Source organism: Vicugna pacos, chromosome 1, assembly GCF_048564905.1.
Source record: "Vicugna pacos chromosome 1, VicPac4, whole genome shotgun sequence".
NCBI classification, from domain to species: Eukaryota; Metazoa; Chordata; class Mammalia; order Artiodactyla; family Camelidae; genus Vicugna; species Vicugna pacos.
In genome coordinates this window covers 122,730,236-122,867,977 of record NC_132987.1, presented here as the reverse complement: position 1 = coordinate 122,867,977, position 137,742 = coordinate 122,730,236, and the positions used below count along the sequence as shown (strand labels likewise).

At 54.5% G+C, this 137,742-nt stretch overlaps 3 protein-coding genes across 7 annotated transcripts; all 3 read right to left on the bottom strand.

The window, feature by feature from the left end:
* Positions 1–29,946: 29,946 nt before the first annotated feature.
* On the bottom strand, positions 29,947–40,123 carry GATD3 (glutamine amidotransferase class 1 domain containing 3). Of its 2 annotated transcripts, XM_072970060.1 has the most exons (7): positions 39,920–40,123; positions 39,654–39,706; positions 38,129–38,242; positions 37,082–37,201; positions 34,451–34,543; positions 31,833–31,989; positions 29,947–30,685 (listed from the first exon to the last, which is right to left on the bottom strand). In XM_072970060.1, the coding sequence occupies exons 1-7, from the start codon at positions 40,076–40,078 to the stop codon at positions 30,557–30,559; spliced, it is 825 nt and encodes a 274-aa protein (XP_072826161.1). In that variant the 5' UTR covers positions 40,079–40,123; the 3' UTR covers positions 29,947–30,556. The 2 variants fall into 2 exon arrangements, with proteins under 2 accessions (XP_072826161.1, XP_072826159.1); XM_072970058.1 differs by having other exon boundaries at positions 29,947–31,989.
* A 7,996-nt stretch (positions 40,124–48,119) lies between these two features.
* PWP2 (PWP2 small subunit processome component) lies at positions 48,120–62,076 on the bottom strand. The gene is made up of 21 exons (XM_031681039.2): positions 61,960–62,076; positions 60,251–60,363; positions 59,431–59,525; positions 59,083–59,182; positions 58,656–58,799; positions 57,715–57,850; positions 57,285–57,505; positions 56,853–56,996; positions 56,258–56,328; positions 55,759–55,895; positions 55,255–55,403; positions 54,918–55,065; positions 54,452–54,602; positions 53,591–53,771; positions 52,469–52,616; positions 52,050–52,158; positions 51,463–51,528; positions 50,400–50,618; positions 49,966–50,116; positions 49,746–49,820; positions 48,120–48,608 (listed from the first exon to the last, which is right to left on the bottom strand). Exons 1-21 carry the CDS (start codon positions 61,975–61,977, stop codon positions 48,425–48,427), a joined length of 2,760 nt encoding a protein of 919 aa, XP_031536899.2. The 5' UTR covers positions 61,978–62,076; the 3' UTR covers positions 48,120–48,424.
* Positions 62,077–64,538: 2,462 nt separating this feature from the next.
* TRAPPC10 (trafficking protein particle complex subunit 10) lies at positions 64,539–132,135 on the bottom strand. Of its 4 annotated transcripts, XM_072970021.1 has the most exons (23): positions 131,886–132,135; positions 116,583–116,664; positions 113,178–113,313; positions 104,295–104,491; positions 100,338–100,533; positions 98,430–98,541; positions 95,829–96,076; positions 90,480–90,626; positions 89,721–89,835; positions 88,803–88,879; positions 87,921–88,012; positions 85,731–85,871; positions 85,342–85,454; positions 82,379–82,893; positions 81,491–81,632; positions 79,758–79,916; positions 78,773–79,002; positions 74,555–74,655; positions 73,153–73,279; positions 72,001–72,171; positions 67,794–67,971; positions 66,208–66,402; positions 64,539–65,983 (listed from the first exon to the last, which is right to left on the bottom strand). In XM_072970021.1, exons 1-23 carry the CDS (start codon positions 131,950–131,952, stop codon positions 65,745–65,747), a joined length of 3,780 nt encoding a protein of 1,259 aa, XP_072826122.1. In that variant the 5' UTR covers positions 131,953–132,135; the 3' UTR covers positions 64,539–65,744. The 4 variants fall into 4 exon arrangements, with proteins under 4 accessions (XP_072826122.1, XP_072826144.1, XP_072826131.1 ...); XM_072970043.1 differs by lacking the exon at positions 95,829–96,076; XM_072970030.1 differs by lacking the exons at positions 113,178–113,313; positions 116,583–116,664.
* Positions 132,136–137,742: the final 5,607 nt, after the last annotated feature.

The following is a 137,742-nucleotide window of genomic DNA, read 5'->3' as shown; positions in this document are numbered from 1 at the left end:
GTGAACATTAAAAAAAACAAACACAAAAGAGGTGTCACTTCACCCCCACTAGGCCGGCTACTATTAAAACAACAATACCATCGAACAGCAGAAAACAAAGCCAAAGTGCGGGCGAGGATGTGGAGAAATCGGAAGCTTTGCGCACTACTGGTGAGGATGTAAAATGGTGCAGCTGCAGCGGAAAACAGGATGGTGCTTCCTCAAAAGAATCAAACGTACAGTCACCATACCCTCCATCTGGGCCTATGCCCAAGGGAAGTGAGAGCAGGGACTTGAGCGGATAACTGCACACCCATGTTCACAGCATATGCACAGCAGCCGAAAGGTGGAAGAAGAACTCGCACATCATCCATAAGCAGATGGTGGGTAAACAACGTGTGGTCCATCCACACCACGAACAGTATTCAGCCTTAAAGAGGAAGCAAACTCTGGCACCCGCTACCAGGTGGATGAACCTGGAGGACGTTACGCTGAGTGAAATGAACCAGAAGCCAAGGGGACAAATACCGTGGCACTCCACTTACTTGAGTTCCCTCGAGCAGTGAAATTCCAGCAGAGAGCCGGCGGCTGCCAGGGCCAGGGCACCTGTCTAACAGGTGTGGCGTTTCAGTTCTGCAACGTGAAGCAGTCCTGGAGGTGGACAGTGGGGATGGTTCCACAGTGGTGTGGATGTATGCGATGCTGGTGAAGTGTGTGTTTAAAAATGGTTAAAATGGTAAATGGCATGGTATATATATATATATATATATACACTACCATAATTTAAAAAGTAAACGGGCTAAACATAAAAACATGACTGTTTTTATCATAAAAAGTTAAGCTTTGCAGATCATTAACTTCTTTACAGACACAGCAGAGTTAGCATTAAGCTATAATTCAGCCAAACAACAACAGACTTTAGTAGAAAGAATGCACCATTTCCACCTTTTTGTAGTACTTATCCTCAAAGGTAAGCTTAGGAATAACGTACGATTCCCATTAGAGTTGTGATTTTACACTGCGAGTTGCTACACTATTTAAGCTTGTAAGACAGTATCAGAACGTGCATGTGAACGTGATCTGTTAGAAGCTTAATTTATTAGATAAAGAGTAATTGAAGTGTTGAAGAGGATCGGTGTGTTTGTGGTGTAAATGTTTCTTGTCAGGTATTTGAAATGCTTGGAAAGAAAAATGGCGCGTTAAATTATAATAGAACTTAAAGAGAATTTAAACTTAATGAAAAGCTAAAAAGGCATGAAGCCAGCATTAGGAAGGCCAGGCTTGCTGGGCCCTGAGCTGGATCAACCAGCTGAACTCGTTTTCAAGCAAGGTAACGTCTGGTGAAGAACATCCCACAGCGGCGCGGCGGGAGTGGCATCTGCTGATCAAGACAGCACCCGGGGCAACGCCCTGTCACCTCTCCCCAGAGTGTCTCTTGTCACCACGGCCCTGCAAGACCCACCCACTGTTTGCTTCCCAAGTGAGAACGTCGCCGTGTAGGCACAGACACGTGGCACTGAGGCGCAATCCGAAGGCAGGCCTTGGGCCCAAGCTGGACCCGCGGTCCCTGCCCGGCCCCTGCCCAGAGGCACGGCAGGAGGGTGGGCAGGACCCCGGGCTGGGCAGCGCATCCTGCCCCAGGACGGTGGGGCTGTAACCGAGGGAGTCAGACCCATCGCCAGGAACACGGAGGGAACCGCTGCTTCTCTAGCAAAACAGACCAAAAAATGACCAAAATGACCAAAACGAGTCCTAGAACTGGAACATTTCAAGTCCAGCTTCCAGAGAAGAAATTAGAAAGGCGGCTAAAGATCTCTCTTTGGCAAAATTCAGCTTTGAAGTTCAGATTCGGCTAAATTTTATTCACTTTTTAAGTCGATATTTCAATCTCGTGTAAACTTTTCCAGGCGCAGGAAGAAGATGGAAAGCCTCCTTTAATGTATGAAAACACAGCTTTCATAAAGGTAGCGTGGGGAAATGACGCCATTTCACGTGTGTCCAGAGATGCAAACATTCTGGATAAAATAGTTGCCAAAATGTTCTGCCGACGTATCAGCCGCGGTGCCAAGGTATCCAGTCATCGTGCTCGGCCACCCAGTGGGTTTACGTTAGCAGTGCAAGGACGGTCCAAGGGCAGGACGTCTGTCAGTATGAAGAAGGAAACTGAGTGAAGAAGGAAGAGGCAGAGAACCCAGGCTAAGCACTCAGAGAACAGACGCTCCTTGATCGGTCTGCCCCTGGGCGGCCTGAGGGCGGGCCTCACTGGGGGGCTCACGAAGGCACGGAGAGGTGAAAACTCAGTCCTGCGTCCAGACGGACCGGGAAACTTCCGGGCGACGGAGAACTTGAGTGGGGAAAGGGCCTCCTCTTGGTTATGCTTGACCGCACCTCCCAGAACCCGGCTCAGACTAGCAGGTGCAGACGGGAGCGTAGGAGGAGGGGTGGGAGTCCCAGCCAAGGTCAGGAGCAGTGGGTGGCAAGGGTGCCCGCTGCCCGGACTCTGGTCTCAGCCCTCGTCTCTGCTCCTCGCTGGGGCTGGATGCCGCCCTCCCTCCCCTCCCCCGGCCATGCGCGATCCGCCTGGCGGGGACCTGGACCACTCGCGGTCTGAGAACATTCCGCCCTCAGTCCTGGCGTGCTGGGCAGGTTGCCGCAGCTCCACACTCCTGAGGAAGGGGTCTGACGGGCCTGCTGGGCCCGGCGCCCACCCGGCTCCCACCCGGCTCAGAGGTCAGGGCCGGGCAGGGCAGGGCCTTGGGCAGGGGACGGGCAGTTCAGAGAGTAGCCCTCTCCTCATCCCCCAAGGAGGCCGCAGACTGCAGGCCAGGGAAGCTGGGCCAAGCACGTCAGCCAAGGGTACACGGGGGCCTCCAAGGAGACAGAGTGTTCTGCGTCTGTTTGGTGGTCACAATAACAGCAAAAATGAGCAAACCAGCTCTGAGGCCGCACGTGCACAGCACCCCGAGCCCTCCCGCTCAGCTGACGGAGGGCTCCCGTGACCGCCTCTGCTACAGGTGGGGAAACTGAGGCTGGGAACAGCAGATAGCTTGCCCACAGCCAGACAGCTGGTCGTCCCGGTGGCCAGGCTCTGGTCCCGGCTCCTGACCCCTCACCTGCCTGCTTACCTGTGACAAGTAAGGACCGTGGGGTGCATCTGGGTGAAGCAGCCCTGCCCCCCGGCCCAGGCTCACCGACACACATCCTCAGCAGGTGCAGACTTGCTTTTTCAGAGGAAGAAACATGAACAAACAACAGAGACAGTAATCAAAGACACAGTAGAAGAAAGTTTCTTGAACTGAAGACCAATCTCAATCTATTTAACAAAAAGTCTTGTTGGTACCAAAAAAAATTAATGACAATCTGATGAGAATCTTCAAGTGGAAAACATGAAAGGAAGACACTCAGAGTGGGGCAAAAGAGTTCTGTGCAAACACCAGGAGACTACGGAGGACGGCCACAGTGCCACAGCTCCAGACCACGACGTCTGTACCCAGCCAGGTCACTGTGGGGTGACCTTCTGCACATGTACAGGCAGCAGGAAAAAAATTCTCAGATACAGGGGGTTCAGAAATTGTACTGAGAACATATCCTACCCGAAAAACCAACTCAAATAATTATCTGGGCAAATGAGCAGTGACTCAAAACGAAGACTCACAAACAGTGATGCGCAGACAGGGGAATCAAGGTGATTGACACTAGAATTAAGTTCAAGTAGGTTATGTGAATAAAATATGAAAGTTACAAAAGACCTGCTGCTAAAGTTAAACCTCTTCCACCTTATCAGGAACAATGGTCCTTCAGGGGTCACACTTCACAGCAGACAGGGGTGACATGGCAGGTAGGGCCTGGAAGAGGTGTGGAGGCCGTCACATCCAGAGCCAGTACCAGACTCTCAGGGTCCCCTGCCCACCCCAGAGCCCTTTGGTGCAGCTTACCTAAGAAAGAGCACTGGTCCCCATCCCATCCCCATGACCTACCACATCCCTCCACACCTTCCTGTGGATTTGCAGCTTCTTATAACATTCCCTGTGTATGAATCAGGGTTCTCCAGGACAAGCAGAACCAATAAGGGATATATCTCTAGCTATATTGGTATATAGATATAAGTGGGGGAGGAGATTTATTTTAAGGATCAGCTTGGGCGCTTGTGGAGGCTGGCAAGTACGAAGTCTGCAGGGCAGGCTGGAGACCCAGGAAGAGTTGATATTGCAGCTCAAGTCTGAAGGCCATCTGGAGGCAGAATTCCTTCCTCCTCAAGGGACCTCAATCTGTTTTCTCTTATGGCCTTCAACTGATTAGACGAGGCCCACCCACCTTTTGGAAGGCAATCTGCTTTTACTTGGAGTCCATTGATTTAATTTTTTTTAACTTGGGGATATCTCATTTTTTTTAATTGAAGTATAGTCAGTTACAGTGTGTCAATTTCTGTTGTACAACACAATGTCCCAGTCATGCAGATACATGTATATATTCATTCTCATTTGTTCTCATTAAAGGTTATTACAAGAAATTGAACATAGTTCCCTGTGTGATTTAATGTTAATCTCATCTTTAAAAAATTTTTAATGCAATATCCAAATGTGTTTGACCAAATGTCTGAGTACCGACCATGGCCCAGCCAAGCCAACACATAAAATTAACCATCATGCCTTATCAATCTTTTAAAAATTATATTTTCCAGAAATTGTAAGGAGAGGCAAATACCCTCCTTTCTAAAGAGTGGACCACCTAATCTTACCTCACACACCATGGGTTATTTCTACCACTTGAGTCTATACTTGTTATTACATTTCAAAACCATGAAGTTTCATTCTGAATTACACAGTTGGGGCAGGGGAGTGGGACCACTAATGGCATTAATCTCACCCTTACTATTGGCATGTTTTCTTGCTACTTTATTCATGCTGAATAATCGGACGGCAAACCACAGCCCTCATGCCATTCCTCCCTGAAATATTTCTGTTTGCGTCTCTTAAAAAATACACATATTTTTCCCATAAACAACTTCATCAGCTTGACAAAATCAGGGCAAATTCTTTCATAATGTCTAGTCCTCAGTTCATGTTCCAGTCTCCCAGATGGCCCAAGAACATCTTCTACAGCTGGTCTCTCCTGGAGAGGACTCAACCCAGGCTGCACGTGATCTGTCACAGCCCCGGGTGTGGGGTCCCTGGAGCACAGGCCGCCCCAGCGGCGCTGACAGGGAGCCAGGCCGGCGTCCTGCGGAACACCCACAGCCGGCGTTGGCCTGGCGGCTGGTTTTCCCATCCCTTGTCATCCCTGCAGCTGCAAGTTCACTCTGAAGGCTTCTGGACTCCAGTTTAACTCTGTTTGGCAAGAGTGCCCTGTGGCAGACGTTTGAGGAGTTGAACCATAGTATGAGACACGAAATTCTACTGTCACCCTGTGGTGGGGCCAGCGCAACCTTGGGATTAGCTCCAGGAAACGCCGCCGGCCCACTGAGCGGGGCAGCGACAGCCCCCGGCTGGCCGCCCTGGTGCCGCAAAGGCAGCTCGCAGCCACTGGCAAGGAATCCAGGGTCAGCCCTGAAATGCGGGGCAGGGCGCTCAGAAGTGCTGGGCCTGCTCCTGCCCCTCGGCATCGCGGCTTCCCCGTCTGGGGCAGCGGCCTGACTCCCGCAGGGGCGCCGCTGCTGGCTGGGCCTCGGTCCTCAGGCAGGTGAGCAGGTCGATGAGCGGATGAGGTGGGGCCCTCGGGGGGGCTGGAGAGCGCCCATCAGGAAGGGTGACCTCTAGACACTGCTCACGGTGGACAGCAGCCTGGGCACCACGGGAGCGTGACCCCAGACCTCCAAGTGGCACCTGCGTTTCGCGGGCCCCTCGTGACTGAAAAGCCCTGGCGTGGATGGGATTCTGGTGGAAGGGACAGCAGGCCAACCCCAGCACTAGGCCAGCAGGGGACTGAGGGTCTCAGCCCGAGGCTGCTCCCGTGATTGCAGGACACTCTGCCAAGGGATCTGAGCACGTGATTCCGCAACTAACCCGCTGACCTGCCGTTGGGGAGAGGATCTGGCTGCGGCCTCAGGACACAAGCCCTCTGGGAGCCGGGAGTCTTCCGTGGCTGGTGCTGTCTGTGGGACGGCGGGACACCAGGGAAGGACTGGGACGGCCTCCAGCCCAGAGAGCAGCCCCGACCGACAGCCAGCTGGAAAACAGGGCTCTCGGGCCGGTACCTGCAAGGAACTGGGCTCTGCCGACAGCTGCTGTGAGCGTGGAAGGGCCTGAACTGCACTGAAGCTGTGGCCTGGCCAGCACGGGTGTCGGCCCGAGGCCCGGACCAGGCCCAGCCACGTGGGGCCGGGCCTCCCACCTGCAGGCGGAGCTGCCAGTGCTGTGGTTCTTCCGCGGACTGACTGACCTGTTTCTGTGGTGAAGTACACACCACATGAAATTCACCGCGCTCCCTGCTTACTCAGTGGCACTAAGCAATTCGCTGGTTTGTTCTGGAACCTGCCATCTACCCAAACACGCTGGCTGGACGGGCCCCGAGTCCAGGTCTTGAGGGCGCACTTGGAGAAAGTGTGGGTCCTGGCCAGAGGCCACGGGAACCCCCGACTGGCTGCTGGGGTGATTTGCTTCCTCCAGGCAAGTCCCGGCTGTGTTTACTTTCTCCGAGCCACTTGCCAGGGAAACTCCACACCCAGAACATAGAGATTAGCTTCCAGGAGAACATTCCACCAGCGCAAGCCGCGGGCACAGGGAGGAAGTGAGTGGGCCCCCTCCAGGCCCGAAGGTCCCGAGCCAGGGCTACCTGGTGAGAAGAGCAAGACGTCTGCCCGCCCTTGACCTGGGGCACCTAGGCGAGCAGGCCACCTTCCCCAGGCATTCGAGCACCCGGGCTGCGGGTTTGTGCAGGGGAGGGGCAGGAGGGGCCGGTTAGCACTTGGCGTGTCTCGGGGGGCTGCTGACAGGGCCCCCAGGCACTGCCTCTGGGCCAAACCTGCTGGCTCCTGACAAGAAACCTGTAGGAAGGCTGCTGTCCAGACCTCCCCCAGCCCCGGTCACCTAGGTCACCTCCGGTCAGCTGGGCCGCATGACAGGGCGCCTCCCTCCCAGAGAAGGGTTTCTGCAGAATGGAGGGTCTCTCTGAGAAGACATGAGTCCACACACATGAACACAAGTGCACATGCACCCACACGTAGAGGTGCAGGGGCTCAGAAGTCCGCCCCACACCGTGCCGCCAGCACCGTCCCCTCCCGGGACCAGACGGGCACGGGCATGGGGAGGGTGGGGGGCGTCTTGGTTACCTCTTTTGACCACACCAAGACTCTCGTCCTAGAATCTTCTTTCTGCCCATCAAATTGGAATGTGAGGAACTCCCTTTCGAGTCCCCCAGCCTCAGGTTTCTTATTTAAGTTTTCCCTGTCGCAGGAAGCCCAAATGAAGGTGGGGCCAGGCCTGCGGGCCTTGCGAGCCTGCCCAGCACAGGGCCCTGTGTCTGCGTGTGGCACGGTGCGGCCTCTCTGTAAGGTTCTAGAGAGGGTCCTGCAAGCCGACAGATGCCGGGCCACTCCGTCAGGGCGCAGGGAACCGCGGCTGCCAGCCACACGGCCACAGAAGGGCCCGCGCCCCTGGCGTGGAGTCATGACGGGGGGTGGGGGAGGAGAGCAAGACAGCAGAAGCCGGTCCGTGCTCAGGGCACGTCTTCCTCCCGTGAGATTTGACACACGTTCACATCCTGAGACGTAAGGGGGCCTTCTGGCTTGTACGGGGGCGCCCTTGAACTTGATGCTGACCGAAACAGCATCTGTGGCCCGTCAAACACGCACCGTCCATCGGCTTCAGTTATCACAGAAAAGGGCCCACTGGCCAGAAGGAAAGAAGGTCCGTGTTGAAAACACAGATGAAGCGCCCCTCCGGGAGCCAGTGCCGGGCCTGCTTTGGTGATAAGACCCCGCTCAGGTGCCGAGGCCACGCCGACTCGCTGTGTCTGCCTGGCTGTTCTTTTTTTTGAAACCTTGAAGGGACACATCCCTGACTTGTTTAATGCCCTTTGTTCTGACAAGACATAAAACTGTGCTGGGAGCCCTGCTTCTCCAGAGCAGTTTCTCGGAGGAGTCTGGGAAGCGGGCTTCCAGGCTGGTCCTCAGTTTGGCTCAAATAAAACTCTTTCCTGTTCTTATTATTGATTCTTTATTGGTTATTTTTGTTGACAGACTACACTCCAAACACAGACATGTGCGACTTCAAGACACGCCTTTCCACTGCTGTCAGCACATGCGATGCTCTTTCTGATGCACTTTGTGGGGATTTGGAAAGTACAGAAGAACACGGAGAAGAACCCAAAAATCACCCTTTGTGGCCAGCAACCACCAGCTGTGAGTGTCCCTCCCAAGCTCCAGAAAGACACTTCCACTGACAAGGGCCAGTTATACTAGAGATCTAACCAAGACGTTGACCGTGTCCATGAGGACAGGAATCCGGCTAAATCCGACCCAGAATCGGCATTCGCTTTCTGCCCTGGGACCTACCCCAGCACCACAAGCTGGGGACAGAGCAGGCGGCGCTGGGGTGTCCCTGACTGAGGAGAAGGGCAGGCTGAGGGTCCCAGTGGGTGGGGACAGAGGAGGGGATGGGGTGGGGATGGGCTTGGGGTCTGCAGCTTGTGGTTCAATTGCTTGGTCTACAGGCAGGTGCCCCACCAGGATCCTGGCCCTTCTTCTCCTCGCTGCAGGCTCCTGCTAACCCAGGAGCAGCTCCCTAGACCCCTCGGGTGGGGGCCCATCATCAAGGAAGGCTCAGCGGTCTCCTACGGGCCTGTCTCCTCCCTAACTGCCCTGAAGCAAGAACGGGACAGCCCTTCCTGGCACGCACCCTCTTGCTCAGCCCTGGGCGCCAGCAAGGATGGAGACCCCTCGGAAAGGGCTCAGCTCCCCGTCAGACTCCTCCACCTCCCGGCACGGTCACGCAACACCTCCCCTTGTCAGACAGCGACCCCAGGACTGCACCTGCCCAAAGGGCAGCCCCCCTGAACCCCAGCATCCAGACCCCACTCCCTGGAATTTCTGGCTCACAAAACCTTACACCATTTTGCCATTTTTAAACAACATACAATAAAGACATGAGTTTAGGTTTTAAAAAAAGTGAATTTCCCATCTGCATCTCATCACAGATGAACTTGATAACATTCAAATATAAAAAAACCAGTGTCAGCCTCCACTTGTCCTGCGATATACGTTGCTCATGTCACTTACGCAAGACAACATATTTCGAAAGTGATGATGTTTTTAACGTACTGCGATGGATTTGATTTGGGGACGAACCTTCTTGGAAACATGGGTGATGCTTAACTCCGTGTCTCAGTCACAGGCACCAGGCCCACCGTCCTCAGCCGTGAGCGCCACACTGAGAAGTCCCCCGGCTGGTTCCATCAGGTCCAAGTGCCGCCTCCAGGTGCAGACGTGACCTCCAGCAGGCTCGGGCGCTCTTCTCAGCAGAAAGTGGGGCCGGAGGTCTTCAGGAGAAAGGCGCCCGTGGACCGTGCCAGGCCCAGACCCCTCGCCCCGGTGCCGGCTCCCGGGGACAGCCAGGTTCTCAGGGAGAACTCCAACCTTTCCCAGAGATGCCAATCTGCAGAACCACCGAGTTCCTGTCGATGGCAAGTGAATTTACATCTCTGTCCTCGGTGGATGGTCTCTATGGAGGAAAAAAGTGCAAATATCTGATGTTTCTCAACAAGGCTGCATGTGTGTAACACATCTAAACCAGTAAAGCTGTGTGGACACGCATCCCAGGACGGAAGGACAGGAGAGATGTGGGCCCAGCAGAGGGGACAGGCTGGGCAGGTGGACACGGGTGAGAACGTGACCTCCCGCAGGCTTTTCTGAGCCAGCTTTGGGGCCCACCGAGGCCCCCCAGATCGCCCCAGGTTTAAAGGAATGTCATCTGTCCAAATCCTTCTCCATGTCAGTCATTTTGCATAAATCAAGATGATGTTGCCTCAGAAACCAGGTTCCTTTCTTGGCCCAGTGGGAACCTGCCTGGGGGAGGGCTGGGCGCCCGGAAAGGCCACATCCATGTCCCCTGGACTCTGGACCCAGCGGGAGCCTGCCTGGGGGAAGGCTGGTTTCCCAGAGAAGTCACATCCATGCCCCCTGGACTCTGGACTGACACCCTCCTCACCTGAGACTTGAGGCCGGTGAGGCACTGTGGGCCAGTTGCCCTCGGCCCAGGACACAAGACCGGCTCTCCCTCGGGCCCGTGCACCCAGCCTGTCGGCTCGCCTGCCCTCCACCCTCCCGGGTGCCAGGATGACAGGCACGTGTGGGCGCCCTGCTGCTGGGGGTTGGGGGCAGTGACAGGCCCACCCACAGCAGGAAAGTGCTGGGGGCCCTGGGGCAGGGGCCCGGGTGGACGGAGCACCGTGGACCTGCTGTCCACCTGAACTGGGGACCAGCGGCTGCAGGTTCTACTGGAGGAGACTGACCGCAGCCGTGCGGAGGGGCCAGCCTGCCCGCACGGCCAGGAGCAGGCAAGCTCAGGCTGCTGTTGGGGTTCTGAGCACTTCACTCAGGTGACAGCCACCTTCCAGGCCTGCAGGGACACCAGCTTGGCTCCTGCGGGGTGCCAGGGCACACACTTGGCAGGAAAGGCCGCCCCCGCCCTGGCAGCGCCAGCAGCGTCTCCGCGAGAACAGCTCACTTCCTGCAGCCCGGCCTGCCTCTGGGCCGGCTCCCGCCTGGAGGAACAGAGGACTGTGAGCAGGGCAAGTCCCCCGGCTGCTTCCCAGGAAAGTCCCAGCAAAGTCCCGCTCCCTCCCGACATTTGCAAGAGGCTTATTTTAGCTCAAGGAGGAAAGGGGATTTCTTTCTCCCGAGTCCAAGTCTGACAGGCAGCGTCGTGCCGGACACGTGTCCCTGGCCCTGCTGACCGTCACCAGCCCGCCCTGCAGCCACAGAGCCCTGCTTCTGCGGGTGGGGCAGGGTGGGATGAGGCCGCCCCCGCAGGGGCGGTGAGGGGCCCCCAGCCAGGCCGGCTCCCGCCTCACCCCAGGACTGGGGGACTGCCCACTCCGCCCCAGGACTTGGGGCGCCAGGCGCCTTCCCCGAGCACCTTGCGTCACACCTTTCTAGGCCTTCATCTGTGCCCGAGCAGAGCGGCAGTGCGGCCGCCCCCGGCCAGTCGGAGCCTCTTTCCCGGGACCACAGGCACAGAAGCCTTGTGTGTCGGGTGAGAAGGAGGTGGAATTCCCGAGCAGAGGGGTGTCCTGCAGCCCAGACAGTGGGGCCCCGTGGGACCCTAGCTGGGGGCAGCGGCCTGGAGGGGGTGGGCACGTCCCTGGGAGGCGTGCTGAGGTCTTCCTCCCTCTTATCAGCTGGTGACCTTGACCTCATGGTGTCTCCTCCCCTCAGCTTCCCCACTCCGGCCGCCTGGTCCCAGACCCTAATTCTAGCCTATTAAGACCTGGGACCACCCACATGTGCCACGGTCCTGACACCCCTTCCCTTGGAGGTCTGCTCTCCCTCCTCAGCCCCAAGGAGGTCTGTGCTACTGTTCGCTGATCTATATCCAAGCCCAGATTGGCATCCACTCTGCTCCAGGCCCCTCTCTGGGCCTGAGGTGAGCATAGCTTGGAAGGAGCCCTCCAGGCAGAGGAACAGCCAGTGCAAAGGCCCTGGGGCAGAGGTGCCTGGAAGGAACAGAGCAGCTGAGCTCAGAGGCCAGGGGTCATGCACGGTGGGTCCGGATGCAGCCTGGTGAGATGGGCCCTCTGCGGGCGTGAGCCGGGAGAGCGGGCTCTGCCTGCCATTCCTCTGACACGGCGGGGCTCCCCCAGGGCGCTGGCTTGGCCTGCGCTCTCCTCCGCCGCCGGTTGACCTGGTGACTCCACTTTCACCGGGGTTTCCCCTGGAGTGTCTCCGTGGCAAGGAGCCTGACCAGGAAAGTCCCAGACCACAATTAACAAGAAGTCAGCCCCAGGCCAGGCCGGTGGAGCCCAGCAGGGACTCCTGAGGTCCTGAGCGTGGCTCAGCTCCTCCGAGAGCCTGGGGCTGCAGGGACGTGGGGCTGCCGGCCCCTGTGATACCAGAGGGCCCATGGATGCAGCCTCCACTGGCCTCGCCCTCCCGCCTGGTGCCGGCCTCCGACCTCTGACCTCAGTCTCGCAGCCACAGTCAGACGTGGGCATGGTCCACAGACCTGAGGGCCCGAGAGCTGGTCGCCCTCTGAGGAGGGACCGTGATGCCGGGGGTGGGGGGTGGGTGTGGTGGGCATGCTGTCTGGAGCATGAGGACTCCCACCCCCGCAACCCGTGGGTGTAGGAGGTTCAAGTGCGTAGGGGCTGGGTGGCGAGGAAGGAGGGCTCTGGCGGTGAGAGCTGGGGAAGCTCAGCAGGGGATGTGATGGAGGAGGTCTGGAGCAGGGGGGCCCCGCGGGGGGATGGTGGGGACAGGCCCACAGGGGCCACACCCAGAGACAGTGACAGTAGAAGCTGCTCTTGTCCTAGACGTCCTGCCCTGCGAGGTCAGAGGTTGAGCACAGGGACAGCGGCTGTCCTGTGATGACAAGTCCAGCGGCAGACGGAGCGGGGCTCCAGGGATGCAGTGGGGGGTCACACCCCGACAGCGTGCCAACAATGGGGGGATCACGCCCCGAATGCAAACGAGGGGTGTCCCTGGGCCTGGGCCGCCTGTGGACTCCGGAGAGCAAGCAGCTCCCGCGTGGCTGGGGCTCAGGGCTTCCATTCACTTCCCCTGCAGGCTTCTGTCACTGGGTGGAGGCCTTGGGCCTGAAGAGAGGGCGGGGGACCCTGACCTCCCTCTTAAGAACCATCCACCAGGAGAGAAGCCCAGGATCGCACCGTCACCCAGGGAAGGCCGTCGTCAGCGTGTCCTCATGAGCGGCCCACCACCAGGTCCTCTGCTGTACCCCGCCCTTCCTGGCTCTGTCCCTGCCCTGGGGACCAGGATCCCCTCAGACAGGGTCACCGCAGGGCCCACATGGACCCCACTAACCAGAGTCCATGCAATACGGACACTCGCCGGGCCACTCCAGCCTCAGCATCCTCTCCTCCTGGGCCCCCAGACGGTTGGGGTCCTGTCTGACCCCAGCCCTGGCGCCTTGAGGGTCTGCGCCCCCCCCACACACACACAGCAGCCTGCTGCCCCTTCTCCAGGGAAAACTCCAAAATCCGTGTCTACAAACGCCCTGATGTCATCTCAGGGGTCCCTTGGCGAGGACCCAGCCCCCATCTCCCCCGGAGCCCAGACTTCCGCAGGTCGGCCTCCTCGGCTCCGCTGACCTCAGCTGGGCCACCCTACCCGGGCCCCTCCGTGGGCAGCGAGGTGACTCTCTAGACGCCACTTCACTGCGTCCTTCCCTGCTCTGAGCCCGTGTGGTGCCCCAGGGGCACCGGATAGACCCGTGGCCCTCCTGTGCTTGCACCTGGACACCGACTCCCTCCCGGCCCCATCAGCCGCCTGCCCGGCTCCCTCTCGCCTGTGCCTCAGCTCCGTCCCCCTCCCGGTGGGCACACCCTTGGCCTGGGGCTGGTGTCCTCTCACAGGCGGCGGTGGTGGATCCCTGCACATTTGGACGTGAGCAAACCCTGTCTGGTCCCATGGAGTCCACTTCCTCACGTCCCAGTCACGTCCTCCCATGCCAGGGTCCCAGCTGGCTGCTCCACGTCCCCTGCCTGCAGCGCCCACCTGACTCCCCTGAAATGCCTCAAAAAGCTGCTTCCTTATTCTCCCTGCTTCACAGGTGGGGAGGTTGAGGCCCAGAGAGGTGGACAGCTTGCCCCAGGCCACACAGCGAGTAGGATGGAGCTTGTTCAGAGAGAAGCCAGCCCCACGCCAGCCCCACCTCTGTCCTGTGGGCCTGACTGCCTAATCAGCAGGGGGGCGCCCCAAGGGGAAGTGTGCAGCGAGCGGGTAGAGAGCCCCAGCACCCGCCTGCTCCTGCTGACCAGAAAGCAGCAGGTTGCGCTGCCCAGACGCTGGCACTGGGCATGCAGCCGGGGCACCGGGACGCGGGTCAGCCCGGGCTGGGGGCCGGGCTGCAGCACCTGGGACAGCCCACCCATTCATTGGAGGAGCTGTCGAGACAGGGATGCGCTCTGGTGACAGTGGGGTCAGGGTCATGGCCACGGGTGAAGGTGCACCAGAATCACGTGGGAGCCTGAGGCGGCCCAGGGAGGGGCGCTGTGGGGCCAGTGGGCCTGGCCGAGCCCACCCTAGTCTGGGGTGGGGGCTGGGCAAGGTACCGCATCCTAAAATACTACAGGAACTTCAAAATACTTCCAAGATTTGAAAGCTGTCTGTGTGCAAAGCATTACTTTCAGTATTTTGGGGAAACAGGGCTGAATTTCAAATATTCTTCAGATGATGACAGACCCCCTCGGAGAAGAGGAACAGCGAGAATCTTCCGGGAGGGGCCGCCGCTGAGCGCGCGGAACCACAGGGAAACCCGAGTCCTCCCGGGCGCCTGACGTCGAGGCTGAGATTTGCGAAGCCCAGGCTTTGTGAGGTGAGGCAACTGAGTAATAGCGAGAAGTTCTTAGAAACCAAGAGTTTCTGTGCAAGGAAAAGGTGACACAGGCAGACAAGAGACGCGGTTAAAAGGCCTCCCGACGGCACACTGCGCGGGCGACGCCGACGTGCACCTGCCCAGCCGCGGGCCTCCTCACTCCGTGTTCTGTGCTCTAGGCTAGTTCGGTCTTGCTTGGGCCCCGGTTTCAAAATCCCACTCCCTCCCGAAGGGAACAGGAAGGTGGTGGTCCTGAGCCCAAGAGGGGAGCACAGGTGAGGCTGGAAGGAAGGTGCGAGCCCCCCGGGACGGCCGGGAGGACAGCCCAGCGGCTGCTTGTAGACAGTCTGCGCGTTAAGCAGAATAACAGCTTAATCACAGTCACACTTTCAATAAATGAAAACCCACAGACCCAGAGAGATTCAGAACCTACGACAGAATCTAAACAAAGGAGAAGCAAAGGAGACTGGGAGGAAGGGGACCCGGGAGGCTTTTCTTTACGGAGGAACGTCAGCCACTAAACGCAGAGTCGTCGGCGAGGTCAGCGCGCCACCACGGGCAGCCCGGGTGCGACCGCTGGCCGCTCCTGGGACCGGAGGCCGCGGAAGCCACCAGGTGAGGGGGTCCTGGGACCAGGAATCCAGCGGGGCCAGAGCAGGGCGCCCCACGTGACTTAGGATTTGCCGGGGAAATGCGCCTGCACCAGGACCGATCACAGGTGCCCCTTGCCCAGGAGGTCGCAGTGGGGGGCGGTGTCCCGCCCTCCTGCCGATGCGTGAGCACTTGGGGCTCTTGGTTGGAATGACCTGCCCAGAGGCGTTGGCCCCGGAGCTCGGCAACCTCCAGACCCCGGCCTCCTCCGCAGCACAGCTGGTACTTGGGGCGGGACACCTGTGCGCAGTGCGGGCCGCCCTGCACAGTGCAGGCCGTGGAACGGCACCCCCTCCGGCGTGGCAGCCACAAGTGTGCCTCCTAGGGGTGAAGTTAAGGTTAAGGGGTCGTCCTTAACCTTAACAGCCCCTCTAGACCCAACCTCCAGGTCACAGGACACCAGGAAGGGGACAGCTGGAGAGCTGGAGACCATGGGGAGTCAGCGAGACAGGTGCAGAGCGTGGGACACGGTCCACAGCCAAGGAAGTGCTGTCAAGAAGAGAGTGCGGCCTAGGGGCTGGCTGTGGCCCCAGCACGCACTCTGGCGGGTGTCTGAGGGGACGGATGCGCTGAGGCGGCAAGGTCGCCGTGGTGGCAATCTCCTCATCCCAGAAGTGTGTGACGGATCGATCCAGCGTCCCCCTGTCTGCAGCCTGCTTGTAATACACCTGTCAGTATGGAGCGAGCTAAGCGAGCTTGCTCACTGTTCTCCTGGGCGAGAGGATGTAGGCATGTGCCCTGCGAGTCTTCAGACTTCCTCGATACCTCGCAAAACACCCCCATGACGATGGCAGCGACGTAAGAACTAAGCAGAAACGGAAACACAGCGGCGGTGAGGATGTGGGAAAACTGGAACTGCTGGTGAAGACGTGAAATGGTGTAGCTACAGTGGAAAACAGTATGGAGCTTCCTCAGAACATTAAAAATAGGACTGCCATATGACCCAGCAGTTCCACTTCCCAGGTACAGACCCCAAAGGAGTGAAAGCAGGGCCTCGCACGGCGGTCTGCACGCCCATGCGCACGGCGGGGCTACGCGCGGCGGCCCGGGGTGGGAGCGGTCCGAGCAGCCGTGGGTGGACAAAGCGGTCCATCCACACAGCGGGACATCGCTCAGCCTTTGAAAGGAAGGGGACTCTGTCACACACTGCAGCATGGATGAATCTTGAGGAAAGCATGCTCAGTGAAATAAGCCAGACACAAAAGGACAAATACTGTGCCATCCATTTGCGTGAGGTCCCTGGAGGAGTCAGACTCCCGGAGACAGAAAGCAGGGGGTGGGGCCGGGGGCGGGGGAGTGGGGGGGAGTCAGTATTTAAGGGGACAGGGCTTCAGTTTGGAAGATGGGAACTCTGGAGGGGGATGGTGGCGATGGTTGCACAGCAGTGTGAATGCACTTAATGGCACTGAGCAGTGCACCTAAAAATGAGCAAGACGGTAACTTCTACATTATGCATACTTAACCACGACTTTTAAAAAAGGAAATACTGGTTCAAAAAAAAGCGTTCACAAAGCACTGAAGAAAACTTCAAACTGATGTCTGTCTCGGACACCAGGGTCCTTTCTGGAGAGAGGTCTCAGCCACACCATTCCTGTCCCCACGGCCACGTGTCCCGCCTGTGAAGGGGGGAAGCTCGGGTGAAAGGGGAACAGGGTCCGGCCGGGCCACCACGGGGGTGGCGTGGGCGCTTCCGCTCTGTCCTCTGAGTCTGAAAGCTGCCTGCTCCGTCATCCTGAAAGTTGGGCCCCACCACCCACCGGCCCCCGGCACTTCCTCAATATTGCCTGGGACCGCGGCCTCTGCGGCCGGCTCTGAGCGAGGCTGACTTGTGGCCTGGGACGCGCAGGGCCAGCCACCTGCGGTCCAGAAGTTCCGGGGCTTTCTCTCCACTTCTGTCCAGGGGCAGCAGCCTCCTCGTCCACCCCGTGACCTGCCGCCCTGGCTGTCCATCCTTAGCTCTGTTACTTAGCTCGTCCCAAACCTGGAGGGGCCTGTGGGGCTGGGCAGATGGCAGTCGTAGGACCAGGACATGGTCGCAACTGCAGCCACCCCTGGGCACCTGGCAAGGGGGTGTGGTCAAGGGGGCAGACACTCTGATTGGCACCCCTGCCCAGCGGTGGCCTGCAGCCGGGCCTCCCACCCGGCTGTTCCCCTGGCGCAGGTGGGCCTGGGCCCATCTGGCTCCTCCCAGAAGTGGGCCCTACCTGGGCGCCCCTGCTGAGGTTGGGGAGAAGGGGGTCCGTGGGACAGCTCACTGAGGAGCCTCTGCCTGCTTGCCCCATGGCTCTGTCACCCCACTTTCTGGAGGGATGACTTCTCTCTGGAGGTGACTGGCAGCCCGTCACTCCTGCAGGTGGAGGTGGGACGGAGTAGAGCCAAGCTGGTGCTGGCTGGTGACAAAGGGCCGGGAGCCTGAGGGGCACACAGTGCTGTGCAGGGTGACCAGATGCACAGGGCCCAGGGCAGCAGCTGTTGGAAGTGGCCAACACGGTGCTGGACCTAGGACCTGGGGTCTGAAACATCCCCTCGCCCTCCCCAGGCTTGTGGGGGCCCCACTCTGAGCCGGGTGGCCCCAGCCCAAGACCCCACTGCAGGGAGGGCGGGCGTCCCGGGAAGGGTGGCCGCCAGCCTGCGTGGCACAATGGTCTGGCTGTCAGCTTCCTCGTGAGTCACTGCATGGCTCTGAGGACAGGCTGTCCTAGGTCACTCCACACAGATGGCATTGATGTGACCCCTGGGGTCTGAAATCCTTCAGGACGGAGGCATTTCCTCTGCATCTGCCTCTGGGTTTTCCTCCCCATCGCTGTGAGGACATGGAGAGACCGAGGCTGCTGCCACCCCGTGCTGGAGTCGGGACGGTGCGGCCACCGGCTCTGAGCACCGGGGAGAGGGGTGTGCGGGGGTTGGGGGTTGGCGCGGCCTCTCGGCACAGCGGGCGCCCCTCCATGATGGGTGCGTCAGAGGCTCGGGGATCAGGTCAGGGAGGCTGCCCCGCTCCCTGCGTGGGTTTGGGCGGAGATGAAAGTCTTTGTTTCGCAACAGAGGACATTACCGCTGTCCAAGTGCAGCAGCTGGGGCAGACGGGAGATCTTGCTCTGACGTCACCCAGAGGAGCCGCCCAGGAGGGGATCCCACCCCGGGTGGCCGCGGGCAAGGCAAGAGTCTGCCCGTCCCCGCACTCAGCAGTGATCACACTGCAAACCGCGCTGACAGGGTCCGGTCCCCGTGCGGGGACCCCAGCCCTCCTCAGGCCTCACCTGGCTCAGGACCCCGCAGACCCATGAACTCCGTACACAGCCTGTGGGCCCCGTGGGCCCGGGGAGGGGAAACCCGACCAGGGGGCCGCCCATGGTGCCCACCTCCTCCGTCTGACCTGCATCCCTCGGCTTCGGGGTCAGGCCCTTGCCCTCCTGTGGCCTCGGCTGTGCTCCAGCTGGGGGTCAGGCTCCTTTGGCTGGTTCTAGAAGACCCTGGGAGAGGCCCCTCCCTCTGATGACTGCTCACTGCTCCCCTGGGGACACTGCCCTGCAGGTGCAGCTGGGCACCCGCCATCCTCAGTGTCAGGACTGAGCCCAGCCTGGCTGTGCGGAGGTGACTCCAGGGAGCTGTTGACATCCACTGCCCAGGCCACACCCCGGACAATCCAACCAGGGCAGTGTGGGTGTGTCCCCAAAGGGTCACTTTGGAAAGCTTCCAGATGAGTTGGAGGTGGGGACAGCTGGGTTCGTTCCCGGCCACTCCTAGTCCAGAGCCCATCCGCACAGAGACCCCCGGAACCAGTGGGAAATGCAGTCTCAGCCACCCAGACACTGAATCAGCCTGCTTTTCAGGAAGATTCCAGGGATTCTGTGATGAGCAGCCCCTGGGACGCGCTGCTTTGTGAGAACTGGGGAATTAACACGCGCGAGTGGACACTTGCAATCTGAAGAGAGGCCAGCTCACGCCCTGGGAGTTTGGGTCTGTACCTGCTGTGGCATCCGTTCCCTGGAGCTGCCAGGACGGCTTAAGACGGCAATCACTCACCCTCCCACATTCAGGAGACCAGAAGCCAGCAGAGCCAGCTGCTTCTGGAGACCCAGGGGCAGCCCGCCCCTCCCCCAGCTCCTGGTGGCCCAGCCTCCTTGGCTTGTGGCCACGTCACCCCACTCTCCGCCTGCGACAGCGTGTGCCCTCCTCCTCTCCCCGTGCGTTTCTTACAGGGACACCTGCCACTGGGCTTAGGGCTGACCCCAGTAATCCAGGATGATCACATCCCAAGATCTTTAATTTAATCACCTTTGCCAAGACCCTACTTCCAAAAAAAGCTACATTCTGTGGGTCCAGGTGGGTGTATCTTTGGGAGAGGGTGAAAATTCCACCCTCTGCAGGGTCTGGGACGAATGTCTCCTCCCACAGAGAAGCAGCCGTGTCTGGCTGTGCCCTGCACGGCGGTGTCAGCCGCTCCCTCGTGGCCCGTGCTCTGCAGACCTTTGGGGGGTGCGGGGTAACAGGCAGCGCCCGGCAGCGTCACCAGTGAGGGGGAGGGCAGTCGGCTGCTGAAGACACCGACACCTTTAGTTCAGCTTCCAGCACGGAGCTCCCCAAGGCGGGTGGGCGGGCCCTGACAGGCACTGTCCACCCCAGCTCCTTCCTGGAGGCACCACTTCCACTTACCAGCCCGCGGCCCGAGCGTGTTCCAACCTGACTCCTTTCGGACTATTTCAGTGAAAGGGGGGCCTCCGCCTAAGAGGCAGCCGACCCCAGTGTGTGACCCACCCCGGCCGGGGGAGTGGACGGGAAGCGTGCCTCGGGGGCTCCGGCCACGGCCACGGCAGAGCGGCCTGGTGTGGGGCTGCCCGGGAGGTGGGCATCTCTGCAGAAGCCCCAGGCAAGGCCCTGGGACCCTCTTGCCCAGTCTGAGGACGCCCAGCCCCGCAGGGCACCAGCAGGCCAGGTCCTGGCCCATCACGCTGGAGTCGTCCACAGAAGAGTGGCTTCCACCGCGGGAAGCCTTCCACCCTGCCATCCTGCAACCCCCTTTCTGAGAAAAAGCCCTGAGGGAAAGGTCTTCAGGGCCAACATGTTCTTCCTAACGTGATTTCAATCAGGAACACTGCAGACAACCCCGCTGCCAGTAACGGGGTTGGGTGGGAACTTTACGCAAATGCCCCTTGAGAAAGCACCAAGGGGCACCCAAGGGTCACGGGCCCGAAGTCCCGGCAGGAACGTGGGAAAGGCTGGGAGCGCCAGGGCCACACAGCCCGCATGCCCTGAGACGCGTCCGCATGGCGTGTGGCCACTTCAGGTGGCCGTGCCGCGCTCGTCCTCAGCCTCCGGGAGCTTGGCCGTGCCCCTCCCACAGTGGCGGGCTTGGGCCCAGGAAGTGTGGGCAGCTCGGCTGTCGAAGGAGCCCCGGGCCTGCTGCCCTCAACTCCCTGTGCAGCCGTCACCCCTGGGCTCTTCCCTGTTGGGACCTTTTCCTGGGGAAGGACCATCTCCATGTCCATCAGGGCAGCACGGCCAGCACCGCTGTTCTGGGCGGGTGCCCTCCTCGGCGAGGGTAGTGCTCCCCACCGCCCACCTCACAGCCTGAAGTCCTTCCTCACCCAGCTCAGCCTCTGGGGAGGCCCGCGGGGGCCGGGCAGCCCCACCCAGCGGGGCGTGGGGCCGAGCCCCGATGTCCTGGGACCTGGCCAGCAAGGGGGTCGCTCCAAGTCTGGGCCGAGGGCTCCACGTGGTCCTTCCATCTGTTTGCTGGGGTTGCTGAGGAAGAGGGCAGAAACCCCACTGACTCAGATGCTGTGAGGACACAGCCTCAGACATCCCCAGAAACCCTGTTTAATCTGGGTGCCCCAGGGCACAGGTGACACACAAAATGACCCGTCACAGACGGGCGCCTGCCTGCAGTATGTGGGGCCGGTCTGGGGGGGTCTTGCCCTCTGCCCTCCCTCGGGGAGCCTGGTGTGGCTGGGTCCCCACAAGGCACAGCCAGGGACCCGAGATACTGGGGCAGTGTCTCCCTCTCTGAGCTCCGAGGCGACTCACTTGACAGAGGACCAACCTTCCAGAACCATCTAGCACCTTCATGAGCGCTGGTGCCTGGCTGGAAATCCCCCACAACACCCCCGACAGGGCTCCAGAGACCAGCTTCCTCCGCCAGAGAGAGCCACGACTGTGACACTGGCTGTTACCTGCCTGGGCCCCAGACCCGAGTGCTGGCCCGGCCCTGCAGGAGCAGCGGGGCAGGTGAGGGGACCAGGAGGTCCCAGCTGGGGACACGTGGGCCAAGGGCTCCTGGGGGGTGACGCTCTCACAGATGCCCTCCCAGCTCCTTCGTCTTTCTGTGCCACACCCCAACCCACCCATCCCCCCGAGGATGCTCCAGGAGCCATCACTGTGGCTCCCGTCTGGGCAAAGAGGCACCTGGAAACCTGTGTCCCAGACTGGTGGACAGGGTAGGGGTGAGGAATCCTGAGGCTAAGTCAGCCTCCAGAGCCCAGGATCCAGCGAGCACCTCAAACCTGCCATGCTTGGAGCCCCTCCTCCTTACGTCACTGGACCCCGTCTCAGGTGGCTTCTGCAGGGCCAGTCTTTACAGCCAGCAGGAGCTCCAGCTCCGACATGGGGACCCCCTGCAGGCACCGTGGGTCATGCCCAGCCCTGGCCGGCTCTAGGGAGCGCGTGGCCGTCAGGCAGTGCCCCCGCCGCCAGGCGTCACCACCCTCCTCCGCACCAGGCGCCGCTGCCGGGCTCACGGATGGGTGGGGAGAGGCCGGACGTGCTCCGGGAGCTGGCCGAGGCCCCACTGCGGTCAGCGCAGAGCTGGGGCCCGACGGCCGGCCACGCGGCCTCTCTCTGGGTTTTTGCTCTGTGCACCAGCTTCGGAGGGGTTTCCAGGATCCAAAACCCATGTCTGCCCAGAGTCAAAAAGTCCTCTGGGCAGGCAGGCAGCTTGCTGGGCGGTGTGGCAGTGTCTGGGGCAACGAGGAGTCCTGGAACTGACCCTGCTGGGGGCTGCAGGGCAATGGACTGTCCTCGTCACCACCGAACCGTGTTTAAAAATGGCTAAAAGGGTAACTCAATGAAACGCAATCACCATCCGTGTGTCCCCTGGAAACCCGTGGGGCTTGGGGAAAGCCGAAGCTTTCGCGGCCACACCTCCTGGGCTGTGCCAGGGCCAGCTGTGAGCGGGGGCGGGGCCCGCGAGCTATCAAGAAGGGTCCCAGACAGCGGCCTCACGGGCCCACCCAGAACGAGCCGTCCTGCGTCAGAGGGGCACTGCCTGACCCGTGGGGGTCCGCAGTGTCACCATCAGCCTCTACGCTGCTCTTCAAAAATAAAAAAGGTGGCTTCATGGGCTGAACTGTGTTCCCAAAACCCACAGGTCAAAGCCCTGGCCCCCAAGACCTCGGCACGTGACTATATTCGGAAGTGGGGCCTTTAAAGAGGTGACTAAGTTACAATGGGGCCACCAGTGTGGGTGCTAATTCTGACTGGTGTCCCCGTGGAAGGGGGAGATCAGGACACAGAGGCGCACGGAGGGACACATGCGAGGCCCCAGGAGGAGACGGCCATCTGCACGCCCAGGAGAGAGGCCGCGGGGGACCCTGCTGACCCAGGGTCTCAGATTCCAGCCTCCAGACTGTGAGAAAATGAACTTCTGTCCTTCACACCCCCGTCTGCAGTGCTTTGTTACGACAGCCGAGATGACTAACGCGGCGGCTTCCCACTTTCCTCCAGACTGCTGTGAACCCCACGCACGGCTGGCGCCCTCCCCAGGCTGAGTCCAGTGTCCCCACAGGACCACAGGCCACACGCGGCACCCACTGTCGACGCAGAGACTTCCGGCGACAAGTCTCAAGGAGCTTCCTGTTCGGGGCCAGCTCGGGCACCATGAGATTCTTGATGAGAAGTACTTCAGTGCTCCTGCCATCTGCCCTCAGCCCGAAGCAGGAGGCGCAGGGCAGCGTGACGGCGAGGCAGGAAATACCGAGGAGGACCTTTGAGAAGGAGCCGCGGGCAATGGTACTTGCATTCCATAAATTTCCTCCAAGTCCCGCTGTGTCCCTGCACCTCCCCCCCACCCCGGGGACACCCTTCTGGAGCCAAAAAGGCACGCTACCCACGACGGGGGTGGGCGCGGGGGGTGCACAAGACCCGAGGGGCCCTGGACCAGACAAGCCAGGGCTGACCGCTACCTCCAGCGGGCAAATGGTCGACGGGTTACACAGCTGGGGTTCCAAACCGGTACCAAGGGCCCCACTGCGCCACCTGCTCACAGGCAGAGGCGTGATGCTGGGCCGGGGGGCTTCTGAGGGGTCCGGGCAACTCTAAACAGGACGTGACCCAACAGAAAACGAGAGTTCTCTGAGGCCTGTGAGGATGAGGGGTGGGCGTCCTCCAGGGCAGCCCTGACCACCAGTCCTTCAGCCCAAGTCCCAGGGGACCCGAGGGCCTCAAGGGGACGCCCAGAGCCAGGACCAGCCATGGCCCCCGACCGCACAGACCCAGGAGGGCCAGGAGACATGTGTGTGCGCCAGGTGGGGCTGCAGAGGGAGCAGCTGGGTCCCCACCTCTCCTTGTGAGCACGGGGCCTCAGAGGGGACCCTGATCTACACCTCAGTGCCCCTCCTGTGAAGGGGATCCTAGTGCCCACTGTAAAGGACTTAAGTGTCCCCCAAAATTCATGTTAGCATCCTACCACCCAGTACCTGTGGATCTGACCTTATCTGGAAACAGGGTCTTTGCAAACATTATCCAGTGAAAATGAGGTTGTTGGGGTGGACGCTAACCCAACACGACTGTCCTTACAACACGGGGACACCTGGAAGCAGACAGGCACGCAGGGAGACGCCCTGTGACGATGGAGGCAGAGACTGGGGTGATGCTTCTACAAGCCAAGGAAGCCCAAAGACGGTCAGCAAAGCCCCAGAAGGTGGGGGAGAGGCTGGGACAGTGCCTCAGCCTCAGGAGGAACCAGCCCCGTCCACACCCTGGCCCCAGACGCCCACCCTCTGGTAACGTGTTCCAGCGGCCCGAGGGAGCACACGCGCCTGCTCCAGGAGTCTGAGTGACATTCAGAGAGGAGATACGGACAGTGCCTGGCACGTGGGGGCACACTAGGGGGAACAGGATGAGAGGAGTGGGGGCCCCGGGGCCCTGAAGGATGAGGAGGAAGATGCACAGAGAACCCCGAGACTGACCAGTGAGTCACAGAGGGGTCAGGCCCTTTGCAGTCCTGCCTGCAACTGAAGGGTTTCAGTGGCCGCTCCGAGGTCCCTGCTGGGAAATTAAGGACCACGAGGCCAGCGTGTTTGCACGGCACCTAGAGGATTTTATAGCTGTCACTGTGCACGCGCACCTGCCCTCAGAACAGTGGAGGGATGCCCTGCGCAGGGGCCCGTGGACGGGGCCCATGGGCCACCTCCCACCCGCCACAGGTTCATCGCCGGGGTGCCGACGCCCGGACCGCTCCCGCCCTCGGCCACACCACACAGACCACACGGCAAGCGGACTGTTCTTTGTCTCCACCTTGTCCGCCAGCCTCTCCTTGGCAGACACTGCTCAGAAAACCCCCTGAAACGGAAGCATCCCTCGCTAGGCACCCCGCACCTAGGGAACCTCGGCTGCCACAGGGGACATGGAGCAGTTGTGCCCACAAGTCAGGGGCCGGGGGGCCCCCGGGCTGGGCCAGGCTCCACCACGGCAGGAGTAAGCCACTGATTCTTGCCTTTAAAAGCAGCCCCAACCCCAGGTGGGGTCAGCACACCTCTGGGGCCCTGTTTCACACATCCAGCCCCCACGTTCCCCTCCCCTCCAGCAGGGAGGTGGGGATCCAGGACCCGCACAGCGAGGGCACCCAGGAGCCAAGGAAGCACTTGCAAGCAGGGGAGGGGGCAGGGGTCCTGGGCTGCTGTTGCCATAGCAACAAGGAAGCTTCCTTCTAAGGTGGGAAGCAACACCCCACCCCATTCCCACCTCCTCACGCAAGGTTCTGCTGCACCTGGCAGCCAAGCTCAGCTGCTCAGAGGGCTGGGCGGCCGCCGCTTCTCCCATAGCTGCCGCGCTCTTCCGAGCAGGTGACTCATGCTGCAAAATGATAAGCAAAGACCACTACCGTTTACGCAGGGCCTACAGGCCGGCGCCTCCCCGACGTGCGGCACACACACGTACACACCCATAACGTGTGTGATACACACGCGTGCACACACACGCACCAACACACACACAGACCTGCACGGACACATCTATATACACATGCACATATACTCACACACACACATACACCCAACCACACACACACACACACACACGCATGCACGTACATAGCCCAAGTCCTGGCGAGCAGGTGTTGTCACCTGTTTCTTCATGGCCTTGGTGGTCACATGATTCACCTGATTTCACGCAGCAGAAGGGATCAGGAACTGGGCCGGACACTGCCGTTGGACCAGTGGGGGGGCAGTGCTGACCGTGGCCACGGGGCAGACGCTCTCACGGTACAGAAACGCCAGCCGCCGTGTCCTCTTCCCCCCAGCCCACCGTGTCAGCACAGACTGGGGACACCAGTCAGTCACAGTGCGTCTGGATCCTTCCAGCACTCAAGCTCTTGCCACAAGTCTTCCCCGTCACCAGATGGGAATCTGTCCCCCTCCTGGGACCCAAAACACTCTACCTCAGCTCCACAGGGACTCACATGGGGCTGCTGGGAGCACAGGTCCAGACCTGGCTGGAGAGTCCGTGGCTGCCTGCACGGGCATCAGGGAGCTGGGCCTGCCTCACTGGGAAGCCTGTGGCGCCCAGCCCTGGCAGCTCCTGCCTACACCCGGGGGACTCCGAGCACACAGAGCACCGTGGCATTTCTTCCCCACGAAACAGCTCCTTTCCTCTCTTGGACTGGCCATGGCTTCGGATTTTCACCACGTACGTGGTCGCCTGAAGCCAATCACCACTCCTTTCACACTGGCCGCACAGCTCTGGCTTCGGCAGTGGGGGCTCCCAGCCCAGGTGCACACCTGGGGGAGCCTGGGGGACAGGCGACCCCACAGCAACGCAGCCCGAGGTCCGCCCAGGATCACAGCCGGGGCTCCCAGTCACTTGGTGTCCAGCATGGTGCACAGGTAGGGACAGCAAAACCACTGAGAAATGACCCCTGAGGCCAACAGCAGCTCCTGGGGGAGCCCCACGGCCACCTCGCACGCTCGTGCACAACAGGACGGTGGCCACCTAAAACTGCGTCAGGTGAGCGCATGCGGAAACTGGAACTCGTGTGTGTGGCGGGTGGGAACGCAAAACACAGGCGCTGTGGATAACAGCATGGTGGCTCCTCAGAAACTGAAACAGAATGACTGCGTGACCTAGCAACTCCAGGTCTGGGGAGAAACCCCAAAGCGCTGAACGCAGACACTTGCACACCGGTGTTCAAGGCAGCATGAGGCACAAAGCCAAAAGGCATGCGCGACCTGGAGACCATTCCCGTTCGCGAGGGGACGTGAGCCTCAGGAGGGCATTCTGACGCCTGCTACAACACGATGAGCTCTGGGGACGTCGTGCTGGTGAGGTAAGCCAGTTCTAAGAGGACATACACCGCCAGAGTCCTCTCACCTGAGGTCCCCGGGTGAGTCAGACGCAGAGACTGAAGGCAGGACGGCGGGGGAGAGGGGCTGGCCGGGGCTGGGGAGCCAGTGTTTAATGGGACAGAGTTTCAGTTTAGGAAGATTTGAAAAAGTTCTGGAGATGGGACAGCGGTGATGGTTGCTCAACAGTGTGAATGCACTTAAAAATGGTTAAAATGACAAATCTATGTTATGCATATTCTACCACAATGAAACTTTTAAAAAAAGTTAAAAAAAAGGCCTGACAAAGACGAGAAGGCAGCCTGGTCTGACGCCGCAGCGGGTGACCCCCAGCACAGTGAGCCCCCGCACGGTGAGCCCCCGTGGCCACCTCACTGTGGAGTCACCAGCAACCCGGCTCAGGGCCCTCTGCCCTGTGGGCCCTCCTCCTGACCCTCAGAGCCCAAGCCTGCCAGGGAGGGGGCATGCATGTGGCGCAGCCGGGGTGCCAGCCACCCGGGGCAGGACAGGGCAAGTCCCACCTGGGCAGGTGTGGTGTTAACCAATGTCACAGGCCACCAAAGTGGCTTCTCCTGCACCCCCAAAACAGACAGGCCGTGACCCAGCCACCCACCTGGTTTCTTTCCCTTCGACCACCTACCTGGAGGTACAGGTGTCTGGGAGACCGTTCCAGACCCTAACCTCTGTGGCCTGGTCAGACTGGTGGGCAAGTCCCAGGGTGTTGAAGTCACTCACCCCAACACTGGTTCAGAGCATCGCTGACACAGGCCTGTGCTGGGGGCTCGGGCTCCATGTGAGCAAGAGCCCTGCCTGGGGGGAGGGCACAGACCTCATGTCAGGGAGTTAAGTGTGGGCAGCCTGCTGGATGGACCTCTAGCCCAGCCGGCAGGGTCTGTGTATCAGTTACCTCCTGCTGTGTAACAAACACCCCAAAACTTAGTGGCTTAAAACAACTATCCTTTTACTGCTCATGGTCCTGCAGTTTGGGTGGGTCTCCCCCAGGGTTGCCCACGCTTACCCCACTCAGTTGCTGGTGCAGCTGACAGACTCTGCAGTCAGAAAGATGTGCAGTGTGCCCACCCCCGCCCCCCCTCAGAACAGGACTGTGGGGCTTTGTGCTCAACTCCAGAGCACACCAGCCCTGGGCCTGGGCAGGGCTGCAGCACACAGCACAGAGAGCACCTGCCTCCCCTTGCCCCAACCAAGGCAGCAGTGGCAGCTCTCCAAAGACAGCACGGCCCCCCCTGCCAGAGCCCACCCACTCCCTTCTCACCGGAGCACTTCCAGGGCCAACAAGAAGGGACAGGGCTTCCGACACTGCGCCTGCCGCCTACGGAGGTGCAGCAGGAAGAACCTGGCAGGTAGCATGCAGGGCCAAGGCCAGCCCAGTTCTGGAACTGCCCACCCAACGTGGGCACAGGGCCTGGGGGCTCAATCCCCAGTCATGGATCCACGCCCAGGGCTGGCACCAGGATGAAGTGGGCAGATACAGCGTCGACAGGACAGCGTGTTCGCTTTCCCTGTTTCGCCACCGCAGTGAGCCATCCTGGACGGGACAATCGGGTACTTCACACGGAAAAGTCCAGGACAGACGACTGTGAACTCGCGACGTCAAGTGACCACATACGCGTTTCTCTGGGGACTTTCTGGTGCGTTCTCCCTTCACCATCTGGTCACCTGCCCTTTGGCCCTTTCCGCAGGAGAGGTGGTGAAATCCAGCTGGCCTGCCGTTTTCGAGTGCGGCTCTGCTCCTCAGGCACACTGTCCTACGGCACCTACGACGCCCTGGCCGAGGCCGAGGGGACGACCCCAGGCACGTGGGGCCCGGGCGGCCTCGCAGTGATGGCTCACGGGCTGCTGTACCCGGCTCTGCTCCACCCCACATCCCCAGGCATTTCTAGAAGAGAAGAACCAAACACAGAGCAGAGAGACTCACAGATGTCAGTCCTGGACAAACTGCTCACGAAGGCAAAACAATGGTGAACACAGGTGACTGAGGGTAACTGAGGAGAGTGCCCTCGCACCTGGGGAGGAAGGGTTCTCCTCCCCAGACGACAACCACCACCACGAGGGTGGTAACAGGCCCACGTGAGATGAGGGCTGTTTGCTCATCAAGACGCCGCTGAGCGAAAAGACAAGGTGGGTGAATACGTGCGGTCCGTGTGACAGACAAAGGACTTGTAACCCGGACACACAGAGCTCCAGTCACGGAAGACAGGCAACTGACAGGGAAATGGCCTGAGACTCCAACCGGCATTTCACCGGAGGGTCCCCAAAGGGCCAGGGAACATACAGAGAGGGGGTGGCCCTCAGCGGACACCAGGGAGAGGCAGAGGAAACCACGGAACTGCCATTCACACCCACCAGGGTGACGAGAGTGAAAAACAAAAGCCCGGCAGACCCCAGGGCCGGACCCGGCACCCTGCTGGCCAGGGACACCGGCCGAGCAGACGTGCCTGCAGCCGCCGCGCTGAGGCCGTGCCCGTGGGCCAAGACGTCATGCGGCCAGGCCCCCTGCGCTCAGAGCTGGGACGTGCGCCACAGCCTGGCTTCCTCCCAGAGCCGGGGGGGGGGGGGGCGCTGAGGCTGGTGACGCTGTTTACCCTGGATCCGAGCAGCGGTTCACACCACGAAATCTCACCAAGGTGCGTGATTTTGCATTCTATGTGCACACACGTGTGCTTATTTGTAAAGTGTTTCAGTGAACACGTTTCTCGGGAAGGAGTCGCTGACCTCCAACGGGCCATGCAAAGGAGAGGTCAATGATGGCCAGCGTGGCCAGTGCCTGCAGTGGGGCCGCGGGGCTCCTGTCCCAGAGGACCCAGCTCCGTGGGAGACAGGCTACGAGAACGGAGCCCCCATGGAGGAAGGACCAGAAATGTCGGAGGCCAGCTGACGCACGACACCGGGGGAGCTGGGGGAACCGGCGATTGTGGACCCGGGCTCTACCGTCCCTCCCACAGGCCCTGCTCTGCCCTCAGACTCCGGGAACCCACCGCAGGCATGTCCAGCACGTCACCTGATAACGGCAGAGGGAAGGGGTGCAGCATGGGGGACCTGTGTCTCTGCGCCCCAGCCACATGGCTCAGCGTGAACTGGGCCATACTAAACAGACTGCAGCGCTGACCTGAGCAGCTTTATCAAAACCAGACAAAAACACAGTAGTACCATGCGTCCAGGGCACCATCCCGGGTCACGGAGGACAGACTAGGGGGCTGCACTGTGATGGACGAAGCACCCCACCGTGCTCTCTCCCGGAACAGAAGCCACACACTGAGGAAAGCACCAGCCAACGAGCTGCCACACTTTATTGCTCCTCCTGCACCATCTTCCATCCACCCAGCTCGGGGCCCGGGGCCAACTGCACTGCCCCACCCGCAGGCCGACACACGGCTGAGTGCCCACCCCTAACATGAGAAGCTTCGTGCATATTCCTAGTCAGCCAGTCCCAGGAGGCCTGAAAGGGGGCTGCCCGAGTCCATCTGGGGGAGGGGCTCATTCTCACCAGCCAAAGGGCATGCCTGCTCCACAAAGCCCGACTGTCCTGATCAGCTCTTATCTGCTCCGGATCAGAGCGTCTTTAACTAGCGATAATCATGGTACTTTGGTTTCCTGATTATTAGGGCTGCAGGGTCACCTCTCTCTACCTGAGGTTCCTGCTGAAAAGAAGACTTGATTTCAATTCTGAGGCTGCCTCTGATCCAGTGGCCACTGCCCGCCGCCCTCCCCACCAGGAGGAAAGGCCTCACGCTGTCTGCCCCTGACCCATGTGGCACCAGCTCCCTCTTTAGAAAGAAAACACAGATTTAAGCAGAGAAATAAAGTCCCGCCCCTCTCAAGCTGAGAGGGGAGCCATCGGCCAGGGCGCGAGCTGGCCCGGTGGTGGCCTCACTTTCGGGCGAGCTCCAGCACCTCCTTCACCATGGCCCCGGTCCCGTCGTGGACGTGGTGCAGCGCGGTGTCGCACATGAAGGCCGGCGTGGTGACCACCTTGTTCTTCCGGTCCACGTGAGCTTCGTGCACACGAGTTAGGGAAACCCATCCCGCAGCGAGGGGGTCTGGCAGAAAGCAGCCCCAGCCACCGCCACAGACGTGTGTCCCGCCCCGCCATCACCAGGAAGGGTCATTCTGCACCACCTGTGCTACCTCTGGGAGAGCCGGTAACAGGCGTCCCGGCAGCAGGCTCAGGGACCAGCACCCCACAGAGCCAGGCCAGGTGCCAGCACTGCCAGGAGCCCACGACCCTGAAGGCGGAGGCAGCCCCGCATCTTTCAGATCAAGAAGCCACACTTAGCCTGTGTGAGCGCCTGCCACGACCACCATGGGCAGCCCGACCCGGGACCCACCCTTGACCCCATCAGGCTCCTGCCCCACATCACCCACACCCAGCCTCGCCTCCACCCTCAGACCCGCTCCCTGGACTCAAGCCAAGGCCCCAGGGCTGGCCACCCTACGCTGATGGGAGGTGGACACTTACACCTGAAACCGCCCGCAAGGAGACACAAACCCTAGGAGAGCAAGCCCCCTTCGGACAGATGCCCTTTGGGACAGACATCCAGAGGGTAACGGGCTGGCCTCCAGCACCTCCTCAGGCAGTGTGCTGCTCTGTCCCAACTCCGGCCCACATGGAGACCCTCTGCGTCCAGATGCGGACCAGGACGGTGGTCAGCCTGTGGCCTGAGGCTCTCCAAGCCCACAGATCTCTGCCCCAGTACCCTGGCACCCTCAGTCCACCACCTCCCAACACAGAAGACCCACTCACGGGACAGAGGTGATGAGGCTGCCTGGCGCAGCAATCCATCCACATCACCCAGGGAACTTCTCCCAAATAAAGACAGGAAGCCCTCAATCCCCCAAACTCCTTCCACCCTGCCAAGGGGCACTCCTTCTCCCTCCACCTCCAGGCAGCACCCCAGCCTCTGCACCACGGGTCATCCCCCTCAGGCCCAAGGCTGTCTCCTTGCCCAACTGAACGTACTGTGCGCCTGGGGTGTGCTGAGCTCAGCCAGCGTCACTGCAGGGACTTGGGAACTCAGCATGAGACGATGGAGGCGTCACCACCTCGGGTACTACGTCCCATCACACACACGCCCTGGGCACCCCCTGCAGGGCAGCACGGAGGCGCCAGGGGTCCCCCATGCCGCTCTGGATGCTGGAAGGATATGGTCACTTCCTTCACACAGTGCTTGGCGCCCAGGGCTTTGATGGCCTCCGCAGTCCCAGCGTATGGCCACCTGCCGCCTTCCTCCTGCTCGTGGCCCACAGTGACCTCGATGCCGCTCAGCACTTTGGCCGCGAGGACAGGGGCGATGCAGCACAAGCTGAAAGGTGAAGAGAAGAGGGTCGGCTCAGGCTTGTGCGTGTGGACATTGGGCTGGGGCACGGCAAGGCCACTCGGACAACACGGCTGATCTGGAAAAGGGGCACTACCCTAGTGCCATGGGGGCGAAGGACAGTTCTGAGGGCTGGAGGCTGACCCCTGACCCTGGGTTGCCCGCAGCGGTGGCGATGGTGGAGCTGGGGGAGCCTCTGGGCACCCGGTGCTGGCGGGGCAGCCATGGAGGGAGGCTAGCTGAGCCCAGCTGCTGGATGCGCACCAGGAACCTGATGTGGTGTCCAGAGCGGGGAGGCTGACTTAAGAGAGGAGGCCACAGATGGCCGAGTTGTCTTCGGCCCCAGATTGAAGGTCACTGGTCACGTGGAAGCAGAGAAGCACAGCTGTAGGGACTGGACGGGGGCGCAAGAGCCCGGGGAGCTCGACCCTGCAGAGCACTGAGCCCTCCCCTCCCCACAGACAGGCCGTCCCGGGGCCCTGAGCCCTGCAAGTTCACACTGGACGCCTGTCCCCAGGGTTCCTCCGAGGACCTGCTCTTCACCAGGGGGTCTCCAGACCAGAAGATCATGAGCCCATCGGTTTAGCCAAAACCAAGGCTTCCGGGAGCCAAGGGCCCACCAGTGTCCTGTCCCCAAGAGGACACACGGGACATGAGCCACAGCAGCACCAGGCCAGGCTGGCCCATCATGCACCTGTCAGGGACGGCCCGTTCCCCAGGGGGGCTGCACCCCTGCCTCCTGGTTCTGGCTCTCTGTATTGCCTTCAAAGGCCCCATGTCCAAGCTGCTGTAACGAGCTGGAATAAAACATCATACAAATGTGTTCACACACTTGCTGCACGTCGTGACACCTGAACAACCTCTACTTAGGGACCTGAGATAAACCTCTTCAGACCCAAATGGGTGAGACATCACTGGAACTGACACCTTGGGAGCCTGCTGGGTCGCGAGGTTCCACAGGCGCCCAACGTGGGGTGGGCGATCTCCAAAGATGAAGGCCACGCCATGAGCCTCCAGTCTGGCCATTCAGGCTGCCCGGCTGTCTCTGGCTGTGAACACCAACGCTCCCGCGCTGGGGGAGGGACGCACCAGGCAGGCGGCAGAGCCGTGGAACCCCACACTCTGTCTGTGCAGTGGAGTGGTGGGACGGCTCGGTGCACCTGGCCTGGGAAGGGGGCCTGCCAGAGGCGGGATAATGCTACTGCTGCTGGAAAGAGAAGGCCGAGCAAAGCGCTGCAGGAGGAGCTGAACAGAGCCCTAACGACACAGGGCGGTGGGTACGTGCAGTGTCCCCATCCTGCGCCCCACCCAGGGGAGCGGGCTGCTCTCCATCTGTGCAATCGAGTGGGCGGGATGCCCGCAGTGAGGGGGCCAATCTGCTCAGCATCTGTCCTGTCTGTCGTGCTGCTGAATCCACCACAGAGGGCGGGCACTGGGGCCCTCCCTGGTGCCCGCCTGCATGAACAAGTGCTGCCCCCATGAGGCGTCCCAGGAGGCGACCGACCTCCCTCCCTCCCTGGGCACCAGCTCCTCCGTACCCAGGGGCACGGAGGGGGAAGCGGGAGGTGCGTCTGCGGGCGGACCAGGCAGGGCCCCCAGTGGTGACAGTGGGTCCATGAAGGACGCTGACCCCTGGTGGGACCCGTCCCCTCCAGTCTCCATGCCCCAGTCAGACTGGTAACCTCGTTCCTTTCCAGTCGGCTGATAAAAGGCAGCGAGCCACCTGGCAGAGGGCCTGCTCACCACGGCGCTGCTGAGAGGCCTCCCCAGCCAGGGACGACCCCAAGCCTGCAGCCACTTGCTCCAGCACCGCCCTGGGACACTCAAGTCAGAGCAGGACGAGGAGCCCCTGCTGGGACGCTGGTGGGAAGGGCCACAGGACCAGCAGGTCTGACAGCGGAGTCGCCATCACTTGTTTCTGGGGCCTCCGGGTGTGGTTACGGCCGACCTCACCAGGCTGAGGACAGGGGTCCAGGCATGGGCTGTGGCTGGGCTCGTGATGTGGCCCAGCATGCAGCTGCAACAGAACCCAGTCCTGGGGCAGCAGAGAAGGATTGGCCCGTGGCCCCCGGGGAAAGCAACCAAGAGCCACGGGTGTAGGAGACGATGCCCGTGGCAGCGGTGGCAGAGCACCAACGGGGCAGCAGCTGAGGGGCCGCTCCGAGCCGCGTCAGGAAGGCGGCAGCCAGGCGCAGGCCAGGCAGGGATGGATACTCTGCTGGACGCTGACAGAACTGCCCCTGCCCCCAACTAGGTCATCAGGAGAAATTACTATAACCACATAACCACAGAATTTTCAGAGCTGGAAGGCACCTGTGACATCGCATGAAACCCCCTGGGTTATAAAGAGGAAAGGGGCCGAGTTTCCAAAAGCACACAGCTCAGAGCAGCAGCTCCCGCAGCGCGCCCGGCCGCCGCGCCCACCCTGCAGGCCGCGCGGCGCACGCACCCGATGGGCTTCCCGGCCTGGTGGAACTCCTTCAGGACGCGCTCCACGTCTCGGTCCACCCGGCAGTCTTTCCCGTCCACGGCGAACGTGCTCCTGCCACGAGAGAAGAGGCCTCCTGAGATCTCGGGGCCCCACGCCTGTGTGGGGAGCCCCCAGTCCACCCCAGGGGGCCTGTGTTCCCTTAACTTCTCAGCAACAGGAGTAATTAACAAGTGTGTGTGCAAGTACGTGTATGTGGCCTTTTATATAATCATACATCTTTCTTTTGTTTTTTAAAATATAAAGTAGCATAGAAAGAAAAAGGAGGGGGGACGGCAAAGGTGAACGGGGAAGCTGCCCCAAGTTGGTGGGGGCTCAGGCCCTGAGCTACGCCCACACGGTCCTTGGGGGTCGATCCATCAATCGTGGAGCAACAAGATGTGCCACCAGCGATGGAAACTGCACCTCAGCAAGGGGAAGAGATGCAGAGTGCACAGGACCCCTCCTCTCTCTCCCGACAGCAAGATGCTGAGGTGTCTGCAGTGGTCTTCCTCTGGCTGGCAGGCTCGCACCGGTACCACCTCTTGGGAAGATAAATTGCTGAGACTCAGCAAATGTCAAACACCACACCTGTTTGCCAAGAGCTCTGCTTCCTGTTCTTGGGGTCGATGCCTCTGCCCCGGGTGCCTGGTGGTTGAGCGCCCAGGACAGGACAACTCATGGGCATGCTGGGTGCTCGCTACCGTGCCGTGGGGCTGGCTTCCCAGGGTGTGTATGCGTCTCAAAGTGGGTCAGATTCTACACTTTAAACACACATGCGTCACTCTCACCTCCAAAAAGCCACGAGGATGAAAGAGGACTGGAGGCCACGAGCCCCCATCAGCGCTGGGGGGCTCACGCAGCGGGGTCCACATGTGCAGCTGTCAGACAATTAATGGACGAGCTGCAGAGCTATGTGAAAACACGCAGCGCAGAACAGAAGCTACCGTTTGGCTGGATCTTTAACACAGCCGTATGGCTCAACCTCTTGGAAATAAAAAGCCAGCAACGGTACCAGGGAAGGGTCCACAGGAGGACCTGGGTTTCCACAGTGGACATCTGTCACACCGACCTTGCCTGCTGCCCACTGCCTGCCACTCAGGAGACCACCAATGCGGAGCTGGCATTTCTTTGGAAAGGTCAGAATGGGAGCAGCGGCCACAGGCTGCAGCTTCCCCAGGGGTGTGAGCTCACACATGTGCAAACGTATCCGAAGCCCTGCTTCCTCGCGCGCCAACGCAGCCCACCGCAACCCAGGGCTCCTGGAGCCGGCACTCCTCCGTCACCCGAGGTGGGTCAGCCACGCCAGGGACACATCCCAGCCGACCCTCTAACTACCCTCACACCAGACTACCCTCCCATGGGCTCCTGGTCACAGAGGAGCTCTGCCATCTCCCAGCCAACCCCCAACAGACCCTCAAACTACCCTCACCCCAGACAAGATCTAAGGGCCGAGGGGAGGTGATAGGTTTGTGAATCCAGCTCATCCTTCAGAGAAAGAAACCCTGGTTGCGCTGGAAGCACAAGTTCAGCTGCAGGAAATGACCCACTGTTTCCTGCCAGGAGGCTGACGAGGACGGTGACACGGAGAGAGCACTCCAGAGGCTGGATATGGGGAGAGGGGTGCACGTGAGGAGGGCCAGTGGTCCCAGAGGGAGGAAGGACTGTGGGAAAATGAGTGGAAACCTGGAGAAAGGAGGTGTTCTGGTGACGCCCGCAAGCGAGGGGGCCCGTGAGGTGCCAGGAGGCGGAAGGGCCAAGAGCAGAGCTGGACTTCAGGGAACAGAACCACCTCTGCCCTCACTCCGGGGTGCACTGTCTGCCTGAGGTCACAGCCAGGCACTGTGTCACCAGAGGCCCCGGGCCTGGGACGGAGCAACGTTCTCATCCGTGACACAGGAGAACACCTGATTTACGGGTCTGTTGTTTCCGTCTGTACGTGCGTAGTCCAGGTGGTACGCACACTACACTATGTTTAAAACCCCAAAACCGCAGGACACAGCTGCTTCACATCTTCTCGCCCCGTGACAGCTGCAGGTGAACCCTTCTGTCTCCAGAGCAGCAGCCCTGCACCACTTTGGGAGGGATGTGCCGGGACCGCGAGGCCAGAGCGGGAGGAGGGCGAGGAACGAGAGAACAGAAAAATGACCTGGAGCCCAAAGCACCTCACAGCCTCCAGGAGAAGGTCCACTTATCATGGCAGAAACCCAAAGAGCAGCCTGAGAAAGGACACCCTTCCCCGTCAGGACCATCATCCAAACAGCCCCACCAGAAAAGCAGTTTTCCGCACCACAAGGTCCACAGGAGAGCTGGTGACCATGGGGAGCACACACACATGTGGGGAGAGTGGTTTTGCTGTGATCAGACTCCACATGGCACCTCGCTCAGAGGGCGCCCGTGTCCCCAGCAGCGGCCAGGCCCCACCGGCCAGGCTCCACCTGCGCGCTCAGGAAGAAGCCGAGGAAATGCGGCCAAGCCTCCTCCCATAGGTTCCTGGTCACAGAGCAGCTCCACCACCGCCTGGCTGACCCCCCAGCAGCGGCTCCCGTCACCACCGCGTCCCCCTCTAACGCTCCAGGGGAAAAGCAGAGGGACCCGAGCTGGAACACGCACAAGTTTTTGGCAGCTCCGAAGCCCCCGGGGAAGATGGCAGCGTCGTGGTCAGCGGCACGGAGCTTGGCCAGGTCGGTGATCTTGCCACGGGCGATCCTTGCCGACTCCGTCAGAACGTTCCTGGAAAAGAAAAGAGAAAGGCCCCCAGAAAGGTTCAGTGCGCCGACAGACAACAGATGGAGGGGCAGACGGGAGACGGGTGGGAGAAGCCCACCACGGGACAGGAGGATGCACTCTCCCAGCCTGGGGAAGCGCACTCACAGGCTGGGGTCGCTTTCCAGGAAAGGTGCCACAGTCACAGGGACCTGGCTCTGTGCTCAGATCAGACTGGCACTTAAGAACCTCCCCAGATTATGCAGCCTCCTGGTCGGTCAGGGCCACCAGGAAGACGGGAACCCTTCCGCGCACCTGAGCAGACGGCACACGATGCAAGGAACTGGCAGATGATGGAACAGCGCGAGGACAGCTAAGAAGCATCCTCGAGGGACAAGCGAAACAGCCCCAGGACCGGCCACGAAAGGAGCCCCTGTGAGCCCAGGCTGTGCAGCCCCGGGCCAGTGTCTGGCCAGGGGGACCGCAGCCCCCAGGAGTCAGAGCCGCTTCTCCCCACCGCCCCATCTGGAAGGCACTTGGGAGCCACAGCCTGCAGTCCAGGCAGGGCAGGAGGGGAGAGGTGGGTCTTAGAGGACACAAGGCCAGGACTGCACACCCTCAGGGACAGAAACGCTTCTAGGAGCTGCTCAAAGACACTTGGGGCCCAAACAGGTGAATGAGGTTCGTGACCAGATGCACACACACGCCTCTGGTCAAAATGAAGGTACGAGGGGCTCACTCAGTGGGAATTTTCCTTCACTGTTTTGGCAGCACTGGAAGGTGAAGAACATTCCAAGGCTCAGAGCTTTATCACAGAACAGCCTGAGGACTGCTGCTCTGAAGTCCACCAGAATATGGACTTGGCTCCCAGCTAAGATGAAGTAACTGTGTGCAGGATCTCAGGGAGTTTCAACTCACCGCCGTGCACATCCCAGGGTGAGTGGGGGCACATACCTGCTCTCACCCTCAGAAGGCTGCCCCTTTGTGTGGTCAATCACGTGCATCTGAGAGATGTCAGGAGCAAAGATCTGGACCTCGGCCCCACCACGGCTCAGGTGAACCAGGATCCTGCCCGGGAAGAAATCAGACAAGTCTCTGACGTGTGCCCAATCCAGCTTTACCTTACAATGGGTTTTTATAAAAAGAGTTTTAGCTGAGTGACAACTAGAAACCCCTTTCCTAAGTTAACCTCTGTTTACTTTGCAAAAAATTATGGTTGGCTTACTAACAACCGTTTGAGTGTAATGTCACTGAACTGTCTATGAAGACCACTGAGCCCTGAAGCTCCCTTTGCAAACCAGGGCGCAGAGACAGGTGACCCGGCTGGTGTCACAGCCTGGGTATTTGGGTTCCTAGGCTACTCTGGGGCACTCTTCCCCCAACAGGCCCATCGACGATGGCCTTGAGGGTTTGAGAGCTTTTGCTCTCCAAGGTGAGATCAGTTCCTGGTCTCCACTCCCGTCAAAGGAGTGGGGACACGCAGGCATTCCTGAGGGCTGTGGACTACCTGCCTCTGTCCCTGCCCCCAGAGGCAGCATTTACCAAGGGTTGCTCTGTGCCAGGCCTAAGTCCAAATGCCAGCAGGCAACCCATCCCCCCCTTACAGACAGGGAGTGCTGTCACTACCCCTTTACAGGCAAGGAGGAAGCACAAGAGTGTGACCCCAAGGTCACAGCCCTTCACTGGCAGGGCTAGGACCACCTGGACTTGGACGCTGCTCCTCGGAACCTCTCAGACACACACACAACTCCTTGCTCTGCTGGGAAGGTTTTAAGCTGCTGGCGGCTACTCCAGCCTCCTCCTCTCGTGCCCCCTCTCCCAGCCTCCATCAGGAAACTCGTCTGGCCCTCTGCCCCCACCAGCCCAGCACACTCCAAAGTTCGCGACATGTCTGGCCAACACCAGCACGTGCTGGCCATTCCCAATGAGAAGGCTGGGCAGCAGTGCATAGTTACCAGCCTCTGGCTCCTCTGGGTACCAGAGAGGCCCTGGGCTTGGGGCGGGGGTGTTCCCCAACCATTACCTAGCTCTCCCCCACAACTTAGACTCCAAACTTGACAGTCCCCACCGTCACGCTCACAGGAACTTCTAAGCAAATAAAAAATCAAAATGCAAACTACTGAGCAACAGCTGACAGGTTACATCTGTGACACTCATCTACAGAGGCGGCTGCACAGCCCTTAAAACCGCGCCGTAAAGATAGAAAATAGCTCTGGTTCCAGAACGCAGGACAGTGTGATTCCAACAGCGGGGGGTGGAAAAACAGCAGACGGGGGTGTGAAGCGGTTCCCGCTGAGGGACAGCATCACTAAAAGCTCGTTCTGTGTCTCCCTGTATTTCACACGCGTGATTCACACGTTTCCGCTCGCGACTCCCTGTGTCGCGTCAGTCATCTCCGCCTCTCGAATCAGGAGGCGGGTTTCTGCCAACGGTTCAGAGGAGGACCGCCCTCCCGACGACGAGCGGCCCAGAGGCTTACGATGAGGCCTCGTGGAGCTCAGTCCCGTCGTAGACGCCGCATCCGGACAGCACCTGCGGGAGTGGAGCGGCGGTCAGGGGGGTCACGGGGCCCACCCGGCGGGCCGACGTCGGGGGAGCGACGTGGGGGAGCCAGAGGGGCCGACCTGCGGGGAAAGGGGCGGACTTCGTGGGGGAGGGACCGGCCGCGGGCGGGGGTGGGTGGGAAGGTCGACCTCGGCCCGCCCCGCCCCCCCGCCCCCTCGTCCCCACGCCCCGCCCGCTCACCAGCGCGACCCTGGTCCCGGGGCGCGGCGCGGAGGCGTGGAGGGCCGCGCGCGGGGAGGCCGCCAGTCCGCTCAAGGGCAGAGGCAGCAGGACGGGGCGCAGCGCGAACAAGGGGGTCACCGCCAGCCTGGACGCCAGCAGAGACCTGAGGGCCGCCATGCTGCACTGGGACAGCGGGGTCACAGGGTCACGGTGGGCGGGCCCGCGCCTGCGCACAGCCGCCCGCCCCGCCCCGCCCGCGAGCGCCGGTGGGCGGGCCCGCGCCTGCGCAGTTGCCCCTGGCTCGGGCTCAGCCCCGCGAGTGCTGGAGGCCGGACTTCGGGTCCGTGTGGCCCGGGGCATTGCCCGTTCCTCGCCGTTGGCGTTCCCAGGGGGAGCGCTTCGCTAAGATACGGCCTCCGGTGTCGCCGTCAGGCCTCAACGTGACTCCGTGACACCGAGTGGCCGGCGCCCAGATGTCCAGTTCCCATCACCGCCCCGTTTTCCTGGCCGTGCGCAGTCGGGACCCACGTGGGGTCCTCACGCCCGGCGCCCCCTCCAGCTGCTGGCCTTAGAATTTCCACTGACGTTGGCCCTTTTGTAAAGGAGCTCGCTGTGCAACGGAGGCCAGGTTTCTGCAGACAGCGGGCTTGACCGCAGGGGTCCCGGGAAGGAGGCCGGAGCGATGCTCAGATCCGTGGCCCCGTGGGCTTTGGGCTGGGGTATTTACCAGGGAAGTATGGAACAAGAAGGGGAGGGGGCTGGGATGTGATTGGTGGGAAGCAATGTGGGCTTCAAGAGCTCTTTACGCAGCGCGGGGACCCCCTCTTCCTGCCTCTTCATGGGTCGCATGTGCAAATTGGGGGGGGTGTCATATGTAACATGCATTGGATTTTCCACCTGTGAGGTCTAGAGTTCACTGTCCCTCCTTCTAGCCCCTCAGTGTGCCTGCTGTCAGCACGTTGTTTCCTATCTGCCATTTCCCTGGTCTGCAAAAGGAGCTTGGTGTTCGCTGTGTCATCTTGTTTCTACCTCATGGGCCTTGTAAATTAACAGGGTATGTTTCAGTCCACTGCTGTCTTTGGTTCATTCCTCAATCTTGAGGGATCAGGGGCGACCACCCGCTCCAGCTGCTTCTTGCTGCTAAGGGGTGCAGGCCCAGCAAGGGCTTCAGGAGTGAAACAGGTTTACGTTGAGCTGTCGGAGGGGTTGGTATCGCTTCAGTTCCGGGTGATGACAGGAAAACTGGTGGCCTACAGCCTTTGAGACACAAACTTGACAAGAAAGTTAGGAATTATAAGCCCAGACAGGCATGTGAACAGATGCTCAACATCGTTAATTATCAGAGAAATGCGAATCAAAACTACAATGAGTTATCACCTCATACTTGTCAGAATGGCCATCATCAAAGTCTACAAATAATAAATGCTGATGAGGGTGTGGAGAACAGGGATCCCTCCTACACTGATGGTGGGAATGCAAACTGGTGCAACCAGTATGGAGGCTCCTTAAAAAACTAAAAATAGACCTGCCATATGATCCAGCAGTCCTGCTCCTGGGCATACATCAGGAAAACATAAAAACTCTAATTCAAAAAGATACACGCACCCTAATTGTTCATAGCAGCACTAGTTACAATAGCCAACACATGGAAACTCAGCCATTAAAAAAAGTGAAATAATGCCATTTGCAGCAACGCAGATGGTCCTAGAGATAATCACACTGACAAAAGTCAAAGAAAAACAAATATACCACTTATATGTGGAATCTAAAAAATACAAATGAATATATTTATAGAACAGAAATAGACTGACAGACACAGAAAACAAACTTACAGTTACCAAAGGAGGGAGGGGCAAGGGATAAATTAGGAGTATGGAATTAACAGATACACACCACTATACCTAAAATAGACAACAAAAGATTTACTTTACAGCCCAGGGAACTTTAATAACTTAAAATAGTCAAGAATCTGAAATACATATGTATAACCGAATCACTTTGCTGTACACCTGAAACTAACAATATTGTAAATCAATTATGTTTCAATTTAAATAAATAAATACATTTAAAACATTAAGGGGCTCAAACAGAAGAATCAACGTGGCTGTGACCAAAGGAAATATCGGTGGGCATAGCCATGTAACCAAGACTTGCTGGGGAGAAAATGCTTTGTATAAAGAATTCCATGTGTCCTGGGCAGGATTACCGACCCCGCATAACCGGCCGTCCTGTTGGTGTATTTTCTTTGTTATCTGACTAGTGGTACCTGTCCTCGTGCGGCAGGCACTGTTAGCAACCCCGCAGACATGGCCTTGCTCCGCCAGGAGGTAATCCAGGGCCGTTCTAGGATCCAAGGAGTTCACCAACACCTTGAATTGGTGTAAACTAGAGGCTAGTGTTTTGCTCAGCACCCCCACAGAGGTGGTTAGATTTTGAAGGGTAGTCTCGTGGCCAGCAGCCGCTTCCCGCGGTGCTGCTGGTCCTAGTGCCGAGCCGCACCTGCGCTCATCAGTCCTGAGGCACTCTTCCTTTTTGTCTGCTTTCCTGGGGGAAGAATACTTATCTCAGAGTGGACATGTTACCGACCCTTTTGAGTCAGGCCCCCGCAGGGGTCCTCCTGCCTGGTGTCACTGACAGCAGTAAAACTAAGCCAAGTGGGTTCAGGAACAAAGGGAAGGTTTATTCCTTGGACAAAGGATGGAGAAGTCGGAGCTTCCGCTCTGGACGCTCCCCTGAAAGGCCGTCAGCAGAGCTGCTTTACAGGTCTGGTCTGGAGGGAGGGCGGCGTCTGCGAGTTGGGTGGACTCACGTGCTCACCGCCGGCCAGAGGGAAGAGCCAGGTGCAGCATTTCTGCACACGGCACGCTGTTGCCGCCTTGAACTGAGGTGTCGTGAGCAGCCCCTCTGCACACGGCTTGCCAAGTCAGGGTGTCACACCTAGAGGCTTTGCACTAGGAACTGATCCGATGTGTCAGGTGGGAGGCCTTGGCACAGGGCCCCCTGCCAGCAGGTGAAACTAGACTAAGCACCAGAGGTTAGGCCTTAACACCTAGATTCCATCTCATCTTTCCTGGGGGCCACAGGGGCTTTGTTGGTGGCATTTCCTTTGGGCAGCAGGCTCTCTGGGCCCCAGAGAAACCACTCCCACATGTTTTTCTGGAGAGAAAAGGGCTGAGGCCAAAGATGAGACAGTGGCACATGAGTGACACGAGGAAGACAATGGGCCCAACTCGTAGGGTCTGGTAAGCCACAGCCCTCCTTGGGGGCCTGTTTCACAGGTTCTATTTTGGCATGCTTGAGCCATTCTTGCTGCTGGAGGGGCTCTCGGTGGCCAGCATGTTGTCCGGCTCTCCGGGAAAGACGGGAGAGCATCCTGGGAGGCTCACCCATGTTTGGTTGGGGTCCGTGCCCGTGCTGACCCACTTTGGACTCCCCCCTGGAGTGGCTGCAACTCGTAAGGCTGGCATCAGCGAGGTGTCCTGGATTGTGGGTGAATGGTGGGTCCAAGCTCTGAAGGGAGGCATTTAAGTTCTCAGCATTAAGAGAATTGCATAGTGTACAAGGAGAAGTCTTATTAATAGCAGGGAATTTCTGTTTTGGGAGTGGACGCTAGGGAGGCCTCTAGAGGAAGGTCAAGGTCATATTATTTAGTTCTCTTATAATTAATGGGGGAGCTGGGAGACGTTTTTGGCTGGCAGGGCTGAGTATATTTTTCCCCGACTACGAGGATTAGGATGACAGACCCAGGTCCCTCTTCGCCCTTGCTGCCATGGCTTTTGGGAGGCGATTCAGTTCTTGTATCCCAAGCTCAGTGCGGGACAACTGGCAGGAGGCAGGTGGAATAGGGGGGAAAAAAAAAACAGGGTCCACCCAGTTCTCTTCAGGACCATGGGGATCATTGACAGATGAGTTATTTGTGTCTGAAAATACAGGACTGTGAGTGTATTTATCTTCTGGCTCAGTAGGTCGGGGCAGAAGGGCTCTGGGACACACTGTTCTGTTCACACAGGGAACGACTGCACACTCACGTGCCACACAGACTTTCACAAGAGACAAGACCGCACCGACGACAAGCAGACAACCCTACTGGACTGGGAGGACCCGCCTGCTAGTCAGCCTGACGCCTCCTCATTTTCCTCCTTACAGTTTCTTCCTCGAAAGCAATTTAAGATCATTAAGGGTTCGCAGTCACAGCGGGGAGTGCAAAGTCAGTGTTGGGGTCTGCCACCAACCCACGTCCGGACATCCCGAGTTCTGTGACACTCCCTCTCTAGTTCCTGTTCCCTGTCTTACTTGGATGGAGTGGTCTCGGCGGTTCCCTGGGCTGGGCGGGAACTAACCTGACTCACGAGTGGCGCACCCAGGGCTTCATGCACTGCAGCTATACAGACGAGCGAGTCACCACGAGCACCTCCCTCGTTCAGTCCTACCCCACCCCAGGGGCTGGAGCTGGTCTCTAGGATGCTTGATCCTGCCAGGACTTCAGTGGTGCCTAGTCTCCTGGACGCAGAAGAATAGGAGGATGAGGAAGAAACATTAATCTGCTAGAGGCGAATTTATGGAGAGCAGTTAATGAACAGCCTAAGGTCTATACATAGCTGACAAGCTCAAGTTCTTCACCTCTTTGGCCCTCTGGATTCCCCAGGTCACATGTGCTGTAGAGGACGGTCTCCCAAGTAACAGCCCACAGGGGCTCCTTGGGAGCCTGCTTTGGGACAATGGGCAAGGTCTTGTCCCAGGTCAGGTTAGTTTCTTGGCAAATCTTTGCCAAAGTCTTCTTTAAGGTATATAATCTGTTTCTAAAATTATCCTCATTTCTATGAAACATAGCCAAATTAAGACTAATTAGTTTGCAAAATAAGTCTGGTTTCAAAAACCTTGGCCTAATTATATAAGTGTAAGTGAGCATATAGGTTCTTTTAAATTGGCTTTCCTGGAACTCTTCATAAGGAATCTCAGATTGAACTTTTCAAAGGCCTCTCAAGGCCAGGAAAGCCATACCAAGGGCTTTTCATCAGATTCTGCCTGCAATATCTGTAGATCTGGTGAATTGCTCTCTTCTCAAGGTCCCCCAGGTGTCTGGAGATTCCTGCACCTGTCTGGAGGTGGCCTTCTTTATTTACCTGATAAGGCTGCTAGGAACATATGAATTTCCAATTTCTGGAGGGTTCAGGTAGACAGAAAAGATAAAATGTTTCAATTCCACTTACAAAGGTATAATTTACCAAGTTGCTGTAAGTCATAATTAGCTTAAAGGGAAAGGTTTCCTTATAGTTGGAAAACACGGATTGAAAGCCAGTAATATTTCAGACAAAAAAACCCCCCAAACACTATAGCCATATTCGTCAGTTCACTCAGTCCTGTGCAACTAATCCTTGATCTCGATCTTTTGTTAACAGTTTGGTGAAGCCCTCAGGGTTTCCATTAGAATTATTCAATTTCTTACCCAGTTCAGTGGTACGGCCTGAACGTTACCAGAAGCCTGTACTTGTCAAAGTCCTTTCTGTGAATCTTCTTGAAGATACAGCATTTTTACAAAAGCATCAGAGTAAAACGGTAACTGTCTATAAGGGACAAGAGACTGACACAGACACGGTTAAAGATACCCGACATCTGATGCAACTGACAAAGGAGTATGGTCGCTGCTGTGACAGACATTTTAACATAATGACTAGAATGATGACTGATGTTATACCAAAGCATGTTCAAATTTTAGAAATTCCACGTAGTTTCTAGAACATTTGTATTAATGACATTTACTCACATAATACAACCTAAGAAGGTTTATCCCCACTCGTTTGACAATGCTTCCCATGCAACTGAATGCACAAGTCAATCTAATTAGTTTAATATCTCTCATAAAGAGAAAATAAATTTCTTGAGGTGTTCCGGGGGTCACTGGAAAACCTCAGTTAGCTATAGGTCAGATGAATTTCAGCTGGAATTTGATCTTTGGGAAGTTTGTCAAAAATATCAAAAAGGTTTTAAAACACCTGGCTGAACAGGATCGTAGGTCATGGGGAAATGATACTCACTCATTTAACCAAGTGACAACAAAAGGTTTCAAAGGCAAGTACAGAAAGTTACACCACCTTACTGAACAGGGAAAGAAACCTTTACAGTCTCACCAACAGCCATCAATATTCCAAGGAAACCTTGTTCTCCTAACAGAGAGAGAATACCAAATTCCAGTTTTGCACCTGCTCGCTTTTAATAAAACTCATTTACTTTAATTCAATCTAGCCACAGCCAGTCCTGACCAAGCGCAAAGCTCCTCTCCCAGGGCTCCCTTCCCACGAACCCTCCACAACCTTCCATGTCCGTATTAAGTTTGTCTCTTATTTTCTCCCCCTTTGGGGAATAACCAGCTTTAAGGCAAAATTACCTTCTTTCCCCTTAATGAACTGTATTTCTACATCTCATACCTCCTTTTACTGAAAACACACACATGCTCCCTGCCTTGCATACTGAAATGTTTCCTTTGTTATTTCTAGAAGCTTTAATTACGTATGTTGCAATTTTTAAGCCTTAACAACCTTTATCTCCTGCGGAAACCACGAAGGAGACAACCGTGAGCAGGCGGCCGGACCCGCGCTTCCCGACCGGCCAGCCGGCGAGCATCGCCTGTAACCGCTGGCAATGCACATCTTCTCACAGCAGCTTCGTCCTCAGCGGGGGTGTGTGTCCGAAAAGCCAAAACATCTTTAGTTTTTCTCTAGTAAGAGGACAAAAGCAGGTGAACTTGGACTTGTTTTTAGTGTTTCAGTATCTGATCCTACCTGGAAATGATCCGGACATTGTATAAATTTCCTTCATTCAACTTAACTTCGCAAAACCAAATTTCAAATTACCAAAATCTGGAGAAACTATTTTTAGACAGGCGTACCTGAAACAAAATTATTCCTACAGAGTCCACCTGAAAACTTTCATTTACATTGAATTCACTGACTAATGTTTCATCATATTATGTCATTTTCTTGCTGACAAATTTTTGTAACAGAAACAAGATCCCATTTGACTCCTAGTAAACCCAGGTACAATAAAGGTATGACCCTCTGAGAACCCATTTTTGGGCTATTTCTCCCCTAACTCCAATTGATATTGGGGCCAGGTAGTATTAAAATACATATATAATCACCTTTTTCAGAAGCTCAAAATAAAAGTGCCCCGATTTTGGAGACTGCATCCCACTGGGCTGCAGGCTGGTACACCATTTGCAGTTCCCATTTTGGGGCTCTCCCCCAGTGGCTGCAGCGATCGTTTTTTTTAAGGGGCGCTGGGTCAGCTCGGACCGGGTGGTATTTGCAGCAACTACTCCCTACTGGTGCCGGCAAGGCTCGGGTGTGTAACCCCCAGCAGGGCTGCCAGGGCCAGCTGCTTCCCCACCAACAATGCAGGCAGGTCACAGGCAGAAGCCCCGACCCCTGAGCAAATTCCCCAGTCACCTGGGAACGTCGCAAAGGCCTGGAGGAACAGTGGCACTTTTCTTTGGACTCAGAAGACTCATCAGGTTACTCCTGGGGGCAGTTTGCTGTGGTCAGTCCCCACATAGCCAGTTCAGTTTAAACTAACAACAGTAAGAGACAGTAATACGTACCACTCATCCACACACATTCACAGGCCTCGATCCAGACAAACTTCTGGCTCTGAATCACACCAAAGACAAACTTCAGCTCTGAGTTCCCAAGAGAATCTAGACCACGTTCAGGTTACCAGGACCTCTGAACGAGGGTCAATACCAGGGAGAGAAAACAGCTTTTGGACCCAGGCACCTAGACCTTCACCCAGAAGACTTCTTGTTCCACAGCCTCTTTCTGCAAAAGTGGACCTGCAACGCGCCCAAGGTGGCTGCCACTGTGCTGGATGGAGCTGTCGAGGACAAGTCGTCCAGGCAAAGCCACCTAGGCAGCTGCTGAGGTGGGTCATCCAGGCCCCATTCCCAACGCAGTGCCAGCAAGCCACGAGCTGTCGTCCAGCCAGGACTTGGATTCCATCTGGGCCACCAAAATTTGTACCAAGCAAGTGGGCTGCTTGCGCACGCACAACAGAAAGACCAGCTACCGAGGTACTAGTCTGCTGCAAAAAGGCTCTACTACAGGGCAGCCGAGCAAGGGGACAGGAGGTGCCGGCAGGCAGGTGGCCCTGCTCTCCCCAGGACAGTCACGTTCAGGGTACAGCACCAATGTTTCAAATTCAGAGGCCAGACTTAACCCATAGCTACTTTTTAGAAAAATACATTTTCATCCCTAAATTTATTGTCAAAACTTCGTATTAAAAATGTAAAATTTCTCATACAAAGTCTGAGTCCACACACATGATCCCACTCGCCTCTCAGTTTTCAGCAGCAGAGGCTCCACGTCCACTTTCGCTCACGTGCCAGCTCTGGGCCGTGAGCTCACTGACCCTGCGGCCGCGACAGCTTCGCACAGAAGCGCCAGCCTCGGGGACAGAGCCCCACCCTCCAGCGGCGTCCACCTCCCCCGGCGTCTCAAGCATGGCCAGCGGGCCTGCAGCAGGGCGGCTCTAGGGCAGCGGCCCATCCGTGTCCACCTCCCCGGGGTGCCCCCGGAGGAGGTGCAGACTGTCCTCGTCGTCATCGGACGGACCTGCTTCCTCCTCACTTCCCGGCGGGTCCGAGGGGCGCTTCACACCCCGCTGCTTGGAAATTGCCAGGGCGTACTGCATGTTGTAGCGGTTCCAGTCACAGCTGCGAAGGCACACAGGAGGCCGTCAGCAAGGCCGACGAGCGTCTCCCACCCCATCGAGAGCCCCGCTCATGCAGCACTCGACCACCTGCTCCAGAGCCCAGAAACACCCGCCACGGGCCCCCATCCGAACATCCCCCAACGCCGCCTTCTCTGGACACCACTCGGCCCCCAGTCAGTCCCTCCGGACACCCAAGAAAGGGGCTGTCTCGAGGAATGGGAGCACATTTAACACATGAGCCCCACACACCAACAGAGAAAAATCCCTATTGCATCTCAATGTAGAAGCCCTTGGGGGACGGCCTGACAGTACGAGGGTCCGTCAGCGCAGAGCAGAGCAGACGGCACCCGGCCAGCCCGTGCGGGCCGCAGAGATGGGAAACAGCACCAGGTCCCGTAGCGCAGGCAGCACGGAAGCCGGCTGGGCTGACTCTGCGTCCAAGCATGTCGCGTCCACGTCGACACCCAGTGACATGGAACAGATCTAACACCGCTTCTTGGTGGGAGCCCGATGGAACCGCAGCACAGGGAAGACCGCTCCCCAGAGGAGCCTCCAGCCACCCTGCGGGCAGCCTGGAGCTCAGAAAGAGCCTCCAAGAACAATGGTTTGTTGGAGACACGTGAAGACCAAGAAAGTGCTCGGGACAGACAGGAGGACCGGGGGACCTGAGCCACACGGGCAGGCACAAAGCAGACCTTCAGGGCAGAGTAGGGACAACTGAGCACCAAGCCTGGAAACAGCACGTCGGAGCCGCCCCCCCCCCCTGCACACCTGACCCCAGCTGGAGGGGAGACCCCCAGAAGAGGCCGAGCGCAGATCCTCCGGGCCCGGGGGAGGGGCAGGAAGTGCGAGGGCCAGGGCGACGCCACCTGAACAGGAGGAGGGAGGCTTTGGACCCTCCCTGCTCATCCAAGCGGCAGGGCCTCTTGCCTCCCTGGGAGCGCTCTCCCGGAGCCCACCGCGGGACAGCCCAGCGCGTTTAGTTTGCCAGCGGCATGGGAACAAGCACATCCACCACCAGGATTTTCTGTCCCCAAATCAGACAACGCGGGGAGCAGCCCCCGCGTGGAACCAGCGGGAACCAGCTGGCGACAGTCCAAGCCCTGCCCGGCCCACCAACCACTCCGGCAACACGTACAGTTTGGAGATGTCCTCCCAGTGGCGCTGGATGCTCTTCTGAAGGAACTGAACGGCCGGCAACAGCTTCCCCGCCCTGGAAAGGAGACTTCCCTCAGTGCGGTACCGGACTTCGGAGCACCCGGTGCTTGTGCGCAGAAACCTCCGCTGGGGCCGCGCAGCTGCAGACCCCGCGGAAGGAGTGACCGAACCGCAGGCGGAGGGCAGGGGCACCCGTCTACCTGGACTTCAGCTTCTGTCCGTGCGCCATAAGCAGCTTCTGGGTCCATACGAGATAGAACTCCAGGTGGCGGGACACCTCCAAGGACGAAGCTAAAAATTCCAGCACCTTCTCCACATACAAGTCAGGAAGCGAGGAGCTGACGACTTCAACTGTGAGGGAAGTGTGGACACCATGCTCAGCCCAAGAAGCCTTCAGAACAGCCGGCCCCCCCACGGCGGCCTCCGCCCTGCACTCAGACCACCCCTCCACCTCACTTGCCTCCCCCACCACCCGGTCCACGCTCCGCCTAGGCCCCACCGGGCGCCTCCCCCAGACCCATGCCCCGCCCTCACCCCATCCCAGCCCCTCCGGCGGCCCCCGCCCCGCCCCAGCTCCTCCCCCAGCTCACCGCCCCACCCCCGCCCCGCCCACACCCCGCCCCACCCCACTCACTCTCATCCCAGGGCACCGACTCCAGGGCCTCCTGCAGCAGCTTCCTCTCGTTGAGCCTGAAGGCCATGAGGATGGCCCTGGTGAAGTCCCGCTGGCGCAGCGCTGCCCGGATCCGCCCCGGGGTGACACTGGTGTCCAGCTCGAAAGGGTCAAAGAGCATGCGCGCATCCAGGGAGTAGATAAGGAGTCCCTCGGTCGTGGTGGCCGCCCAGCAGCGTCCTGGGAGACAAAGCCTTGATAAGGCTCCCAGAACACTGATTTCCATGTTTCCCCATGTTTTGAAGAACAGGTGCTGAAGACGGTCCTGGAGCCCCCAGCACACCAGTGTGAAGGGAGCAGGGGCGCCTGCCCCGCTCCTACCTTGGCCACCAGCCCCTCACCGCTGCAGGTCCCCAGGGCCACCTGCCTGAGTTCACACCCTACCCTCATTCCCGCTGGGTGGGCGAGCTTCCCTGTCAAGGGCACACTCTCCAGCTCTGCAGGCCTCTCCTGCAGCTTCTCTACTCCATGACGGTGCGAGGATGAAACTGCCCAGACACCAGAGCAGGGGCCCCCAGACTCGTCCCTCGGGCCCCGGTCTGCAGCCCTGGCTTCCACGGTGGTGCAATGACACGTGCTGTCTGCACCAGCTGCCTGTCTCTCAACCAGGGCTGGAGGCATGGCCACCACCCCGTAGACATCAGCCTGCTGCAACCCTGTCCCACTCCGTCCCCAGGCTCTAGGGGACAGACCCTCCCCAACTGGACACTCTCAGTGGTGGGGATGGGGCGAGGAAGCAAGGTGCCTGATGGCCCCAAATGGCACATGGGCAGGGTGCTCAGGGCAGGTGCCCACCTCCTGACTTTGAGCCTCGCAGGTCTGAGGTCACAGCCATTCTCAGGGAGGACAAGGACGACCACATCTCACCCAAGGAGGACAGCGGTGCACAGAGCCAGCCAGAAGCTCCATGCTGATCCTGCCCCCAGGAGCAGGGTGACAGGCCCACTGTGCACACCACAGGCCCAGAGACCCATAGGACCAGCCCCACCCCTCCCACGCCAACCACCTGACGCCCAGGGCTCACCGGTGGGAGAGAAGCGGAGCGAAGTCACCCTGATCTCAGGTTTGAAGTGCCGAGAGCTCATGTCCCCTAGGGGCAAAGGACGGCCGGTCACAGCATGCACACTCCCCTACTCGGCCCACAGAGAAAGGGCCACCCTCTGGACCCGGCAGGAGCGGCATCCCTGCCCCCCACCCTCCCACAGACACAGCAGGTGAGCCCTGTGCCGGGACCGCCTCCACGGATCAGCCCTTGGAGCAAACACTCTCGTGAGCTCCAGCCCAGGGGGAGATGGGCTCGTCTGTTCGGGAGAAAAGTCCCTGCCCAGCCCAGGGCTGTGAGGCAGGGTGGTTCCCGGTTCAGGCCTGGGAGGCAGCCACCCCCCGCAAAAAACCGAGTCTTCCTTGTGGCCCAGGTCGGAGCAAGCACAGGGCACAGGGCTGAGCTCTGGCCCGGCCTCCAACAAGATGCCACACCTGTGCAGCAAGGACTTGGGGACATCAGCCACAGCAGCCCCACCAGAGGAGACAGCGTCATCACCAGGAAAAGCGGGTGGTGAGCAGGGCGGCCTGCTGTGGCCTAGCCACCAGGACCAGAGACCTACTGCTCACCTTTCTTTACACCTGGAAGTGGTATCGCGACTCCACCCTCCTCCGCGGCGTCTTGATCAATCAGCGCCAGGTTGCCAAACTCTGTCATTTTCCTTCGGTTCAAAAATTCCTAAAAGCAAAATCCAGGACACCTTACCATCGGAGGTACAGGTAGGTCTGCCCCACATCCCTCCTGTGCCACCGACGGTGCGAGGCCGGCCCCGCCTGGAAAGCACACGGCACACACGGGGCCCAAGACGGGACGGCCAGGCCTCCCCTCAGTGCCTGCTGCTGGCCCTGCGGTGGCTGGATTCCTGTTGGAGGGGGTGTGAGGAGGGCCGAGGGTGGGCTGGGGAGACTCGGGGCTCACAGCCGGCTGAGACCCATGTGGGGGCCCATGCAGTCTGCAGCCCAGCTCTGGAACCCTGCAGCACACTCACCTCCATGGCGTCCAGAGAGAGGTTGCAAGAGATCTCAAACTTCTTCCTGAGAATCTGCTCCTTGACATGATAAATGCACACGAACTTGGACATCCCTCCTGCCAGAATGCTCTGGCCGTCCGCGGAGTAGCAGAGAGTGGTGAAGGCCCTGGACGGAGGGGACGCGGACTCAGTCGCCACCCAGAAGGCAGACAGCACCCTCCCCAACACGGCCCTGGCCGAAATGCTGCAGGATGAGAACCGGCAGCCCAGCCTCCCAGTTCCTGCCGAGGCATCATAGCCCCAGAGGACGGACAGCACAGTGACCTCCAAGAGGCCTTCTCACAGGGCCATGTGGCCCCATCTGGGCAGCTCCCGGCTGAAGTCAGGACGAAGGGGGACCCATCTGCCCGCCACCCTCACAGCGGCCGCTGGCAGGGGTGTCTACTCAGTCCCGCAGGACCAGAACCCAGGCACTCACTGCCCTGTCGGCTCAGGGACTCAACACAGTGACCCTGGACTTGGCAGAGGATTCTTGGATGTGACACCAAGAGCACAAGCAGCAAAAGAAAAAACACAAACGAGGCTTCGTGAAAATTTAAACACCTGTGCTCCAAAGAGCACCTTCTAGAACCTGGAGATGAGCCGCAGAAGCGGGGGAGGATGCGTCTGAGGAGGGTCTCAGGTCCCGAGTACGTGGAGAACTTCCCCGAGTCAACAATACAGACACACAGCCCGTTAGAGCAGACAGGTGCTCCGCACAGACATTTCTCCAAAGCCCACACACGAGTGGCCTATCCGTCCGTGAAAAGATGCCCCAAACCACGAAGCACCAACAGCCGGGGTTAAAAAAAACACAGGAAAGAGCGTCAGTGATTGATGCGGGAAACTGGAACCCCTGCGCCAGTGGTGGTACCTGAATAGTGCGGGCTCTCCGCACAGCAGTCTGGTGGGTCCTGAAAAGGTTAAGCAGAGCCACCATGTGACCCAGCAATGCCACTGCTGGGGACACGCCCGGGAGAACTGAAAACGGGGGCCATCCTCAGGGTGAGGACGCGGGAGCCTGTTAACCCACAGGCCCCACCCACGCCCCACGGCCCCACGGGCAGGAGGAGCCCTGCTGGGGCGGCTCTCAGCACTCACTTCCCCTTGGCTGAGTGCTTGGCGGTGATTTTGTCCAGCTCCTTCCTGCCCGTCTTGAGATCGTGCCTGCCCTCAATGGAGCCCATCTGCACCGCGTTCTCTGGGTCCCAGAAAGTGATCTGTGAGTTTAGCGTGGCCACAGCCAGCTCTGCTCCATCAGGGCGGAAGGTCACAGCCAGAGCTGCAGAGAGACGCAGGTCTGAGGCAAGGAAGACCCTGGGCTCCAGCCAACAGGCCACACTGCCCTCATCCTGCTCCAACCCGGGCTGCACGCTGGCACCAGGGGGGTCTGGGGGCCACGGGGCAGGCAGGGGGCACAACTGAGAGGGGCCAGCTGGGTGGAGGGCTCTGGGCGGGAGGATCACACTGAGGTCATGGGCAGACTAGAAACAGACTAGCTGTGGGCAAGAGGTCAGTAAGTTGGCTCCACAAAGACGCAAGGGGCCGGCCACTAACGGCCTGAACCAGAGCCAGGTGGGGCGGCCAGAAGCACTGGACACAGCAGAGGCCACAAGCCCCTGGGGCCAACAGCTGCAGCCACAGCCGAGACGTCCACCCGCGGCCCGCTGTGCACAAGGACACTTCGTTCCAGCCACCTCATGCTTCCCCGTGGTCAGCATGGGCAGAGCCTTGACCACTTCTCGCAGACCACTGTTAACCCACAGGCAAGCTCCGACAGCGCCAGCAAGTCTGCTGCAATAGGGCCCGCCTCGCTTCCCCGGGGTGCCCGGCGCCAAGTGACACAGCCAGCCCCCAGCCCCCGCAGCCTTCAGCGCTTGGGGCCCTGGGTTTATCCAAACCAGTGCCCCAGACAGGTGGCTGACAGCACAGAGCCTGGGCCTCCCCCTGGGCGCTGCGTACCATCGGAGGTCAGGGCCAGCATCTCTGTGGTCCTCCAGCTGTCTACCATGTCCCACAGCCGCACCGTCTTGTCCCAGGAGGCGCTGGCCAGGATCGACTTCATCGGGTTAAAACACAGACCACTGATGGGCCCTTCATGGCCAGACAAAACCTACAGCAGTTCAGAGAAGAGCTCTGAGGACGTGAGACCCTCCGCGGCCACCCCAGCCCGACGTGCCTGCCAGATGCTGGCTTTCAGAGGCCACAGCTGAAACACAGCCCCTCTGAGGCCCTGTGCTGCAGGATGAGGGGGACACAGCTCTGTCTTGATGCAGGCAAGTGAGGTGCCCCCAGAAAATGCATGTATATGGTGCGGCCCGCTCCTGAGATGCAACCTCTGCCCCACCCGCTCCTCTGGGATCAGTGAGGCCCCCTCCCTGCACCCCAGTCCCTCGAGAGAGCAGCTCCTGGAACTCGCGGCCCTTACGTCCAGGAGCCTGCCCGTCTGCATGGACCAGATAAAGATCTCGAAGGAGTCCTGGGCCCCAGCAGAGACGATCTCCCCGCTCGAGTCCACTGCCACACAGGAGAACTGGGTGGGGCGCGGAGACGTGAAGGTGCGGAAGTTCCGGTACCTGCGGGAAGAGTGCATCCCGGGGGGCACGGCTCATGGAGGGCCTGCTCACCCTTGTGTGCGTCTGGGGTCTGACACTGGGCTCCACTTCGTTCCCTTCCCGATACACCCAGAGCCCCCAGCCTCACTCTCAGCCCAGCGGGGATGAAGAAATTGCGGAGCCAGCATCCTGAGCCAGCAGAAAGGTCACCTGTGAAGGTCAAAGGCACGCACGGTCCCATCCATGGAAGAGGTCACGATGACGTAGCCGGTGGAGGTGAAGGTCACGCCGGTGACCCCACTCGAGTGCTCCGTGAATGTGATGAAGCAGAAGCCACTGAGGGTGTTCCATACCTTGACCTGCGGTGGGGAGGGCAGGGGCGGGAGGGCCACAGCTCAGGTGGGCCACGGAGGCCCAGGTCTCCCCAGAGGCACAAGCGCCCTCCCGGGTCAGACCGCAGCTGCTGGGACCGCAGAGCTCTGAGCCGCGCATGGGAGCCCAGCCCAGAAGAGACACCCACAGCCCCTCCACCCAGATCTGGGCAGACCTGCAAACACCTCCTCCTGAGCCCAGATGAGGCGGGGTGAGCCCCAAAGCCCCAGGCTGAACCCCGCCGTTGGGGCCTGGCCGCAGTGCCGAGGCTGGCAGGACAGGGACAGGACCCTCGACTCCTCACGCCCGGGCCGTGCTCCCCCGCCCCCGACACAAGCCCACCTTGCCGTCGTCCCCGCCGGTCACGATGTACTGCCCGTCAGGGGAGTAGGCCAGGGACACCATGCTGTTGAAGTGGCCCTGCTGCTTGAGCACGTAGGACTCACTCTGCCACTCCCACACCAGCAGCTGGCCCAGGCCTGCGGGCACATGGCGGGGCTGACTGCCTGTGGGACTCACGCTGGCATTCTGATGGCCAGTTTCACCCTGAGGCAGGTGCCCCCACCAGACACCTGAACGAGGGGACTCAGCAAGGAGACGCCAACCTCCTGATGCCCCAGCCGAGGCCGAGGGCCGAGGCCGAGGCGGCACTGCTGACGGGCACCAGGACTCGTGACTCAGATGAGCGTCTGTTCTCAAAGTCTCACCGACTGCTCCTTCGAATGTGAGCCACCCAGCTGCCGGCCTGGCCCCAGTGCCTCAGGGGTGGGGGTGCAGCAGGCTGACCTCCTGGAGGAAGGGGTCTGCTCCTGTCCTCACAGACCTGGGCACGAAGACTAACCTGAGCATCCAAAGGCGATCCAGTCCCCGGAGCTATTGATGGCGATGGATGCGACCCTCTGATCTGAGACGCTGGGGAGATGCAGGCCCAGTCAGCACACAGGGCCTCCCGTCCCCACGCGGGGTGGCCGTAGGTGCAGATGGGGCCAGTCTCCCCACGTCTGCACCACTCCCCCCACCGTGCGGTTACTGCACTAAACAGTTCATTTCATTCAGAGCATCAGCAAATGCAGAGCCGTGCCCACGTTCAAAACCTCCAAGCCGTGAGATTTTGGGAAACCAGTGTTTTAGTTTTCTCCATGTTCCAAAGGGACACGAGAGAAACAATGAACACGGAAAATAAAAATGTCGTGATGTACAGGTGAGACAAAGCTCCCCGTGACTGGGGATGAGGTGGGGGGAGCTGCGTGTCAGAGATGGGGGCAGGGCAGCAGCGCTCATATGCACTCAGCCCGGGACAGAGGCGACAGCAGGTGTCCTGGGAAGCCTGCTGGCCCTCCTCCTGGCCCCTCGGTCCCGGCAGGCACAGCACGGCTTCTGTCCACCCTCCTGCGGACTGGAGAGCACACACACAACCACACGGAGCAGGTACTGACCTCAGGGAGTGGATGAGGCTGAACTCCGGGAGTTCGTGCAGGTGGAAGATTCCGGAAGCAAACCCAGTGACCAAGAGGTGGACTTTCTTATGATATGCTGCCGCTGTTAGGTGGTTAAAGTCTCCCTCTTTATTAAAAAAGTACCTAAACAGACGGGACACGAGGACTGAGGGAGGAGGACCAGAGGCCAGGCTGATCTTACACCCCTCCGGGGCGGAGGACCTCACTGCACGCGGGCAGCCTGCCTGCGCTGCCCCTTGTCCCTCGGGCAGCCCCCTACCTCCTCACACCCACAGTTCTGCGCTCCCAGCCTCCAGCCCCCATGCTTGCTCAGCAGCTCAGGTGCCCCTGGGGGGGCGGGCTCCCCCCACTGGCCCGCCCAGGGCCTCTAAGGCAGGAGTCACAGCTCGGCCTCTGGAGGCGGAGACCTACTTTGCCAGCCGAGAGTACTTCACTTTGCCCCGCTGCTCCTCAGGCGCCGGTGCAGCCTTCCCGCGGATGGTGGTCTCCTCCTCCCTCTCTGCGTCCTCCTCCTCCTCCTCCCGCTGCAGCAGGTCCGCCTTCCAGCCGGTGGGGGCTTTGAGCCTCAGGCCCTCAGGGGCCGTGTCACACTGCCACACGCACAGGGCTGCGTCCTGGCTGAGCGTGTACAGCTGCAGAGGAAAATGTGTGGGTGTGGCCCATTCTGACCCTCAGCCCCCGCCAGCCATGGGCTGCAGTGACAAGGAAGCTCCACCCATGCCACCAAAGACTGCCCCGCTACTGCTGGCTCCCAAACCTCCCCAGGGAACCTGGGAGCGACTGGCAGGGGCCTCAAGGGAGTGCCCAGCACCCCGACTCAGGGCTGTGACCAGGGACGTACGTCCAGGCTGCTGGATTCGAAGAAGCAGGCCACGATGGCATCCTTATGTCCCCCCAGAGCATAGTAGATGAGGTTGTCCCAGCGCTCGGCCCCAAACACCCATGTGGACATGTCTTTGCTCCCGACTGCAAAGCACCTGGATGGAGGAAACACAGCTCATCCTTGGAGCTGCAGCTGAGTGCAGCTGTCAACCTCCCTGTGTGGTCCCTGGACTTAAGGGAGATGCCAGGGTGACAGGAAGGGACTGGTCGGGTCTGTGCCCGCCCCGCTTGCATCTCCCCCGGCAGCTGGCCGCACCCATAAGAACTTCTCCCACGACCAGGAGCCTCAGCAGACACTGCCCCTCCTCGTAAAGCAGTCCCTGATAGAGGGGCAGCCCGGGGCAGCCCGAGAACCAAGCACCAAGCCTATCGGGGGCTCCGCCCCTCTCGCCTCCCTGGCGTGCCCCTGGTCCCAAGGAGCGACCCTTGACTCACGGCATAAAGAGAGCCAGACGTGTGACCGGGCACCGCCGCAAAAGAGGCAGGAAGGCTGGGCTGCGGGGCGCCGGCCCCCTACCTGCAGACCCAACCTCCAGGGGCACACCAGTGTCTCCCAGGAACAACTTCACATGGCTTGGGGGCTGTGGCCCCCACACTGTGGCCCAGAGCACGGGAGGACCGCTAGCCTGACATACAAAGTGGCAGCCACCACCAGCCTCCCCTCCTCCTGCACAGAATGCAGGACGGCTGAGGAAACAGGGTCCTGGTCGAGGTCCCAAGTCTGCCTTCTGGTTCCCGGTGACAAACACAGGGCATGCCTGACTCAGACTCGGGAGCCCAGCCTGCGTTCAGCCCCACAGGAGGCTCAGGAGGCCATTTGGAAACAAACGAGGACGTGACGAGTCACCACGCCCCCTAATGAGACACTGTTTACAGGGCCCCGGAGCCCCAAGGCCTCACCGGGAGTCGTCTGTCCAGTCAATGCACGTGGTCTCATCATAGGGCCCAAAGTAGGTTTTGTCCAGGACGAACGCGTTGAACTCCCGCTTCCTCCCCGGGGCGTGGTACATCTGCGCGATGTTGCCTTTCGTGACCACAAATTTCCTGCAGAAACGGCGCCATCAGCATCCAATACCAGGGAGGGTCCTGAGACCAGCTCAGAGCCCCTGGGGGGACAGTTCTCTGCTCTGAGACCAATTCCTTACAAGGCAAACCTGGGGACCTGCCTCTCTCGGGCCCCGACTCCCCTCTTCTCTGGGTGGGCAGACCCAGCGGGAGCTCTGGGTCCAGCCGCCTGTGGCCGGCCCTGACCAGGCCCTGGCACAGACTCCCCGCCAGAGGCTGCAGCTGACAGCTCCCCGCTCCCCAGGCATGCGCACGCGCTCACCTGCCATCAGGGGAGAAGGAGACGCTGTGCACGGCACCCTTGAAGTGGAAGTGGTGGAGCACGGACCTGCAGACCAGGCTGACCAGCAGCGCATCGCCCCCTGCGGGAAGGGTTAGGGTTAGCGTCAGGCTCTGCACTTCACCCCGGCAGCGCAAGCCTCAGGCCCCAGGAAAGCCTGCCCCGGCTTGTCCACGCCCCGCACACCTGCCCTTGTCCCTGAGCCCACCAGGGTCCCAGACACAGAAGCAACCAAGGGAGAGGACCACGTGGGCTGGAGTCAGCCTGACACAGCCACTCTGTCCCCCAGTCACCAGCCCACGCCACCAGCTCCCGGCCAAAGGTGCTTACCTTCATCGACGATGATGGCGAGGCGGCCATCTGGGGACAGCCCCACACACTTGACATTGTACCGAGTGGCCAGCGGCAGAGTGTCCGACTTGTTGCTGGGGGAGAGAGAGTAGGGCTGAGCAGCAGGTCTCTGTCGCCAGGAGGGGAGGTCGGGCCAGCCTTGGGCCGCCTGCCTGCCTGCCTGCCTGCCTGCCCACCCCTGCAGAACCCCGGGCTGGAGCTGTCAACAGCCCCTCCTGGAGAAAATTTGGCAAAGCATGTTAAAAACCTTAAAAATGGGCTTTGAGCATATCAATTTTGCTTCAAGAACCCCATCCCAAGAGGACGCTGCAAACAGGAAGTCAGGAGACGGGAAACAAGCCCGCTGTCAACGGGGGAGTGAGCCACAGGGACAGAAAACTGGGCCACACTTTGTGCAAAAACGGAAAAATGCACAGAAGTGGGAAAGTAAATAATGTTAAAGACAAACCGCCATTGGATTCCACCCTAATTTTGTCCCTTATTACGTCGTGTTCCAACTTTTCGGCTCCCACGGCCCAGGCATCCATCCCAAGACGTTTCAGCCAAGTGACGCATGTTTTCTACCTTAAAGGTAAAGTCAAAGACCTCGATACATGGGGTTTAGCTGAGGGACTAGAAGGAGGAAACTGAGACTCCTACAGCCAGTCCCACGACTGATCCATCGACACCACGTAAGTCCTGCAGCCCCTCTTGGGTGGCCCTGAGTAACAGTGTGCTGCTAAGACAAAGGTGAGGAAAACACCACGTTTTCACCTGCAAACTATGATCCCTAGCATCAACGTCATTCTAATGTACTTACTTTTTTAGGTCAAATACGGTGACTCTATTTCCCACAGGACTAATAACTGAATTCCCATCACATGTAAAATTTAAGTTTCCACACCGATAGACTGTCCCCAGCAAATTTGAAAACTGAAAAGAAAACAGAGCTCTCTTAATACAAAGAAAACACAACTCTAGGAAAGGGCTGCATGAGGCCCCTGGTAAGATGGCGCAGAGCACCCTGATCACTCCTGAAGTCTCTCCAGTCCTCCCACCCAGAAACTTCCTGGGCACCTGTCCGGCCCAGTCCTGAGCAAGAGAAAGGAAGGAGTGAGCGCAAACCCCGGGGGCCCCGAGCTCCCACCAAGGTAGATCAGGGGCACCGTGGGCTCGGGGAAGTCTCCAGGCAGGAGGGGTCTGCCATGTGGAGAGGAGGACAGGACCTCGTGGCAGGAAGAGAAAAGCTGCAACAGCAGAACAGCCCCCACCTCACACGCACCCGGGGTTCAAGGCTTCCACAACAGGGTAACCTGCCGGCAGCCTGTCCGTCAACCATTCATTCCACCAGCAGCACTGAGCTGTGGCTGGACAGCACTCTGCACGTGGTCTCCCACCCCCATGTTCTAGTCCGGCAGGCAGGCCATGGCCATGGTCATTCGTGATTAGGAATGACAGCGGGGCTGCGAAGTCAGCCGATCCCATAGGCGTGAGAGGAGAGGTAGTCAAAGGGGTGGCCAGGGAAGGACCCCCGGAGGGGCCACCTGAGCTGGAACTCAGATGACAAGGAGCATCTGGAGCTGTAGGCAGGCAGGGTCCTGGGAACTCCAGGCTCAGGGAAGAGCCTGTTCAGCTGGAAAAGCTTTAAGCAAAAGTGAACTGTAATCAGTTCCTATTTTTTGAAGGCCATGCTAGTGACCAAGGGAGCAAGTGGGGATGCAGGGAGCCAGTGAGGGCTCATGGCTTTCCGCACAGAAGGTGATGGTGTCAGGACCAGAGAGATGACCTGAGGGATGGGGAGCTGGGACGAAGGGCAGGCCGAGAGGAGCTGGACAGAGAGGGTTTGGGTCACAGGGAGGAGCAGTCTGAGAGGGAACACCAGCTTGGGTTTGGGGCAGCGGGCGTGGGATGGAGCTGCTGGAGATCCGCGCTGTGGCCAGGGCCAGGCCAAGCCTGTAAGGAGCTGGGCCCTGACCGTTGGCGAAAGGCCGGAAGCGGCGGCCCGGAGGAGAAACAAGCTTCAGGGGAGTGGCAGCAGGAGGCGGGGCGCGCGAACGCCCGGGGCTCCAGACAGCGGGTGGCCCGCTGCGCCAAGGGTCCCGACACGTGGGCGAGATGCAGCAGCGCGTCCAGGGGGCTCGGCACCCGTCTCCCCGCCCTCTGCCCCCGCGTCCTTCCCACGTCGCTCGCCGCGGCTCCGGGAACCGGGACTTCAGTCCAGGATGGCTTCCGCTGCCCTGCTCGGAGCTCAGCCAAACCCTCCCGCAGGGCTCCTGCCTTCCCGCCCACATCCGCCATCTGCCGCTCGCCCCTGCGTCCCCGTCCACCGCGCTGCGGCCCCTCACGACCCCAGGTCCGGCCCCCTCAGGTTGCTCCGGAGGGACCGGTGCTGCGGGACCTGGCCCGCCCAGGCGGCTCTCTGGCCCCCGAGGGAGCAGTCTCGGGCAGCGACACCACCCGCACCCCCGGACTAAGTTCCCTGCACCCTCCTCCTCACCCCGCGACTCCCCGACCGCGGGCGGCACTCACCCGGTACGCGAACTTCATCGCGGGAGCTGCACATGTGTTGCTTGCAGCCTCTGCGCCCCGCCCTCCGGCCCGCAGGAAACACTTCCGGGGCGAGAGCGCGGAGGCGCGCCACAGCGCCCCCCGCGGACGGGAGGAGCGGTGCCGCCGGAGGTGGTGGGGGGGCCCAACCTGCTAGTCCCGCCCCCAAAGCGTGGGTGCCCCGGCCGGCCCCGCCCTGAGGCGGAGTCCCAGCCAGCAGGCTCCGCCTCTGAGACGTGGGTTCCCGCCCTCCGGCCCCGCCCACCGCAGTCCCGGCTCGGATCCTCACCGCTAGGGGGGCTGGGGCTCCGCCCGTGGCTCCCACAAGCCGTTCAGGCACTACGGAGCATGAGAAGGTCCGACCCCATGCTTACTTGTTTAAAAGCTCTAGATTATGAAATGGGGACCGAAAGGAGACTCTTAAATTGGAAATTGAACGTTTCCGAAGAAATTGTAAGAGCGATGACAAAGGCAGTTGCGTTGTCAAATTTGAGGATGGCAACTATGTCTACCACCCGAAAACTGGAGACTCAAAAGTCTTACCACTTGGGAGCTACTTCGCAGTAAGTTGTGAAAAAAAGCCCTAGTGCGCCCCCAAAAGTAAATAATCTATGCTTCGAGTCAGGAACAAGGATCGGGGAAAGAAAACAATTCTTTAACTTTACAGGCTCAATTTTCACACTCCACAGCAAAATGAAGTTCAGAACACCAAGTTTCTTCTTAAAATGTGTATTTTCAGAATTATAATGCTTACATTTTAAAGTCTTAATACAATGGTTTTAGTCTAACAATATATTACAGAATAACGTGAAAAATGACTTTCATAGTAAACCATGAAAATGGAATTAATACCTGCAGTATCAAAGTCACCAACTTGTCACCTTTTCCAGCCACAGAATCCCAGCAAACGGTATTAACAATGCCTTCGGGTTTTATAGCCTGACATACAGGATGAATAAATTTAGAGAAAGGGGCATTTTCATGAAAAATCAGATTTTAAAACCACATAGGATTTATTTTAAAGATCACAGCTGACAATAAAACATTTAGCTCAGTCTAGTTTGATCTTTTATTTAAAAAAGTAGTATAAGTTTTCATTGTATATACATACCTGGAGTGTTTAATTTCATTTTGTAACACAAACTTATTTTAAACACTAAAGAAAAGCTGAGTAGAAGCCTGTGTGTGTTTCTTCTCTGCTCTTACAGGGTGTCTAGCCTCATCAGCAGGGACTAACACAGGAATTTGGCCCACTACAATGGAACTGCAGGTAGAAGTCATTTTCAGATTAAATACCACAATTTCCACATTAGAATCAGAAGAGTTATAATTTTTCCAAACACAGGAGGCCCCGTGAAATTCACCAAAATTATAACTTTTCTTTTTCATTTGCTAGTATTTACATGTCCCACAGATATTTGTAAACTGGCTGCATATTCTGTTTTTTAGATGCACAGTCTGTATCTGGCTTCACAGTTACTTAACAGCTGCTACACCTTTACCAGTAAAACCAGCTTGTCTCAAACCCGTAAGCCCTACTTTATTTTAAACACAACAAATCCAACTACAGCCTTTTAGTTTAAAAAAAAAAAAAAGAAATTTTAGATGACATTATTCACTGGTGTTAAAAAACAAAACAAAACAAAACAAACAAAAACCCCAAGGAGCCCATGTAATTTAAGATTGCAAAAGATCTTTTGGGTAATTAGGGGGAAAAAATCCAAACCTCTGATCATTTTGATTTCATTCAATTTCCAGACATAAGAAACCACCATAAACATTTTGGATTTCTCCTTCATTTTTTTCCCTTCTGAATAGGTATGTAGTTAAGAGAATTTCATCCCGGAATTGGAACCCAGCACAGAAGTCCAACAGAAATAGGGTAACCTAACCAGTGATCATGCCCCCCTTCCAGGTGAGCTAGGAAGCTCGTTATACGCGGAGGAGGGGCTCCGAGGCTCGATATGCGGTAGACGCTTTTCTGACAAATCTCAAAGGTCTCTTCACACATGGGGCGTAGCAGACCTGTAGGGCAATCAATTTTTACAATAAAGCCAATTTACTTTAGAAACCCTAAACTATCGTTAGATGCTGAAGTTCTAGTTTGCCTAACCAGCTGACCAAGTTTACTGGTTTTAAACTGCACATAAGGAAAGAACGTTTCTGAAAGGTTTAATGAGACGCACAAGTACTATCTTCTTTGTACACGTCTCCAGTTTCTACAAGTGAAGGACACGGAGGGGGATTCACCACCTTTATTCGTTAAATGAGCTAGGAGACCACATCAGAAGAGAAGACTCCACTGCTGTGCTCTGCACCCATCTTGACCTGTGCCTTCTCACCGCCCACCACTGCAGGCAGGGATGGTGGCAGCTGCAGAAGGCTCCTTTTCTCTAAGGCTCACACACTTGAGGTTATTCACAGGACGCCCCATCCTCCACTCGACCTGACTACACTCACTCACTTAATCTGGTCAAGTTCAACTCCAACCACTCTTCCCCAGTGAATTAAGAGTTCTCTTTTTCATATGTACAAAAATACCTCGCTTTGGAGAGCTGGAAAAGGGTTAATACACACAACATTTATTTACAAGCTGTGACTTTCACACCAATAGAAACACACACATTTATTTTGTCCTTGATTTTTGGTGCAACTTATACATAAACATTACATCAGTTAGTTTGTACTTTTAAAAATAATAAATCAACTTTATGTACAATTAAATTTACAACCTAAAGCAAGTTAATCCATTGGTATGACTGCGATTTAGCGGACAGCAGAGAGTAGTCCCAGACTTTCATCCTTCCTACAACCAGACTAGAAGTACACTGAGAGACCCCGAATCTTCATTTAAGTGGAACCTCTTAATTTCTGAGACTTAAGGTACAAAAGAAAAATAGATTATACAGTTACAATTACATGTAAAGGCTTTAAAGGTGAGAGAAAAACAACGCAACGTATTAACCCCCACATATGTGATAATTAAATAAACACACATTTAATTCCAAGTGCATGTGATACCTAATCAACACGGTGAGGGTGGGAGAAAGGGTTCCAGAAACTTTTCTTCCTAAATTGTTCGATACCGCGCTGTTTCTCATGCCCTGGCCCAGTTGTCCTACAGTACCTTTGAAATGGCTCCAGCTAATGGGTGCTCCAGGCCCACCCAGTCTGACCTCCAAGGCACAGAAGGGGTTTGTTCCCTCCCCACCACCACCCTCAGCCCCACCCACCCCAGCCCCACCCACCTGCCCAGAAGGGGTGTTATTGGAGAAAAGCACAACCAGATGACGTGGGGTAAAGAGCTGTGTGTTACCCCTGAGGAGACTTACAAACCCACCTGGTCCAGACACCGGGCCGCCGTGTGACACACACGGGTCACTAACGAGACAGCGAGGCCTGCTGTGTGCACACCTGACGCACACCTGGACTTCCACCCAGAACCGGCAGACTGCCGGGGGGCGGGAGAGACCACTGGAAAGCGCTTCCACGAGCAGGGTGAGTGGTGTCAGAGTGGGGCGCTGGCAAACGCCGGAGGAAGCAGGGCACGGGGTCGGGAGCAGAGAAAACAGCGAGGACTCCACACCACAGACAACACAAAAGAACGACGCGGCTCCGTGGGCCAGCCGAACACTGAACACTCTCTGCGGCCGCCATGCCGGGCAGGACCTGGAAGTCTGGGTAGAGCTAGAAGTCACGGCAGACAGCTGCCGGCCGGGTCCCCTCAGGCGCACACATGCCAGCCTGGGGGTGCAGCCGGGGCGCGGTCATGTGACACTGACTTCCAGAACATGGTCATCCTTGCTGGGGACGACCAGGACCTGCGTGCCCGCGCTGCAGTTGAAGACCTGGCCGGGGGGCAGCGCCTGCAGCCGGGGCATGGGCAAGCCCTTGTGCTCACTGCTGGCAGCTGAGTGCCCACTGCCCCTGCTCCTGATGCTGCTGCTGTCCAGCTGCTCGTCCACGTGCTTGTCCACTGACAGGCCGTCGTTTTCTATCCAGCTGTCTGCAAAATGCACAGGGGGTGAGGCAGAGGCCATGCTGACCTCAACCCGCTCCCGACTCCCCTTCCCGGAACAGCAAGCTTCAGGGCACAGGGGTGTGAAGGGAATCTCGGGCCGGGGCCTTGGGGACTCGCTCTCCCAGTAGGTGGCGAGCCCCTGACTAGGTGTCTGCTGTCAGATCCCACGGGGCCACCTTATCCCGCCTTGGGACGGACCACGCCCTTACCGGCATCCAGCTGTGAGGAGTGCGCAGAGTGATGGGGGAGGTACTTGAACAGCCTGACATCGGGGAGGGGGAGGTAGCCCGCGAAGAGGGGCATCACCTCCATGTGGACTCTGTGAGTGGCCCGAGCACACACGGGCATGGAGACGACGCCGGAGCTCTTCCCGCACACGGCCCAGTTGCTGCTGTTGTCCACGACTAAAACAGAGAGAGCACGGCTGTCACCAGGAAGGGCCTTCAGCGCTCACACCAGAGCAGAGGCACCGACAGTCCCGAACACTGGCGCACAGACCGAGGCCTCAACGCCTTGTAACTGCGCCTTAAAATGAAACACACCTGGTCCAACAACTAAGATGTATGCTAGGAGCATGAGGAAGACCACTGTCTTCCCAGGTTAGTAAGTGAACGGTAACTTAGTTCTGTTTTGAAAGCTCTGTGTGTAAAGAACCAAGGGCGTGGCCGCTCAGGCTGTCCCATCAGGGATGCGGATGGAGCAGGGTGTGGCTCGGCCGGCACCAACCCATGGGTCGGCCTCCCAGCTCTGCCCTCGCGGGAGCCCCGGCAGGATGGAAAGAAAAGACATCTGGCAAGCACTCAGTGCCTCCTCCAGTGCCTCAGAGAGTCTCACACGCGGCAGTGATCTTGGTGGGTTCAGGGTGAGCCAGGGCACTAAAGGCTGTTGCACCGGGCAGGTCTGCGTAACTCAGGAACCACGTTCCCTAGTGACCGAAGCATGGTGTCATGAGGCGGTGCCAGAGTAAAAGAGCCCCTCGAAATGCAAGACAGATCAAAGTACTTCATGGAGCTGAGCTCACACGTGTGATTCAAGGTTCCACGTGGTAACTAGCCTGTAAAAAGCCACCACCTGTCAGGTGTCGAGGGAAAACCATCCAGTTATCTGAAGGTTGTCAGGTGCATCCTCCTTTCCCAGCCACGTATCTGTGCAGGACTGGACTCCCTCCATGCCTTCCCCCGGCTCGGGCTGTTACCGCAGCCTGGATGCACCAGGCGGGGACGCAGGCGCCTTCCCCCAGCCACACACGGCAGAGACGTGAGAAGATGTAGAACCACGTCATTCTTCTTGCTATGGTTTTGTGTTTTGGAAAACAGTTTTTTCCAGAGGAACATCATGTAGCAGGTTTCCTTTTTTTTTAAAACAAGTACACAAATGTCTGCCTCCATATTTATTTCTGGCACACGAAAAGCCCGACAACTTCTGCTGAAGCAGCGAAGGCCCCCGAGAAGGGGGCTGCAGAGGGGGATCCGGCAGACCAGGGAGGGAGGACGAGCCGAAAAGGGGGGTGGCAGGAGGCTGGAGGGAAAAGGGCAAGAGCCTGACCACAGGATGCCCGGATGGCTGAGCGATGGAGCCTGGACTCTGCTCACGGAGGACACGCAGACCCCACCTCACGGGCAGAGGACGGGCTCAGCCCCAAGCCCCTCGACGGCGGGAACTCCTGCTAGGTGGCTCCACGGGGACTAGGCTCAACTTCCTGCGAGCCCAGGGCCATGATGTAGCACGCAGCATTCAAACGCTCTTTTAATTCTAGAACGTCTCACCACAAGGGGAGAGCCACTTCCAGACCTACCTTCGTACATAAGCTTTGTCGAAAAATACTCCTCAGATTCTGTCAGCGCCTCATCCTTGTCCACCTCCAAGAGGTCGGCGAGCCGTGTGATGGTCACCTCCAAGGAGCAGAGGGCGCCCGTCTTACAGAGCTCAGCCCCCGGTGGGGGCGAGATCTCAGCTGTCACACTGTACAGCGTCTGAAAGAAAGGAGGGCAGGTACAGAGCAGACACGCAGACACTCTGAAGAAACGCCACGCGAGGCCGCAGGGTCCTGCCTGCAGACCGGAGCGAGAGCCGCTGCTCCACGTGGGCCACGTATCAGCTGTGCCCCCGGACCAGCCCCCCGCACAGACCACGTTCTGGGGAAGCCCTGCCTCGAGAGCCTTCAGTCTCCCCCCGCGGGACCCGTCCAGGCCCCGCCAGCCCCGCGAGCCTGCCGCAGACTCAGGGTCACCACCACCCACCGGGCCCCTCCCCTGCTGCGGGTCCTCCCTGTCCAAGCACCTGGGCTATTTCAGGGCAGAGGCCAGCCTGCCTGCCAGCTCACCCCATGGCTGCAGAACGCGCTACTAAACCACGGACACATTCTCACCAGAGCACGGCATCAGCACCACAACATGAACACCAATTCCCTGGGCTCATCCAGTACCAAGTCCACAACCAGCCGCCTCCGCAGTGTCTCTGCCTCTGACCTGCTGACCTGGTATTCACACCTGTTCACCCGCACCCCATCCAGGACCAGAAAAGACCCAAGGTCTGCACGGGGAGACAGACAGCCCCGCTGGCAGCCCCACTTCTGAGGGTCAGCACGCCTCCTTTCAGGACACTGTCCAGGGCGCAGCTCAGCTTCTCTGGGGTATCGCTGCCTCACCAGCCGTTCTGTTTGACTGAGCGGCCTGCAGGGACCTTAAACTGACACTGGCCCCTCACACCAGTGCTCGTCCCAGACAGCAGCCCGCAGTCACAAGCAGATGGAAGTCCTTGATACAACTTCTCCCACATCCCTTGTGATTAACCGTCTCCCGGCCTCCCAGGGCCTTCCGCCTACGTGCCCCTCAGATGAGACTCCCGTGGGGCTGAATGAAACCCGCTCTGTGGTGCGAACTGACTGATCCAGGCATAGGAACCCCTGACGCTCCACAGACCCACTCAAAGGCACGTGGCCCAGGCCCTGCCTCCCTGTCTGCGCGCGGCCTTGCCCTTCCTGCGTGGCCCCGGCGCAGGCCGCGTCCCTCCTCCAGGGCCTGTGAGCAGTAGACCTCTCCATCTGCACGTCTTGTGGTCGGTGTGGAACCGCAGCCCACCCCCTGGCAACCTGTGCTCCACTTGACAAGCGTGAAGGTACCGAAGTCACAGCAGCCGTAGGTAGTGATCACAGCACAACCCAACTGCAAAGCGTTCTGCTGGTACAGCGACGTGTCCAAGGAAAAGATTTCGGAATTTTAAAAAGCCTGCTACCGAGACAGAACACTTCTCTGGGAGCTAACAAGGCCAAACACTGTCCCAGAGGGGCCTTGCCCAGCGACTCTCCCATCAAGCACCGGCGCCGGGGTGGGGCGGGGACAGAGGTGCCGACCCGAGGGGCTGCGTGGCCACAAGGACACAAAGACGCCGCGTGTGTGGGGCAGAGGGATGTGACCCCCGGATGGGAGGGGACAGACCCCATCCCAGGGGAAGAAGGTGAAGGAACGCCAGGCGGAGAGAGCAGCAACAGCGAAGGGGCTGACGGAGGAGCTCCTGCCCTGGCAGCTCACGGCCGGGCTGCGCAGTCCGGAAGGTCTGAGAGGCCAAAGACGTGTGAGTCATGCTCAGGGCCAGGAAGGCAGCACTGAGCTACGGAGCGATGGGCGACTGTGCTCCTAAGCGTCCTGACTGCCGCCCCTGGACACTCACGGGCTGAGGGGCGGCCGCAGGGAAGCCCTGGACCTTCGGAGGCTGCAGGCACCACGCCCAGAAATAAGCCTCCTCGGAAATCAACCCCAACACTGACAGCCACCAGATCTTCAACAAGGGTGCCAAGGCCACCTGAGGGGAGGGAAGAGTCCTGCCAACAAATGGGACGGGGGCACCTGAACGGCCACGCAGACAGAATGAACTTGGAACCTCCTCTTACCACACAGAGAAGTTAACTCTCAGTAGATTGCAGACCTCAACGTAAGAGCTCAAACTATAAAACTCTTAGAAGAAAACACAAGAGACCTTTTTGAACTTGGGATAATAAGCAATGGTTGCTCAGATCCTACACCGAGAGTACAGGAAATAAGAGCCTGGTAAGCTGGGCTCCAGCGAAAGTAAAACCTTTTGTGCTTCAAAGGACACCATCAAGAAAGTGAAAGTACAAACACGAAGTGGGAGGAAGTATCTGCAGATCCTACGTATGATCAGAGACTGAACACACGAAGAGCACTGACAACTCAACAAGAAGACAGCCGTACTAAAGGTGGGAAAAGGAGATGAAAGACGTCTCTCCAAAGAAGACGCACAAATGGCCAAAAAGCACAAGGAAGATGCTCACCGCCACCCGACGTCACGGCGGTGAGAGACGGCCTCCCTCCCAGGGTGGGGGCTGCGGCCAGACAGCCAGCGAGAGCGAGCGTCGGCGGGAACCTGGAACCCAGAGCCCGCACATGTTGCCGAGAGAATGTAAAGTGATGTTTCCTTAAGAACAGTTCAGCAGCTTCTCACAAACTTACCACATGTGTTCCGGCAACACAGAACCGAGCACATCTGGGTGCACAGAACTCACCCAAGGACCCCCCCAGACAGCATCGCCATGCCTAGCAGCCCCGGGGGGGGGGTACAGCCCGGACGTGCAGCGCAGAGGACTGAGCAGCCGTGTGGTCCACCGCACCACGGGGCGCTATTCCACCCCCCAAGAGGAGGGGCCACGCCACACAATGCAAAATGGGCGACCCTGGGCAACACCGTGACGCGGGGAAGCAGCCAGTCTTGAAAGACCACACGGAACACGCCTGCCCCCGAGCAGGTGGCAGAGGCACACCTGCCTCTGGGCGGGCCCGGGCTAAAAGGGGGGAGCAGGCGTGGGAAGGCCCTGGGATGGCGGAGGCACTCTGACATCCGGTCCTGGCCGTGGTGACAAAAGCCTGTCACACACAACATGCGCTGAACGTGCCACACGGGTGAGCTTCACGGTGTGCAAATTACATCTCCATAAAGCTTTTTTTTTTAAAAAAGTGGCATCTGGATCTCCAGTCCTCGGAGGATCAGTGTGGAAGAGAGTGACCCCCCAGGTGCTCGCGCTGGCCGTCCACCCAGCTCGCTCCGCTCTGAAGGAAGCCCTTCCCTACACGCAGAGTCTGAAAAGAAACAAGAAAGACGGAAAAGCAACAGTGGACACGGCTACCTCGTTATTAACCATCCGCAGCGAGCAAACCACGTTAACAGTATGCAGACTCCTCACCGTATGAATCATTTACTGTTCGGCAGCTGTTAACACATAGAAAAGGCCCCTGTTTGTACAACAAAAAGATGAGCTAAACCAGGGATTATGCTTAACTCTAAGGCTAATGAGAAAGCTCAGAAACTCAGGAGGGTCCAAGCAAACATACTCTGGGTTGGAGGAGGGACTGAAAAAACTGCTAATATCAAGAGCTACGCACACAAACACCTTCTCAAATAAAGTGCTGTGTGACAATCTCAGCTGTAAAAGGAAGAAAAGGAAAAGCCACAAAACAGTGTGTCCACATTCTGACTCACCTCACACGAAACCCAATCAGCTCACCAAGGAACAAACCGCATCCCTCTTTGCTCACCCAGCTCCAGGCCACTTTCAGCTCCGCACTTAACGTGCAGATTAAAGAAAATCTTTGCCCCATCAACTACGTAAATTTCTATAATACTCTCAGTTTTCCTCCTAAGAAACTAGAGACATGCCTTCATAGAGCAGCAGCTGAGGGTCGAGGAGGAAGGAGTCGCTGTGGGGGGGGGGGAGGGGAGACGGGAAGAGGTGGAGGTCCCGGCTGCAGGCCAGCACACTCAGTGGAGAGCGCACAGGAGGGCGGGTCTCAGGCCCGCCACCTGGCGAGGACCCGGGGCTCCAAACACTGCGGGCGATGCTTCAGCCCCTCCGAGCACAGGCCGTTTCCCGGGGTCTGCAGCTTCACTGTACTGAAAGAGCCCGTCCGTCTGATCTTCAGAAGATACAGAATACGATGCCACCGTCCATCCCCCGCCCACAACCCCACCAGAGAGAAGGCAACACGTACAAAAAAACTGTCCACTTGGAATTCATACGTATAGGGCTTTAGGGAGACAGGCAGCCGCTGCTCGGATGCCGGCGAGAATCCAACGGAGAACTGGCCGTGCAGGGGCGGGGGAGGCTCCCGGGTCCACTTCAGCTCCCAGACGAAGAAGACGGCCTGCTCGCTGCGGACGTGCTGCAAGAGAGCGGCCGTCACCGCACACGCAGAGGCGGGCCGACGCGCAGCCCCCAGGCGCCCCGCACAGCCTGCACCCAGCCTCCCTGCGGGGACTTGCCCCTAGCTGGTTAAAAGCCTTTGATTTGTCATGGCTCATAAGCCTGACAGCACAGGGGAAGACTTTACTAGAACGCAGCAGCCCGTACGTTTCCAACATGGGACGTGTCAGCGAGCGGGTGAAAGGGCCACTGTTACACCCACACCAGCTGCTCTGTTTCTACCACTAGATGAAAGGAGGAGAGGAACCAGCACCCCTCAGGCATGAAGTCCATGCCTACACATGCAGCGACAGACATGGGGAGCGCTTGAAATGGAGCAAATGCTAGTTGGGAAAAATCCTTTGAAAATACTAAAGATCAGACATCCATTAAGAAAAGTCTGATCTTCTAAACACTCAGCATTCACTGTCTAAAAACACACGCGGAAAGTGGACAGAAAAAGTGGGGCCGGGGCTCAGCCAGGCCGCGCAGACATGAGCGTGGCTCCTTTTCACAGCTCCCCCCTACCCCCGAGAGCCATCACTGGGCACAGGCAGACATTTAATCGGAGGCACTGCTTCCGGGCTGATGGAGTCCATGCGGTCAGCACAAGACTCAAGAACAAGCCTGGAGTGCTGTCCATCTGCGCATGGAGGCAGACACATGTAAGATTTAACCTTTCTGAAAATACAAATATCAACCTATCTCCTAACCCGTCCGTTGTGCCACTCGGCCCAAAGTGAAGCGCAACCATGACGTTGAGGCCACAGAGCCGTGCCTCGGGGCCCTCCTCCTCCCTGCGTGCGCTCCGCCAACCACCAGCACGGTCGTGCTCTGTGCGGAAAGGCTTAAGCTAAAAACAGACTGTCATTTTCATCAAGACGTGACAGGCAGGCCATCACCATACTTGTTCCACTGTTTTCTGTCCAGAAGTTCATGCTCGACTCCAGGGAACGGGTACCTGCTGGGAGTCCGTGTGCAGCGGTACGAGTCGCAGGTCACTGCTGTCCCCGGCAGCCACGAGATTACTATCTGACAGCTGGAAGTCAAGTTCGGACAAGTTCTGGACACACACTTGAACATACTTCCTAAAAGAGAAACACAAAAAGTAAGATTTTGACACTTGAGACCTTTATCAAATATATTTTGGCTGTGTTAAGACACACTCCAGGAAATAAAAAGAGTGACACAGTAAACTAAGAATGAGTTGTTACATATATTTCTACTTTCAATTTCACATGTAAAACCGTGAGAGAGAAACACATCTTCCTAAGCAAGCTATCTCTCAGGAAAAACAGATCAAAGAATGTTCTATTTTGGATACATTGTTGCACGATTATAACTGACTTTCCTAAACATACAACAGATCGCAACATGTCGTGGGAAAGAGCAATGAACACTCTCCATCCTCAGAAGCGATGACAACTCACTGAGAACCCAGGGCTCACCCTAATTTCCATCACATGTAAAGAGGGGCTTTGAAAAGCAAGGCTCAAGCAAAGCAGCTCAGAGCCTGCGGGGCTGCCGGCGTGTCTGGCCACTGACCCGACAGGCCCCTGGCTCTGATGTGCAGGGAAGGCACGCCGCCGCTGCAACGCTCCTCTCTGCACACACCCTGCAGCTTTGCTTCCGAGTTACCTGAACGTCGTCACGGCTGAGAGCCAGAGGGGACTGTGACAGCGAGAGCCCAGGGTCCACGGGCGCGCAGCACTTGCGGTGGGGCCCTGGACAGTGCCCCCCGATGGGGGGCCGATGGAGCACACGACAGCACCTGCAGACTCTCTTGCCCAAAAACTGACTCTGAGCCGAGTCAAGCACTACAGCAGTGGTTATCACAGGGAGCAGCATCTGGAGACTGGGGTGGGGGTGGGTGGGCGTGCCACTGGCACAAAGTGGGGGAGCCAGGGGTGCTGCCAAACACCCACAGCTCAGGGCTACCTGCCCGCACTCCAGCGGGGACAGACAGCAGCTGACGGGGAACCAGCTAAACAAACCCATGAGGACACGGCCAGTCAAACCCAGAAAGGCAGACCTTCTGGAGGACTACTGGCCCAAGCCTGTCAATGTGCCAGTGGCTTGAGAAATGGGGAGGAGGGATAAAGACGGATCTCAGAAGCAAAGGGGGCTTTGCTGGAATCCCATGTCCTACAAATCAACTCTGCTCGATCATTTTTGAGACAGCTGGGGGGACCTGCGTATCAACTGGGCATTGTAGGACCCAGGGAATTACTGTGAATTTTAACAGGTGGACCCTGGCATCACAGCTGTAAGAAAATATGCTTAATGTCACCAAGGCCAAGCTCTGAACAAGAGGGCCTCCATGCAGGAGAGCCCAGGAAAGGAGCCGGGCCTGGGGTCCTTACCGTGTACCAGCCGACAGCAGGGAGTGCGTGGTCCGGAAGGGCATGCTGAACGTCAGTGCGATGACGGTGGAGTAGATGGACCACGGGCAATCGATGGACACCTGAGGACAAAGAGGGACACACATTCAGACCACTCACCACACGGCAGAGCCACCACCACCACCTCCATCCCTCCAAGTCTACAGCAGCTGCCAACTTCCTAGACATCTAACGTCTTCACCACTTCTCCCCCAGGAAGAGCCCAGTCCACACCTGCACGAAGGAGAAAGCCCCGGACACGGAACGTCTCAGCAGCCCTGGAGCAGAAGCACCACCAGCAGCACAGACCCCGCCTCGCTGTCCTCGCACACAGGTGGCCGCGACGCCAGGTGTGACTTTAGTGTGCAGGAGGTTGTGACAAAGTGCTTTTACTCGCTAATGTGCAGATGACACTAACCAATGACAATTACAAAATTAAATGAACTGTCAAACTCTCAACCCACATGACACTGAAAACCACAATCAATTTAAGGATGCAGTGTGGACCATGCTATTAACTTCCTTAATGGCAGAAACCAGGTCTCAAACTTGTTTCCCCCACAGAACAAACGAACACGCAGAATACAGAACCGTCGCTCGCCCAGCCCCGACTCCGTGCGCTCGCCGGCCTGTCACCTCTTCCCCTCAAAGCCTGCAGCCGGTCGGGGGGAGGGGAGCTCCAGGACGGCGACGAGCACGCTGTTATTGAGGAGCTGGCGTGTCTGGTGTTCCACATCATAATCCTCTGAAGCGACTGCTTTTCTTGGCCTTTCATCCTACTGCTTTTGTATACCTCCCTTTTTTTTAAAAATTATTCAGTTTATTTAAACTAAAAGACAAAAAAATTACAAAAAAGATAGTTCACCCGTTCTCTCTCAGTCCCTGCTCCACACCTCAGGTAACCAGCAATCTCTCCTCTGTATCTTGGTTTTTATTTTGATTTATTAGATTCCGCATATAAGTGAGATCATATAGTATTTGCCTTTCTCTGCCTGACTTACTTCACTGAGCATAATGCCCTCTACATCCATCCATGTTGTTGCAAATGACAAGACGTCCTTCTTCTTTATGGCTGAGTAATACTCCAGTGTGCGTGCACACCACATCCTCTTTCTTCATTCCTTCATCGGTGAATACTTAGGGTGCTCCCATGTCCCAGCTACTGTAAATAATGCTGGCATGAACATGGGGGTGCAGGTATCTCTCTGAGTTGGTGTTTTTGTTTTCTTCAGAAAAATACCCAGAAGTGGAGTTGCCGGATTGTATGGTAGCTTATTTTTTTCAAATTTTCTGAGGAACCTCCATACTGTTTTCCACAGTGGCTGCACCAGTTTATATCCCCAACAATAGTGCATGAGGGCCCCTCTTCTCCACATCCATGTCAACACTTGTCATTTGTTGTTTTTTGATAGTATCCATCCTGGCAGGGGTGATGTGCTAACTCACTGTGGAGTCGATTGCGTTTCCCTGATGACCAGTGATGTTGAGCATCTGTGTGTCCTCTTTGGAAAAATGTCTCTTCAGATCTCCTGCCCATTTTTAAATCAGATTACATTTTGTTTTGCTATTCAGTTGTGTGAGTGCTTTACACGTTTTGTGTTTTAGCCACTTATCAGATACATGATTTGGGAATACTGATTCTTCCAGTCCAGGAGCATGGAATATCATTCCACTTATTTGTGACTCCTTCTATTTCTTTCACTCATGTCATTTAGGTTTCAACACACAAGTCTTTCACTTCCTTGGTTAAATTCATTCCTAGGTTTTTTTTCTTTTGATGCAATTGAAAATAAGATTGTTTTCTTAATGTCTCTCACACTTCATTATCAGTGTAAAGAAATGCAACAGATTTTTGCATACTAGTTTTATATCCTGCAACTTTATTGAATTTGTTTATTAATTCCAACAGTTTTTGTTGGAGTCTTTAGAGTTTTCTACATATAATATCATGTCATCTGCAAATACTGAGTCTTACTTCTTCCTTTCCAAGTTGGATGACTTATTTTTCTTGAATAATTGCTCTAAGACTCCCAATACTGTGCTGAACAAGCGGCAAGAGTGGGCCTTCTGTCTCGTTCCTGATCTTGCTGCTGATCTTAGAAAAGCTTTCAGCTTTTCACTGCTGAGCACAGTGCTGGTTGTGGGCTTAGCACGTACGGCCTTTATGATGTTGAGGCGTGCTCCCTCTCTTCTGACTTTGCTGAGTATTTACCATAAATGGACGCTGGACTCTGTCGAATGCGTTTTCTGCGTCTACTGACAGGGCGTCTGGTTTTACCCCTCAGTCTGTTAATGCAGTACAGCACACTGCCTGGTGGGTGTCGAACCCCCCTTGCATCTCTGGAGTAAACCTCACTGATCACAGCGTATCGTCCTCTTCACATACTGTTGAGTTCGGCTTGCCGATGTTCTGTTGAGAATTTCTGTATCTATGCTCACCGGGGATACTGGCCTGTAACCTCCTGTGGCGTCCTTGTCTGGTTTTGGTATCAGGGCAACGCTGGCCCTCCTGTTTTCTGGGAGAGTCTAAGAAGGACTGGTACTCCTCTGAACGTTCAGTGGAATTCACCAGGGAAGCCATCTGGTCCTGGACTTTGGTTGGGGGGGGGGGTTGATTACTGATTCAATCTCCTTACCAGTAACTGGCCTGTTCAGATCGCCCACTTCATCGTGGCTCAGTCTTGGCAGGCTGTTCCTAGGAATCTAACCAGTTCTCCTGGGCTGTCCAATTTAGCAGCACGTATGTCTCCCCTGAGGTATGTTAGTGTCTGCTTTGTATGTTAGGTGCTCCTATGCTGAATGCATAAATGTCTTAAAATGTTGTATTTTCTTACTGAACTGACTCCTTGATCGCTGCATAACTCCCTTCCTTGTCTGTTACACTTTGACTTGAAGTCTGTCTGCTGATGTAAGTGTAATTACTCCAGCTTGTTTCATTCCCACTTACATGGAGTATCTTTTTCCATCCCTTCACCTTTAGTTTGTGTATCCTTACATCTAAAATGAGTCTCCTTTTTTAAAACAGTATTTGATGAGCCTTCCTCTAATTATGTGGGGTTTTTTGAGGGGGGATTGGGTTTACATAGTTCTTTAATGGAGGTACTAGGGTTGAGCCCAGGACCTTGTGTGTCCTGAGCACGCGCCCTACCACTGAGCTGCACCCTGCCCGCTGAGGTGAGTGGCTTATAGGTGGGCCTTGGTTTTCATTTTAGTCACTCGGCCCGTCTTTGTGGGTGCAGTTACATTTAAGTGACTGCTGACAGGCGTGCGCTCACTGCCATTCTGGTACCTGTTCACCGTTTCCAGCCCCTCCCTGCCCCTCTGCCTCCTGCGCACCCTCTGTGATTCACTGCCTGCCGCCAGTGGTGCTTCTACTCCTCCATCTTCCAGGTACTCACTGTAGGCTTCTGCCCTGTGGTCACCACTAGGCTTGTGTGTAACAACTCACACCTGCAACAGTCTATTTTAAGTCGATAACAACTTAACTTTGATCTCATTCTGAAGCTCAACATTTTTACTGCCCTCCCCAACATTTTGTTTATCTTCTTATATTCCATATCTCTTTGTTGAAGTTCTCACTGTTTTCATCCATTCTTCTCCCCGGTTCAACAACCATCTCAAGCCCCAAGGACGCACTTCTACCCTTGGGCTGTTCAAAAGCCCTCAGAACTGGTATCTGTGTTACAAGACAAGCATGATGCTAGTGACACGTTCTATGAGAGACTGACTGAGGACCTGGGGCCAAAGTTGTGGATCTCTCAAGTAGCTGTCCGTAAACACCAGCACCAAGGCAGAAAACGACAGTACTTCTTCTCTGCTTTATGTGATGTGATGTCTCAGTGAGCAGAAAGCGAAGCACACCAAGACACAGAACTGCCTCTGGCCTAATCACCAGGACAGAAGGACGGCAGAGACACACTCACTGCCCTCTCAGCAAACGCTGATCTCTGACAACACCCTGTCCCTCCTCCTGAGCTGGGACAGAAAAGTTAACAGACTGGTCGTCTGTGTCTTTGCAAGATGTACCCCTTATCTAAGAAGGGCTGACCCACAGCTGTAAACACGGAACCCAGCCAGAGCAGGTGGAATCAGGAGCTGGAAATCCGCCCCCTCCACAGAAGCCATCCGGACGCACTGCCTTTCAGAACACACAGACGGGCAGAGGCCGCCGCCACAGGCTCACGGCTCAGCCCTCCTTACTCTGTGGTCCGTGGTAGCCATGCTGTGGCTGGCCTTCTGTGTGTCCCGATGCTTCCAGTGGGGCTCTGTCGTCCCCAGCACAGCACTCTCCCCTCCGGCTGCTGGAGCTGAAGGTAAGGAGAGGACGTCCAGTTCGAACTCGATCAGGTGGTAGGCAGGGGCGGCCGGCAGACTGATGCTCGTGACCTTGTCAGACGACTGGACCCGGAGCGCCGCGTCAGAAGCCTTTTCTAGGAAAGACAGAAACGTCAGTCCCAGCACACTCCTCTGTCTCCTTGTCCTTTCTCCTCTGGCGGGCGATGGGCCCGGCAGCGACCCGCCAGCCCAACTCCGGGGTGTCTAGGCGGGGCCACGGTGGGGAGGAGGGGAGCAGGGGGGGCAGGAGCGAAGCCCCCACGGCAGAGCAGCGCTGCCTGGAAGCCGTCTGGTCGAGGCCCAGACTGCTGCTGTGCTCAGCCTGCAGACAGGAAAGGGTCCCCTTTCACACGGCCAGCCTGACCCGCCTGTGTCCCCGTGACGCTCCCACTCCGCCCCGCTGCAGGACCAGCTCGGACCAAGCCCGACTCAGAGAGGGAGCTGCGTCCTTCCCGCCCTCCAGCCCCCATCCTCAGGGCTGGGGCCTGGGGCAGGTGGGACTTCGCAGGGATCCCGACCAGCATCTCAAAAAGCTTATTTGCTTTTGCTTTCTGGCGAGGGGAGCTGGGGAGTGTGGAAGGAGGCTGGAGGCCAGCAGGGCCTCACCACGGAGCACAAGCCTCCTGAGATCACAGCACGGCCAGCACTGCCCCCAGCCGAGCACATGCGCAGCTCTCCATCTCTGCCCTCGAATGCAACGCCCCATGGGTGGGCAGGGCCGCAGTCCCCTACAGGTGGGACGCCGCAGTGAGACAGCGGCAAGGAGAAGCCGTCCTCAGGTGGACGGCAGGGACGACATTCCTTATAGCCTCACGGTGCGTCCACCTTTGCCAGGTGGCTGCCGCCTCACCTCTCGTGTTGGAATAGATCACAGCTCTGTTCTCCGCGTGACACAGGATGAGCATGGCTTCTATGTTGCTCAGCTGGAGGCTGTCCCCGTTTTTTACAGTATAATGGCCAGTAGTGACAGTGAACTTGACCTTCTGAGGAATACCAGCCAAAAGGCTATCTAAAGGGAAAAGGACAGCAATGAGCATCACTGTCAACCAGAAGGACCAACAGAAGGCCCACTGTAAGTTCAGAGAGCACTCTGTCTCTTCAAAGAGAAGATGTGTTCACTTTAAGTACTCCATGAATCGCTCAGTCTCCATCCGTCCACCTTCACTTCTCGCCTCAGTTACCAGGACTGCAGGGCTGAAGGGGCCCGCGCTGGAACGAGAGAATCTGTGAGCCTGACGGGTCTTATCACCACCTTGGTTTAGTGAGTTAGAGATCATGGTGGCAGCTGTGCATATGAGGGTCTCAAAATTTACCTGCTGGTTAGTTATTAAGAAAGAATCACCTATGGTGACAAAGAATATGAAAACGAATATATGTGTGTTCATGCATGACTGAAGTATTATGCTGTACACCAGAAACTGACACAACATTGTAAGTTGATGATACATCAGTAAAAAAAAAATACACACACATATATATATATATATACACAAAAAAAAAAGAGAGCACGAGAGAATCAGATGATGACACTAAAGAAAAAACTAATAAAACAATGCGCTGCTGCCATTCAGATTTTTCCTGGCCTTCTGCGGTCAGGCCTTCTGCATCTTTGGTTCAGAAACAGCTGGCAGGGCCACCGCCTTCTCCTAGATGGAAACGGAGGGCAGGCGTGGGCTGAGGTTTCTGAGAATCCACTCCAGGGACAGCAGAAGGAAGACAGCAAGGGGGAAGACACAGGAAGCAATCAGCAGACGAGAGAAAGGAGGAAGGGCTTGGAGCTGGGCGAGGTGTGAGCCGACATCTCCCAGGCCCTCAGTGCCATGAAGCTTAGCCTTTCCCACAGAAGATTCTCTGATGAAAATTATTTGAGAGACTGACTGCTGTCTTCAGCATCTGAGGGCCTTCTAGGTAGCCATGGAGAAGTTTAAAAGCATAAAAATAGGGAGTTTGGAGAGATTAAATAAAAACAAAGCTTTCCTTCATTTCTTTCCCCAAATGGAAGAAACAAGCAAATAAATACATTGTTTCCAGCCTAAAACAACCAAGCCAGTCACTCATTAGTGTTTCAGCCAAGGGCCACGCCGCCTCCACTAAGCTGCTTACAGCGATTTCTACTAATTTCAGGACTTAACAAAAAGGACAGCAGCTTTGAGTTTCCCAAACGCCGTGCCGGGGGCCGGGGGTCGAGTGTAATCAACACTTGGAAAGAAGAAGACTTCTGATCAGAGTACAGGCCATAACTAAATCTAGCATTTTGCCTTTGAAATGGAACTCTAAGCATGAAAGTGTATTTACTTACTAAATTCTCTGCAGTAGACATCAGCCGATGTCTAGCTTTTATTTTTCTTATTTTCAGATGCAGAATATTTATTAAACATGAAAGTAGCAGTTACAGAAGAGCAATTATTCAGATGAACAGAAGAGCCACAGTCGCTGCCCAAAATTCCCCTGAGAGAGAAGCCGGCTCTGGGAAGGCGGGAAGGCTGGCGCTGCAGGAAGCCCGGCCGCACGGGGCTCCCTGGGAACGGGGTGGCGGGGCCCACGGACAGGAAAGCGCCCCCGCGGCCCACGCGGCCCACTCACCGGCCAGCGGCTCCACACGCAGCTGCGGCTCCTGGGAGTACACGTCGTACTGCACTGGGGGGTGGATGTGCGGGAGCACGAAGCACACGGGGCCCAGCGAGGCGCACAGCTGCCGCAGCGTGTAGGTCCCGGGCTCCTTGGCCTGGGGGCAAGACCATGCGTCCTGGCTCAATTAAGGGAAGGCGGAGCCACAGCCTCTGTGAGGACGGCTTCCTCCCCCTCCTCTCCCGCCTCTGGGCTACCACGTCCACCCTCGGGCTGCTCCTCAGATCCCTCAGGATCTCTCAGTCAATGGTTTTCTGCGTAACTGAGGCTTACATTTGACTCAAATTTAGTAAACTTTATTTGTGGCATTCTCTTCTGAAAAAGGTCCTTAACTGAGACACTCAGCATGAAACTTAAGACTCGACTGAAAACACACAGGGCAAATAGCTGCCCTTTCTGCCGGCCAAGTCCTCTCCAGTTACTGGGGCTTACAGAGCAACCTGCACTGGAGAAAGAGCACATCAGAGCGGGGCAGAAGCCACTGCAGCGCCATCCACACAGCCACAAAAGGAAAGTGAGGTTCACCGTGAAACTGCTATCTTCTTTAAAACCTCCTCATTTTAACAACTGAGGGTGTATTTTGGTAAAAGGGAAAAAGTCTAACTAAATCCAATGAGAACACAAATAATTCTCTGTTAAGAACTTCATTCAAAATTTATCTGCTGCCTTCAAATGATTTTAGTATGAAAAATTTTTCAAGACATCCATCTATTTTTCTTTCAGAAGATCAAAGCCTGGTTAGGGGACAGAGGCCTCTGAAGGACCTCCCCTCCTTCAGACAACTGTGCGAGCGCCACCCACTTCCTGACCATCTCTAAAACCAACGGCCGGCTCAGCGCCTACCTGCGTCTGGAAGGTTATGGTATTGGCCCCTGGTTCTAGGGTCACACTGGTGCACTTCAGCACGTGGGCCCCGTCCTCCAGGGCCACGCCCGTGGATGCTTCCAGAGCAGCCCCGCTCTCCTGCCTCCTCAGGAGCATGTGAACATTTTTGCATATAATCCCTGTGGTGTTCAAGGAGTTGTCAGAAGGGCTTCTCTCGAACATCTCACACAGCTCCAGCGCGGGCAGGCTGCTCTGCGGTGCAGGGCAAGGCGCAGCCTCCGCGGGAAAGCTGACCAGTCCGCCGGCTGCCCTGTGCTTGGTGAGCCACTCGGCAGTCTTCCGGTAGTTGTTCTTCTCGATGCTGAAGTGGACATGGATGGCGATCTGCTCCACCTGGACGGGGACAGGCATCTGACTGCACACAGTTATCTCCACGGACAGAACGCCTCCCACGTGGACCACAGCGTTGGGTGGGGTGAAGCGGAGGTCTCTCAGGTGTGCGAAAGAATGCAGGGGCAGTACTATCTTGTGACCTGGGAACACAAAGGGCCATGTTTTACTTCCCAAGTCACACTTCCAGATGCCACAGAGACAGCGGGGCCTCAGTCACTGCCGGGCCGGCCGGAGTACCCTCTACTTGAGAAGCAGGATGCAATGGTGCACAAGAGATGGCTTAGCACCTCCCAACCCCATGCCATCTTCACACACTGAAAGAGTCACTTTGTCAAAAGCATAAACACATGCCTACATAACTCCTGAAAATCATAAAATCTGAAGAAACTAAGGTTTCTAAGTTCTCTTTTAGCAGATCCAGCAACAACAGATCAACTAACAACTCAGTTTCAAAACCAGATTTGTAAACAGTCTGATTCCTAGAGCTGTTCCAAGGAGTCCCACCACATTCCCACCCACACAAAGAAATTCACAAGTGGAGAGGCCCGAATCTCCCTGTACACCTGGACATAAACCCAGGGTGCGCCACCCCATCCAGGCAGCCGCTGGAGCGGGGAGCCAGGAGGGCAGCGAGCCGCTGGCCCACGGTCACTGTCGGGGAGGCCCGGACACACCCTCCACCGTCCTTCCTGCGAGCGCTGGCGCGTCTAGGAGCCCACGGGCCCCCAGGCTGACCGGGAGTATTTGCTAAACGCACGTCAACCGCGTGCTCTGCCAAGACGGACACTGTGACATCACAAGCCGACACAGGACGGTCACAGGATGCTGCATTCACACAGCGATGCCACGGGCCGCAGGCAGAAGAGTGCCCCTGCCCCAGCTCACACCCACATCACACACAGCTGACGTGGCACACGGCTCTCCCGATGGCCAGTCTATGCACAGCAGACTCTAAATGACAGACTCGTCAGTACCATGCTGCCTGAGAAGCCGTCCAGGGGGCCCAGCATGATGAAGCGCACCCCCGTGCTCTCTGATCCTCAACCCGCAGCCACCACCTCTGGAAGCACTGGCTTTCAAGCAGTTAGTAACTGCTATGGACTGAAGTGCCCCCCCATGTTATTAAGTTTGGAGGTGGGGCCTCTGGGAGACAGTCAGGTTTAGAGGAGGCCATGAGGGACTCCTGCCCTCCTGCGAGGAGGCAGCAGAGAGCCCCCTCTCTAAGTCTCTCCACCTCTCCTCCCGCCTCCCATCCCCTCCCCACTCCCCACTCCTTGTCATGAAGGACAAACCAGGAAGAGAGGCCTCACCAGGAGCCAGCCCTGCTGGCACCCTGACCTCAGACGCCAGCCTCCAGAACTGTGAGGAGAGGGCCGTCCGCTCTTCCAGCGCCCACTCTGTGGCGCTTGGTCGCAGCGGCCGGAGCTGAGGCGGCAGCTGCTCTGAACAAACGCTCCTGATAAAGCAGACAGGAGGGGCTCGGCACTGCGATGAACCTCGCCCGCTGTGCAGCAGCATCTGTGTCTGCTGCGATGGCCGGCCGGGCTCTGCCCTTCAGACCTGCCTTCCTGACAGGCACCCCAAAAGGAAACACTCAGCAAACTTCAGAAGCTGGGACAGCCTAGGAGACACTGGCTCGATGTCTCCAACAGGTCGGCGTCTTACAGCCCAGATGTCGCACACCGATGAAAGGAGCAGTGTGGTCCAGCCACACAGCAGAATAGTCACGAGAAGGGACGGAATACTGACACAAGCCACCACGCAGGCGGATCCCGAAAACACTGCTGCACGAAGGAAGCCAGGCACAAAACCCACAAACTGTATGATTCCACTTACAAGAAATGTCCAGAACCAACATCTACAGAGACAGAAAGTAGACCGGTAGTTCCCAGGGACTGGGGGGTGGGGGGAGGGCAGAAGGCAGCTGGGTGGATGTAAGTATGGGGTTTCTTTCGGGGTGACAAAAATGTTCTAAAACCGACCGTGGTGATGGCCAGACATCTCTGTGATACACCAAAGCCACTGAACTATGCCCTACAAACAGGTGAATTACAGGAAATGTGAATTCCCTCTCAATAAAGCTGTTATGTTTAAAAAGGTCAGAGCCTTGAGAAAAGGGAGAAAAGGAGACAGGGAAGAGGTGCTCCGCGTTAGAGGAGAGCTGAGACGTAATCCATGCAGTACGTGACCCCGGTCAGGCGGGAAGAGGCCGGCCATTCTAACACAAAACAAAGCATGAAAACATGTTTTGAGACAATGAGGGAGACTGGAAGGGGGGCCGCCTGGTGCCCAAGTCAAGACCTTGTCTGCTCCCTGGGCAGGGTGGCTGGGGGACCACCCTTGTTTTCAGAAGATGCTAAACTGCCTCAGGGTGAAGAGGTACGCGAGGTCTGGAGTGGCTCTGAAGTCCAGCGAAAAGGAGAAAGTAAGAAGAAACGAATACCCAACGCCCGTTCCCTACACAGCGGAACGTCAACAACTGCCGAGCTTAGGTGGCCAGCACACGTCACATACACGTTGCGTTACTCCTTCTACTTCTCCATAAAATGTGAAATTTCTCACACGACAGTTGTAAACCTGCGCCTCACCTGGGCTGTCCGTCTGCCGGCTGGCAAAGCTGAGTATCTCCCTGCAGAAGGACTCCCGCTCCTCCTCGGTCAGGTGACAGTCGCTGGCTAAGAGGCTGCTGGTCTGCAGGTAGCTGAGCGGACAGTCAAGGGGCCTGAGAGGACCCCACGCTGCGGGAGCCGCGCGCAGCCCCCACCGCCCCGGCGCGGCCCGCCGGGCGCCCCTGCTCTGGGTTACGAGGTCAGACCTAATGACGGGGCGCCACCTGCTACCCAGCAGAGCCCGTGCGTCAAGCAGCTTTTCTCTCCTAACTATCAGGTACTTGTCAAGCACTCGGCCGTGGGCACTGCCGCTGCGCAAACGGAAAGTGACTTTCCCATTTCACGACCATGTTCAACTTAAAGGATACTTCTCAATTTGTCCGAGGCGTTTCTGACATTCGGCTAGCTGCTTCCTCGTGTGCGTGACAGGCAGGGCCCAGCCCTCAGCCAGGTAATTCTTCAGCGCTCCCTGAAGATAGACTTCTGCCTTTTGTGGGGACTTCTTCCTCCTTGCAAATCAACAAACAGAAGCTTTCATTATGAGTCGTAAAAAGCGCCAGACTCAGACACAGCCCTCCGTGCCTCGCCCTCCTCCGCCCTTCACAGCCCGCTCGGACACAGGTGCGCAGTCCCCTGTACGGGACAGAACGTGAAAGCAGGACACATGGCGCGACCTGGGAAGTGCACTCAGGGTGCGGGCCCGCACGCCGTCTGCCCAGCATCACACGTCAGTCGGAGAGCTTTCGGAGCTGAGCCTCCAGACAAGAAAGTGAGGGCACCACTCACTATTTCACGCTGACTCAGGAACACCCAGTGTAAAAGAAGGTGAAGAGTTTGTCCACAGGTGCACAACTAGTTATGGAGGGAGCCACGGACTCTGGGCTCGGTGCCACGCCCCACACAAGGAGACACAGGGCAGCCTGTGTGGACCCACTGAGACATGAGCCGGGGTTGCGTCCGAGACCCACAAATAGCACTGAGCAGGTTTATTTACAGAGAACCATGAAGAATTTAAACAGCAATACATACCACCCAAAAGATCTTCCCTGTCCCAATTTACACCCTCAAGATGTTCAGGATAAAACAAAGTTTAACACAGTTAATGAGCACTTTCCAAAGTTTCAGCGACAATACGGATCCCCTGGCCTTTCCAAAAAGTACCAAAGAAACTTCCAGGGCCAACAAGTGCGGGGCTACAGAGGTCAACACTAAGCAGCCCTCACTCGCCAGGCGTCCCAGGAAACAGCCAGTCTTCATGACCTTACTCTGGAAGGAACGCGTTCCCACATTCTCAAATGCACTTCAAACCTATCAAATTACATGCATGGATTTTTCTAGACTTCCACGGCCCTCTCCCACCCCTATCTTTAAAGGGGTCACTGCCTCTTTGGTTACCATCTCTAGCCAAAGACTCTTAGCGTTCCAGAGCTGGAAGGGAGACCCCTCTGTCATCCAGCCCCTGGAGGCACAGGCCGAGGGGCACCCAGCCAGTCTGCGGTCAGGCTGGAACCAGGGCCCAGGTCTCCCTAGCAGGCCAGCGCCCTCGCAGCACAGCTCCACGCCTCGGGTGGGCTCAACTCCCAGCACCTGAGGGTGTGGCTTCTTTGCTCTGTTAGCTAATAACCGCTCCTCAGCTGCACCAGGTGGGGGCTCGGGAGAGCCCGGCTCCAGCCCCGACACTGATTAGCTGTGTGGCTGGCTACCTGCTGCAACCACATCTAGAAAACGAGGAAGGTCACTTAGAGGATCTACCTCTTCACAGACCCCTCGATCATTTAAAATAAATGATTCTTTCTTGCTCCATCTAATGAAGTTACTTTACTAATTATAGACTTCATTTCAAACACACATTTCTTCTAAGAAAACCTAAACATCTTTCCCTCACAATTTCCCTCCCAGTGCTCTGAAACAGCAGGTACACTGCCAGCCAGGCTCTGCTCTTTGACAGGCTGATTTCATCACACGCATGAGAAACAGGCCACATTTTGAGTCTTTTCTCTGGAACCCAACTGTGAAGTGGGAGCCAGACTGGAAATGCTCACAGTGCCTGGACCCAGCGGCTGCCCGTCGGTCACAGCTCGGCCCTGGCGCTCACCTGGTCACACACATGCTTCCCATCACTGACCTCGAGGCTGTCCATCCTCCTGGGAGGCGTGTGACAGAAACCAGACAGAGTGCTACACAGCAACACGTGAGAATCCATGACACACATGACTTGCCACTGGGTGTGGGTTCATACGAGTTGTCTCACAGCTCTCTAGATTTCATAATAACACTACATTTTACTGCAGATAATATTATATATATCTTACCTACATATATGAGATTATGTAAGTTCACTAAGTCAATAAAAGAAGCAGATCAGTAACTCTTCAGGGTAATAAGCTGAACTCTCTGGCTTTCAAAAGAAATTTTCTTTGAAAATGATGACGACTGGGGAACAGTTTGCATTTGTCATTTTAAAAGTTATGTACACTTCGTGTTTCCTCCCACATAGGAAACCTCTCACCATACATGTGAAATGTCTGAAATTCAAGTCAAAGTTCAAATTCAATTACATGTAAAACTCTGCCAGATCCTTTCCAACGAACTTAGCAGATCGAATCCTCCCGATGCTCGTATACATTTCAATGGTAGCATGGGACAAGTCCTGTGGGAAAGAAAAAGCAAGTAATTCTGGAATTTTAATGCTAGACAAAACTTACAGTTATTTACCCAAAGCTAAAGCAAAAGACTTTGTCACTAATAATTTACTTTGCATCTATTTTTGCATTGAGTTTTTATGTGATAGTGATTTATATAAAGTTATTAACTTGTATATAAATTATGAAGCATAATAATAAAAGAAATATGAACTCAGCAGCACAGAATATTCTCTTTTTTCGAAGTATTTTCCGTATGTGGGTAACATCTTGATATTTTTCTCACACTGTGGATAACAGAGATAAAATTACAGACTACTGTCAGATGCTCTTGAGTTTTCCACGACTTGAGAAAGCAAATGGTTCGCCGCGCCTCTACTGCACTGCTTTCTAAGCTCTCCCAAATCCAAGTCCTTTGAAACCAGGCACAACAGCTCTGCTCAGGTTCAGATTATTCCTCTGCACACAGAAAACCATTCACTGTCCTTTCTTACGATTTCCGTTCTACTGAATAGCAGTACCACTGTGAACAAGATTATGAACATCCAAAGATGCTTTATGCCTAATTACGGTACCGTGGATACTAAGAAGCAACGATCTTTTCTGGTCTGATCTAATGAAACTGCTAATTACAGATTTCATCCACAACTCCCTAGGGTACCAAAGAAACTTATAAGGCCAACAAGAGGGGGTTCCCAAACACCAGCTTATTCCCAATTCAAAAGCTCATGTACCAGAAAAGTCTCAGGGAGACGGGCTGTCTGCCACGGGTGGGCAGGGAACATCTGTAATACTTACTAAGTAGTGTTTTTCAAAAGCTTCTACTGATGACAATGCTTCTTTGAGTTTCTTATAAGGACTCTGAGCTGTGTTGGCTTAAAGAGAAAGAAATGAGTCCTGTTTCAGCACCATCATGCCCATCATGTGTGTTTACATCCAGCCCCAAGTGCCACAGGTAGAGGACTCCACCTGACGCTTGTGGAGATCACAGACACCCACGCCAGCCGGAGCTGTGTCACCACTCACATCCGTGTCCAGGTAATCTATTCACAAAACAGTCTCAACCCTTCACGTAATACTTTTATCTTTGAGACTAGAATTTTTTTAAGTATGTATTACAAATCCTCCAAAGAACTGAATTACTTCCAAAGTGATGTGAAGCGATCCCAAGCTGAAACAGTATAATTAATACACATGTAACACATTTTCCCTAACAAACCTACTCAATTCAGTAGGAGTCCTTTCAGGTCACTAGGATTTCTGTACTTAAGCAGCAGCTTTGCTAAACCACACTCATCTCTATGTTCGTACCAAGAAAAATTAGTCATGCTCAAGTGCTTTATTACCTAGGAGTAATTTACTGAATAAAAGGATCTGTCTGGCCATATAGTTAAAAAAGACACATCACCTGTAGTTAAGGGAGACCGGTGCATTTAAACCTCACGTGGGCTGTGAAAAGTCACAGGGAGCTCACTTAAGCCTGTGGGAAACTCAGGCACGTTTTTAAGAGTCCCCCCAACTTCTTTAACTATTTCTAACATTTCTTTATGTTACTAAAAGGTGAAATACTCTATGCATTAACCTGGCCAGCTAACAATGAGTACAATTTCCCAAGCGGTGAGTAGCTACCTTGCCAGAACCCGAGTCATACACGCCAGTTACAGCCGACATTCTCAGTACTTCCCACCGCGTGCACAGGAACATCCCAGAAGGTACCTGTTTCTGGTCGCTCGGCTCCCAAGCCCGCCAGAAGGTCCACTGTCCTGTTGAGGTCTTCTGAGTTAGGGCCCTTCTCCGACACAAGCCCACACAGGTAGCCCAAGGACTTCAGCTGTTGAGATAAACACAAACGTTCACTGACTTTGCCCTAAGAGGCAGCAGAGGATTTATAAATTGCAATGCAAAAATAAAATCCAAACTAAATCCTGGAAGACTGTAGCTTTCCTACCCACGTAACTCTCACTTGAATACAAAAATGCACCTCACTGGGGCTGCTCCACACTCAAACCTCCTGCACGGTAACTCTGAGTCACCCTGAGGTGGCCGCTCCCAGCCCACGCCTCCCCCAGGCTTTCAGGGTCTCCCACGCTGCCTGCTCCACCACGACCCCCACCCCAGGGTCTCCCACGCTGCCTGCCCCACACGACCCCCTCCAGCAGGCCTTCCTGCGGCACACGGGGCAGCCGCCACCTGATTAAGCAGAGGCCACTCCACGCTACATGAGGCTTCACACTTCCCCCTGTGGTGGCCCCCACCCCGTTCCTGAGTCCCGCCTTCGGCACAAGCACAGCAAGTGTCTGATCCCTGCTGAATCCAGTGACACTCACAGGGAACCACCTGATCCAGCTGCTGCCAGACACGCCCTAAAGCAACTAGACCCGCCCGTGGCTAAGTGACCAGTACGCTCCCCACAGCTCACCCCGCCCCGGAGGCACAGCCCAGGGACAGAGCTCACATCTGCACGCTGGCAGTTACCTTCTCGGTGGCGTAGCTCCACAAACCCACGGTGTGGGCAATGTTGGAGTCTATCTGTGCCCGGTCACAGCAACCTTCGATCCTCTGCAGCACCTCCAGACAGCTCAGAAACACCCAGCAGTCCAGAGCGCCGGGTGGGACGGAGACCTGGGGGCAGCGCAGGCGTGAGGACAGCGCTCGGGAAAGGGCCCGAGCCCGCGCGCCCTCATCTGCCCCTTCCAGCAGCGGCCCCAGCCCTGGGAGAGCGCCGGCGGGGTGGGGCGCCCCATGCCCAGACGTGCTGTCTGGGTCATGCTCCTGATGACCACGTTGACTCGGCACTGGTGTCACTTTCAACGATAGATTTTAAATGCTTGTTAAGAAAAGAAGCCTACAAAAAGGCTGACTAACATCCCTCACTCTAAGGTCGAAAACCGACCACCTCTCAGGTTAAGGGCACGTAAGGTGAAGGCGGAGCTAAGATCTCAGGTGACCGCTGGGTCACATGTCAGAAGGGGCATGTTCAGCACTAGAAATCTGAATAGTAAGTAGATAGTAGATGATATTTAAGAATTACCATTAATTCTTAGGTGTAATTATGTGTATAAAAGAGAGCTCCTGTTGCTCAGAGACGTGATAGAGTAAGTGTCGTATTGGCAGAAAGCACCAGCCCCACAGGCCCGGATCTAAGACGGGCCCCCCCACGTCTCAGCATCTCCGACACAGGACTGTGTCTCACAGCCAGTGGCACCTGAACGCTTCTAGCTGGCAGCGCTGCCCGTCTCCCTGGTGGCACTGATATCATGAGGTACCCCATACTGTACCCCAGTTTTGGTGAGATTATGGTCATTGGTACTATTCCAAACGGGGACACAGTGGTGATGCTGCAACTGGCACAAATGAGAAGCTACCTGATGCCGACGAGATGGACTTATGTAAGGACTCCCTCAACAGCACACCCTGAGCACAGATAAAAGGACCTGGAACCAACTGTAAAGAACCAGAGAATGCCACGAAATGTCCCTATAAACGCTGAACTGGCCAGTCTTTGAAAAATGAAATAGACTACTTAGGTCCTTTGAGAAGAAAACTCAGTATAAAAAAAAAAAAACGTATGTGATCAGAAGCTACTTTCAGAAAGTGGTACAACTTTCTTGCCCAGACAATGGGCCGCACTCAAAGGGAGGCACAGGAGCTGGTGGGAAGGCTGCAGCCCGGGGCCCCGGTCGGAGCACGTCCCTCCGCCAGTCACACCAGGGCGGGCACCGCCTGGCATGCAGCCGTGGAGGGAGCAAACACCGCAACAAACACACAAGGGTGCCAAGCGGCCCACGTGGTCTCACCCAGGAGCCACTCGTCTGTAGACAGTGGCGGTGCACGTACCTCTGAAAGCCACCCAAACCTGACAGAGAGAAGCCACTGCCCACCGCTGGCCAAGCACCAGCAGAGCTTGCAGCTCCGCCGCCCCGTTCGGCACCAGCGGTGCCCCAGCGTCTCTAGACGACTCACACGCCCTGACAAGAAGGATGCCAAATGAGCACCTTTCCAGACTTCTGGGTCGCCTGATCACCTCTTCTGTGAGCAATACACTTTAAAAACTAATTTCTTAGTAGGTATTCTTCAGTCTTCTTAAAGCCTCCTCCTCTTCTGATACCAGCATTACCAGTAACAGCAAAGCTGTTTTACTGTTTTCTAAGCCTAAAATTAAAGGCATTCTTTTCATTCTCTTTTGTGAAACCTACTTTTTTTACGTAACACAAATGCTAAGAAACCTGCATCCTAAGTGAACCCCAAAGTGGCCCCCCTCGCTGGTCACAGGTGCAGCCGCCCCCCAGCTCCCTCCCAGCTGCCGTCCCCTGCATGGAGCCACCACCGGCCAGACGCCTCCCAACAGACCACTTCTGCTTAATCTTGAACTCTGCACACACGAAACAAAATGCAGGGTCCTTTTGTGCCAGACTTCTCTAGCTGAACTTTACATTTGGAAGACTCGCCCACCACAAGTGCGCTGCTGCCACTGCTGGGTGCTCTTTTGCTGCCTGAACAGCCGCGGCCACTGCTCCCCTTGCACGCGATGGACATTTGGGTTATTTCCAGTTTCTAGCGATCATGAACAATGCTGCCATGAGCGCCTCTGCGCTGTCTCCAGGCACACCTGTGTTTCCGTGACTTGGGGTGAAACTGCCGGCTCACAGGGCATGCACACATTTGGCTCAACCCCACTCGCCTCGAGAAAGGCGCTCCGGTTCCTCCACCATCTCACTGACCCTTGTCAGGCCTTTCCCTGCTGGCCACTCCGGCGGGGGTGCTGGCACGTCACCGTGGTTTCAGCCTGCATCTCACTAGGGTCGACGAGGCTGAGCGCCCTGCACACGATTCCTGCCCACCTGGATACCTTTTCTGCCTGTTTTCCACCGATGCGTCAGTCTTTTAAGCTGGTCTGCAGGACTTGTTTACATATTCTGGGTGGAGGCCTCTCGACTCCACAGCCTGCGGGCCCTCTCCCACCCGGGCTGCCCTCCCACCCACTCCGCCGCATCTACTGACGAAGGGGCGCTTGGGTTTCCCCGCCGCCCAGGCTCTCCTGCCCTGCCTTCCCGGTTAGCACTTTTCAGTCCTGTCTAAGGCGCACCTGCTAACCCCAAGGTCATGAAGATACTCTCCCATATTACCTTCCAGAAGCTTTCCTGTTTTGCCTTTCATATTTAGACTAAAACTCCACCTGGAGTTCATCGTGTATGGTGTGAGACAGATACTCAGTTGACTCAGAACCATTTATTCCTTGAGTAAATTTTTTTTACTGTTTATTCAGAATCTACCCCAACCACCTTAGTTCGGACCTCACCCTTCTCGCTAGGTTATGGCAGAAGTCTCTCTCTCTTCCCTGGGCCTCCGTCCAAGTCTTTGCTTCCCTCTGCCCCCCACCCCCCAGGTCCTCACGCCTTTCGTGGCACCCCACCTGCAAAGCCAACGATGGCTCCCTACTAGCTACAGAACAAAATCCAACTTTTAAGATGACACTTTCACAATCTCCCTTCAGAATCTGGCTTCCAGTAGCCTCTGTCCAAGTCCTCCCTTTCCACCTAAGTTCTAGCAGGACTAAGTTCCTTTAGAGCTCTTTAAATACAAGTTACTTTCCTCTGCCTGAAACGCATTCTCTCTGCACCTGCCACCGAAGCCACGTCTACCTGGGGATTCTGGCTTGGTCTACTTGTTCCACTAAAATGAAAGCTCCACAGTGTGGCGAGTGGGGAGGCCTACACTCGGAGAGACAGTGATGACAAGGACCAGGTCACTCAGCAAAGGGAGGCGCGGGGAAGTAGCACCCTGACGCGAGGGGCACAGAGCACACGGCTTGTCACCAGCCACGCCAGAGGACGAGCACCTAGACCCAGCCCGCTGCCCACCCCAGCCATGGGCATCTCCAGGCATCCCAGGCCCCGGGGCCCAACACTTCCCTGGAGGTTCTCTTTCTAGCCCAAAGGCTGACCCGTTCCAGCTACTTCTACAGAACTCGGGACACGGGCTGCGCTGGGCAGCGGGCGAGCGGGAAACCACGCGTCTTCCCTGTGGCCACCGCACTGTGCCCACACGCGGAAAGACAGAGGAGCAACGGCGGCCAAAGATGCTGGTGCAGGGACCCCGGAGGAAAAGGCATCACCACTCCCGCACCACACAGGTTGCCCCTAGCCGGCCTCCCACGTCCACTCTCCTGGCTTCACGCCGCCTGCCCGGGAGCAGTGTGTCCCGAGGCCACGGCTCCTCCCGCCCAGCTTTCGGATGCCGGGGGGGCTCCCTCCTCACCCGGAGAGCCCAGCCTCTAACCGCATCCTCTCCTCTCCTCTCCTCTCTGCAGCCTGGCAGCCCCACTACTAGTCAACTTTCTAAGGCAAGAAAAAAAATCTCAAAAAGTTTCTTAAATCCTCAAATTTGTGAGGAGCTGGGCCCAGCACTAAGGAGACCGGCTCCACACCACCCTCCACAGTTTCCCACGCCTGCCCCAAGCTGCGTCCTTCCTAAGACGCCCCCCTGGGGTCAATTTGAAAGTGCCCAGTGTGAACAGTGAAATCTCTGGGCACCCCCGAACACAGGCAGCCTTGCCCTATTAGTGAGACCTGCCCCCTCCCCAGTCAGCACGGAGAGAGCGGAGCAGCTAAAGCAGGTGATCAAAATCCACTGGCTGGAAAATGTTGTTTCTCCTCATGTGCTTGATCAGATGTCCGAGGAAGAAAAATAATTTGATAAAAAGTCAAATTCTCAATTTTTTGACTCAGCTACGCAAGACACTTCATTTTTAGACATTAAAATAATCTCTCTTCACTTGGGTTTTTAGAAGCGTTTACGTCTCCTCAGGGTCGAGCCTGTTACTTAGCTGTCCAGGGAACACACAGCAGGAGTTTCTAAATTGTGCAGACCCTCCCTACCGCTGCTCACACTGGGCCTCCCGTAACTGCCGCTGGCAGCCAGGAGTGGAGGGCGGCAGGGTGACCTGGCTCAGGGACGGCTGTGTTACTTACTGGTAAGCCGTTTAACCACTTCCAGACCCACTGTCCCCGTTTGCACAGTGGCATTAGACCATTCGCGCAGTTCTCAGCCGGGGAATAGGGCGGGGGTGCCTGTGAGTCCTGCGAAATGGCACAAGACACTCCGTGTGCACGTTCCGTGTGTAACACTTTGTATATTCTTCTGGGTAAAGAGGTCACTAAAATAAAAAAGGTGAGCGCCCCCCAGACCGGACAGTCACAGAAGCTCCCTGGCCTCACTAAGTGTGTCTGATCCTACGGGCAGTAAAAGAGTTCAGCAGCCCGGGAGGTATCACTCTTTAAAGGCAAGTATTTCACTACAAATAAACTGCTTTAGGCCTCACTAACTGGCTTCTCTCGCCCACACATGCACACACGTGTTCACAACGTGTCTCCAGTATACTTGATGCTACTCATCACCGTCCACAGCGTGTTGTGTGCCACTCACATGGGTACCTTCAACCACTTATCTGAGAAGACAGTTCTAAAATCAAATCAGTGTCCACCTACAAAACCTAATCCTACGTGTCCATCGGGCGAGTAATCCTCGTCAGTGAAGACCAGCTCCCAGAGAATAAGCCAAAGTTACTTTAAAAAATTACATTAAGAAACCGACCTAAGAGGCTCGTTCCAGGCCAACGTGAACTCCACATGCTGAGAGCAGAAGTTACATTTTCAAGCAATTCATGAATCAGTACAGAGTAGCTATGCAAATGATATAGCAAAAAGTGAAGGACATTCAGAAAGAACACTCTTTCCTAAGCACACACAGTTCAACGTCAGGACCGAAGGTTCAGAGTTCCGGGTCACGGTCAGGAAGGGGCAGACTGGGAAAGAGACGACTCACGTCCAAGAGCTCCAGCTCCTGCACACAGCTGTGCAGCAGCTCGAGGGCGCGCTGAGCCACCTCCCATGGCCTCTGCAGGAAGAGGAGCAGGGTGCACTGGCGAGAGAACAGGTAACTGCGCAGATCTAACAGGGTGGCTTCTTGCCTCTGTATCAATTCGCGCTTCTCCATATCTATGGGCTTTCGGAGGATCAGTCCATTCCAGCTCTTCACCGGCTGGCAGAAAAAAGTCAGCCAGTTGGCACCATCTAAACAAACACACAGCATGAAAGGCGCTGACTGCAGATCCGTCCACCTCACTGAGATTCCTGCGCAGGACTGTGGCCCCCAGGGACCGAGGGGCAGCTTAGCGGCTGGTTGGTCCCTGGGCGCCGGCCCGCCCCTCCAGTTTTTGGGGACCCGGACCAGTGATGTGGGGATGGGGTGGTTACCACAAGGACACCCACTCAGGACCTGGCATTTGGTGATGAGCACAGGGGAACGGGACGGAGGCCACAAGGCACAACGTTGTACTGGGCCCAGGAGGCCATGGTCAGGGCAAGATGCAATCAGAGACAGCCAGGCCAAGGGTCAGGGACAGCTCAGGCTCTGGGGTCAGTCAGCTCCAAGAGAAGGCATGAGGCCCAGGCGGGAGCTGGGGAGCGGCCTGGCCATGTGACCGGGCTGGTCTGTCTTATCTTCCTTCACCTCACACTTCTCCTTACCTCCTTAAATGTCTGTCTCCAACCATGTCCACTACCTGAGTCATGCCCCTCAAGGAAGGGACAGGAGGCACAAGGAAGACATAGCAGCGGGAAGCAGAGGGGGAAAATTCTCAACTGTCAGAAATTTCCAGCAAGGCCCCCTGATTTTAACTGATAGCCCTAAGGCTTAAATGTGATCTTAAACAAGAGAAGCTACAATAACAAGTCATTCAATCTTCAGGAAAACAGTTTAATCTGTTTTTCTTACTCTCAGAGAGGAGTCATAACCATCTCACTCTACATTCACGCCAGGACGTGACTCAGTGCTGGCGCACGCAGCGCGGTCAACGGGATGTCAGGGAGCATCTGACGTGCCGGCTGCAGCAGCACCCTTCACTCATCTGAACTCAGAGCTGTTGCAGTGCCCTGCCAGAGGGGTCTGCCCCACCCGTCAGCCCCTACCCCAGCAGGTCCCTTGGTCGGGGGGCCCCCATCCCAGCAGCCTCCTGGCTCACTCCTACACCTCGGTCAGGCCTCGGTGCCAACATTACCTCCCGGACCAACCGTCTCTCCCCAGCACCGTGTCCTCTCCTGCAGCCTGCACTCAGATCCTCACCACTGGACTTTAAGCCACATACTGACTTTCTGTGCCTGCCTCCCCTTCATGTAAACTCCACAGAAGAAGGAATTCTGCTCTGTTCCTACTGTATTTAGAGCAGTACCTGGCACACAGTGGCCTCTCAGGAAGTATCTGCTGTGTGACGAACAAAAATGAACAATCTTACCATTTAGCTGCAAAAGTTGGTCCAGGCTTACTTTTGAATTTTAAATTGCCCCAGATTTATATTAAAACTGAGAGAACAAAGAAATTGTGTGAAAGACAATGTAACAACTATATAAGCTATCTGAGACATGGATGTGTAATGTGAGCTGGTAAAAGGCAAGATTTGTCATTTTACCGCTTCTAAATGTTTTAAACCTGATCGGTAAACCCTTTGCTCCGGGCACACGTCTATATGTGTGTCTTAGCAGAGCAGGAGGTCCCAACCTGAACTGCATGGACCCGTCAGGGAGTGGGGCTCAGCTGGGGACACCTCACCACTCCAGGACAAGGACGGTGCCCACGGCTCACGTGACTGCCCCGGCACTGCACATCCCTACCGGTCTCCCAGCGTCACTCCTTTCTTCAGACACTGTGACAAGGGTTCTCAAAAAGGACCCCCAACTAAGACACCTCTCACAGCACTGCTTGTGGTAGCAAGAGTGGAAACAACCCAAATGTCCAACACCAGGGGTGGCTGAACACAGCTAACGAACCCGCGCTGTGAAGCGCTACGCGGCTGCCATCAGCAGCGGCTCCGACCCTGACCCGTCAGCCTGAAGAGGCGCCGCTGGCGGACGGCTGATGAGGACAGCTACAGGCCGCGGGCGTCGCGGTGCGGTGCCGCTTCTCTCAAAAGCAGCGTCAAGCAGAAAGCAGCGAGCACAACGAGAAGCTTCACCCTCTGCCACTGTGCTGATGCTGGATTCGCAGAAGTCTTAAGACATCGTTTAACAGTTTGAAAGATGAGCGCCCTTCACAACATTGTCACGTAAGACTCGCTGCAATGACCACTCAAATATTACAAAGACAGCCTCTCAACAGAAGATTCCACTCCTACGCTCCCAAGGAGGCACAGAATCAGAAGCATCACTAGCCAGCTGTGAGCTGCAGAAATGACACTTTCTATCTAAAAACAACGTTAGCTCTCAATTCTCATTTCATTTCCCATAGGAACCATAGGAATATAGCCTGTATAATCCATGCAAAAACAACAAAGGACGGCCCATCGCTGGGTGACTAAGCGGCGGCCCCCGGCCCTGAGGAGGGGGGAGCCTGTGCGGAGAGAGGGGCCGTTTCTAGAGCTCTGCTACTCACCCCCAGCACCAAAGTTGACAACATACTGAGAAAACAGGGCGTCCAGCTCATCGTACTGCACCAGGGCGTCTTCAAACTGCTGCAGCATCTCAAAAACAAAGGCAAGTTCCTCCTGTTTACCCAAAAAAAGTCCAAAAAAAAAAAGCAAAAACATAAATGAATGTGCTGAAACACATAGCTATGAAAGATTAAAACAGAGAAAAGCATGCAGCAATGAGTGATACTTGCGCTACGTGAAGTCAAAGTCAACTTAGTGACCGCTCCTGTCAACCTTTGTGCGCATGGGGAGAGGGGACCAGAGAGAGGGAGGAGGCCCAGTGATTCCTGGACACTCCGCCCTGGCCTGTCAGCAGCAGGGGGCGTGGCCGTCAGCCTCTCGTCCCTGCAGGTCCCCCTGCCTCCCCAGACACACGCTTCTTAAATGGAATTCTTCTACACGGAAGGGCTGGACTTAACCTCCACTTACTTATTTAAACTGTTTACCTGTATCTGTGTAAGCCTGTGGATATTAACCTCACCTCATGGGTTACAGCCCAATTCTAGCATTATTTACTTTGTCGCACAAGCTGTTCCAGCTTCGGCCTGATCAGGAGGCTCCTTTAGGCGGTGTGTTCGTTCTTTTGACAAACCGTTTCTTCTTGTACGCTTTCTTACTTTCTAGTTCTACAACACACTGTATTTCCCCTGCACCAGCCCTGGAATCTAACCCTCCACGAGGAGCCCCAGCACCTTGTGCTGGAGAGTGCAGTGTAGAAACCAAGGTCGTGGCACTAACCTACTGCTACTGAGCTGTCATTTGTCCTAGAAGAAACGTATGAATATGTACTAACCCTCATTTACCCAAACATCTGCATTTCTGAATCTATCCATCCATCATCCATCCAACCATGGGTCCACACTGAGACCTCAGATTCCAATCCAACACCACTGGGTTCATTTAGACTCCCTCTTTTCTTGTTTGTTACTCTTAGAAAGTGAGTTTAATAAGCATGAAGGGTAAAGAGACAGGGCAATCTGAAAGAGCTGTCACAGGTCAATCACACAGAGAATGATGAACACATTCAAATCCCCTTATGTGACCAAAATCATCCAAATACCAAGACAGAAGCAGCAGAATAAGAGATAAAATTCAAAATTTCTAATGAGAATTGTTCTTTTATTTATTCAAAGTACATTATTTCTTCAGTAATTAATATACAAGTGATACTAAAATAGGAAAATTATGCTTTTCAGTCAAAACATGGTGAACATACTCTGGTCCCCAAGAGTGACGTTCTCACCACCCTGTGCCATGTTAGCAGGGTCTCCTCCCCAAACTACACTATTACACATCCCTTCATCTACTCAAGACTTTTCTTCTTAAAAAGAAAAAGTCTGATCATTGACCACCATTTTTAAAAACCTAAGCATCTCTGTAAACTAGAGTGAAGAACCGAGCTTACAGCAATCTTTTATTGGAACCCGAGGTTACGAAACGAAGCCACAGAGGAAGTGCTCCTGAGAAGTCATCACCTAACCATGGTGCTGGGCCGGGGGCAGATGTCTTTACCTTCAGGGCCATCACCACTGCTGGGGCCCCTCCACCCAAGTCATGTCCGGGGTGGACAGCCCAGAGGCCCAAGACCCGAGCAGAACCAGAAATCCTCTGAGGATGAGGCCGTTTCACAGAAGGCTAGACGCCAAGCTCTGAAGCGGCCGGGCACCTGACAACATCATCACTTAGGAGATGGTCTCAGACCCTCTGCTTTAAGCCGAGGGAACGAAGCATCATCTGTTAGCCAGTTTACTGTCTGTTGGTTCTAAAACTGCGTCAGTTTGAATTACCACAAGAGAGCTCCTTATTCCTAAAGAATGAGAGAAGGAGGGAGAGGAGGAGAAAACGGCAGAGTCTGGTGGCTCATCACATACCTGAACCATGAAGTATTCACAGAAGCTCCAGCCAGGCTCAGTCCTCTTCTCCCTCAAGGTTCTCATGTCATCCTCAAACTTGCCTAGGTTCTTGGTAAAAGACATAAGAAGCAATGTCCTGAGTTTGGTCAGGAAGGCATTCCAGGATTCCTGAGTTCGGGAGGAGTCCTTCAAGGGGTCGGAGAGCACAACACACCTGCAGAGACATGAGTGGACTCTGTGGGAGACGCCCGAGCTCAGCACCACTGCCCAGCTGCCGCCGCCTTCCTGGGGTGCAAACTGACCTCCTTCTTCCCCTTCCTCCCTCCAACTGGTGAAACACATCAGGCAGGGGGTGAGGAATCAGACCAGGAAAAGGCTTATCATGAACTGGTCTAATGCCACATGAGCAGTGGGTGCTGCTCCTGAGAGCTGCTGAAGAACGGACTGGAAAGGGGGAGGGACTTCTGATGCATCTTGAGTGTCAGACCCTGCTTCCAGGGCTCTCTGTTAACATACGGTGATCATGTCACACTCAGTTCCCAAACCCCATTCGCCCTGCCATCCTCAAAAACCTCTTCTGGTTCCTTGTAATGGACAGACTGAAATTTAGATCTTTCAATGCGGTGCACGAGGACCCCAACCACATGGACCGGTCTGGCTGTCTCACTGTGATCCCGACCGCCCCCGACTCAAGCCTGCGGAGCACCTGGTGCTCCCATCTCCTTCCACCTAGAGAAAGCGGCCCCCCCTCGCCCTGCAACACCCTGCTCGGCCGACAGGCCACCGGCCCTCTGGGCAGCCCCGCTCCCCGAGCTGCCGGCCCGCGCGGCCCCGCTGGGCTCACGCTCCCGCTGCGCTTGGTTTCTCCCCTTCTTGGTCTGCTCCTCCCACCAGACCGTGAGCTCCTCAAAGCAGGGCTAATAAATCATTAAAAACAAAGGCCCAGAAGAATGTGGCTTAAGTTGCAGGTATAATAAACCTTCACCATGAAAAGACTCCGTATCACGGTGTAAAGGCAACAAAGACATAAAAGCACAAGTGCTTCCAACGGAGCTGCAAAAGACAGCACGTTCACCCGGCAGGCTGGAAAAGGTGCCTTTCTTTCTAGAAAGAAGACGGATAAATCTGAGCTCAGAAATGCTTTTCAAATGTTGATGCTGTGAGTTTCAACACTTCTCCACTGTGACTATTTCACATGAACTACCAGCAAGTAGCAAAACAACAGATTTCTAAGTTTCATTTTCTCTGAGCCCCGTCATACCTCCCGGAGGAAGGACTAAACCTATGAAATTACACATCAGTGGAGAAAAAGGGTGAGACAGCCCATACTCTGGACAATCCACCAGGTGAATGAATAATCAGTACCAAGAGGAAAATGCAAAAACCAGTAGCTGGCTTTAATTCCAGTCACTCCACCCCACCAGACACTGCTTCTTCCCCGAAAGATAAGGGGGCCCAGCCAGCTCGCTCCCAAGCTCCCCGCCAAAGGGCTAACGCGTATGATTCACGGCGGGAGCTGCCAGAACCATCAGCTCAGCAGTCTGCCCCTAAGGCATTCTCAAGGGCTGCAATCGTCAACGTTTATTCTGGACCAGACACAGACCCTGCACCCGGAACCTACAGGGGAGGGTGAAAACAGGAACTGACACAAACACTAAACACAAAAACAGCATTTTTTTCAGTGACCAGTACTTACCAATCAGACAATATATTCATTACACTCTCTATCCCCTATTCTGCCCTTCAGCGTTTACTGTTTCTAGATCCTCCTCTTTTATTAATAAAAAAAACAGCTCAGCTTCAGAAAATCACATCATGCCTAGACAGTTAACTCGTAAAGGGAGAACCCGAAACAGCTCAAAGCAGGGCGGCGGGGGCCCATGAGGAGACGAGCACAGTGCTGCGTGGCGGGGAGCCGCGGGCTGGGACCCGCCTCCCCCGGGGCGCGGACCATCAGCACACGGCCCCCGTCTCAGCACCCCAAAAGCTCAAAAGTGCACAAAACTCTTACCAAGTACTTTTCCTTTTAGGGACTTAGCCTAAGGAAATAATTAAAGATGTAAATTAAGTTCTGAGCTAGAAAGAGGTTTATAATGTTGTTTATAATAGTAAGTAAGCAATAACTTCTAAGTCCAGCAGAGGACTATCTAAATAACTTACAGTGCATTAATATTATAGAATAGTATATACTAACAATAATGGTGTAGAAATACATTTATTGTTCAAAGAAAAAATTTTCTATTAAGTGAAATCTATACCTTAAGAACACAGATTTGACAAAAAAAGAACACAGATTTGTCAAAGGTAGCTTAGGAGATTAATGAAGATCAAAATGTTAGACGGTATTTTTAAATACTTGAGATGAAATATTAAAAATTTTTCTAAGTTAAAATATAAAGAAGCATCACTAAAAACAAGTTAGTTTTAAATGGGCCAGCAGAAACAGACTGTCGGCAATGAGATAAAAATTGTAACACAGACAAAAGTAACCCACAAGCACTCTGAAAAACTTACTACAGAATCTGAACCTTTCACAAGTTCAGACGAATACACCGCGCTAGTGCCTATCTATTTACCGAGTGAAGCCCCCAAACACGCGGTTCCTCTGCAGTGCCCCGAGCGCGGGGAGGCCGGGTGGCCGGCTCCCTTCCCTCCGCTCCGGCCCACGGCGTCCGCTCTCGCTTCCCCCAGAACAGAAACGTCAGCGTGCGGGGGCACAGGGCGGCAAGCACACTCAGCTGTGGGGCTTCTTGTTAGAATGTTAAGCTGCTTCCTTTGAGATAACTAGTTTGTGAACACCAGATTTTAGGAAAAACTTCCCACAAGTCCAATGGCATGAAATTTCCCTCGGATAAACCGTAAGCTCAACAAACTAATATTTGACTCAAACTTTAGACAAAGCCAAGCCAGGACACTGCTACGTGGCCAGGATCGTGTGGGACAGAAAGAGGAAGCCCACATGTGGCTGCTTCCCTGAAGAGCTGTGGACTCACGGGGCGGCCCCACCGCGGACGCAGCCCGCAGGTGAGTCAGCCGCGCGGCGGCCTCTGCTTGGTGCTCCCGGCCACACGCACCCCAGACGTCTTCCCTCACCTCCTTCTGCACCCTTACTTCTTAGCCTCAGCACTGCTTTCTCAGGGCAGCTCCAGCAGCCCTCAGAGCAGGCCAGACCCCTGCTCCAGGCTCCTGCCACACTCTGGAACCTTCCGTCTGAGCATCTGCCACCATGACAACCCCAAGTGCGATGATGGGGATGTGAAGCAACACCCGTCTCCGCCACTTGACCCCGCCGCTCCAGCACAGGGATAAGGCTCACCACCGCACCCCCGGACCTGGGGGAGCGGAAGTGCGAAACTACGAGGTACAGACTAAAATGGGCACGGTGTTAAGAAACACGCTGGCCAGCACAGCTGGAGCGGCGTCACTGAACAGCAAGGTACTGCAGTGCCCACAGGAGGGAACAAGGCCCAGAAGGGAAAAAGCAAGAGGGGAAGGTAAGTGCACGCTCTAGAGCAGCCTTTCAGATTCCCTTTCAATCTTAACCTTGATCTGAAGGAGATTAGGTCAGCATCTTACAACCTCTGCTTCAGGAATCTCACTAGGTGTTTAGGTAAACAAGCAAAACACAGGGTCCCCTAACCAAGAATCGTTGAGAGACCCCACTGCACACAGGGGCCACAGACCGCTCAAAACCCTCCTGCGCCGACACCCGTTCCCTGTCTTCAGACGGGCCCTGTGTTCGCCCCACAGTTGCGAGTGCAGGGCCTCTCGTCCCAGGCAGCTCCTGCGCGTTCTTGCGGGCAGCCCAAGAACTCCGTGGGGAGAGGGATGTGGCCCTTCCCTTAGCACACACCGCACGCTCAGGGGTCAGGCACACAACAGGCGCACACAGCGTTCGTATCTGTTCCTACTCGGGAGCCAGTAAACGCACATCCAGGTTCCAGCCCAACGAGGAAAAATGAAAGATACACTTACCTGTCACTCTGTTTATTACAAAAGTCATTCCTTATTTTGTCCACAATAGAAGTTCGAGGAAGGATGTTGGTTTTGTTTTTCCTCTTGGCATCATTTTCAACTACCACTATTAACCAGTCCAGCGAGCTATGCGCTTTCAGAACGTTCTGCCACTTGGTAAGGTCGTCTTTTACTGCAGCTTTATACACTTCAGTATCCTGAAAATAAACAAGTCTCCGTGAAAGCAGGCTCATCAATACCCTAGTTTTCTGGCAAGACGTGTCCAGTAACAAAGAGTAGAGCAGCAACCGCGCTTGACCGCTTCGGGACGGGACCAGCGCGGTGCCGCTGCGGGCGCTGCAGGCCGCTCCGCACCAGCCCGTGGACCAGTGGCTCTGAGGGAGGCTCCCCCAACACACAGGGAAGAGGCGGAGTCAGAGGGCCGAGCAAGCTGCCCACAGCCACAGGATCTGCTTAGTGAGTTGGGACCTGGAAACCCAGCTGTGTACGGCAGAGGCCCCGCACCCAAGCGCTGCGGGGTCCCACCCAGCCCCCGGCCCCGCCGCGACGGAGTGGCGAGCGGCTTCTCCCGCTGCAGGCTGGCTGCCCGCCCAGGGCTGCGGCCACTCGCAGAAAGCCCAGGCCAGTCTCACCATGGTTTCCCTCACAGCCCCTCGGCTCTCTGGGGGCCCCAGAACCAAGCCGACCTCCATGTCCCTCGCAGGCCGTGTCAAGGCAAGGCCGCTTCAGAGGCGAACCCGAGGAAAGAGGACCATCTAGGGCTCTCAAAGTGGTTCTCATTCTTATGGATCCACAGGGGAGCCAGCCTGGTCCCAGAAATGAATGTGGCTTCTGACTCCAAGTCCCAAACACTCTGCCTGCCAACGAGAGCACCCTGCTTGCACTAAAGCCGAGTCCAGCCTCAGCGCTCTTCCAGGGAAGCAGGGAAACAGAAGGGGTCCTTGCTGTCTGTCTCTGCTTACAGCTGTCATGTACTCCACAAACCCACCTAGCAGACTCAGAGTGAAAACCTAAAACCAAGATGCTTATCTCATTTCAGCACAAGGCGCTTACAAAGTTTTGGAAACTATAATTCATAGCTACTATTTAAATATCTACTTCTCCCACTTTTAATAGAAAGATTCCTCATTATCCTGTCCGTATTTTGTCTGGATTTTTAGTCTCTCTCAAATAACACTCATGTGATTTTGATCCATGAATGAGCTAAATTTCAAATTCTGTATCCAGTCCCTCCTATGATTTAATTGACAAGTGAAAAGTTCTAAAAGGCAGTACTTAGAAGTTTTAAAAACTGCTATGTCCTCAATTTAAATTTAAAACAACTACAATCTGAAAAAGACCTTCTGGTTTAAAATTAAGAAGAAAACCACCCTGCAAAATTGATTTTCTGTGAATTACTATCCAACAGTAATGCTCAGATACTGCATGTTTCCCACACAGTGGTGGTTCTCTGGACCTGAGGTCTAGACTATGCAATGTCGGTGTTCTGGCAGAACTCTATGGACCCAGATGCATGCCACCTGGAAAGTGAAACCAAAAGGCTAGGGGACCAGCAGCCACAGACTCCGGTAGCTTTAAAATCAAAGAGCAGCCAGTCAAGGTGCAGTGAAGAGCTGGGAAAAGCTCCGAGGCTGTCACGGGGGCTGGTTCCGGGCGTCCTTCGCTGGACTCCAACTCCAGTCCCCCCCGCACCCTCAGCTCTCCTGCTGCACCCCAAGGGGACACCAGCTTGGCAGTATGCAGGGACTCTCAGGAGAGGGCTCGCTGAGCAGCAGGCTGGACAGGGCTCCACAAAGTTCTGGGGAAAATCAGTACAAAATCTAGCCCATCGCTCACGATAGTGAGCAAATGGGGAACATTACTAAAGAGACTCGGTGACTCTGCAGAAGAGGAACCCAAGCTGAGCCACTGAGACTAAGGACATGGAAGCCAAAGCTGGGATAATCTGAGCTTTAAAATATATAATGACAGTAACGGCTTACACACCGGAAACTAGAAATCAGTGAGCACATGCTGACCACCACTTCGACAAGACGAAGTGACAAGGACCAGACGGACACAACGACCTGAAACAAGCAAAACAAACATGAACCAAGGGTTTCTGAGACCTGGACATCAGGCAACACGGGACAGTGACCCCTGAGAAAGGAAAACAAGCAAGGCGAGCCCTGGAGCGGCCCTGCTGACCACCCGGAGCGCTTACAGACCGTAACAGAGGGCGGGAGACAGGTCGAGCCTGGCGGACTCCCTGCGTGAAGGAGGAGGAGCCAAGGAGTCCTGGGAGGCAAAGGCGGACGGCCTCGCAGGTCAGAGCACCAGAGAGGAGCCAGCAGCACAGAGAGAGCCCTGGGGAATCCGGCCGGGACCTCATCGGCACGCGTGGGTGGGAGCCGCACAGAGCCTCGGAGAGGCCGTCAGGCGGGACTGCACACCAGCACAGGGCCAGGAACAGTACTTATTTCCACAGTCCAGATGGGAAAACCTCCCAATTCACAGGGCATCGGGCAGAGAACTCAGGAAGTGAGGGATGATTAGTCCTAAACTGACCACAGAAATAGACTCAGTAACGATACAGATCATAGAATTAATAGACAAAGCCATCAAAATAGTTACTGCAACCATATTTCATGTGTTCACAAAGGCAGAGAAAGCCTGATGGTAAGCAGACATGGAAGACATTTTAAAAAGAAGGAGACTCACGTGGAACTCCTAGAGACGAAAATCTTAATGTCTCAAGTGAACAAACACACTGGGTGGGATTAAGAGCAGACCAGACACTGCAGAAGAAAGGATCTGGTAATGTGGAGGCGGAGAAACAGATCCTCCACGTGCAACACAGACGGATGGAACCGCAGCAGCGCCTCAGGGAGCTGGGGCTTCACGTGGCCTCACACACGAGTAACTGGAGTCCCCGAAGGAGAGCACAGAAGGAAAGCAACAGGAAAACTATATGAAGAAATCATAACCAAAAATAGTCTAAATCTGATCAAAATTACAAACCCTAAAAACCAAAAAACTCCAAGCACAAGAAACATGAAGGAAACTATACCAAGGCATATCATAACCAAACTGCTTAAAATCACTGATAAAAAAAAATCTTAAACCACTAAAGGAAAGACACTTATGTACAAAGTGACGAGACAAACATCAAAGGCTTCTCAGGGGTGACAAGAGAAACACGCACTCGCCCTGGAACGACGCGGAGAGGACGGGCGCGGCCCCTGCGCGGGGCCGGCACGCAGACTCGTGAAGCGTGCCGTACTTTTAATAAAAATATACTGAAACAAACAAACAGAAACAACAGAAACCAAAAGACAGTGGAGTAATATCCTTTAAGTGCTGAAAGGAAAATTAAACTTCAAACTAGACTTCTCTACCAGGGAAATATTTTCCAAAAATGAAGGCAAAATTCTTTCTTCAGTACGTGACAGCTGAAGGAACTGCTCGCCAGCGGGCCCGCGCTGTGCGAAAGGGAAAGGCCTCCGGGGAGAAGGACGCAGCACCGGCTGAAGGGCGGGACCCACACGACGGGCCCGGGCGGGGAGGCGCTGGCAGCGGCCGCCCTGCAGGCAGAGAGACACCCTTCCTCACCTTTGCTCTCTTTAAAACAGCTTGACTATTTAAAGCAAAAATAGTCACAACGTATGTGGGGTCCACAACACACACAAGGCGGGGAAATGAAAGCGCGTGCCAAGCAGCCCAACAGCACTGACGGAAGGAGCCGGGAGTCACGGCGCAGACTGTAAACCCCAAAGCGGCCACTGAGAGAACCCGACAGAGGGCCTTACTTGTAACTCTGAAAATCCTCAACCGTGTCAGCCTGCTCCCGGAAACTTTCTTAACAGATAATAATCAAAAGTAAGACAAAACAAAACCCTAAAACAACAACAAACCCCAAAGGCTCCCTATTGAGAACTTCAGTTTAAGGGAAAACCCACATCCGTACTGTCCACAAAAACTGTATCTAGCAATAAAGCTGCAGGACTTCTGTGAAAAACATTACAACACATCACTAAAGGGCACAAAAAAAGGCATAAAGAATGGAGAAACAAACCAGGTTCCCAGATGAGAGAACTCGTGATCACTAAAATTCTTCTCAAATGAACCTGTAACTTTTTCTAGGCAATCCCAACCAAAACACCTCCAGTCTTCTCAATCAGTGTCCCAGTTTTATCCATGGCTTTGTAACAAACCACTATAATACCAAGTGGTCCAGAACATTTACTCCGCTCACAAATCTACATTCTGGAGATTTGCTGGACAGCTCGTCCACTCCACCCGGCACCAGCTGTGGGGAGCAAGAAGGCAGACACGGTGGTGGTGGACACTGGCCTGCTGGCGGCGTCTGCTGGGACCAGGGGTGCACACCCCAGAGGGCCTTCCTGGGGGCACTGACTTCATCACAGAATGGGGGCTAGGATCTAAGAGCAAGCATCCCAGGAGGACCCGGCAAAAGATATATTACCTTTTATGACAGTCTCAGGAGTCACAGTGTCCCTTCTGCCAGTCAGACGCCCACCCAGATTCAACTGGAGAAAACAAAGACCTAACCTCTCAACAGAGGAAGGTCACTGCCATGCAAAGAAGAGCACGTGGGACGGGATGCATTGGTACAACAGACATTTTTGGAAAACAAAATTTGTACACCTAGCAACCCGATTCTAAAACGTATGCGGAAGAGAACATGTATACTAGCCAAGAGATTTATTTTAAAGAACAGACACCAATACGCGTTATAAAAATGTAATTAAATGTAATGAAAAGTCTGGTCCTGGCACAGAACAGACAATGGTCAATAGAACCGATGTGTCCAGAATATTGAGCATACAAGATATTGGTTTAAAGTAGAGATGACACTTTCAATAAATGGGGAAAAGCTAGATGATTCTGAAATGTTAGGCCAATTCGCTACCATTTAGACTTTAAATTAGACCCTGAACCCACACTGCTCCCACCATACACAAAGATAACTTGAAACCATACAGATCCAAATGTAAAACACAAATTATAAAATTATCAAAAAAATAGGAGAAAATCAGCTATTATCTTCAGATAGACAAGGCCTTCCTAAACATGAAGCAGAACACTACTCAGAACCCATGTTTTTAGTGACATATTTCACTCCATAAGAATTATCATACTTATGAATATCTATGCACTAAATAATACATCAACTATCTGTACAAAACAGAAATTATGGAAGATGCAAGAGGAATAGAAACATACTAATAATAAGAGACTTCCACATACCAGTCAGTCACAGATAGGTCAAGCGGACAAAACAAAACGTGAATAACCTAAACAACATACTCAGCGAGGCAGCTCTGAAAACAGGGAAAACACGTTCTCAAACACACACAAAACAGCTACAAAAACCTTTATTAGGTCACAAAGAAAAAAATAAGTTTCATAAAACAGAAATACCATAAACACCACTCTGATCACAATGCAGTAAAATCAGGAATTTTAAAGTGAAAAAAGGTTTAAATTTCCTTCTGAAGATTAAAAAACTCTGTTAAACTACAGAGTGAAAGGGGCAATACAAATAGAATATAGAGTATTTTTGAAAAATAGTAAGAGAACACGAGGATATATTTAAATTCACATCTTTAAAGACTTATATCATTAAAAATTTAAGAATGAAAATGCATTTCCAGCTTAAAAAAATAAGGAAAAGAACAGAGTGAACTACAAGAAAACGAAAGAAGGAAACAATAAAAATAAAAGCAGAAATTAGTAAGGTAGAAAATATACTGATAGGATATCAGATTAATAGATAAAAAGCCTGGTTCTGAGGAAAAGAATCAAAGCAGCTAATTTAATCGAAGGAGCAAAGGAGAAAACACAAATATACAAAATAAGGAACGGGGTGGAGGAGTAGCTACTGACACAGAGCACATTTTAAAAGCCAAAGACAAAAATAGCCACTTTATACACCTCAATGGAAAGAAACTTTAAAACTTCACTGAAATGGACCATTTCTAAGAAAAATACAGTTTATCAAAACTGACAAATGGCTGAAGCAGACCAATTTCTACGGAAGAGGTAAGAGAGTAACCAAGGAGCTATCCCTCAAGAAAGGACCGGGCCCAGATGGTTTCTCAGAAGAGCCCCACCACACCCCTAGAGCAGACAGCGCCCGCGCTACATACACTGCCTCACGTACAGGAAACAAGCAAAAACTTCCAAGTTACTTTTTGAATCAAGTATAACACTGACACCTAAACCTGGTAGAGACGGCACACACAAGCAAGTCATAGATCAATCACTTGTGAATACAGGTGAAAAAAATCCTAAGTAACATGAACAGACACCACCACCACATTGGGACAGGAACACCCTGACCAAGTGGAATATAGCAGGAGTGCAAGTGTGGTTCGATAATAAAAAGCCCATTAACGTCATACAGCGTGTTCGCAGACCTAAGCGGGAAGAATCATGAGTATCTCCACTGGGTATAAGACAGCCTTTACCAGAACTCAGCAGTGTGTTCCTAGTAAAGACCCTCGAGAATACAGGAACAGATGCAATGTCCTCCCTGAGCTCGCATACGTCCGCCTCAGCCGCGCAGCCAGCATCCCACTCCACGAGGAGACGCCACGGGCACTCCCGTCGGAGGCAGGAACGAGGCAAAGACACCCGCGGCCTCCACTGCTCCCTGACGACGGCTTAGCCAGGAAAAGCGACTTGAGGCACAAGAACTGAGCCAGGAGAAAGAAGACCACCTCTTCCGTGGGTGGCGTGACAGGGTACCCGGAAAACCCCGGACTTCGGGGCCCAGAGAATCGATGACAAAACCAACACAAACAGCGAGAGAGTCGGCAAGGTGAACACTACAAAACCAACAGCCTTTACAGACACGGAAAAGCACTGACTAGAAGATACAGCGGGAAAGAAAACCCCACTGACAACAGCAGCAAAAGCCCAGAAACACCACCTGACACCAAAATGCACAAGGAAAAAGGACGTGCGGAGCCACCAGGCAGACACCACGGAGAACGGCTCCTGAGGGACTGGCCCGGCCAGCTACGGACGTGGACTGTCAGTCCTGGGCGAGCACACGTGCAGACGAGGTCTGGCCGCTTCTCAGCGGCTGTCCTGGCCGCAGCGTGAGCGCAGGGCCTCTGGAGCTGCTCTACGCACACCGCAGCAGTGAGCGCGCGGGCTGGTGCTGTCGGGGCCAGAGCGGATGTAAACATTTCAGAACCAGGGAAGGCAAGAAGGAGCCGGGGGCGTGAGGCTAAAATCAGAGGTACACTGACTCATGATCTCTAAGACATCCACTTTCCCAGCTCTACAGAGCAAAGGTGGAGAAGCAGGGATGCTCTGTAGTGCCAAAGGAACCCGGTCTCTGTGCAAAAAAGGCTGAGTCTGGCACAAGGGCAGCAAGAAAACAAGAACCTAGAATACCCGGTGTGCCAGAAAGCTAGAAAACACCCCAAAGGACCCGGGAGCCAGCTTGAAGAGACCCTTCCTGCTCAACCTGAACATCAGAGTGAGGCCGGCCAACCACGAGGCGCTAGACACACAGAAGCCCACACAGGCCCTTGCCTAGAGGAGAGCACTGGCTGATCGTCTAGGGGAGTGGTGTCTGCAATCCTGGGTGCTGACTGGTTCAGGAAGACTCATCACTGGGGCTAAAGCTCAGTGGGAAAGAAAGCTGGATACAGAGGACAGGCACGTGGTCCTAGGGTGGCTCCCCAGAGACGGCTTATTGGTTGTAAGGGGGAAAGAGACGTACAGCATGGAGAGAGCGGACAGCCCCCTGACCACGAGATCAAGTCCAACACCACCACCAAGGGGCTGCAGGGAGAAGCGTCGTTAAGCACAGCAGGCCTGGGGCAGCCATCCGTAGCCTGCCTGCAAGGTGGGCCCTCGCTGGTGCGTGGGGACGAGGATTCTGCAGGGGTTCCCAACACCGCGTGAGAGGCCTGCCTCACTGGGCGTAAACGGTACAAACATGGCTGATGCTAAACACCCACTCTGGCCCGGAGTCTGGCTTTGATACGTGCAGACAGAGGTGCCTACGTGGCTGGCCCTGATAAAAACCAGCACTCCCCTGGTAGACACCATCTCACATGCGCTGTCGCCCATTCTGGGGAGTAAGCCCATCCCACGTGACTCCACTGGGAAAGACCACAAAGCAGAATCAGCAGAGGCAAAAGGTCCGTGGGGTGAAGGGGAGAGGAGGCGTAAGCTGTGAGTCCTTTCTCACTTAAATTACAAAAAACAACTTCTGCGTCCTCAGAGTCAGGTTAAAATGTCACGATAGGTCATGATTTATGTATTTTTGTATATTGTTAAATGCTAGTCTTACTACAGTCAAAAGGGACAAGAAGAAATGACCCACAGAATTTTCTATTCGTTCATGAGAGAAGAATTCTGTCAAGAATGGGTTCACGAGTATAAAACAGCCAAGTACAAGTAGGGGCTGCAGCGCTCACAGCACGGCAGCCCCGCCAGGACGGGGGGCGCGGAGTGAAGAAGGAGACACAGCTCCCAGCCCTCAGCAACAAGGGTTCTCAAGGACAGTAACTGCCACGACGGTGAACACGTGGCGCTACGAGAATGAAGCTGAAAGTAAATGTTAAAAACGCCTCGTGCCCACGAGGGCGCGGTGAGATGGCTCACAAGAACTGGAAACACAGGAAGTAAGAGTCTATGTGGTGATTACCACGAGTGCACCACACTGGGCCAGGGCAGAAACAGGCAGCCACAACGCCATGCGCTTGGCTGAGGAACGGACAAGAGGGACCAATACCAAAAAATTAAAATTAAAAAGTAAATCTGAAAAAGTATAGCTGTCTTAGCAAAACCCAGACCCGTGCATCTTAACTCTATTCCAGGACGCCTTCTGTAACGTTCCCCCAAAGGAATACTCACACAGCACTCCGTCCAGTAAATATGAAGGAAGGGGAAAGTGAGCAGGGCTTTGTTTCCTTCTTTGGGCAGCAGCTCCTCTTTGAATTGAACAAAGTTAGACTCGAGGTGAATCATCTTCGGAGCCCGGCCATAGGACCTGTAAGAAATTCTCAACAAGTCACTAAGAAAAATGAGTAAAGAATGTTCAGCAGAAAGGATAGGAGAAAAATACAGCAATAATTTAATCATATCTATGAGCTCAGAACTATGTACATGATATTAACCGTGAATTATAGCTATTACATATTCTATCTGAAAAGATTCTATAAATTACTTTAAACCCCATTCACATTTACATGCAAAGCTCCCTCTCCATAAATCTTTCATTTCACTCAACAATACCTGCACAGTAATACTCTATCAAACCAGACAATTTGCAACAACAGACTTGAGAAAAATGGATGTTACTTAATCAACAGCCACTATAAGAGGAAAAGAGTTCCCCAAATGCCAAAAGTGCAGTTGGAAGTTACCAAAGCTTTTAACCGCTCTAATACTTTTGTGACAACATGTATTGTCCAAAAAGAAAACTGCTTGGTGGAAAAGAACAGGTTTTTGTTTGCACAGCATAAATAAACAGTAGTGACCATCCTTCCCCAGTATTTCTCAACCCAAGAACTAAACACACAGAGAAACCCCACAAGCTACACACACCCAATCCACTGCTATCAGAGGGTAAGAAAGCTATTTATTATAGTTCTAAAAATAAATTATGCTACAGATATCTTTTCTCCATACCCCTATTTTCCACCTCCAGTACTTGTGTCTCTTTTAAATATCTGTAAGCTGGATTTTGCATTTTTTTAATCCAATCTAAGGAGTCTCTGTGATTAGTAAGTTGAAACCAACCATATTTCATATGATTACGCTTAAACTTGGGGATTTTCTATTTTACACTCTTATTTTTTTCTGTCCTTTTTGAGATTAATCAAGTTTTCTTTTTCCATCTTTTTTCTCTGCTCGTTTGAAAGTTTAAGCAACCATTTCTTTTCCGCTGTTGATTACATTTTAATGTTTAGTATGCACACACTTAAATTCTCCTTTCTAAGACTAAAAGACAGAACACTTTCTTCTCTACTGTCTTCCACTCATCCAAAATTTTAATTTTTTACTTTGTAAAAGGATCGATACCATAACTAGAGCAAAATATTTTAATGACTTAATTGCTGGCAGCTGCTTCCTTCATCTTGAACTGTGGGTTCATTTTTCTTCTTGTTGAGACACACCCTTTGATTATTTCAGAGAAGGTGGTAAAGTTTCTGATCATCTACATCTGAAAATGTTTATGTTGGCTGCATGTTTCCCAGCCAGCTCCACTGGGTGGCACGCAGGAGTGTGAGACCTAAATGCATTCTGGGGCAAACACGTGGGGCTGCACAGCCAGAAGTGACAGATCAGGGCCCCCCCAGGCCTAAGAGAAACAAACCCTCCGGGCACCCTGTCTCCTCCAGGGCCTGGGGAGGCTGACTCGGCCTTCCCTCCGGCAGGGGTGAGTAGCATAGAACTCCAGGTTCAGAGGCACTTTCCCTCAGGAGCTTGAGAAGACTCTTCTTAAACACTCTACTCTATGCAGTGTTTGAAATGTTGTTAGAGACTGCAAATTCGGGTTTTCTTTTCTCCAGTTTTTCTCGGTACGGCTTTTTGTTTGCTTGTTTTTTTGTTTGTTTGCTTGTTTGGTTATATAACCTGTTTTTTTAATTGAGTTATAGTCAGTTTACAATGTTGCATCAATTTCTGCTGTACAGTGCAATGCTTCAGTCATACATAATATACATATATTCATTTTCACATTCTTTTTCACTGTGAGCTACTACAAGATACTGAATATGCTTCCCTGTGCTGCACAGTATAAACCCTGCTTTTGTTTTCATTCTGCTAGACATTCAGCAGCTCCTGCCATCTCGCTCCCACTTCCCAGTATTGCCTGTCCCCCCTCCCATGGATCTCCTGAAACTTCTCCTGCCACCCCTTCCACTGGGTCTTGCCCCGGCCTACCGCGGTCCTGGGCCTGGGTCCTGTCGCCTGCTTCTCAGGGAGCCACCACTGCAGACACGCAGGCTCAGCTCTCCCTCCGTCCATCCTCCACTTCCCAAGAAGGCGTCTATCCTGCTCTGTGCAGCCATCCCCACCCTCCTCTGCCCTCGCACACTTAGGCCTCCCTATTCTGTTCTCCCCTATTTCCAAAAAGGTGAAGAGATGAATACATATTGAATCTATGCTGCGTCTCTATTTTATCTTTTCCTCATAACTCCCTTTCTTGTCTCTTCCATCTTTCTGAATGATGTATACTTATTTGAAATCCTTTCCAGATTACTCCTATTTTTTTAAGTATTAAACTCCTCCATTTGTGAGTTGTTTTCCCTCATTCACAGCACTGGGCCTTCTCAGATGTGGAATAATTTTTTTCCTTTGGTTTCGGGGGTAGGTAATTAGGTTTACTGACTTATTTTTAGAGGCGGTACTGGGGATTGAACCCAGGACCTTGTGCACGCTAAGCATGCACCCTACCGCTTGAGCTATACCCTTCCCCCTGATGTTGAGTAACTTCTCTGGGAGAGAATTCTCCCACATCTGTATACTCTATATTATGTGTTAGTAACTAAATACATTCCTTGTAACACTGTAATTGGCACAAAAATTAGACTAGATTCAATGGAGAGCCTGGGTGAACCATCCGGAATGTTAATTCCTCCTGTCAGTTGGGGTACAAACTGGTGGTCAGGAAGGAGTGACGTAGCCAGACTCAGAACTGCATGACCATGGATAACAACAGGAAATTTTTCACACACCTTGGTTAAAATCAGATTACCTGTATTAATAAGTCAAAATCCAAACATTTTCTACAGGTAATATCTAATCTTACCAGAAATAAGTTTTCCAGTAAGATAATTCGAAGTCAGTTATTTCCTCAGAACAAGTCATTAGATGAACAATTACAACAACAGGATAAATGGGAGGGTTGGCCTGGCTTCTCTCATTTTTAAATAACAACTTCCTGTAGACTTTCTCGTCCTTAAGAGAAGAGCCCAGGAGCGCAGGCCGCAGAGGAGGGCGCCTGCTCCACCATGGAGGGAGGCCGGGCACGCCTCCGCCCCAGGATGCCTGCGCCGCTAAGATGTCCTGATGAGCCGTGGAGAATCAGAAGCCACTCCTATAAAAGCGGGCCCTTAGCTCAGAAGAAGTGTCCTGTTTCTGTCATCCTGTGTCTTGTTAAGAAAATCAACACATTCCTTAAAGAAGGCCCACGGATTACGTGGCGCTGTTCAGTGTCCTTAGAAGTCAGGCTGCAACTTAGAGTCCCTCACTTGCTCACACAAATGTCCACAAAACGAAGAGGAAGATGCAGCCCAAACCGGGCGACCGTACCTTCTCCATTCCATCGGCTCTCTCGGAAGTTGCTGGGAAAGCGTTGGATAAATAGAGGTAAATAAGTTCTGATCTCCAGCACCTTCAACAAGAATAAAAATGGCATTTTTAGGTGAACATTGGAAAATGGGCTCTGAAATTTATTAAGTTGGTATTTTTAGACAATCTGAAAATTCAGTAAAATGATATCACAAAACAAGACTGTTTCATGTCTTTAAATAAGTGGGCTCAAGAAAGCGCAGTACTTGACCCCCAGGACCTAAGGAAGCCTCACGCGGCCTCTCGGAGCGGGGTACGGGTCTCCCCACGAGGAGGAGGAGAAGGGGAGGAGGAGCAGGGAAGGGGGGTGGAAAGTCGAGGAGACGGCCGCCGGCTCCCTCGTGGCTCACTTACAGAGCCGCTGCTGACTGCAGCTCGCAGAGCTCGCCCCAGAACCCCGTAAGAAAAGGAAACCCAGACAAGGGGATGTGAGTTTCCTCACCGTAAAAAGCTCGAGGTGCACCCAGTAGGAGCAGAGACACAGGGACACGCGTTCTCCTAAGGCGTCCTCGCGACAGTCCCAGGACGCTGGGACAAGCACGGCCGCCTCCCAGAGAGGAGAGCACGGAGCCGGCTGGGGCGGGGACCAGAGAGGAGGACAGGCGTGTCTGGCTCTGCACGCTGGGTTGTTAATGCAGCTCTTTCGTCTCAGCTTTAACAGAACTGCAAAGTCCACTTAGCTCTCAGAAGTGAGAGTACAACCATATTATACTTAAGCTACAAAAGAACCTCTTAATATAGATGGCTCCAATTCTTCTACTCAGCGGATCCTCTAACTCCAAGCAAAACCATTTTCCAAATTGCTTTTATATTGATCTTAAAGAAATCATTGGGAATTGATATGGGCCATTGATGCATTTGCTTATTTTGTTATGGGGAGCCTAAAATAAAACAAAACAAAGCCCCCCAAAACCACGTGACAATGTCAAGGCACTGCTCTGAGTAATGACGTTTCTGGGCAGCTGGGTTGAGTATCAGAGAGGCAGAGAGGCAGCGGGCATCGAGACTAGCCACGGACCCTGAGGGCTGACCACTGGGTCCCACTGAGCGCCTCTCTCCACCCGCTGCGTAAGCCTGGGGCGGCCACTTCCCTTCCTGTGCCTCGGGGACCATCTGTGAAATGGGAAAACAAGAAGAGCTGCCCAGTAGGGCTGTGGTGAGACTGAGTCAACATAAATAACCTCGAACAAGGCCTGATGCGAAGTAAATCTTCAGTAAGGTTTCCTATTAACACATTTGCTGTTGACATAAAAACATCTTCTATGTTTTAACTCTACATTTTTCATGTTCATTTCTTTGGTAGTTGTCTTAGAAATCATTAAAGTAAGAAAATCTTTAGTTAGCTTCAAATATCTTATCTTTAAGCGCCAACTCCTGCGGCCTCTTTAAAAGGCTCCAAGATTAACATAAAAATCACTCCTCTTCGCTAAGTAGAAATTAGAGCAACTACAAGGAAGCTTCCTCCCCTTTCACTTGGTTTACTAAATAAATATATAGGATTTGTATATGGTCCTTGCAGTAAAGCCCCACTCAAAGGTACCATCACCTTATGCCCACAGTGTAAACCAATGAAGAGCCTCCTACATGCCCCTCCCACGTCTCTCACACAAGAAATCCTGTGACATGATAAAACTTGACTAAATGGCGACTACGAAGTCTTACATTCAACTGTAAAATAAATCTTTAATTTGCATGCTAAATTTACTTTTTAAAGATTATAGGTCACTTAGCACATCTGTCAACGGCAAAGATGTCATCGGGCAATAACAGGGGACTTAACATGTGACCATCTGATCTCAGTGCCTGTTCCGAGCTGGGTAACAAACTCCTGTGTTGAAATCCTAACCCCCAGCACCTCTGAATGTGGCTGTGTTTGGAGATTAGGTCTTGGAAGAGCTGATTAAGTTAGAACGAGGTCTGCAGAATGGACCCTGATCCCATCTGACTGGTGCTCTGCTAAGAGAAAACGTGGATACACAGACATCAGGGTGGGAAGAGACCACGTGAGGTCACAGCAAGTCCAGTGTCGACGAGGACACTGGCCATTACGAGTCAAGGGGCGAGGCCTCGGACCCCAATCCTGTGGACACTGACCCTGGACTCCCAGCCCCCAGCGCTGGGAGGAGACGCGTCTCCGCCATGCGCCCCCCCAGGCCGGGCTGCTTTGTTAGGGCAGCTCGAGCAACAGTGCCCCCAGTTTACATTCTAAGGTCGAATTCTTCTCACCCACTGAAATTCTACACTGACTGGCCGTGAAATGAAGAGAAGCCACCATGACTTTCTCAGAATACATGGCTATTCATGACAACACTCTCCAAGCCATGCACTGAGCACCATGAAAAGCAGACACGTCTCTGAAAACGGGCGACAGAGAGCCAGAGCGCCAAGAGCCTGGGTGTGAACCCCACAGAATTCAATCTCGGCTTGTGACAGGCAATTAAATTAACAATGTACACTCTGTAGCCCCCAAAATAGTCCTGCCACTAAGTAGAAAAGCATTCGAGTTCTGAGGCCTGTGCTGTGAGCCCAACCCTAGGCTGATGTCCATGTTGGTCCCATGGGCATGGGGCCCAAGGAAACGGGTAAGGATCCAGCCGCCAGGAAACGGCTCCTGGAAGCAAAGTGAGACGCAGGGTTGACACCGCGTCCAAAGAACCCTGTTCAGAAAACTGCAGTGTTTACAGTCAACTCAGACTATTTATTTCAACAACTAAGGTTTCTTTTCTCTTTTTTTTTTTTTGTGAGAGAGGGGAGAGTTATCAAAATACTTGGCAAGAGTAATTCAGAGCACAGTCCCATTAACATAGTCTCTCTCTCCCTGTGTGTGTGTCCTCACTCGCTAGGGAACACTTGGCGATGAGGCTGGGAGGCCCAGGGAGCACGGGCCCGCCCGCAGGCAGCGCCAGGGGCATGCGCAGACCATCACGGCCATCCCTCGCCCGCAGCGGCATTGGCACGTGGGGCACCCGGGCAGGAGGCAGGACAGGCAGAGGAGCCACCCGAATGCAAAGGGAAACGTCAGGGGACGGGGGCCTCACTCTGAAGAGAGGGATGGTACTCTGTCCGAATGCTGCCCAGACCCACTGGGCACCTGCCCCCAGGCTGCCCCTGAGCCCAGAGGCCGAGGAGAGCCTGGCTCAGGAGCCCCCAGGAGAGGCAGGCAGAACCCTGGGTCTCCGACTCTATGAGCCTAAGTGCTTTCCCGTTCACGCCAGCTGTGATTAGACTTGCTGTTTCTCACAGCCGGGTAACTGATGCAGAAAGTCCCTATTTCCTGACTTACGACTGCATTCTCTGAGGTTTTTACAAGCATATATCCATGTATTAATCATGCAATTTTAAACTTTTTATGTTAAAAGCAGATAAGAACTAATTAAACACAGGGAGGGGTAAGAACTCAAAAGGATGATTTCAGTGACTTCAGCTTAAATGGGTCATATTTCAACAAACTGCTTAACACTTTCTTAAAACTTTTAACAGAAGGACGTGGGAACTCAGTTATTAAGTAGTCAACTTTTACCAACAGTAAGTAAAAAGACACTAACACATGTCCAAGAAAACATAAATAACTACAGATAAAGATGGATCACTTAGATTTTAGATCACCAACAATAAGACAGTAAGAAAAATGCTTATTTCTGAAAACCCTAATTTTCAAAGAAGTCGATTATAACGAAAACTAGAAACCTGTAGGCTAGATAGTCTTTTAGAGCTTAGACACTCTCACTAACACGAGGGTCCAAGCACAGCGTGGTACCAGGCCCAGACAAACCCAACGAGGACGCTGTGGACCCGCCAGGGCCAGGGTCAGGGCAGTCACAAGCTGTCGTCACAGTCAGATGTCGTCTGTTTTACCCTTCACCAACCCAAAGAGCAATGGAAACTTTTACTTTCAATCATTTAATGTGCAAAACTTTCATGTTAGGGTCCACTAGAACTGCAAAGTCACAGAGTTATTTAGTGTCAAAGCATTTTTAAAATTCAGGTTTTCAATTCTCAACAGCCAACTGCAACCAGAACAGAATCAGCATTACGCTGATACCTGAAGGGCAGAGGACCCCAGGGCGTCCTGCTTTGTGTGACAGTGCCTCCAGCAGGCGGGCAGACAAGCGACGCTGCACCTGCTGAAAGCGTACATCCTAACCACGCCCCGCAAAGCGGTTCCATCCGGGGAGGAGACCAGAGGGTGCTCAGTCTGCATTTCAGGCTTTCAGGAACATGGGGCATCCAAACTAAACTAAACTAAAGGCACAAATTCTCTTACCCTAAAAGGAAAATGTATCTATGTTCAAAAAGCTATATATTTGTTGTTGCTAATGTTCCTATAATGCTTTCGCAGTAATTTTTTTGAAGACTTTAGGACTCTGTCATGACATTAAGATTGATTTTGGCACTAAAGAGTTTACAGAAAAGATAGAGTAAATTACCAAATGTGGCTTGCATGCTCTACAGCTATAAATTATGCCTCGGGGAGGGCGGTGGACAAAAGTCACCTCTCAGCTGGGGAGGACACCACAGGGTTTTCATACTTAGAGAATCATTACTTCCTGTGCTTTTCCCCAGACACGTGTTAAGGGCATTCAGAAGTCTAGGTAACAGTCCCACTCCCTGGGGCCTGTGAACACGTTACTTTACATGGCAAGGGAGAATTAAGATTGCAGGCAGATTAAGGTTGCTGATCAGCTGATCTTAAAATAAAGAGATTATCCTGGATTATCTGGATGGGCCCCAAGTACTCGCAAGGATACCTGAATGGGGAAGAGGGAAGCGGAAGTCACAACCAAAGGGACAGCCCCACGAGGAAGACTGAGCTGGTCTGGTCGTCACCAGCTGTGAAAATGGAGGGGCCAGGAGCCAAGGATGCAGGCACCCCAAAAAGCCGGGAAAAGCAGGAACAGCTTCTCCCCTGGAGCCTCCAGAAGGACCTTGACTTTAGCCCAATGAGACCCGTTTCAGACTTCTGCTCTCCAGAACGCTAGGAGAATAACTTTGTGTTGTTCTAAGGCACACAGTGTACGTAATCGTTACAGCAGCCCCAAGACACTGACACAACTATGGAAAGTGTGTGAAAAACTTAAAAGGGGAAAGTAAAAGCATTTGATTTGCACCCTCCCCTCAGAAATCATCTATGTAGTACTCAGCACAACATAACTTTGTGACTTTGCAGTTCTAGAGGACCCAGGAGGGTCCGCTCAGCTATGGCGGGGGGGGGAGGGCGTCAGGAGAGAGCCAGCTACAAGAAGTGAACAGCTGACCGTGCACTCGCGGACGGCATGGTGGGCCTGGCAGTCACCCCAACCCTCACAGCAGCCGGAGGATCGAGTGCCACCCTACATGTGAGGACACCCCTGCCTCGCCAGAGCCACGCGGCTTGTGCGGGGCTGAGTCACACCCAGGCTGCCGCTGCCCCTCATGCTGTTTCCTAATGAATCCGCAGGGGCTGTGCTGACATTGCTTGGCTGAAAATACAGGTTCCAGAAGACCTTCAGCGACACAGTGACCGCTTCTGCCCCTGGCATCCCACTGTCCCCTACTTCAACACACAGAGCTGTGAAGGTCTCTGCAAAAGTACAGAAGGATCAGGAAACCACAACCACGAGAGAGCGCAAAGAAACACAAAGTGCTCAGCCCATCGGCCCCTGACACACAGCTTTCCCAGATACCTGATGCCAGCCGTTTCGAGATCAGTATCTTTATTTGGATATTTATGTTGGAGAAAAGATCTTAACACCTCTAAATATTTGCTAATACTCTCATACAGTGTAAGTTTTCTTCAGATTCTTTAGTATAATCTTAGTGAAAGGAAACAGTCACTTTTCTAATAAAAGGCATCTCTCACTTGACCTTGAACTGAAGACCCTTCAGCTTATTTAGCCTGTAAACAGGATGGCTGTCTTCACGTACCTGATGGGCAATGTCACGTTTACCCTTCAGAGGGCTCCAGAGACCCCAGAGCACCAGGAACGCAGGGACAGGGACCGGGCGGGCTTCAGCCCCGCCGGGAAGCCGCCCTCTGGTCGGAGGACCTCGCTGCGTGGCCAGACCAGGACTGCGGGACCCGTTTCAAGCCCTTCCGAGCAAGAGAGGCTATGACTTTACTTCTGAACAAAAAAAGCCAAGGAAACACGTAATTTACCTCACATTTGCTTTACAGAAAAATGTAGAAACGGCATTCAACTAAACAAAGCTTCACTTCACTGTGAGGCAGCTCACTCCCATTTAACACTCCCAAGAAGTGTTAAGGAGGCGCTGTCCTTAACCCCTCAGACCACACATTAATTAAGTTCTCCTCAACAGCTTTTGGTGGAACAGACTTTCAAACGGACGATAAAAACGTCCAAAGTCATAAACTGGGAAGTCACTTCCGCCTACTCAATAACGTGTAAAATGTATTTGCCATAATTTATGTATAATGTCATTGCAGTAATGAAATTTAATTAATGCTTCAAACTGCAAGCTCTTTTGTGGGGAAAACTAGTATTAAATGCATAATCATGGAATATGGAAGCCCTCCCCAGCGGTCCTCCCAGAGTATCTGCACATAAAAGGCTTTCATATTTGGAGGTGGGGGCAGTGAGTGAAGGTTAACGACAAAAAACAGAAAGACCCAGAGGATATCCAGACTCTCTAAGGAGACATCAGGGTTTCACTTGTGCCCTAAAATGACCAGGCAACTGATGCCCCCCCTCAATCTCTACACATAAACACTGCCCTGCCTTTACTGGAAGGTATATATTAAGAAAAGCAGTGGGCGCTCCCACTGCCTTGCACCCCAGAGGCCAAGGTTAAAGAAAAGTAACTCCTACAGTAGACGGGAAGGGAATCACCTTCCTCTGCTGTCAGCTGTCCCAGATCCTCTGCATCAGGCCTTCCAAGCACGCTGATTTGAAGTCACAACTCAGGACCCCTGCCACTGCACCCCTGGCTCTCACGTCAGACCTGATCCTTCCAGCTCTCCTCCTGAGCCGTGTACTGGGACACACTCACGTGCTCCTCCCTGCTCTGCTTCCCTTCCGTACCCAGTACCTAGTCTACAGGACAGTGACTGCCTCTAGGTGTGACCAAAGGGAAAAAGTACAACGGAGAGTGTTAAGGGAGTTCCATGCTGTGGGAGTCTGCAGAAGGGGAACTACAATCAACACACAGAGTCCGCTCACAAGGCACAAAGTCCCAAAGTCTTTCTGCCTTTTAACATGAAAGACAATCCAGCACACGTGCCAAGTGTTCAAGGAGGTCTGAGCAAACACCTCCAACCAGGGGCACACGGTCACCCAGAGACCACACAGCTTAAAATTGAAGAGTTCCAACACAAAAAGATAAGATAAATGCATCTAAATACAAGAACACTTAAGACTAAGCCTTTAATGGTTTTACATATTTTAAAATAAAGAAAATATAGGATGGCAGTTTGGATCACAGTATCTGCAAGTCCAATAAGAGACTCTGCTCAGTCCAGGCTCACCCTGCCCTGCAGCCTTGGAGAGAAGGGTCCCCAAACCGCTCTGCCCCCAGGTTCCTCCCTCGCCCTCTTAAAGTCTCTGTTCAAAGATTACTTTCTCAGGGAGGTCTAATTGCCGTTTTCAAAAGGTGCACCATTAGCAAGGGGAATTTGAAAACATCCAGCAAAATTAAGCATTTATCACAGCCCTAGCAACCCTCGCTTGAGTGATCCCAACAGAAACGCTGGGGTGGGGCCTGACCAAACACGGAGGGATCCTGGTCTGGCCCAGCAAGCCTGGCCCTGGGGTCGGCAGTTAAGAAAAATAACACTACCTGGTAAAAATAAGAAAACTTTCCAAACATACAACACTCCCTGGTGAAACCAAGGTCCGACCTGTTGTCAGTTTCTTCATTCTCTGCTCACTCCTTAAAAAAATTTTGCAAACAAGGGCCTAAAATATTGAGGAATGAAGCATCACGTAACACAACACATGCAAGAAGCCAAATAAAGGCATTTATTTCCCTGGGGGAAAAAATAGAGAGAGACTGCAGAAAAGGTTCATCTCTTCCTAAGAGACCATCCATCTTTGTGCCAACGTCTCAAGCCCAAAATCCCAGACCCCAGGAGCGGCTCCTCGGCCTGGACTGCAGAGCGGACAAGCCCCCAGAGGCAGACAAAGTGACACAGAACCGGAGACACGCGACGGAAGCCAGCCGAGGGGCACCTGGGAACCGATGCAGACAATGACGAAGGAGCTGAACAGGGCCCCCGAAAGATGTGTCCATGTCCTGACCCCCCAGAACCTGTGAATGAAACTTACTTGGAAAAAGGGTCTTTATAGATACAGTTAAGTTCAGGATCTCAAATGAGATCATTCCAGATCGTGTTTAGATGGACCCTAAATCCAACGACAAGAGGTCACTTGTCAGGTCAAGTAAGAGACAGAAGGGAAAAACACAGGGAGAGAGGAGGCCATGTGAAGACAAAGCAGAGACAGGAGTGATGGGGCTACAAGCCAAGGAACGCCAAGGATTCCTGGGAGCTGGAAGAGAGGCAAGAAGGACCCTCCCCTCAAACCTTGGGAGGGAGCACAGCCTTGGCTGACGCTTTGATTAACTGCTCACAAGTACAAGCGAACATCTTGGGGTGATAGAAATGTTCTAAAACTGACTTACGGTGATGGCTGCACAACTCTACACACTAGTGGTCAGAGAACTGTACACATACAATGGATAGTAATGTTACGTATGTAGATTAAACCTCAATAAAGCCGTTTAGAAAAAAGAAAACTATGTTAGTCTTCCCCCATCCATCAGACTGGTGAAAATTAAAAAGATGAACCCTACCCAGAGTAGCAGAGTATAACTCAGAATACAGCTTCTTCACAGGGTGATTCAGAAGCAGGTCTCAAAATTTAAACCACGCTCACCTTCCGACCTAGCAAGTACACTTGGATTCCATCTCTTACAATAAAACTGTATTCCTGCTTTATACACGTGTAAGGGTGAAAGGCACATTTTGCAAAGGTACAGATATATCTTCTTCCAAGGCTTCATCCAGATGCCAGCTTGACAGTTCCTCGAGAAGCTGAATCAGTGACCCAAAAACGCTTTGGCTTGGTCGTTGTTAAATTTCTTCTGACTTGGAGTAGAGAAAGCATATCTGAAAGAGCTCAAGAGGACCATTTGAAAGACCACAGTCCCTACCACACTAGTGAGCTTTATTTCTTCTACTGGATTAACACGTATTTCCTTGATTCAAAAACTCCAGAGAATGTTCCAGTATCAAAAAAAAAACAACTAAGTGCATAGCAGTTTACCTAAAACAAGTCTGAGTGATCAGGATTCAAATTATCCAAGCATCTTCTGCAAAGCTGTCTTATCTTGATGAAAACACGTATTTGAAGAAAACAATATGACACCATCAAAAGCTCCCACCTGATGGAAGCATTCACTGACATACAGGAGTTTCTCCCTTAGAGAAATGCTTACTCGTTTATTTAACTTATTCACAAATATCTACTGAATACCAACTATGTGCCAAGCACTGTCCAGGTGCTGGACACACACAGTGAACAAGACAGGCGAAGTTCCTACCTCTCTGAACCCCACATGCTAGTTTGTGGGCACTCTGGGTTAGGAGTGGAGAGAAACAACAGATCGAGAAAAAGCAAATTTTTCTGTCGGGGGTGCTGAACCAAGAAGACTGAACGAAGTCAAAGCGATGGCGAAAGGTAGGTGGCGTGGGAAGCGGTGTGTGAGCAGCCGCCGGCCGCGAGAGGGCAGCACCCGGGGGCCAGGGCACAGCCAGGAGGCCAGTGTGCGGCCCAGGGCGGCGGGGCCCGGCGCAGCAGGCCACGGAGGGTCTCACGGCCCTGGGGAAGGTCTGGGGATACTATGCTGAGAAGGTGGTTGGCCCCTGCGGGTCTGAGCAGGGGAATTACACGCTGTGACTTCTCTCTCAGAGGGACTGCCCTTAACTTCCAGGGGCCAGGCTGTTAACAGGATGCCAGCTGGGAAGCTGCAGGAGACCCAGGGAGAGATGAAAGGGCTGGGGTCTGGGGTTTGAGTAGCAGTAAAGCTGAGAAGTGGCTGAATTCTAGATAAACTTCAAAAATATTTGCTGATAGACTCAATGTCTGTTGGGAGCAAAAAAGAGGAGCTGGGAACAACTCTAAGGCCATCAATTTTAAATTTAAAAATCAAATATTCTCTAAGCGCAAAATACTATGAACACAGTTAAAATTCACCTTAAGAGCAGTTAACAAAGCACAAGTTGATCAGACAGCGAGGACAGGAGGGAGGTGAAGAAGGAAGGCGAGGTAAAGGGAGGGGAGAAAGCGCCAGGGCCTCTGGGCAGACTGCCGCCAGGGGCCTCAGGAAGGTGTGATGGGGGATTTAGAGGCTTTCCGGTGGAAGCCCGCCCCCCCCCCCAGCAGAACAGAGGGCGAGGAGATCAGCTCTGAGCCTCTGTGAGACCATACACTGAATCGTGCAATACACATGAAAAGACACTCTGTCAACTGGCAAAAAACTTTTTTCAGACAGAAAATTCTTCAGTAAGTCCCTTGCATTTTCAATAAAAGGCGACCACCTTGGTTTGGCCCTTCCCAGCTCCCTCCACATGGACCGCACCACCATGCTGTCAGTTCCTTTCTAGGGAAAGACTGGCCCGCGTGTTACATTGGCCAAGCCTGGTTATTTCAGAGACTCATCAGTGCTTTAAAAAAAAAAAAAAAAATCAAACCCTTGAGCTTCATTTGCATAAACCAAATTTTACTAGAAACCATTCAGAAACACATGTTGTAAGTCTGGCATGACCTGAAGTTCAAATGGAAAAGGAAGCTTTTCACTTCTAAATTCTCAGTTCAAATCCACCCTAGAGTTGAGCTAAGATACTAGTAACATGGGTTCCCAAACTGTGTACCCCGGTGCCTCGGGGTACTGCAGCAAACCCACAGAGGGTCCAAAGGGTATTTTAAATTTATGAGGGAAACGGCAGTACTGAAGATATCCCAAACCCCAGCTGAGGTATTGTTTCCATACGACCTCGTGCTACAATTCTCTCAATGGCATCATTATCATCACAAAACAAGGGAGTTGCTGTGATAAAAGGCTAGTACCACCTCCCTACTAAAAGGAAACAAAGAAGGCAGCAGAGACCAGCCTGACTCCCAGGTTAGAGAAGTTGTGCAGTGCCCAACAGATGCAACCATCCCATTAGTCTGTTACCCTGGTTATCTAAGAATGAAATAAAAATTTTCTTCCCATTTATGTGCATTTTTTCAAATAACTACTGTTATGACATGACACTTGATAAAATTATTTGAACCTAACTACTTGATAAATGAAATTATTAAATGTTCTTTTTAGCCCAGAGGTGTGATGAAAAAAGTATTAAAGACACTAAAGCCACCGTGAGCAGAGAGAAGGAAGGACTCCCTCCTTAGAAGCTAGCATTCTTTTTGCACATTCATCACTCTTCTGAGTGCTTTACACATATTCTTTCAAGCCCTACACCCACCCCAAGAGACTGGCACTACCTCCTCCCTACTTCACAGAGGGGGAGGAAGGCACATATGTAAGTCCTGACTGTTTGGAACCACGCACAGGGAGAAGCGATTTCAAAAGCAAGGTAATTGCACTTCAGTTTACAGGGAAAAAAAGAGGAGAGGAGAGGAGGGGAGGGAGGGGAAGAAAGAAAATTAATTAATTAATTAATTAATTTCCCCCCAAAAAGCAAGGTAAACAAAGCCAGTAGTGCCTTGGGTCCCACCTCCAAATCCATCCCGTGGAACTGTTTCCCAAGGAGAAATGCTTCTCCTGCTTCTCAATAGTTGATTCCCTACTGGCTTAAGAATTCAATATGGGCCAAGACCACCATTTACATGCATCAATATAGAAAGAGGACATTTTAAGTTACTCTTCGGCAACGAAACAAAGAGTGGTTAAATCACAAGCACCATACTTTGACGCCCGGTGGAAAACCGTGATGTGCAAATTTAAAAATTTTAACCTACAGGGGAAAATACAAATTCCAACCAGATACAAAGCATTACAACCAGATACCAGATACAGATTACAGATCTACTCATTTTTGTTGCCATTTTCTCCCTTTGAAAATTTATCATGTCAGATCTGGAACCCCAAACACAGAGACTGAGAAAAACGAAAATGGCAGCGTCCAACGTGCCTGGGTGAGAACGGGTCGCTCGGGTGGAGTGCTGCTGTTTTTCAGATACCACACAATCCTATGTTGAAGAGGTGCTATCTTGGGAATGATGCCGACAGCCAAAACAGAAAAGCCACAAATCAGTAGGATTACAATAACCGTCTGCTCAGCTGGAGAAGGAACATAAATAACCCTCCTGGATACCCTTAGATCAGAAACCCAAGTCTTTATTCTCAAGAGTGAACTGATCTGGTGGTTGAAAAATAATCTAAGCTATAATTTAAATTTAGATCAAATGGATCTGCTGGATTTGTTTCAGTTTCATTGTGCATTTTTCATGATTAATAAATTATACTATACATATACAAACTGCTACGATTAGGTGATTCATCCCCCAACGTCATCACTAACTGTTCGGCGGACATCCCTGTGCACTTCAGATACATTCTCCAGTAGTCAGACACTTAACAAGTCTTGGACGTCTGAGCAGATCCTCCACTGAGGCAGTCACTCTGCACCGGAGGCAGTTAGGCAGCAGGTTCGGAAATTTTTAATTACGGATTGAAGGCCATTAAAATTTTCAGGCAGCTTCAGAATATTATTAAAATAATTCGGTAAGGCTTTCAAATAATAATGTATTCTATTTCCCCCTAACCTCTGGGGACTTCCCAGTCTTCTCGTGGCCACAAATAAGCAGTTCCTACACAGTACCTGAACCAGCGACATGCTACATTCTTCTCAGAAAGTATGCTACACAATTCATTTTCATTCTAAGTAAAATGTTCCAAATTCTACGAAAAAAACTGAGAGCAAGCATAAACTCTGCTTTATTTTACAACGAACAAACACAGACCTCCTCAGGGTGCAATGGCTGGAAAAGTATTCAAGGAGATGTAAAGGCACTTTTGAAAACTAAAACGCTGCATAACAAGGGGAATGGACATAATAGCTGAGCCTCTGGATGGACTTTTTTCAAGCAATTTTCCTACTGCCTTTGCCCACACTGCTTAGGCTAGCTGCTCCCCTCAAAACACGTGCACCCGGAAAAATGGAACCACACGAAGTATGAAGTGAAACCAGATTAAGTGCTCACGAAGCTCCAGTCCCTGATACACCAAAACGCAATCTCAAACGTGAACTATGAAGGCAGCCTTTCTTAAAAGTTAAAACATCTTTAACTTGTAAAGGGATCTTTTTCATTTTTCAAGCTAACTTTCTCTGAAAGTTTACTAAAGCCTTTTCCTCTTCTGAGACTCCAGTGAATGAATGGTTGCGCCTTTTAAAACAGAGATGCCGTCAGTACCGATAACACTTCTTCTTTACGCTTCAAACACCGGAAAAACCTCCACCAACACGGCTACTGCAACCAACATGCAGGAAAGGAAATTGTCCCTCAGCTGCCTGTCGCGCATGTGTGTGCAAACTTAAGCACTAAACACACACCTCGAGCACTACAAGGGTAACAACTGACCCATTTAGTCAAGGTTGACTCCAACAGGGCTTTACGAACCTCTTCAGATGTGTGTCTTCATAACGCCTACTGAAGTATATTGCTACGAACCTGTAAGCTAAGGGGTATGGGAAATAATTAGCCACATGGATGTCCTACAAGCAACACTGATCCGGCACCCCTGATGTGCAGGGCACTTGGGGAGAAGTCTCCAGGATCTGGAAGGCACTGAAACTCAACATGAAGACCACCCGAGCCCGGTCCTCTTCCCCGAGGATACAGAAAGCACCTGGGAATTGCAGGACCTCCAGATCAGCTCTACGCACACCTGTCCTCTTGCACTGAAGGTGCAGTCTTGAGTAAGACTTTCAGTTGACAGGTATCCTGGCGAGAAAAGAAAACAGCTATTGCTGAACTATGCAAGTGTCCAAATTTAGAGGTGACACATTCCATTTTCCTAAGAAAGTTTTACCAGCTAAAGATAAAGCAACAAACTTTAAACATACGAGTTCTCAGGGATCTGATGAAAGGAAGCATACAGGGAGGGTATCCATTTATTAGAAAAAAATGACAAGGAGAAACAGGATGGTGCTCAAGACCTACAGAACCATTATGGCCTAAGTGCTGGGACTTTGCTACAGAAAGAGTGTTTCCTTTCAGAGTGTGGAAGACTTTTGGAAAAAGTTAGCTGGAAGTAAGAATATTGTCAAAGCTCGAAACTCATAATAGTTTGAAATTTCTCTCTGCAAGTCATCAAAATGTCAGCCAACATTTCAAACCCCCTATGAGCTCAAAGTTTTTGGAAGTATTTAATTCTAAAATCACAACTATAAAACTTAACAGGAAAATTTTTTCTGTAACAGAGAAACAATTCCTTTGTGTACGCTTAAATGTGGTGTACACACACACAAACCGACACCCCAAAGAAGGAGGCACCAGTCTAGCAGTCCAGTGTGGATGAGCTCACCCAACCTTTAAAGCCTCATCCGTGAAATGGGTTTCTGTTCCGTGCCAGCGTCTGGGAGGTGCCCGAGGGGACTAAGGGGGAGATTCAAGGAGGTAACGCGCGTGAAACCAGTCCTGGCTCGCAGTCCCAGCTCCGGCAGGGCTGTCATGCCCATGCAAGTGCAGCTGTGCACGGCTCTGACGGAGCACCTGCGTCTGTCACTGCTTAACGCAAGTACAAACCCACGTCTCCTAACACAATAACCGCACACAAACTTCGTCCACGCTCGCAACCGACAGCCAAGAGAATGCCCCCGCGGGATCAGAGGGAGAACGGTCTCCGCTGGGAAGGACCGGTCCCCGGGTCGCGGGACGAGCTGCCGAGCCTGCGGCTGGACGGGGCACACGGCGGGGCCCCCACTCCGGGGCGCGCCCTAGATTCTGGGGTGCACCGCGTCCCGGGCCTGTCAAACTGCAGCCCAAACAACCCGGGAAGGCGTCCCCCGGCGGAGTCGGAGGTCGCCCGCGTGGGGTCAGAGGTCCCCCGCAGGGGAGGCTGGCGGACGGCCCCGGGGAGGTCGGAGGTCGCCCGCGGGGACAGGAGCCCCGCCGCAGCCACCGCCCTGGCCACACCTCCGTTCCAGGAAGCGGCAGGGCCGGGAGTGCAGGCCCTGGGCCGCCGGGATCGAGGGGCCGGCGACCTGGGCCCGGCTGCCCGCCACGGCCGCCGCCCCCTCCCGCGCCGCCGGGCACTCACAGGTGACGATGGGCTTGTTCTCCATGGTGTAGATCACCGGCGGCAGCGGCTCCTCAGGGGCGTCCATGGGCGTCCGGCGTCACCGGTCCGGCCCCCCGCGCCCCATGGGCAGCCCGAAGCCGCGCAGGGCCAGCCCGAGCCTGAGCGGAGCCGCGGTCGCGACAGCGACGCCCGCCCGGCCGCGCGAGGCAGCTCCAGAGCCGGCCGCTCGCCGCCGCCGCCGCCGCCCGCCGGCCGCATCCACTTCCGGTGCCGGCGCGCCGCGGGACCGCTTCCGGGGCGCGCGGCTTAAAGGGGAGGCCCTTACGCCGGGCGAGCGCTGTCCTCCGACCGAAAGGCGCCCCGGCCGCGGAGTCTCCACGGAGGTTCACTCCGAGCCTCGGGGCCGAAGCCCGCGCGGACCGGCCGTGGGCGGCGGTGGGTCCTGCACTGGAGGGGCTGCACGGCTGGGAGCCGCCCCCGGGCCGGCTCCCTCGGGGGACAGGGCTGGCCTGGGGCGAGCAGCTGGGACTCGCCGCGGGGCGCCCACGAGCATCACACCCCCCCCCCACCGCGGTGCCCGATGCGGAGGACGGCTCCACGGGTCACTGACCGCCACGTGCGGACACGGGGGGTCACTAGCACCGACACATGGACACGGGAAGCTCCCAGGAGTCACCAGCAACAGCAGGTGGACACGCATGTCAGTTTCTCTCCAGCGCGGGACGGTTGCCTAGAACCAAGCTTTGTTAATTTTACCAGAGGCCGGATGCCTGGGGGGATCAGTTAACAAACGGGTTAGTCCCCACGGCTGGGCTGACTGGCAGTTACCCCTTGCAAAACTCTTGGGCTTGTTTTTCTTGTCCTGCTGGTTTTGTGAGGTCGCCTTGCTGCCCTGCAGTGAAACAAGGTCAGGTGCCTTCACAGTAGAACCCAAGGCCCCCAAGCACCTCAAGTCCTTCTCGGGGGCTAACGACAAAAGCGGGCTCACACCAGCTACTCCCGGTGTTTGGAATGAACCGCTTCTCTCTGGATTTCCACAGCACTAGTTTCCTGTCTCCATGATGTTAAAATTCTTGAATTAAGGACTGCCTTTTACTTGTGTCCCCAACCCCTCCCCACCCCAATACCCGACCACACAGAGCCTTCCATGGAATAGGCACATTTTGCAAACGCCACAAAATGAAACCTTGCTTTAACTGCATCTAAGTTTCTTATGGAAGAAAAGTAGATTTGGGGCAACTTTTCTAAGTGAAATAAAGTAAACATATGTGAAATAGTTTGAGTGTGAACACAGCTGCTAAATGTGTGTGCATAGTGTAGCATGGTGCACTGTGGCCGGCTAAGGAGGCAAAGGTCAAGAGTTTAAGACACCTGGAGCCTGCAAGGCAGAGCACCGGACGAGAAGAAGGAGCTAAGGATGGAGAACCGGAAGTCTGTGTGGGGGTTCCCTGTAGTCGTTGGCCTCAGCTGCGCCCAATACTCATTGGGTCAGATTCCATAGGGTTTACCAGGAAGTGGCTGTTACAGAGTCAAACATGGGTGCAAAGATTGGGGCCAAACAGGGCTGTAGGAGAGACCTTGTTGATTCCTCACAAACACTGTGAATGAGAAATATTGCAGCCATATCAGTAAACAAGGAATGCCGTGGCCCGCAAGTCATCAGCCGCTACTACCGACTCAGGATGCAGACAAGCAGGCAGCCTGGTCTCTGCATCCACCCCAAGCGGTGCACTGTGAGGGACGGGAAAGGGCAGGGCCCTGGCCCTAGGTAGCTAGGTGCTTGTCAAAGAATGATTTCAGTGAGCCCAGATGTTTGCGCCTTCCCACACATAGAAAAGTGCTAAATTCTTTAACCTGAGATGTCTGGTTTTCTTTAGTTAACAGTAATCTTTTGATGTTCTGACTACCTGGTCTTTGTTGTAAAACTCCTACATATCCTGGCTCCTCCCCTACCTCTTCTGAGCCATCCCTCAGAGCGATCTGAGAGGCGGTCATCCCAGGCTTGAATGGGTTCAAGTCCTCAGAAATGTCCGCCGAATAAAACGTAACTCAACTTTTACGTTGTGTGTTTTATTTCAGTCAATAATACCCAAGGCATTCAGCCGAGACACCAGACTGAGGCCCCATGGGTCAGCCAGCTTTATCTATAAAAGCCAAATAAGTATTTTAGCTTTGCAGGCCACATGCAAAGCTGTTTCACATTCTTTTTTTTTTTTTAACAATTATGTTTAAATATAAAAAAAAAAACATTTTTAGCTGAAGGGTCACACAAAAACAGAGCACAGCCCAAACGTGACATGTGAGGTAACTGACCCTTGCCCCAAAACTGGCCCACAATTGACCTACCGTCACAAAGCGTAAAGCAAAGCTTTGGCATACTCCACAAGAGAGACAGAGTTTGGACGTTGACTCCTGCCAAGTTGGAGGGGCTTGGGGACACCTTGGACATTCCTCAGATCCAGTCTAGCAAAGCATAAGACTAAGCCCATGGAAAGTCAAGGTGAACTGCCAGTTAGACCAAAAGTCAAGACTCTTCTGTGGAGGATGATCCAGGGTCAATACAATTTATGATTTACCAATGCCCAATATACACTAAAAAAATGACTAGACATTCAAAAACCAGAATGTGTAAACCAGAGTCAAGGGGAGAAAAGGCAGCCAATAAAAACCAACCCCTAAGTGGCCCAGATGCGCATTTACAGATGAAGACTGGAAAGCATCTAAAACCACTGTGTTCAAAGAATTCAGTGAAAGTATGGTCTCAATGAGCAAAGGGGTGGGGACTCCTGGCAGAGTAATAGGAAGTATAAAAAGAATCAAACGGAAATTCTAGGACTGGAAAGCACAACAATTGAAATGAAAGTGTCCCTGCATTGGCTTAAGAGCAGATTGGAGACAGCAGAGGAGTCAGTGAAGACAGACCAGTACAATTATTCAGTCTGAAGAAGAGAAAAACGATGGAAGAAAAAGGAACAGAGCTTTAGGGACCTACAGGACAATATAAAACAGCCTAACACATGTAATGTGTGAGTCTCAGAAGAAGAGAGTGAGCATAGGGCAGAAACTTTATCTAAGCAAAATCATCGCCCCAAATCCACAGATTTGATGAAAAACATTGATTTACAGCTCAAGAAACTCAGGAAAACCTCAGTAGGATACTTACACAGAAAATCACACTTAGGCACGTTATAGTCAAACTGACGAAAGCCATAAAGAAATACATCTTTAAAAAGAAAGAAAGAAATCTTGAACGCTGCCAGCAAAGGAACACACTTTCTGGGGAACAGTGGTAAGGATTTCCACTGTCTTTCCATCAGACACAACGTAAGCCAAAAAACCAATGGATAAACCTTTAAAAACTCAACCATGCACCATACATCCAGCCAAACTACTCTAAACAGGAGAGCAGACTAAGCTATTTCCAGGTGAGGCTGGGTGAGGCAGGCACTGCAGGAAATGCTGTGGGATGTGCTGCAGGAGGAAGGGAGAGACCCAGAGACGGTGACTTGCACGTACAGGAGGGAAAGGCTGGCCCCTCAAAAAGTCCGCAGGCGGGGGCATAAATGGCTGCTGCCTTTTTCTCCCTCCCGTAGCTCTTTAATAGACAACTGTGCTTCAAACATGCTTCATAACTCTGTGTGGCGGTTTTCAAATGCACGTGGAAGGAAAAGCTCTGACGACGGCGCGGGGGCGGGGGTGGGGCGTGTTACGCTGCGGAGCGGGCGGGAGGGGGCGGCGAGTCGGGCTGCGCGTGAAGGGCGAAGGCTGAAGTGATGCGGCGTCGACTCCACAGAGCTCGGCCTGAGCCTGGGTGTGTGCAGCCCCAGGGCAAGACTACCAGGAAAAAAGAATAAAAGGTTCGGCTAAGAGTCCAGTAGAGGAAGTAAACTGGGACACGTGAAATACCTGATTAATCCAAAAAGAAGCAGGGCAGAAGCAACGGGGGAACGAAACGAGGGGGGACCAACCCCAAGGGCCGTGGTCGCGGGGGAGGGCGCGCCGCCGCCTCTAGGCAGCAGGGAAGCGCACGTTACAGGCACGGCGACCTATCGCTTCACATCCACCCACGTAGCAAAAACTAAAATAAAATAAAACTGACAGCACCACGTGCAGCCGCAGCGCGGGTCTACGCGTCCTCAGCCTGCTCTCGCAGAGCCGAGCCCGGAGGCTCCGAGGGAGCAGACACCAGCGACGCTCCCTCGGCGGCAGCGCTGGGGCCGGCCGCGGCCGGCGCCGGCCGGGAGGACCGCCCCTTCCGGCGGCGGGGCGGGGCCAAGCCGCCGCTCTGGCCCAGGTGGCCCCGGCTCGCGGGCCGCACGGGGCCGCCTGCGCTCTCCCCACCGAGCAGGCCTATCAGAGACCGTTTTTTCACGTGCTCGTTTAGACAGTGCTTGAATTCAGCACAAATACTGGTTCAGACACTCCTTTCAATCATTTTCAATTTGCGAAAATGATGCTATGCTTATTAGTCAATGTCCATTCTTTTTTCTCAGATTCTTTTCTCCTAAGACAGCATTTGTTTTTTTCAAGGTTGCTGGAACGGGAGCCCAAACGCTCTTTCCTGGTAGCCCATTACGTTGTCTCCGGATCGCAAAGAGCCTGTTCAATTATGTATCGGGATAGCTGTAGGCTTTGTCTGAAGGGAGCCCCGCGGGGTTTGCTCTGCCCCAGGCAGGGCCTCCCCAAGGCGGGCTGCGCCAGAAGGAATGGTGAGCCCGCAGGGGTTTAGGCGGCTCTACCCCCAGTGCCCGAAAACTGGAAACCCCACCCAGGTACCCTTGGACGGGTGACCAGTTAAAACCGTGTGGTCCGTCCACACCACGGAAGACACAGCAGCAAGAAAAAGGGCTGAACTGCTGCTACACACCACCACCAGGATGGGGCTTGACAGAACTACGCTGAGCGAGGAGACTCCAGCCCAAAGTCAGAGGCCTGCCGTGTGATTCCATCTGTGTCACACTCTTCTTTGCCCCGGGGGGTTTCCCGGGCAGAATGGCTGAGCGCACCGTGACGGATAATTGTATTGGGCACGATCATTTTTTGATTAGAGTTGATTGATGAACTGTGTTAGTTTCTAGTGTACACCACAGTGATTCGGTTATACATATATATTCTTTTTCTTTATAGATTTTTACAGGATATTGAATATAGTTCCCTGTGCTCTACAGTAGGACCTTGTCGTTTATCTATTTTATATACAGTAGTTTGTATCTGCTAATCCCAAAGTCCCAATTTATCCCTCCCCCACCCCCTTTCCTCTTTGGTAACCACAGGTTTGTTTCCTATGTCTGTGAGTCTGTTTCTGGTTTGTAAGTAAGTTAATTTGCATCTTTTTAGATTCCACATATAAGTGACAGATGACATTTGTCTTTGACTTACTTCACTTAGTATGATAATCTTTAGGTCCATCCATGTTACTGCAAATGGCATTGTTTCATTCCTTTTTATGGCTGAGTAGTATTCCATTATTTATATATATATACCACAACCTCTTTATCCAGTCATCTATCAGCGGGCATTTAGGTTGCTTTCATGTCTCAGTTATTGTAAATACTGCTGCTATGAACATTGGGGTACACATATTTTTTCAAATTAGAGTTCCCTCCAGATACATACCCAGGAGTGGGATTGCTGGATCATACGGTAAGTCTACTTCTAGTTTTTCAAGGACTCTCCATGCTGTTTTCCACAGTGGCTGCCCCAGACGGCATCCCCAGCAGCAGTGCAGAAGGGCTCCCTGTCCTCCACACCTTCTCCAGCATTTACTGTTTATGGGCTTTTTAATGACGGCCATTCTGACCAGCGTGAGGTGATGCCTCACTGTAGTTTTGATTTGTGTTTCTCTGATAATTAGCGATATTGAGCATTTTTTCAT

Bases quoted from the DNA above. Each gene is read 5' to 3' on its own strand.
- GATD3 (XM_072970058.1), bottom strand. From the start codon at position 40,078: ATGGCGGCCCTCAGGTCTCTGCTGGCGTCCAGGCTGGCGGTGACCCCC. The intron at 38,243-39,653 runs GTAAGCCTCTGG...CTTCCCGGGCAG, and splicing joins GAGCTCCACGAGGCCTCATC to GATCCTGGTTCACCTGAGCC. The intron at 34,544-37,081 runs GTGCGTGTTCCA...CTCTCGTGGCAG, and splicing joins TTCGGAGCTGCCAAAAACTT to GAGCACGTTCGCCGTGGACG.
- PWP2 (XM_031681039.2), bottom strand. The intron at 58,800-59,082 runs GTGAGCGCGTGC...CCGTTTCTGCAG, and splicing joins TCCTTCTCCCCTGATGGCAG to GAAATTTGTGGTCACGAAAG. The intron at 50,619-51,462 runs GTGAGCCCTGGG...TTTGTCTCCCAG, and splicing joins GCTCCGCTTCTCTCCCACCG to GACGCTGCTGGGCGGCCACC.
- TRAPPC10 (XM_072970021.1), bottom strand. From the start codon at position 131,952: ATGGACGCCCCTGAGGAGCCGCTGCCGCCGGTGATCTACACCATGGAG. The intron at 89,836-90,479 runs GTAACTGCCAGC...TTATCTCAACAG, and splicing joins GGAGCTACGCCACCGAGAAG to CTGAAGTCCTTGGGCTACCT. The intron at 85,872-87,920 runs GTAATTGAATTT...TTGATTTGCAAG, and splicing joins GATCTGGCAGAGTTTTACAT to GAGGAAGAAGTCCCCACAAA.